At 61.1% G+C, this 137,282-nt stretch overlaps 3 protein-coding genes across 9 annotated transcripts; 2 read left to right on the forward strand and 1 right to left on the reverse strand.

The window, feature by feature from the left end:
- Nucleotides 1–29,366: 29,366 nt before the first annotated feature.
- LOC122199176 (mas-related G-protein coupled receptor member F) lies at nucleotides 29,367–37,294 on the reverse strand. Of its 5 annotated transcripts, none has more exons than XM_042903957.1 (4): nucleotides 37,112–37,294; nucleotides 34,511–34,559; nucleotides 34,284–34,397; nucleotides 29,367–31,213 (listed from the first exon to the last, which is right to left on the reverse strand). In XM_042903957.1, exons 3-4 carry the CDS (start codon nucleotides 34,329–34,331, stop codon nucleotides 30,230–30,232), a joined length of 1,032 nt encoding a protein of 343 aa, XP_042759891.1. In that variant the 5' UTR covers nucleotides 34,332–34,397; nucleotides 34,511–34,559; nucleotides 37,112–37,294; the 3' UTR covers nucleotides 29,367–30,229. The 5 variants fall into 5 exon arrangements, with proteins under 5 accessions (XP_042759891.1, XP_042759892.1, XP_042759893.1 ...); XM_042903958.1 differs by having other exon boundaries at nucleotides 34,511–34,584; XM_042903959.1 differs by having other exon boundaries at nucleotides 34,511–34,587.
- Nucleotides 37,295–58,452: 21,158 nt separating this feature from the next.
- Nucleotides 58,453–85,256, forward strand: TPCN2 (two pore segment channel 2). Of its 3 annotated transcripts, XM_042904903.1 has the most exons (25): nucleotides 58,453–58,618; nucleotides 61,434–61,498; nucleotides 62,205–62,281; nucleotides 62,628–62,805; nucleotides 64,114–64,230; nucleotides 67,772–67,878; nucleotides 68,417–68,489; nucleotides 69,486–69,588; nucleotides 70,533–70,598; nucleotides 71,272–71,336; nucleotides 71,812–71,912; nucleotides 72,508–72,589; nucleotides 72,811–72,897; nucleotides 73,646–73,765; nucleotides 73,905–73,964; nucleotides 75,813–75,941; nucleotides 76,752–76,801; nucleotides 78,117–78,216; nucleotides 80,710–80,781; nucleotides 82,091–82,164; nucleotides 82,738–82,819; nucleotides 82,909–82,991; nucleotides 83,372–83,453; nucleotides 83,754–83,848; nucleotides 84,441–85,256. In XM_042904903.1, exons 1-25 carry the CDS (start codon nucleotides 58,513–58,515, stop codon nucleotides 84,517–84,519), a joined length of 2,253 nt encoding a protein of 750 aa, XP_042760837.1. In that variant the 5' UTR covers nucleotides 58,453–58,512; the 3' UTR covers nucleotides 84,520–85,256. The 3 variants fall into 3 exon arrangements, with proteins under 3 accessions (XP_042760837.1, XP_042760839.1, XP_042760838.1); XM_042904905.1 differs by lacking the exons at nucleotides 76,752–76,801; nucleotides 83,372–83,453; nucleotides 83,754–83,848; nucleotides 84,441–85,256; XM_042904904.1 differs by lacking the exons at nucleotides 82,091–82,164; nucleotides 82,738–82,819; nucleotides 82,909–82,991; ... (1 more) ...; nucleotides 83,754–83,848; nucleotides 84,441–85,256 and adding an exon at nucleotides 81,097–81,230.
- A 50,354-nt stretch (nucleotides 85,257–135,610) lies between these two features.
- Nucleotides 135,611–137,117, forward strand: SMIM38 (small integral membrane protein 38). Its single transcript, XM_042906176.1, has one exon. It carries the CDS (start codon nucleotides 135,709–135,711, stop codon nucleotides 135,862–135,864), a length of 156 nt encoding a protein of 51 aa, XP_042762110.1. The 5' UTR covers nucleotides 135,611–135,708; the 3' UTR covers nucleotides 135,865–137,117.
- Nucleotides 137,118–137,282: the final 165 nt, after the last annotated feature.

The raw sequence follows: 137,282 nt of genomic DNA on the forward strand, positions 1-137,282 counted from the left end.
GCAGGTGGCTCTCTGAGGAAGGCGTGCAGCCGGATGGGGGTTGTCAGGGGCCGTGTGGCCCTCACGGGGTGGGGGGGGGAGCGCCCCGCCATCTGTCCCTCAGGCCGGGAAGCCGCGTGTTGTGTGCTTAGAGGGAATTAGCACCGGGGGGGGGGGGGATAGGTGGTGCATTCAAATAGAAGTCATCAAATGAGGAGGGAAATGATACCGTATCTGGGATTTGCTTTAGAATGTTCCGCAAGAAGATGGGGCGCGCCCGGGTGGCTCAGTCGGTTAAGCGTCCGACTTTGGCTCGGGTCATATCTCACGGCTTGTGGGTTCCAGCCCCGCATCAGGCTCTGTGCTGACGGCTCGGAGCCTGGAGCCTGCTTCAGATTCTGTCTCCCTCTCTCTCTGCCCCTTCTGCAAACTCTTTCTCTCTTTCTCAAAAATAAACACACACACACCAACGAATTGCCATTTTTGCTCTTTGGGCCCCTCCCTCGAGCACAGAGCTCCAGACTGGGGTGCCCAGGGGAGCCAGAACGTGTAAAGGGGGACATTTCCAGCCATCACGTGGCACAGTGGCCGAACCATCATCTTCCTGGGCTGTGACAGTGACAAGCCGTTGGAGGGTCCCCATGCCGGTCCTGGATGCTGGTGGTCATGGGCAAGGATGGGCCCTGTGGAGCCCCGAACGACGCAGGAAGGGGGCAGGCAGTGAACGTGGAACCCTGGGTGGGCACAATGAGGGAGGGTCTCCCGGTGTCCTCGTGAACCACCGTGTCACTTGGCACCAAATGTCACCGCTCCCCGATGGCGAGTGAGAGTGCAGAGCGGTGGGGACCTCGGGGACCACGGGGCCAAGCCACCTGGGTTTACACCCTGGCTCTGCTCCTTAGCTGGTGTCCCCGCAGGAGGTCACAGAACCCCTCCTGCCTCGGTTTCCTCATCTGTAAACACAGGGCAGGAAGGGTTCCTGGTCGGGGGCTGACGGAAGGATTCGGTTTGTTAGCCAAGCCCCGGAGGGACACCAGGTGTTACTGTCGCCGGATCCGTGAGGCAGACAGTTTAAAGGGGGATTAAGAGACATAGAGAACAGAGCGAAAGGCCCCATGGGCAGTGGGAGACAGGACCCCTGGAGCCACAGCCCTGCGTCCCTGGCGGACGTCACACTGTCCTATTGGAGTTCCCTTTGACAAACACAAATTCAAGACATCGTGACGAGTTTCGAGAAGGCAGCTGCAGGGCATGAAACCCCTGCCCCCCACAGGTCCTCTGCGTGCAGGCCCGAGCCACCACACCGGCCGCATGCCCGCGTGGGGCCTGGGGTCCCCTCCCCGCCCCGGAGGCTGCCGTGCCCTCGGGTCCTCAGGGGGATGAGGCAGTCGGGGGTCAGAGGGAGGACTGGGGGAGGCAATCAGGGAAGGAATTTCCTGGGAGGAGGTAGCTGCTGCGGGTGCATTCTGGCCCCTTTGGGGCTAATGGGGGCTGGGGGTGAAGGGCTCCGGGAGAACCGTTGGAAGAATGTGACCCCAGAGGAGGCCTCGGTGTGACTCATGCAGCGGCGACCCACCCGGCAAGGAGGAGGCTGCCCGAGGCTCTGGCGGTGAGCCGAGGGCGAGCTGCTCGTGGCCCGGATGTAGATCTCTGGGGTCTTCCCTCTCTGCTTCCCCTGGGGGCTCCTGGGGCCTCCAGGCGTTCCTTGCTTTGTGGCTTTGTCACTGCAGCCTGGGCCTCTGTGGTCACATGGTCTCTTCCCTCCTCTGGGTCTCTGTCCTGTGTCTCTCTCAGAAAGACACCTGTCCAGGTTGCGGGTCCTCCCCATGATCCTGGCCAGTCTCCTCGTGAGATTCCTGACCGGATTCCAGCAGCAAAGATCCTTTTTCTTTTTTTTTTTTTTTTTTTTTTTTTTAATTTTTTTTTTTTTTCAACGTTTATTTATTTTTGGGACAGAGAGAGACAGAGCATGAACGGGGGAGGGACAGAGAGAGAGGGAGACACAGAATCGGAAACAGGCTCCAGGCTCTGAGCCATCAGCCCAGAGCCTGACGCGGGGCTCGAACTCACGGACCGTGAGATCGTGACCTGGCTGAAGTCGGACGCTTAACCGACTGCGCCACCCAGGCGCCCCCAAAGATCCTTTTTCTAAATAAGGCCTGTTCACAGGAGCTGGGGCGTGGGATGCGGACAGGTCTTTTGGGGGTGCCATCCAGCCCGTGCACCCCTCTGCACCAGTCGTCACCCCGAGGGAATAGGGGGTGCTTTCACCTCTGATCTGCGGACTGTGCTGATTAGCTACTGCTAACGCCAGATCCCGCGGCCCCGGCCGGCAGATTCCCCCGATCCGGGCTGAGCCAGCTGGGGCCCTGGGCTGCCGTCCTCACCCTGAACCTGACACGGCGATGCTCCCGCAGTGAACCACGGAATGCCTTGTGTGGCGGCCGCTGCCCCGTGAGAGCACGGTCAGAGCGGCACAGAGCCTCATACAGGCCGTGGAGGGCGTCCCTCGGATGAACCGGAAGGACACAGATTGTGGGTCACCTGCCCAGAGACCCCCCCTCCTGGCCCTGAGGTTGGCCGTGGGGGAATGTTCTCGGCCCCCCACCCGTGCTGGGCCTGGGAAGCCGGCTCCACACCTCTCCGCTTTCCAACGCAAATAGCCACCTCGGGAAAGCCTGTGGGGTGGAAGGAATCTTAGCTCCTCCGTTGTTTGTGTTCGTGAAGTAGCAGAGTCTAAAAGGAGAACAAACATTGCCTGAAATCGGCTTTTTTTCCCCCCCATTAATCCGTTTTTCCCACCTACTTTCCTTCCATCGAAGCAGATGAAGGAAAAGACCCCCCCCCCCCCCCCGCCTCCATTTTGTCTTTTCTTTGAATAAACAGAAGCTTACTGCGTCTTCGAGATAGAAGCAGACTGAGGAGGGACGGCCGTCCGCTCTCAGCTTGGGCCCCTCCCACGCACGGACAGCTTGGGCCAGCCCGTGCCCAGGCGTGCCACGAGTGGCTGTCCCCGTGGGCGGAAGGGAAGAGGGACGGAAGCAAGGTCAGAGGAGCGGCCAGGGTCACCCAGGGAATGAGCGAGTGGCCGAGGGCAGAGCGGAGGCCGGGCCGGCCGTGGGTTCCTAACCACCGCGCACCCCTGCCTCCCGCTGAGTCCTGCCACCTCCCCCTGCTGCCGCCAGAGTCCCGTCCTCGGACGAGGGTGCCGGCCACCCACGAGCCGCTGTCCGTGCTGCTCCCCTGGCCAGGGGGACCAGCTCGGTCTCCTGATGCTCCCGGAAGTCCCATCGCTGGGACCAGGCTCCCTATCCTCCCAGAAGCGGGAAGAGGGGTGCGAGGTGCACAGTCTGGAGGCCCGGGGAGGTGGGCCTGCCCTGAACTGCAGCCCCTATCAGCTCCTGCCCAGGGGAGGCTGGCTTTGTGGGGGCCTGGAGGACCAGAGTGGGGGTCCCTGTGCCCAGGAAAGTGCAGCACTGAGCCCTCGGGGACGCGGTAGGGCTGCGGCCCGGGGCCTGCGTGTCTGTGTGTGTGTGTGTGTGTGTGTGTGTGTGTGTGTGTGTGTGTGCGCGTTGGCTGACCAAGGCTGTCGGGCTCCGGTCTGTGGGTTTTTCTGGTTCTCTGAAGTTCCTTCACACCAAAGCCTGGAAGCCAGAGCCCTGGGACCCTGTGTCATTCTGCCCCTGGTCTAGCTTTGGCTAAGTGACCCTGGCTCACCCTTCAGGTGGGTCCGAGTCTCACTCCCCTGGTTCTGTCACTTCCCTGTGAGAATCGGGCCAGGTGGTGCCGTGAGAGGCACCTGTCTCGTGCCTTCAAATGGTGGACAGTCCTTGGGGTGGGGGGGGGGGAGGAGGCACAATCATGGCCCCCCAAGATGTCCACGTCTGTTATGGGCTGAATCGTGTCCCCCCCCCCCCCAAAGAAGAAACGCTGGGAGGCCTAACGCCCAGGACCTCCGAATGTGACCTTCTTTGGAAATAGGGTCTTTGCAGATGTGACCAAGTGCAGATGAGGTCATGAGGGTGGGCCCTGATCCACTGTGACCCGTGTCCTTATACCAAGAAGAAATTTGGAGCCACACCCACGCCAGAGGGAGGACGACGTGAACACGGAGGGCTGAAGCGGTGTGCCTACAAGCTGAGAGCACCGAAACGTGCAGGCAGACCCCAGAAGTCAGAGAGACGCTGGACGGGTCCGTTCCTAGCGCTGAGGAGGGCACACGGTCCTGCCGTCACCTTCACCTCAGACTTCTGGCCTCCAGAACCGTGAGACGGTACATTTCAAGCCTTAAAAAAAAATTTTTTTTTAAATGTTTATTTATTTTTGAGACAGAGAGAGACAGGGCGCGAGCAGGGGAGGGGCAGAGAGAGAGGGAGACACAGAATCCCAGGCGGGCTCCAGGCTCCAAGCTGTCCACCCAGAGCCCAATGCGGGGCTCGAACTCACGAACCTTGGGATCATGACCTGGCCCAAGTCAGACGCTTAACCGACTGAGCCCCCCAGGCGCCCCGGCCTGCGGGTTTTAATTGGGGAAGAGATGTGCTTGGTCTAGTTTACACGGGTCCTCCTGAGGCGTCTCTGTGTGTGGGTGGCTGTCCTCACCTTTGTGTCCTCACGGGGTCGCCGGTCTGTGCCTGTCTGTGTCCTTATCTCTTGTCATAAGGACCCCCGCCCTGATCAGGGTGCCGTCTCTTTCAAGGCCCTATCTCAAAACGTGGTCCCTTTCTCAAGTACTGGGGTTAGGGCTCCAACCTGGGCATTGCACCCCATAACAGAGCCTTGGAAAAATGGGTGGGGAAGGTCAGGATTTCAGAGGCTTCTGGGCGTTTCCAGGAAGGCCCCCGCAAGAGCCAAGCCAGCATCCCGGAAGCTGAACCATCTGAAAATAGGAATAATAAAGCCGTGTGGAGAGAGGTCCTTTCTCTTTGGGGTCAGCAATTGAGGGGGGCTGAGAGTCCGGTGGTCTGAGCCCATGGTGGGCGGTGAACCCAGTAGAGGCGGGAGTCCTACCAAGCCTGGGGGAGTCCCTCTGTGAGCTCTTCCTGCTGGAGGAGCTGGGCACTGTCCCAGCTGTAAGAGCCATCTGTCCCCTCAGCTGTGACCTGGGGACGGGACAGGCCAGATGAGCCCTATCGGCGAAACAGAAATCAAGTCCCAAAGGAACTCGCCAACTCATAAATACAGCAGTGACTTTTTTTTTTTTTTTTTTTTTTTTTTTCAACGTTTATTTATTTTTGGGACAGAGAGAGACAGAGCATGAACGGGGGAGGGACAGAGAGAGAGGGAGACACAGAATCGGAAACAGGCTCCAGGCTCTGAGCCATCAGCCCAGAGCCTGACGCGGGGCTCGAACTCACGGACCGCGAGATCGTGACCTGGCTGAAGTCGGACGCTTAACCGACTGCGCCACCCAGGCGCCCCCAGCAGTGACTTTTATAGCAGCTACCCCCCCACAATCCGGAATGCAGGGGGGGGGGTGGCCCCGGGTGACTGCAGGGCTACACCGAATTCCCACCGGCCGTTGTCCTTCTCTGGGCGAACGGCCACCCCCTTCTGCTCGCGCGCGTGAAGGGCGCCGTTGCACTCGCTGGGACATCCTGATTTTTCGGGGGCAGCGCGTCGACCGATGGTCCGGGCAGTTAGTCACATTCTTCGACATCCGACGGGAAGGTTAGCTTCAGCTCAGCCCCACCCCGGAAGAGCGAATGGGGGGCCGAGCCGGATGCAGGTCCGGGGAAGCCAAGAGCTGGGGAGCGGTGGGGCCTCACGGCCTGCGGTGTCCGTGGGAGGGCCGAGAGCTGGCTTTGATTTGCACCCCAGGAGGTGATGGACCGTGTATACTCCACAAGGCAACCCCGCTTTTAAGGGGGTTGGCGCCCCGCCGTATCCCAGGCGTGGCCGGCCTGGTCTGAGTTCTCTCACCAAGACCAGATCTGGGTGTTTGTCAGCGGGGAACCCCGGCCTCGCATCTGGTCCCTCTGAGTGTAACACTCTCCCAGCTGGGATGGTCTGCATATCCCATTCTCTTGGCCGTGTAGTTACTTTGGGAAGAGGGGTATCTCTCCAGTCCAGTAGAACTAGAATCTAATTTATCCAAGAAGGGTCAGTTCCGGGAGTTCTGTGGTGAAAGGTCTCTCCTTCTGGGGTTGCCGGACAAGGCAGAAGGGAGGTCTGAGAAGGGAGACCCATTATGCCAGCAACGAGTGGGCAGGGAGTGAAGTGCCCAGCCGGTGTGTCGAGGTCCCGATGACACCTGGATCCAGCCGTGCCTGAAGCCACGATATGTTCTCAAGTTTTTAGTTATACCGAACCACTACATTGCTTTTCCCTTTTGTCCATTTTGACTTTCAGTTCTGTTCCCGCAGCCTCAGGCGTCTTTACTTAGGCAGTGACTTGAATGACAAGAATAAGAGATAGTCCTAATCAGCCCTGTCTGACTTAAGGAAAAAAGGAGAGAAAACAAACAGAAAGACACTGATTAGAAGCAGGTCAGGGAACCGCCCGAATTATTGGCTCCTGGAGAGCAGGTTGGGAGTGGCCCAGGGGGCCTTCTCTCTGAGGTTAACTGGGCGTCCTGAGGTCCCGTGTCAGTGCCCTGGGGCGGCCACAGCGTAGGACCACAAATCCGGGGCTTTAAATGCCGGGAATTCATTTTCTTGTGGTTCTGGAAGCCAGAAGTCTGAAACCAAGGTGTCAGAAGGGTGGTTCCCTCTGGAGGCCCTGGGCAAGAATCTGCTCGAAGCCTCTGTCCCGGCTGCTGGTGGCTCCCCCAGCCCCCCGCCAGCCGTCCTCAACGTCCTTGGCTGTGGTCGCATCACCCCAGGCTCTGCCTCTCCTTTCTGTGTCTCTGTGACTCTTCACTCGACCTTCTTGTGAGGACGTCAGTCATTGGGTTTAGGGCCCATCCCGATCTGGTGTGACCTCTTCTTACCCCATTTTCAAATGAGATTGCATTTTGAGGTTCTAGGTGAACGTGAATTTTTGGGGGGACACCATTGAACCCAGTGAGGGCCATGTCTACACCCCCTAGTTGTGTGAGGCGAGGAAATGAAGTGTTTGCAGGAAGGGGCCCCTCTGGCTTCCGTGGCTGAAGATGCCACATTATCCTCCCCCCGCCTGCCCACTCATCAGGAGCCACCACTGAGGAAAACCACGAGGAGGTTCCTCAAAACATTAAAACTCCTAGGACTTCCTACGATCCAGCAAGCCCACTTCTGGGAATGTGCCCGAGGGGAATGAGATCAGCATCTCAGATTGGTGCCTGCACCCACGTTCGTGGTCGTGTGATTTGTAGCAGCCGAGACGTGGAAACATCTCAGGTGTCCGTGGGGAGACGAACGGATCTTATTTGATTTTAACTGTTTTGAAGTTTGTGTATCCATTTTGAGAAAGAGAGAGAGAGTGCGAGCTGGGGAGGGACAGGTAGAGAGGCAGAAACAATCCCCAGCAGACTCTGCACTGGCCGTGGGGAGCCCCACGCGGGGCTTGAACCTTGGAACCGTGAGATCATGACCTGAGCTGAAACCAAGAGTCGGAGGCTCAACCGACTGAGCCACCCGGGCGCCTCAACGAATGCGTTTTAAAAATGGGGTGCATGGGGGGTATTGTTCGGCCACGAAAAGAAGGAAATCCTGCCGTTTGCGACGTGTTCGAACCTGGAAGACGTTGTGCGAAGCGAGTCAGGCACAGAAAGCCAAGTGCTGTGTGGCCGCACTTACACGTGGAATCCAGACGCGTTGAACTCCCAGGAGCGGAGACTGGTGGCTCTGGGGGCTGCGGGGTGTTGGTCAAGGGGCCCAGGCGTCCAGCTACAAGACGAGTAAGTCCTGGGGGTGTGATGCCCGTGTGGTGACGGAGTTAACCGTACCGTATCGTGAACTTGAAAGTTGCTAAGAAGGTAGGTCTGAAGTGTTCTTTTCCCTTTGTTTATGGAAGAAGTTTTTTAATGTTTATTTATCTGTGCAAGAGAGACAGAGTGAGAGAGAGACCGAACGTGAGCAGGGGAGGGGCAGAGAGAGAAGGAGACACAGCATCCGAAGCAGGGTGTGGCACGGGCCCATGCGCACGGCCACATCCCACTGGGTCTTGAGGGGCTCTGTGCCCTCCTCGGTTAAGCGCTCCCCCAGACCCATTCCTACGCAGATCAGCCGGAAGTTGACTCATACAGAGTATGGAGTCCCGGCCTGGCTCAGGTCGGGGGCTGGTCCAAGGCGGGGGTGACCACGCCGGGGAGGCGGGAGGATTATGATTTCCTGCAACAGAGGCCTGGGGAGGTTGGAGGCCTCCCCAGACGGGGGAGGAGGGAAGCCTTTCGGCGGGAGAAGCCCGTGGGTGGTTTCACAGAGTTTGGCCTTTCGGGGTCAGCACCTGCCCTTTGGCTGAATAACAGACCCGTGAAGTGTGAATCCGACGGATGTTCTGATTCAGCCAGTTGCCAGGGTGCATCGTGAGTTTTGTTTTTCTGTGGTTCCCCCAAGTCAGTCTCGGCCTCCCGGCTACCAAAAAAAAAAAAAAAAAGATTTCTTTCAGCACTGACCTAGAGGGTCCCTAAATTTCAGTCCGGATCTCACATCAAGAAATCAGAGATTTGAATTGTCCTGAGGTATCCTGTCCTGCCAGAAGCAGCCCCCCTGCCCTGTGGTCCCGGGGCTCCCACCTACTCTCTGGGTGGGGGGTGGGGGGGTCTCTGGCAGTGGCTCTGTGACCACCCCCCTGCTCACCGTCCTGGAGTTGGGGAATTCCTCTGTCCTCCATCCAGGGACAGATTTTGTGGGGACCAAAGCTTATCAACGAGAGGGGGACGCCCCTTCTGAGAAAGAACACAAAATCGTAAATCCAAAGTTAGATCCAACGATGAGTATGTATTTCAAGCGGGAAGAGAAATCGCAGCAAACTGTCGATTTTTAAAGGCGACAAGTACCACAAATAATGCGAAACACAGAAAAACAGATGCACTGTTTTTGCTGCACGCTCTTCGATAGCTTTTTCATATGTCCACCGTTTTGAAAGATTTCCAGAAAGAGAACTGAGAGATAGCTCAGTCTTTTTTTTTTTTTAGCATGGTTGATCAAAAATTGTCTTGTGTTATATTTTTGATTATTTTTTAATGTTTATTTTTGAGAGAGAGAGAGAGAGAGAGAGAGAGGGAGAGAAAGCTTGCCCACATGTGCCCACGAGTAGGGGAGGGGCAGAGAGAGAGGGAGACACAGATTCTGAAACAGGCTCCAGGCTCCGAGCTGTCAGCACAGGGCACGACGCAGGGCTCAAACTCGGGAATTGGGAACGGTGAGATCATGACCTGAGCCGAAGTCGGACGCTTAACCGCCTGAGCCACTCAGGCGACCCCCAAAATTGTCTTGTGTTATTAATAGTTAAGAGATTTTTTGTAGTTTCATAACTCATTCTTGGTAAGGTTCTGCACATTTTTAGGACTGTTAGCAACTCTGGGAAGATCTTCTGTCCTGTTTTTCATGCACGGATAGTAAAGTTTCAGGGCACGTCCAGTTTTCTTGTATGGCGGTTAATCTGAAATGGATGATGCTCGTTGACAGTTTTCTTCTCACTTCCCTTGCTGTAGTGGTGACTTACGCCTTTCAGCTGCCGTCGCTGATGTTAAATCGGCACAAAATGTAAATATTTCCCAGTGTATTAGGAGATTATCATTAACCAGATTATCAGAAATCCAGTAGGCTCTTGATTTCTTCTTTTCCAAAAGGATCTCTCCCTCTTGGTGAATTACTTTGGGTTAAATTCAGTTCTCAGTTGCAAACTAATGGCTGTTGACTTCAATATTTATCTTTACCCCTTCTGTCTCATAGTCCATTAATTTTTATTTAAATTAATTTTTGAAAGAGAGAAAGAGAGAGGGAGAGAATCTCAAGCAGCCTCCACACCCAGCACGGAGACTGTCATTGGGGTCAAGCCCGTGACCAAGAGATCATGACCTGAGCCGAAATCAAGAGTTGGACGTTCGACCAACAGAGCCATCTGGGCGCCCCACGTCGTCCATTAATTTTAATCTGAACTTTCTCTTAATTGTTCACAAATAAACAAGATTAGAGATAACCAAAGAAGGTCCCCTTCTTACCCATTTAAATCAGAAGTTTATAAATTCTCACTCTCTGGGGGGAAATATTCCAAAATATGCCTCCAAATTTGAAAAATCTTTTCTTTTTGTTTGCAATCTGTGCTTTCAGCTCCAAAATGTAGCTTGGAGTCTTGAGAATGTCATTGTACCCACAGCAGAGGACTTGAGTGGCTTTGTGAGGGGAGCCCATCCCCGCCTTGTGCTCAGCTCTTTATTTTATCTTGCTTTTTATTTTTGTAATGTTTATTTTTGAGAGAGAGAGAGAGCACGAGCAGAGGAGACGCAGAGAGAGAGGGAGACACAGAGCCCGACGCGGGGCTCGAACTCACAAGCCGTGAGATCACGACCTGAGCCGAAGTCGGACGCTTGACCGACTGAGCCACCCAGGCGCCCCTGTGCTCAGCTCTTTCAAAGGAAAAGCCCAGTCGGCGTGTGCACTAAAGCATTGCATTTACAAGGTGGACTCGAGAAGAGAGCCCATACCCACTGAGAACTCTGAAGTGCTTGGCAACCGCTCTGATGACATCTGTCCTGCTTTTCTGGTTGTTTGCCGAATTTTCAAAGCCCTGAGAACGGGTTCTTCCCCTTACAATGGTCCGCATCCGATTGGATGAATCCCCCACAGACTGGCTTCTGGCCTTTAGGTTTCTCCTCCACCCCTACCTCCTTCGTGTCCTGGGTGCCACGGGGGCACCGTCATAGCCGCAGACAGCCACCTGAACACGTTGCAGGACCCCCTTCCAGGATGGAGGCTGGAACAGACCCGTGGCTTAAGCTTTACGGGCCTCACGATCTCGGCCGGGCGGGGTGGGGATGGGGTCTCTGTTCTCAGTTCCCCGCGTTTACTAACCGGAGGGTCCGTACGCGTAACGCTCTTTCTGATGGTTCTTGTGTCCGTGGTTGCAGGCAGCAGACCCCCACTGTGGCCAAGTTAAGTAGTAAATAGAAATAGCGGGAAAGATGCGGAAGAGCCTCCGTAATCAACACACAGACTGGAAAACCTGGCATCAGGGCAGAGTAGGCATCAGAACGAGATCTCAGGGCAACGTCAGGTGGCCACCGGTGGGGATGGATGGTTTCCAGATGCTTCTCCTGTCTTGTTTTGCTGCCCAAAATTCAGAGTCCTGGGACAGAGTCGGCCTGGCCCGCTAGGTCCCAGGCCAGCCCCTTACATGTTCTGGGGCCGTGGGGACCAGTAGAAAGACGCAGAGAAACCCAGGGTCTCTGGAGGGGTGGACTTCCTGATGAGCCACATCTGCCCGCAGTGAGGAACAGACAGTCCCCCAACAGCGAGCCGCGGGCTCCTCAGGAAGGGGACCGGAGGCTGCATAGCAACCCCCCGCCTCCGATTCTCCAAAAGGTCCATGCACAAAAATAGTGACGACCCCTGCGTCCTTGCTGTGTGCCAGATAGAGCCGAACCCAACATGATCGCCTCATCGGCCCCTCAGCAAACCCACGAGACGGGCACGTGTATTTTTCCCGCTTCCGAGATGCACGACTAAAGAATTAGACCGCACGGCAGCGTGTGGCGGAGGCGAGGTTCGCCTCCCGTACCCCGGCCCCAACCCTGTGGCCCCAGAGTTCTCGTTCCTGCAGATTTGGTAGTAGTCTCTGTAGAGAAAACAGAGAGATAACTCACCGATCACTTTCATTGAAAAGCACTGACGGCCGGGGCTCTTGAAACACGCACCCGTACGCGTGGACATCTTTATAGTTCACACTCTGGCTCCCAGATCAGGCCTCCAAAGGCAGGACATCGGAGACATTGTGTTTCGCACATTTCCCGTCAAAAGAGAGGGTACGGCGTGTTTTCTGATCACACGTGCTGCGGGATCGGGCAGAGTCCCAACGGGTGAGAACCTATCCAGTTTTCGGCGTCCGATGATTGGAGGCCTTTCCCACAGACGAGCTTCTGGTCCTGCGCGTGCCCAATCTTGTTTCTTCTCCACGAGCCACTACCGCCACGTGGCTGCTGGTGCTCAGCTCGCGATGGCCTAATGACACGCAGGGGCGACCGCGAACCGCTCCCCTGTGCCCCCACGAAGCCCAGGCTGCAGGCTCCACCTCTCCTTAGCCGGACCCCCCAATACCTGTGGCCCCACCGGTGCCGCCTGGCCTGAGGCGGAGAGAGACGGAGGAGAAGTCGGGGTAGAAGGTGACCGCGGCCCCAGGTGATGCACCGTATTGACAGTGGCACCGAAACGTGACCGCGTGAGCGATCTCCAGGGTTCCTCCCCTCCCACGTGCAGCTGCCCCGAGAGGCGAGGTCGTCCTCGTCATCAACCATCTGCTTCTCACCGGCCACTGTCACTGCCGCGGTTGGAGAAGGACCACGGAGCAGTGGGGTTTGTGGTGGAGACGTGCGGGTTGGGCACTGGCTGTGTGACGCTGGACAAAACTTGGCTTCTCTGGGCGCCCCTGCTATAAAGCCCTGGACAGGTGTCGGTTGTTCTTATTAGCCACACGAGCACTTATTGAGTGCAGATGGCATGCAAGGCCAGTCCCGGTACTGGGTGCTCCCTTAGATGGCTGCGGTGACTGAGAAAGGACCGCCGCCCACCCCACAGGCCTCCCTGGGGCACGCAGACCTGGGGGGCTGGCTCGAGGTGGGAAGGCAGGTGACCCAGGAAACCGAGGGCGCTCTGAGCTCACACGCTCCTTCTGGCTCAGGTCAGTGAGTGCCCAGGGGGAGCCGGGGCGGTGGATCCCAGGCCCAGACACATACGCACCTCACTCCCAGGACTCTCCTGCCTCCTGCGACAGGGGGGCACAGACCTGGAGATCTGCTGCCACAGGGCGACGGGCTATAGATTATTCACGCCTTATCTCTTCCTTTCTGAGGACGGGAACTGCGTCCCGGCCGGCTTGCAGCCTGTCTTTCGGGACGAGATGGGGGAACTGTTCCAGAAGGCTCCGCAGGGACCACCTGTCACGTGCCCTTTCCGCCCAGCCTCCCCAGCCACAAGGCTGGACACTGCACGGTAGGAAAAGTAACACAAGTGTCCACTCTTTGTTCTGGAACCAGGAGACGGAGGGAAGAAAAGGGGGGAGGTGACAGAGGAAGCATGCTGACGTGTGTCCCGAATTTTCTCTAGGGCCAAAGCCCAACAAGGGGAGAAGTGTTTCCAACAACGTGGCAGGGACAAACAGACTCTTGCTCTGTTGGCCATGCGGGTCTGTGGGACGAAGCTGCCTCCAGGACACACGTCCCCCTCTCCCCCCTCCCCCCCCCCCCCCCCCCCCCCCCCAGCTCCCAGGGCACAGCCTCACCAAGGCCGACTGTGCATCTCCAGTGACGCCAGGCAGAGGCTCTCCTGGTTCCAGCCAGCTTCCTCCCGGAAGAAAGCAAACAGACCGGCCGTGGTTGCCAGGGACGGTGGTGCAAGGCGACCCAAAGGCAAAGGCCAGGGGTCAAGTGCTGGCCAAGGCCACGTGAAGGATGCGGCAGTCTCATGGCTCACGGCCAGCGGGAGTTTGGTCAGCGATGGACACAGTGGACCGGCTGCAGACGGCGGTCACGGTGGGGGTCGGCAGGACACCTGGTGGAAGGCGGAGCAGGGCCCTCGCCCCTGTGGTCAGCTGGTGCCCCCGGCACATGCCCAAGGCCCAGCGTCCGGCCACAAGGTCACGGGAAGCACATCCTGCCTCCCATACAAAGACGTCATTGTAGGGAGCGGAGGGGGCCGGGACCGCGTGCTTTCGCCTTCAGATGGGTGATGGGTGCCCGCTGCCTGTTTGCAGAGCCTCTGCGGAGACTCGGCCGTCAACAGCCAGGCCTCAAAGCTGACACGTGCCCTCTGACCGGGAGGTTCTCCGCAGACAACGAAATTGAATTCCTTCTCCCCGCCGGGGTCCCGTCGCGAGACCCGGGACAGGCAGTGCTGTGGGGGGGCTTTGGCATGGAGGAGAGGGGCCCCGACGGGGCGAGAGGCGGGCCTTTGGGGACATCGGCGGCAGGCCGGACAGGCACCGGGCAGGGTGGGCACGCACACCCGTAGGGCGCGGCGGCTCTCGGACCCCCACCTCGTTGGTGCCGGTGGACGGCGTCTCCCTCCCCTCCAGCTCGGGCTCCTCCCTCAGCGCCCGGTGGAGCGCGGCCCCCAGGGGCTCCCGCAGGTCCCGGCCGCCCCGGCTGCCCACCGGGAAGTGGAGACCCGGGTTGGCCCTGCTGCTCGCGGCCGAGGACCGGCACGCCGAGTGGGAGAACGGAGTCTTCGTCCTCTGGGGCAGGTCCAGCCAGTTAGAGGAGGAACCAGCGGATGCCCAGGGGCGGGGCGCGGACGAGGAACACCAGGACGGAGGCCAGGGTGACCACGGACAGTCGCGCGGGCCGCCTCCGTCGCGAGCTCCCCCGCGCCCGCACGAAGAGGGTCGCGCTGGACGGGATCGCCGTGGCTCGTGTGAAGGACCCGATGATGAGGACGCGGAAGACGGAGTCCGTCACGAAACACTGCGCTTCCCAGAGGTGCCAGAACTTGCCGCAGAAGAAAGAGGCCAGCGCGTTCATCAGGAGGGACGGCGCCCGGAGCAGGGCTCACGTGACGGCCGGCAGGTGCTGGGGCCGGTGACGCTTGTACCAGATGGGGAAGGGGACAGAGAGGCAGTGCGCTGATGGCCGCCAGCGGGCTCAGGCCCAGGGTGTAGGCCAAGTATTTCATTCTCTGCAGCACCTCGCGGGCCAGCAGGGGGATGTCTAGAGTGGGCATGGAGGCCGTGCAGAGCAGGAGGAGGAGGTCGGCCACGGCCAGGTGGAGGACGTACGTGCAGAAGGGGGTCCTCTGTGCTCGGCAGCCCGGCAGCCAGACCACCGTGCCGTTGCCCGCTATGCCCGCTATGCCGCACGAGCAGGTGCACACGGCCAGGGCACTCAGCACCGCGGGAGCCACGGCCAGCGGGTCCGCCCCGGGGCAGCTTGCGGTGACCTTTGGGATCTGGCTGCCGTTCAGAGTCTGGTTCATCCTGTGGCAGGAAGATGGACCGGCGTGAGGTTCTGTGTCGCTCGGGCCCGGAGGGACTTCTGAATTTCCTGCTTCGGGGCTCTCATGTTTGCAAGAAGCCATGACCAGGAGGCTGGACCCCTTCCCCGCTCCCCTGGCTCCCACCCCGCTGGCTCTGCCACACCCTACCCCCTCCACCGTGGAACACACACCCGAAGTTGTTCAACGTGCACTTTGTCAAGTTAAGAGGCTCTCTTGTATGAGTCTGTTGTTTTTTTTTTTTTAACATTTATTTATTTTTGAGACAGAGACAGAGCATGAACGGGGGAGGGGCAGAGAGAGAGGGAGACACAGAATCGGAAGCAGGCTCCAGGCTCTGAGCCGTCAGCCCAGAGCCCGACGTGGGGCTCGAACTCACGGACCGTGAGATTGTGACCTGAGCTGAAGTCGGATGCTTAACCGACTGAGCCACCCAGGCGCCCCTGTTTTTGTTTTTTTTTTTGAAAAGCTGCATTCATTCATTCATTCATTCATTTTGAGAGAGAGTATGCAGGTGCATGTGAGCGAGAGTGAAGGAGGGCAGAGAGAGGGAGAGAGAGCATCCCATGTAGGTTCCCTGCTCAGCATGGATGGGGCTCGATCCCGTGAACCATGAGATCATGCGTGACCTGAGCCTCGATCGCCCCACTTCTAAGTGTTTTAAACGTACACAGGTGTTGTTGTGATTTAGAATTTATGCAGTTTTTCTTCGCTCAACGGTACGTTTTTAGGATATTTGCAGGTGGCCGTGTGGAAAAGTAGTTTGTTGTTTTATAATGTACATTGGCCCCATCTTGTCCATTTCTTCATTTCCAGTATCATTAAAACGCTGCGTTAAACAGGCTCATGCCTGGCCCCATTGGCCCTGGCTCAGGATTTTTCTGGGGTGTCCTAGGAGTGGGGGTTCTGGGTCACAGGACCTGTGCATGCCTGGCTTCACTAAATATTTCCTGCTTCCCTCCTTGGATGGCTGTTTCAGGTTTTTTTTTTTTTTTTTTTTAATTTTTTTTTTTTCAACGTTTTTTATTTATTTTTTTTTGGGACAGAGAGAGACAGAGCATGAACGGGGGAGGGGCAGAGAGAGAGGGAGACACAGAATTGGAAACAGCCTCCAGGCTCCGAGCCATCAGCCCAGAGCCTGACGCGGGGCTCGAACTCACGGACCGCAAGATCGTGACCTGGCTGAAGTCGGACGCTTAACTGACTGCGCCACCCAGGCGCCCCCAGTTTTATTTCCACTGCGGCACAGGAAGGATTCCATTTCGTCATTCTTTCACCAAGACTCGCTATCACACACTCTCCTCATTAACTGCCAACACGATGGTGGCACGGTAGATTTTGCCAACATTGAAATTTGCACTTCACTGACAACAGTGAACTTGAGTATTGGTTCATTTACCCGCCACCCCGGGGCTCCCCTTCTCGAACTGCCTGTTCACAGTGATTGCCCATTTTTCAGTTGGGTTTCCTCCCCTTTCCTTTCTGTCTTGATTTGCAGCAGTCTGGATCCTTGCTGGTGTTAGACACCGCGGGTGTCATTCTCTGAGAGCTAGCTTCAGTGTGGTAGCTTTATCTGTGGTGACCATGAGTGGCCAGATACGCTCAACTTTGATACAATCAACTCCCATACATTTTCACCCTGAAATGTTGTGGCTTTTGGATCGTTAAGTCATTCCACGTCCCTGGATGAAAAAGATATACTCTTATATTTTCCTCGGTTACTTTTATACTTTTTCCCTTTTAGAGTTTGGTCTTGAATCCAGCTGGAACTATTTTTATGTGGGATAAAGACAGGATACAGCCCGATTTTTCCTCCAAATTATGAGCCAGTTTTCCCAAAACCGTCTCCCAGACAGCCTGTCTTTTCCCTGTTGACTTGTCAAGTTCCCGTTTACACATGGGAGTCTTTTAAAACTCTCCATTCTGGTTTCTCTGTTCCTTTACAGTGTGTGTGTGTGTGTGTGTGTGTGTGTGTGTGTGTGTGTTTAAAAAAAGATATAGTAGCTGACAGCCACTCTGTACTTGTTCTTGGCCGTTTCCATGAAGTTTGATCCTTCAGGGAGGGAGGCCACCGAGTTCCACCTGACTTTTCCCACTTCCCGTGACATTGTCCAGAGAGCACCCCGCCCCCACTGGCAGAAAGCCGGGGTGATCGCAGGGTTCACCTCTTATATTTGTCTTCTCTCAGAGTTCATATGCCCAGGATGCCTCTTGTCCAATATCTGAAAACAGTTGTGCCTTATGTTTTCTCCAGTTTTCTGCTTGTTTAGAGTGGGAAGGCTGGTCCAGTGCCATTACTCCCTTGTGGCTGGAGATAGGAATGCCTCTATTTATATTTTTCTCTTGATTATTGCTGGTGTGGAGGGACACCGTTGCTTTGTGTCGTTTTTGTTAATCAGGCAAACGAGCTGGTTTATTGTACCATGCTATCGGTTTTCTGTTGACTGTTTTGCTTTTCTGTGCAGCTGTCCTCATCTATCTAATTTCTTTTTCGTGTCTTATAGCATCGCCCAGAACATCTAGTTCTCTGCTGAGCAATGGTTGGAATTAGGCACACTCGTCTTCTCCCGAATCTTAAAGTTCCTATATCAGATGTGATGGGTGCTCTGAGCTCGTAGTATTGTCTTTTATCAAGGTGAGAAAGTTCCCTTCCTTGTTGTCTGAGAGTTTTTAATCTTAAATAATGGAATTTATCACAGTTTTTCTTTCTGCATCCACTTAATCGTTTTCTTTTTTTCTTCCTTTTGTCCATGTGGCAAATATATAGTGATACATTCCATGGTGTTTATTCATCCTTATATTTTTAGGATAGACCACTTCTAGTTTGCTCTGGTTCCCCGCTGCCCCCCCATCAGGCGTCCTGATTTTATTTAGAAAATTTTAACCCATGTCCCTAAGTGAAATTGGCATGTAATTTTCCCTTCTGCTACTATCCTTGTCTTTTTATTCCAAAGCTGTAAAATTATAGTGGTTTCATAAAATGACTTGGAGAGATTGCCTTTTTCTCTACCCTCTGGAACAATTTGTATCATGTAAGGATTATCTTTCTTTGAAGATTTGGCAGAAGGTAAAACCATCTGGTCTGGCGATTTTTATGTGAGTGTTAGTGGATACGCAGGGCTTTGTAAAAAGAAAACTGCAACTCCAATTTATTTAATGCTTTAGGTTTATTCAGACTTTCAATCTCCTCTTGAGTTAGAGTAGTATTTTTCTGGAAAACAATTCATGCTTTCTGTTTTCACATTTATTGGCATAATTCTCTCAATACTCCACATGGTTGTCTCTTCTAATTTTTAAAACCTCAATTCTATCTGCCATGTTAAATTTGTGGGCTCACTCCTTTTAAAAAAAAATCCAGGGGTGCCTGGGTGGCTCAGTCGGTTAAGCGTCCGACTTCGGCTCAGGTCACGATCTCACGGTTTGTGGGTTCGAGCCCCACATTGGGCTCTGTGCCGACAGCCTGGAGCCTGCTTCTGATTCTGTGTCTCCCTCTCTCTCTGCCCCTCCCCTGCTCACGCTCTATCTCTCTGTCTCTCAAAAATAAATATTAAAATAAAATAAGATAAAATAAAATAAAATAAAATAAAATAAAAAATCCATTTGCCAGAGGTTTGCTTTTTTTGAGAACTTAAACAAAAATCATCTCTGTTGTTTTTTTGCTTCCAGTTCCTTAACTGGTGTTTTTATTTCTTCTACTGTCTTTGGATTTACTTTGTGATCGTTTTTTTCAGCTTCTTGCATTGGATGCTTAGACAATTTTCAAGCGTTCTTCTGTTTCTAATGAATATTTAGGGTCATCGATGTACTACTGAGTATCTCTTTAGACGTTCCATGAGTTTTGGTAAGCAGTGACGTCATTGTTGTTCTTGCCTAAGTATTTACAAATGGAGAACCACTGAAAATGTTTAAAATGTAAATTTCCATGAATTAGTTAGAAACACATTTCACAACGCTACAAATATTTTGACCTGCTACCAATGAGTTTTGTCATTTTCTCTTTACTTCGCCTTTTTTGAAACTTTGGGAAGTGGGTACCAGTCCAAGATGATCCTGTTATCCTGGTCAAGCGTACCTGTTAGGTTGTGGCCCCCTTCATTTTTAACGCTTAGATTTGCTCCCGCACATTTGGCACTGGCTTCTGTTGGGGGACTCACGGGATCTCTCTGGCCCAGGACCAGGCTTTTGATGGTGCTGCTGGCTTGGAGATGTGGCATCACGCGAGTGTCTGTAAACTCAGTACCTGTGAATGTGGCAGATCTGGGGCTTTAGTTGCCGAGATCGGTGCCCGGCTCTGCTCACACACTTCCCCCCCACCCACCGCGGTCTCCGGCAGGGAGACCCTCCTAGCGGCATTCTGTGCAGAGCCCCCTTCTCTGAGCAGCGGGGACTTCCTGGGCTCTGGCCTCCTAGAGTGGTACCACAACCCACAGTTTCCAACCCCCAGAGGAGCCCTGTCATTGCGGTCGGAACGCCCTCCCTCCGATGCCACATGAGCTTAAATAGTACTTATCAGACGTGGGGCGCCTGGGTGGCTCAGCCGGCTCAGCGTCTGACTCGGTTTCAGCTCAGGTCGTGATCTCATGGTCTGTGAGTTCGAGCCCCGGGTGGGGCTCTGTGCTGCCAGCGCAGAACTTGCTGGGGCTTCTCTCTCCTTCCCTCTCTCTCTGCCCCTCCCCTGCTTGTGCTGTCTCTGCCTCTTTCAAGAAGAAATAAACTTAAAAAAATATTTATCAAACTTACACTGGGTGCCGGATACACACATGGTGCTCCCTACGTATGTATGTAACCCACGCAAATCCATGTGTATGCACACGTGAAATAATACGTAGACGTAGACGCGTGCGGATAGTACAAACGCGCATATACGCACAGCACGTATGCACACACACACACATACAGCAATGACAGCGACAGACAAGGCCTGTCGTCACAGAACTACAGTCCGGGAGAGGAAACACACCACAGACACTGTTACCTCCTCCCTCCTCTGGGCGGGGTGCCTAACAAGGAGGGGACCCGGGGGGGCGGGGCGGGAAGGCACTGAGGCTGGGTGGGGGGGCAGCTGGGAGAGGCCAGGTGGAGGGGTTGCCGTGAAGGACGGTCTGGGGTTCCTTCAGGGGCTGGGACCCTGCTCCGCCGGCCCCTCCGTGGCCAGCAGAACCCTCACACACGCCCCCCTCTGCAGCTGCTACTGATTGGGTGTGGCCCACCACAGGGCTCGGCGAAGGAGAGTCCACACGACCCCACACGAAGTGAGATGTGTTTGGGCCACGCTCCCGGGGAGGGAGGATGCAGGCGTATACCTGCCGAGGGGACAGGGGACAGGGCAGGAGGCACACCCCCGGCCCCCCAGCCCTGTGCCTCCCCCCAGTCCAGGCACCTCTGGGTGTCTGTAGGGACCCCCTGACTGAATTGTGACCCCCTCAAATGATCCGTTGAAGCGCCAAGCCCCACCCAGTGCGACCCCAGGCTGGGCCCCTAAGGGGTGAGTCAGGGTCAATGGCGTCATGAGGCGGGGGCTCCCTCTGATAGGATTAGCGTCCTTTTGAGGACAGACAGGGAGCACGCGCTCTCCTCCCCCGGCCGCCATTCCCTGATGGGCTTGTCCCGGGGTTCAGCTGGGCCGTCCGGGGCCCGTGCGCCCCTCGGGCAGGCCTGCGTCGACTGGAGCCTCTCCACGGGTGACCTCTGCTGACGGTGATGGTTTGCAATCTAGTCTCTGATGCGCTAGCTTCCGTACCCCTGTCCTCTCCCGCCTTTGTCTACACTACGGAAGACTTAGGGAAGCGTGTCATTCCCCGCTAACGTTGCCCATCTCTCTTTGTACTTCACACGCTACGTCACACGCACGAGGTGGTAAAGCAGTCTTATTTTAAAAGATCCCTGGGTGGCTCAGTCGGTTAAGCGGCCGACTTCAGCTCAGGTCACGATCTCGCGGTCCGTGAGTTCGAGCCCCGCGTCGGGCTCTGTGCTGACAGCTCAGAGCCTGGAGCCTGTTTCCGATTCTGTGTCTCCCTCTCTCTGACCCTCCCCCATTCATGCTCTGTCTCTCTCTGTCTCAAAAATAAATAAACGTTAAAAAAAAAAAGATCCCAATGGAAGGGGCGCCCGGGTGGCTCGGTCAGCTGAGCGTCCGACTCTTGATTTCAGCTCGGGTCGTGGTCCTGGAGGCTTGTGGGATCCAGCCCCGCGTCGGGCTGTGCGTCATCGGCACGGAGCCTGCTCGGGCTTCTTTCTCTCTCCCCTTCTCTCGGCCCCTCCCCTGCTCGCTCTCTCAAAATAAACAAAGACACATTAAAAAAAATTTTAAAGCTCCGAATGGTAAAGAAGACATGATTTTGGCACGCCCCCGGGTCACCACTCTGAAGGGTTGTCACCTAGACTTTATTAGCCCGTCCTATTTGGAAGGTGCCGGCTCGGAGGCCCAGAGAAGTCGAGGCACGCCCCGGCATCCAGCTGCACCTGGCAGAGGGGGGACTCTCGCCCGGGGGTGGGGGGAGGGGGCGAGTTGCAAGGTATCGCCTGTCACCGCCACCCAGACAGTAAAAACGTGAGGCTGTCACCTGCTCCTGGCGTGGCGCTCGGCTCTCCGGGAAGGGCGGCCTGCCCCTCCCGGCTCCGGTCCCCGGGGGCATCTCCGCTTGGCCCCGAACCCGCTCAGGGCTGCTCTGAGCTGTCCCTGGGTGCTCCCCACCCCGGCCTCAGAGGAGTCCTCTGCCCCCGAAGCCCCAAGAACCTTCACTCTGCTCCCTCTGAGGTGCTGGAAGGGGAGCTTGAGGTAGAAATGCCAGAAAGGGGGCTCCTGGGTGGCTCGGTCGGTTGAGCGTCCGACTTCGGCTCAGGTCGTGATCTCATAGTTCGTGGGTTCGAGCCCCACGTCGGGCTCTGTGCTGACGGCTCGGAGCCCGGACCCTGCTTCGGGTTCTGCGTCTCCCTCTCTCTCTCTGCCCCTCCCCCACTCATGCTCTGTCTCTGTCTCTCTCTTTCTCTCTCTCAAAAATAAATAAATATTTTTTTTATTTTATTTATTTTTTTTTATTATTTAAAAAAATTTTTTTTCAACGTTTTTTATTTATTTTTGGGACAGAGAGAGACAGAGCATGAACGGGGGAGGGTCAGAGAGAGAGGGACACACAGAATCAGAAACAGGCTCCAGGCTCCGAGCCATCAGCCCAGAGCCTGACGCGGGGCTCGAACTCACAGACCGTGAGATCGTGACCTGGCTGAAGTCGGACGCTTAACCGACTGCGCCACCCAGGCGCCCCAAAAATAAATAAATATTTTTAAAAAATTAAAAAAAAAATGCCAGAAGGTACCTGCCCTACCCACCGGGAGGCTGGGGGCTGATGGCCCGGTCGGGCGTGGCCTCCCCGGCTCCAGGGAAAGGAGAAGGCGGTTGGGGGCCGCAAGGAGCTGTGGGAGGTTCACCCCTCTCCTGTGCCCTCCTGGCAGAACCTCCCTCCCTGTCCCATGTGGGGCAGCCACAGAGACCTCAGAGCATCAGCAGGCCCCGTCGTCTTGGAGTTGATGTTGGTCTGTGCAGGGAAGAGGCCGGGAGAGAGGCCATGATGCCCGCACAGCTGTCGGCACGGGGAGAGACTCTGACGGCGCAAAGGAGGGAGCCCTGGCCCCCGAGTCCAGGACCCGATCTCAAGTCCGGGTTTTGCCACTGACTAGCTGGGGAGCTGTGTGGTGTGGTGACCCCTCCGAGTGTGCAAGTCCTCCCTGGAATTCCTGGAATCCCTTCCAGCTCGTGTCCCCTCCCGGGGGGAATCGGAGGTGGTGCATTGGTGCATCTCGTCGGCCACAGAAGGCAAGAGGGAGGGGATCAATTCGGCCCTGATTGGTGACCTTTTCCCCACACAAAACTGAGTCCCCCGCAGGGCAGGGTGGAGGCTGACCTCGCCCCTGTGTCCCCTGGTGTGCCCTCGGCTTTGCAAAGAAATGTGAGGGGAGAAAGGAAAGGTGGGGAGGTCAGATGCTGGAACGGTCCCCAACCCCCTATGTCACTAACAGGTGACTTAGGACACGGTCCTCTGCTGTGCTCCTCCTGGTCTCCGAGGAAGAGTTGGACCGGCCCAGGCCCTTATTCGGGTCTTGCTGAGCTGGGGCCGTGGTGGACTCTGACCTCCAGGGGGCAAGGCGTAGCCTGAGGTCGGGCCAGGACAGAAACACAGGGCCTCGGACCCAGAGACACATTCAGGCCACCCAAGAAGACACGAGCTCCCGGAAGGCAGAAATCCTCACGTTCGTGACCCTTCTGTGCCCAGAACAGTGCCTGGCAGGTACAGAAATGGCTCACGTTTCTTGATTAATTACGGGTTGATCGACGCGCGTTCCCTGGATCCGGGTGCCCAGACTCTCAGTGATGCGAGCCGGTCACGTGACTCTGCGTTCCTTGGGGATTCTGTCACTTGCAGCCAAGAATCCTAACCGGTGGGGACACTCGTGCCTGGACGAGGCGTGTCACAAGCCCTCTCCTGCGGTGTGGCCAGGCTCTGGGGGTGACGGTGAGGACTGTTCAACCCCGCTGGTCACGTCAGGCCGCGCGCGTCAGGAGGCAGACGGGTTCCGCTTCTCCACCCACAGCGATTGTTTTCGCTGCTCTGCGGTCTCGCGGAGGTCATCCTCTGAGGCCAGGGGGACAGCGGAGTCTTCGACACGGAATGATGGTGCACCCTGCAGTAGGCTTCGGCTTCAAGGACCATGACTCAACAGGGGATCTGGGTTGTTTTTTACAGTTTATTTACTTGTTCTGAGAGAGAGAGAGAGAGCGAGCGAGCACGGGCAGGGAAGGGGCAGGGAGAGAGAGGGAGAGAGAGAATCCCAAGCAGACTCCATGCTGTCAGCACAGAACCCCACGCAGGGCTCGATGCTACAAACCGAGAGATCATGACCTGAGCCGAGATCCAGAATCAGAAGCCTAACCGACCGAGCCACCCAGGCGCCCCACGGGATCTGGTTTTGGTTACTAGCTCAGGGAGCTGACGGAAAGCGGAAGCAAAATAACAGGGAAAGAAAGTTAAAAAGACCAAAAAAAGCCAAAGAGTTTGGAGGGCTGCGTCGTCAGAGATTCCCCCAACTGGGCACCAAATGGCTCACCCTGTAGGGCCAGAGCCAAAGCCTTCAAACATCTACCATCGGGATGTAGGCTCTGGGGGTCTCACCAAGAGGCTCAGCTGGGGAAAGATAGTTTCCAAGCTCACGTGGGTGTTGACAGGATTAAGCTCCTCACTGGCCGTTGGACTGAGGGCTTCTGTTCCTTGCCGGCTGTTGGCCAGAAGCTGCCCTCAGCTCCTTGCCATGGGGAGATCTCTAGTTTGGCAGTTCACAATATGGCCGCTTGCTTCATTAAAGCCAGCGGGGGCGGAGAGAGTCTGGCTGGCAACATGGATGTCACAATCTTTGTTGCTCCATTCTGTTGGTTAGAAGCAAGTTTCCTGGTCCAGTCCACGCTCACAGTACGGGGTTACATGAGGCTGGGAATACCAGGAAGTGGATGATGGGCGCCATCTTGGATTCTGGCTAGCATGCTGGCTGGCTGCCCGATACCCTCACTGCTTCCCGTCCGGTATGGAATACGCTCTGGGCCGATTGTGTGTGGTTGCTGTTCTTTCCTTTCCCAAATGGAATTTTTAAAGGATCACAGTCATTCCGCCGTGACTTGTGCGTCTTGAGGGTGGCGATCATTTGTCATAGGACGTATCTCTGGATCCGGAGGGGAGAGACGCAAACAGCCCGCCGATCCTGGGCTCAGTGCTGGGGAGGCAGTCCCTGGAATTGATTTTGGACTCTTTCTCTTCTGGGAGGAGAGGAGAACGCACAGTATAGCTACAGATTTGGGGTAGGAGCATTTAAAGTCGTCTGTGGGGAGGAAGGGAGTGTGGTGGTGTCCAGGAGGACCACGGCCCGCGCTCGCCACCTTGCCTGTCCGCGTCTCCTGCTGCCGACACACCCAGGTTTCCCCTTGAGCTCACACCTCTTCCCTGCTTTCAGCCTGTGGGGTTTGGGTGAGTTGCCCCCCTCGCCACCCCCAGGCCCCACTCTGGGGGACAGCGTGGGGCTCTGCAGGCCAGTGAGCACAGTCGTTGGGACTCATCTTACGGTTATCAGGAAAGGGGCCGTCTGCGGGGGCTGCTGAATTTGTGGGATGGAAACAGGAGCTGCTGGTTACCGGCCATTTCGTTTATTCGTTGAGAATAAACGCGAAGCGGGAGAGGAGGAGAGGTACCCTTGAGAACATCACTTGAGGCTCCAGATCCAGCTATATCTGGAGCGGAAATCATTTCTGGAGCGTCCCTGGTGGGTGAGTCAGTCGACTTCCTTAAACACACACACACACTTTCCCCACCCCCACCCCAAGCTGGATCACACTTGGCATCTGTTACTTTACTGGTCACCAAGAGGCGTGGCCGGTTAGTGTATACATCTGCCTATGAAGCGGATCTCTGATCTAGAATCTATTTGGCATAAAGCAGAGGCGAGCGGCCGTCTCCGGCTGCGGGCGGGGCCGTCGCGGGGTGGGGCTGGGTGCTCTGGGGCACCGGGAAATTTTCGTGGGGGGCGATGGCAATGTTCTCTTGGGGGAGGATGGAAACATTCCACGTACTGATTTGGTGAGGACGTGGGCCTTCATACCCGTGTCAAAGGTCATCGCGCTCTTTGTTCCATGGGTGTATTTTATCGCGTGGAAATTAGGCCGCAATTCAATCCGTCACAAAGATTTTTGTTTTTCACAAAACCTTCCGGAGTAGGTAAGCCTTCCCTGGAATTGCCAGGAAACTTCGCGCTGGCATCCTGACTCACTGGGGCAGAACTTTCCACGAGTTTTCATTTTGTGAACTGTGCCCTGTTGTTTTCTCTAGGCCCCACTGGCTACCGTCCAGCCCCCGCTGGGCCCAAACATACGGATTCTGCCCGCATTCCGAGTTGCCCCCGTTCGGGAAGATCTGTGCAGTGTGTTTTTGCAGCTTCCCGGCACGTTGAAGGGCTCGTTTCCTCGGGCTGGGCTTCTCCCCTTCTGTGGGACCATAAACGGACCCATCCCTTGGTCCCACCTGCCAGATGAACCCCGTGCCTCCTGGGAAAGACCCGTCGCCTTGGCGGAGGATCCCGAACCGAGATGCGCATGTGCGAAAAGATCTCGCCCTTCAAAATCCTGGCCCAAGATCCCAACCCCAATCATCTCGAAACCACAGCTGGCGGGGGCTCGGGGAGAGCTGGGCGGGTGCCAGGGAGGCATTCCGTTTCTTCTCACTAAGAGGGGAGACGAAGGCAGGAAGAGGCGTCAGCTGTCCGGCCGGGTGTTGTGCCGTCTGTTGGACACGCGTCCCTTTCCCATGTCCCGCTCGCCTCAGCCTCCAGCAGCCTGGGCCTCGGCCCGAGCTGCCCCCCGCCGGCTTTGGTCTCGAGCGATGGGCCGGCCTGGGTTGAACTCGGGCTGTGACGGGCCTGTCCTCTCTATTCCACGCGGCGCCCCTGGACCCCCAACTCGCAGTGCTTTGCTGGCGGGGGCTTACGGGGCCACTGAGCCTTTGGAGGATGACTGTGGCTCCACAGTGGGCGCGAACGGGCTGTCCTTTGGAGCCCTGCTGAGAAGATACACTGGTTTTGCAGGTGGAGCTCTTAGCCCGGGGCCCGCTGCGCCTGCTATGTCGTCCGTAAGAGTCCCCAGTGCGTGGGATAGGCCGTTCCCCTGAATGTCCCTCCTTGGGGGCCACCCTGCCGCCTCCTGTCCACCTTGCCACTGCCCGTGCGTCACCAGGGATTTAGCTCCTGAGGACTGTGCCCGGTACGTGACAAAATCCATGCCCCGCAGCTTATAGGTGGCAGCCCCCTGTCCCTCTGGGGCTTGCTCTTGGCTTTCCAAATTTGGCCCCGTTCATCCTTTGCGTCGTCTAGGAGTGCGCTCGTCGGCTGGCTCCTTTCTGCACTGATCGCCACCGAACGCTCGGCCCGCAGCCCAACCCCGGCCCCTTCACCCGCCCACCCCGCGTAGCCCGCATAGCCCGTGGTGGTAGAAAGTCGGGCTTGGTAGCCGCTGGGGGGCGGGGCAGGGAGACAAGTGTTACTCGTTGCCGGCGAGCTCCTCCCGGGGGACGCTGACACCGCTCGCTGATCGCGGCTGACCAGAGGTTGTCGCGGGAGGATGGCCAGACCCCTTGCTCCAGGCAGTTCCGGGGCGGATTCCCGTGACGCTCTCGGGGCCTCGGCTTCCTGCCTTCACCAGAGACACCCAGGAAGAAGGAGGCTGGGGGTGGGCCCAGCTGAGCTGCCTGGGGAGGGGTAGGTAGTGAAGGTGCATCTGCCCCACCCCGCAGCAGCGAGCTCCCCTCCCGGCCCTTTTAATAGTTAAATACCCCAGGAGGGAGGAGCAAAGCAGCCGTGAGCCTCTCTGCCATTAGCACAGAACGAGGTGGTCCAGGCTGTGGCTAGATGTGCAGGCTGGATAGGATAGGTGGTCCAGGCTGGGGATTGGAGGGGGAGGAGAAGGCGCGCTCCCTGGAAAGACTGTCGATCCACACCCGAGAAGGGGCCAGAGGCTGAGGGAGGCCCGATCCCCCGAGTTCATCCCCAGCCTCCCAGGCCTGGCGCCCACCCAGCTCAGGCGGATGTGCCTCCCCATAGGGGCTCAGCCCTTCCCTGACGCCCAGGCCCTGCAGTGAGTGAGGGCCGCCCGGCCACCTGCCGGCCGGGGCCCGGGTTCTGAGCTGCTGCGGCCGGACCCGGGCAGCGAGGTGGCTCCAAGCTCCTGGGGGTGGGTAGCTCCCGGCAGCGGACTCGGGGCTGGGTGGGGGCTCCTGAGGAACCCCTGGGCCCCCTTCGGGACTGGAGGCATCTCCACCCGCCTGGAGGCCGGCTGCTGGAAGCTTTTCCAGGGAGGGGGTCCTGCTCTCACCCCCCCCCCCCGCCCCGCATGTGTCCTCAGGACCCCACCTGCTTCTGAGTCCCCAGGGGTGTCAGATGGGAGGCCCCCAACTCTGCTCCTCGGGGACTCTTTGGTGACGGGGAGTGTGTGTGTCGAGGGTGTGGGGGGGTTTGGGGGGTGGAGTGGTGGGGGGAGATGGGGGTGGGGGGATGGGCATCGGAGGGTGAGTGGGGGGAGGGTGTGGGGGGATGGGGGTGGGGAGCGGAAGAGGTAGGCATACTGACCCCCACCCCCTGAGGCTCCTCTGCCTCTGGGCACGCGGACACACGGACACACGGACTCAGACACGCAGACAGATGCAGACACGGGTGCGTCTCTCCCTGCAGAGCAGCTGCCTCGATAGGAGGAGCAGCCGGGTCTGTTGGAAAGGGGAGCACGGGAGCAGTGGCCTGGAGAGGCCGGGAGGGATGAGTCCGGCCAGCTGGGGGGCCGGTCACCAAGAAATGCACTTGGGGGTCAGCCCACCCGGGGTGGGGCTCCTGTGGCCCCTGCTCGGGGAGCGAGTCCAGGGTCTGCGGGTGGAACGCTGGCCGCCGGGTGGAACGCTGGCCGCCGGGCGGGCCCGGAGGTACTGCTGCTCCCTTAGCCACCGGCCCCCTCCCAGCCCCTCCCGGCCTGCCCCCTCCCAGCCCCCTCCCGACCGCCGGCGCACGGGCCCTGCTCTCTGCCCTGGGCTCTCCTTGGGCCCATGAAGTGAGCAGAATCCCCCCAGAGCTTCCCCAAAACGGGGCTGGGATCCCAGGCTGGACACCTAGAGCCTAAGACGGGCCTCTTGGGACGCTGGCTGGAGGACGGGGTGGGGGCGGGGGGGGGGGCAGTCAGGGAGCCTCTGGCCTGGCTCTAGTTGAACTCTCCCCTGGGAGGGGCTCCAGCCTATTGCTGGGCAGTAGGGAGGTGCCACCCCCAGCCCCCACCCTGGAGGGTTGGGGACAGGGGGGGCATTCCGGACAGGGATGGAATCAGCAGCCCAACCCGGGGAGCCCCTGTGTGGACACACTGTGGGCCTTACAGGCAGGGACTGCATTAGCCAGCACCGGGCCTGGCAGTGACTAGGGACCATGAGGAGTGTTTCCAAGGGGAGCAGGGGGGCCCAGAACGGGTGAGAAAGGGCACAGGCTTTAGCCAAGAGGACAGTGCGGCTGACCAAAGCCCCTTCTGGCAGAGGGGTGGAAACCCTACCAGGAGATGGAGCACCCTGGAGGTATAGACAGACCAGCCGGGGGAGGGGGCATCCCGGAGGTGTAGACGGACCAGCCAGGGGAGGGGACACAAGAGCTGGGGTACAGAGCAGGTTGGGTGGGGCACCAGGCGGCCATCTGGGCCCATAGGCGCTGAAGGGCGCCCTCACCGCGGAAGAACACAGACGGGACCGAGGGCAGGGAGCCTTGCTCAGTGCACGATATAAAATGTTTATTGATATACATTTATTGGCTTCCATAAAACTTGCAGGGGCTGCACAGGGCCACTGTGCTTGGAGGTGGGCTGGGGTGGCCGGGCCGAGCCAGCGCCTGCTCCCAGGCGGGGGCTGGAGCCCAGAGGCTGCTGGCCCGTCTGCCGAGCCCCGAGGACCAGGCACATGGCAGCCTGCACTCCGGAGGGGGTCCAGGGGCTGGCCGCAAGGAGTCCGAGAAGGGAGCGATCTGCCCACGCTGGCCCGAGCTCTGTCCCGGCAGGCTGCTTGCCATGACCAGAAACCACCCCCCCTCCGCCCCCATTGAAGTCCCCAAAGGATTCCTGGACGGGGGCTGGGGCGTAGTGTGCAGATAGACCGAACTCCAAGGCAGGTTAACCAGAACCTTCTCCCAGGTAGCACCATTGCGCTCAGGTCGGCTCCCCGACATTGCTCGGACTGGATGGAATGGAGAGAACAGGTGCCCTAGCGGGGGCGCAGCTGCTGACCCCGGGCGCGACCGCGCTGGCTGTGTCATTTTCAAGGAGGGCAGATTCAAAGGGGCAGGAGGCGGACGGGCCTGGGTGACCCCCCGCCTCCCCTTGACCAGCCCGGGGTGACTTCCATACAGTAGGCCTCTGGGCGCCGAGGACAATGTCTCGGGGGGGATCTGTCGGGGCCCGTTTGCAGGTGGCTTCTCAGTCTCCCGGTGGCCCCTAGTGCCTCCAGCCCGCGGGGAAGGAGGCGCGAGGGCAGGAAGCGACTTTTCTCCTTGCACTTGGGCCCCGGGGCGGTGGCCGAGCTCCCGTCCTGCGGCAGAAGGTCTCTGGAGGCCGCGGCCCCTGCCTCCCCCCGGGCGCTGGCCTCTCAGGAGGCGTTCCCAGAGGGGCACTGCATCTCCATGGTGACCGTGTTGGGCGTGCCGCCCCCGGCCTCCCCCAGCTCGGCGCCGTCTCGCAGGGCCCGCTGGAAGACCACCCTGAGAGGCTCCCACAGCCGCTGTGACTTGTCCCTCCCGGCCAGGAAGTACACGACCGGCTTGGCACTGCTGTTGATGCAGATGCACAGGTCGGTGACATACTCGGGGAAGGGGGCCGGGATCTGGAAGACCCAAAAGAGGAACCAGTCGACCCCCAGGTAGATGGAGGACACGAGGAACACCGAGACCGTGGCCAGGACGACGTGGCTGAGCTTCGCGGAGCGCTGGCGCCTCCGGGCCCTGCACTCCGCGTGCAGGATGAGCACCAGGCAGGGCAGCACCATGAGCGGGCAGAAGACCAGGAAAAGCAGGATGCCCAGGAAGGCGTCCATGTGCCTGCAGGCCACGCCGGACGCTCGGTGGCCCAGGAACACGCAGAAGTAGTTGTGGACGGTGGTGACCAGGAGCGACAGGGCCCAGAGCAGGGCGCACGCCACGGCCGACAGGCGCTTGGGCCGACGGCGCCAGAACCAGGCGGGGAAGACGACCGACAGGCAGCGCTCCGAGCTGACGGCCGGCAGGAGGCTCACGCCGGCGACAAACATGCAGAGCCCCGCGACCCTGCACACGGCGCGGACGTAGGCGGCAAACGTGCCCAGGAAGCCGCCCGTGTTCAGGACGGAGAGCACGGCCTTGCTGCAGAGGTAGCCGGCGTCAGCGCCGGCCAGGTGCAGGAAGTAGACGGAGAAGGGGCTCCTCTTGATGGAGAAGCCGAAAAGCCACAGGACCAGCCCGTTGCCCACCAGGCCACACAGACACAGGAGCAGGAAGATGTAGTCCATGACGGCCGGCGGTGGCGGCGTGGCGATCTGCTCCATGGTCAGGAAGCCACGGCCGTAGAGCGCCGGGGCCTCGCTCACGCCGGGACACATCTGTGCGGGGGCAGAGGGCAGACGCCTGTGATGCTGGCTGAGCCCCGCGCCCACCCCCGCACCTGCAGCCCGGCGTGCCGGGTCCTGCTTACAGGCTCGCGGAGCGGCTGGCCCTGGAGCAGAGGCCACCCCCGTTCCCGCCTAGTGCCACCACTCTGCGCCGCGGTGTCGCAGAGCCTGCGGCTAGCAGCCTGGAGAGGGCCGACACGGGCGACGTCAGTCCCCCGGAAAGGCACCCGACCGCCCGCCAGTCGGAACAGACTTTGGGCCACGAGTGTCTTCGTCACGAGAGGTGAGGAAAGCCCGGGGGACCTTTCCAGATGGCAGGACGATGAAGCCGCGACCGGAAAGGCCACGCGGCGTCCCGGACCTCGCGGTGGCTCTAAGGGTTGCCGGAGAGGATGTCACGAGGTGCCGGGGGGATGTGCGAATGGACCGCGTCCTGGGATGGCACCAGCCCTGGATTTCCTGAACGGGCAGATGCACTGTGGCTGCGTGTCCTGCAATGTCCTTGTTCTTAAGGGGTACGGGCTGTTTGGGGACCAGGGGGCTCGGTGTCTGCAAACCTGCCTTCCAAGAATTCTGGGAAGGAGCCTATCGTGAGGTGCACAGAGAGAAAGCGCGGGTGGTAAGAGGCTAACGATGAACCGGTGAAGGGCGTATCTGCGTATGAGCGGCTCTCGCCCGTCTCCTGTACGTTTGCCATTTTCCCACCCGAACATGAAAATACTTAAAAAAAAAAAAAAAAATTGGGGGTGCCTGGGTGGCTCAGTCGGTTGAGCGTCCGACTCCTGGTTTCGGCTCAGGTCGTGATCTCACGGGGTTCATGAGATCGAGCCCCGAGTCAGGCTCTGCGCCGGCAGCCGGGAGCCTGCTTGGGGTGCTGTCTCTGCCCCTCCCCTGCTCGCACGAGCGCCCTCCAGAGCTCTCTCTCACTCTCTCTCTCTAAAAAAAATAATAAAGTTAAAAATAAAATAATTGATTTTTAAAAAGTGGACCCTGGCCCTAACTGGAGTAGGACCCTGTCCCGTAATGGGATCGGAGAGGCCTGGGGAATCAGAGGCGGTCCCCTGGGGGGCCAGGGAGACTCTGGGTTTCTGGATCATGACGGGTCTCGGTGCGGGCCAGGGATTCCCTGGGGAGGGGGAGACACTGGAGGCCACAGCTGTTTATGCTCTGGGGAAGCACTTTGATACTTGAACAAGCTGTGGCTGCCTGAGGGCACCCGGCTGGGTTTCTGTCTTGCCTGCTGGGTCTGGGCGAGGTGGGTCCCCTGCGACTGTGGGGGAGGGGCGGCAGATCTGAGCAAGGTGGGCTTTGCTCCAGCTGGTGGGTGCTGGGGGGGGGCGGGTTTTGGGGGGTGGTGGGGGACAGGACCGTGGGCCCAGTGGCCCCATCGCCCTTTCCCCAGAGAAGCCAGAACTCTGGGTTGTAACGTGAACCTCCCTGATCTTTACATGTTTGCATTTAAAAAACATCCTGTGGGCCAAACACAACACATCTACAGGCTGGATGCATTCTCAGGCTGTCATTTTGACCTCTCATTCCAAGTGACGAGGCTGCCCAGAGCGCTGTCACCGCCTTCTCTCAGCCCGGGAAGATATCACTAGCCCTTCCCACAGAGCCTGAACCTGACCCTTGACCCCGGGGTAACGCGGGTATTCCTTGGTTCCCACTGCTCGTGACTCCCTCCCAAAGAAAACAAACAGGTTCTGGAGGCTGGAGCGTTCTGCCACCTTCCAGATGGCCCCCAGCTCTGCCAGAGAGCTGGGGCCTGATCCCCCGTAACAGCCTTTCCGTCCTGGCTCCGGTCAAGGGGAATCTGCAAGCAGGGGCCGGAGGGCGTTGGCCAAACTTGGGGAGACTCTGTGAGGTCAGGGCAAGCTCTTCAAGGGCGTCCTATTCACCACGCATCATCCTCTAGGTACATTTATTGGCTCAGCGTCTCTGTCTGTCTGTCTGTCTGTCAGCCACCAAGCCCCTTGGCTTCCTCTTTGCTCGGCCTCTCCTGTTGCTGGCTTTGACTGCTCCAGGCCATGGAGCAGTGCCACCCACCCCGCCCCCCGCCCCGCCCCGGCTGGGGCACCAGACCCAGAATCCGTAAGACCCGGTGCCCAGACAAGCCCACGCAGAGGGATCACTCAGAGCTTCTCCAGGCTGGAAAAAGTCTGCAATCCCTTCCTCGGAGTCAGAGCGGGAGGGCCGGGTGAGTCACGGGGCACGTAGCTGCCATCTCCAGCCACATCCCGCCTTGTAAAATGCCTGCCTCGGAGCCTGGCCCCCCTCCCGGGGCTCTGGTTTTCTCTGGAGATTTCTGGAGACTTCTCCCCAGCCAGTCCCATCGCTGCGTCCCGTGGCTGCTGCTCCACGGTGGTCACTATGGGAGGAGGCTAAGGGACACGGGCCCCGGGCGGGAGTCCGGCCTCTGCTCAGACCTCGGGGCTCGTCCCAGTCTAGTTACTGGCCCATCGCAAGCCTGGGTCTCCTCGAATGTGGATGAGGTCGTACTAGGTAAACTCGAGGGGGTCCCTCCAACTTGGAGACTGTTTCACCTGGGATTGAGAAGGGAATTCCAGAATTCTCAAGGACCTCAGAGAAGTAGGGGGCTGGGGAGAGAAGAAGGGGTGTTGGCCTGGCGCGTTGTCAGAGTCTCGGCCCTGGCGGGTGCCTGGACCGCCAGACCCTGGCCTCACGGGGTGGCCCGTCAGCGCCACCTTGCAGCCCGCGTCTCAGGGCCTCCTGGCAGGGACCGGCCACGGGAGAAAGCTGACCACCCCGTCTCCACGGGGGAGAGGCGGAACAAGGCCGGTCAAGGTGGTAACGGAGCACAGGGTCTGCACAGGGAGGGATTCGAGGCTTCGGTTCCCCGTGCTTGTCTCACTGATGAGGACACTGGAGACCTGGGGGGCCACACGGTCCACAGGGCCTGCCGCCCACCTGTTCGTCCTTTGACAGAGGATGGGCCCGGGCGGCAGAGTGCAGGGGGAGGGGGTCCTGGGCTCCGTCTGCCTCTCCCACCCCACCTGGCCCGACGGTGCCCGGACCCCCTCTGCTGCCGGCCAGCACTTGCCTTGTTCCTGTCCCCGGGGTGGGCCTCCCAGGAACAGTTTCCCACCATCTCCAGGCCCGGCGAGTCCAGACTCCTCACGGCTCCGCTCACGGCTCGCGGCCCCGCACACCTCCCCTGGCAAAGGAACAAAGGGTCACGTCAGGGCAGCCGTGTCCCCCCCCGCTCCCCCCGCCCAGAAAGCCCCTCCACCTTCCGGATCCCCGTCCCCAGGCCCCAGGGGCTCTCACCTTAGAGGAAAAGGCTGACAAGCCAGCACGTGGCTCCCTCCGGGCAGGGCTGTGTGGGAGGCACAGAGGTCATCCTGCTGAGTATGGGACAGGTCACATCCATATGCACTGTCCCCTCCTGCCTGGGCTCCTCGTCCCCCCCCCCCCCCCCCCCCACGATACTCTAGATACTCACTGCTGCTTGCTGGGGGAGAAGCCCCTCTCCTTCCCCCCTTCTTGCTCGATCTGTGAGATTTCTGGGACCAGAGGGCTTCTGGGGATGTACATTTATACCCGTACACATTCCTGGGCTCCTCCTTTCTGCCGGCCCACGGTGGTGGCACAGGGGTCCCTGGCAGTCAGTGGCAGCCAACCCAATGGCCACCACCCCTTTTGGTCTTCATTCCCCGTTACGGAGCAGGTAGCATTGCTCCCCCACGAGGGGCACTCCAGGGCTCCGGGAGGTGAGGTCCCCTGCCCGGGGTGCATGTGACAACAGCAAGTTCGGGGATTTTGTGCGTGCTTGAGACCAGAGGGGCTGGAGCAGCTGGAGGGAGCCAGCCAGGACGGCTCTGGGGGTGGCGGGGTGGACATCCCCGCCTGGGGGAGGCAGAGCATTGGTCCATCTGCCCCAGGTGCCCCTTCGGACGGTCCCCTGTCCCCCAACCTGAGCTCTGCTCCAGCAGGCAAGCACCCGTCCCTCCCCCCGTGCAGGTGGGGAAACTGAGGCTGAGCCGCAGGCCGCCGACACCCCTCTCCCCATGCGAGGAATGCTGCTGCTCGGCGGCCTCCCCCAGAATTCCTTCCCCGACGCGGCAGGCCTGGGGAAGGCCGGGGCGGGCCGAGCCAGGCGCGCCGGTCGTTGGCTGGGAAGGGGGGCCGTCCGCGCGCTGCCTGCACCCTCTTTAACGCTTGGTCCGCTCGAGCCCCGAGCCCCGGCGCGGGGGGGATGCGCGGAGAACAGGAGAACGGCGCGGGGCATCAGACCCCTGGCCCGCCGGCGGCCCGGCTCCCTTCCCGGCCCCCGCCCCCCACAGCGCCCTTCTGCCCCAGGCCCTTGGGCAGAGTGGCCGTGTGTGTTGTGGGCAAGCGCCTGTGCGCCCGGCAGGTGGGTCTGGGTGTGGCCTGCCGTGACAGTGCCTGCTGGCGCCAGTGCCCCAGGTGGCTGTACGCGGGGTGGGGGCCCTGGTGCTCGACGACAGGTGGGCGAGTCTGCGTGCGTGTGCAGCGTGTGGGTGCAGAGAGCAGGTGCTGCGAAGGGTGGATCTGTAGCCCCCCCCCACCGCCCCCCAGGCGTCATCCGGGCTCCAGCCCCTGCACTGTCCCCACTGCCTCCCCCGGGTCTCTTGCTTACCCACCCGCTGGGGCTTCCCTCTCCTGCCTGCAACCCCAAAGCTACCGGCCCCTCAGACCCTATCCTTCCCGGTCCCCTTCGCCCCCGTCCCCAGCGTTCCCGCTCTGTCGTCCTGGTCGCACGCCATCCTGGGTCTGGGCCCTCGGGGACGTCCTGGCCGCAAACCTTGCCCTCTCACCCCAGCCGAGCGAGGCCCCCGGCACACAGATGCCCCGAAAGGGCAGCCGGCCGGGGCCAGCCCGTGATGCCCAGCTTGGACCCGGCTCGTAGGAAGGGCTCACCTCTGCCGGTTGCTTCCACGTGGGGGCCTCCCTACTGTGTCTCCTCCCGCCTGCCACGGGCAGTCTGGAAAGTTACGGCCCCCCGGGCAGAGATCTGGAAGCCAAGCGGACCCCCCAGATGGACGATGAGAAGACACGTGTGTGTGACACGCGTAAGGCGTGTGCGTGAGCGGCGTGTGCGAGCAGGGGCGGAGGGGTGGGCGCCTCGCGCATTCTTGGGGTGGGGTCTGGACTGTGGCAGAACCAGCTGCTGCTACAGCAAGACGACAAAAGCTGTCGGCTCAGTGCACCCCTGACCCTCCCTTCAAGGCACAAGGCCCACTGGGGCTCCGGCCGCCTGTCTGCCCCCTCTCGGCCCACCCTGCCACGAGCCGGCCCCCAGTTTGTCGGGGACAGGGCGAGGCTGTCCTCCAGTGGGCACGGTCAAGCCCCGCTTCCCTGATTGTCTTCCCAGCCCCTCTCCTCGCCACCCCACTGCTCCCCCGCCCCCCCCAGCTCACAACTGAATCGAAGAGGCTACTCTGGGGACTGGAGAGCCCACAGCACTCCAGGTGCCATCTGTCCGGGAGAAGGTGGGAGGTCGCGGGCCGTGCAGCAAGCCCCTGGGAACAGTGGGAGCCATCTCTCTGCACTTGGGACGCTGCCGGCTGGGTGTTCCCTTCCCGCCCTTCCAGAAAGCGGACTTGGACGGCTGGCGAGGGTGGGGGTAGGGCCAGAGGGGGAGGTCGGGAGTGGAGGACAGCACGGGGGTCAGGCCCTGCCAGGATGCCGGCTCCTGCCGCCGCCGGAGGGGGGACCGTCAGGGCCTCGGGAGTGTGCGGGAGGCGGCTCTGGAGTGTCAGGGTTCCTGCCTGAAGCCACGTGATTTCTGGGGGCTGCCCGCCCTGACGGCGCCCACCTCATTCTCCCTCCCCGCCTGGCCTCCTCCTCCCTGCAGCCCTGGTCTCCAGAACGCCCTGGCTGGGCCCAGGGCCCCCGCAGCCCCACCTGCAGCTGCCCAGGTCCTCGGAGGTCTCTCCTTCCCGGAGCACGACACCGGCCTCTGGCCGCCGACCCGCCGGGGCAGCGGGCCAGCCCAGAGCACCGGCTGGAGCCTCAGAAAACGCGAGCTCAGAGCAGAGGACGGCCCTTGCTTGCCCGCCTGCCGGAGGAGATGGCTTTGGGAGCAGAACCCGCCCCAAACCCAATTCCAGGCCCGGAGGGAGGGGGAAGGGGAGGAGGAGGGGGGAGGAGGGGCCGAGCCCCGGCTGGGATGAAGCTTCGGGAAGGAATGCCCCGCTCGGGAGCCCCCCCCCCCTCCCAGGCCTCGCTGGGCGCTCATCTCCCCGGCCCGGTGACGTCATGTTGGCCCGAGCACTGCTTCGGGAGTCCAGCCGTTCATCTCCCTTGCGCCCTCGCAGCTCCGCTGGGCTGCTCTGGAAAAACAGCACCGGCTGTCCGCTTGCCTGGGATTGGCTCCCACTGGGCATTTCGGGGCGCGCAGGCCCGCCAGGGGCAGGTCCCCACCCGGTGGTTTAAATGCAGTCAGGGCTGGTACGGAGGAGCCGGGAGGTAGCAAAGGTGAGGGCTCCGTGGAGAAGGTGGCGCAGGCACTTTTGAGAGGTAGACTCGGGGGCAAGACGGCAATGCCACCCAGGTGTGGCCCCATCCCCCTTCCCACCTGAGATCTGCCTGGGGCGAGGTGGGGGGTGCCCTGCCGGCTTACGGAACCGGGAATTCCCTTTCTCCAGCCCTAATAGCGATCAGATGGCACAAGGGGAAAATCACAGCGCTCGCCTTGGGGGGGGGGGGGACCCGCGGGAGGATGAGTCAGGCTTCCCCCCTACCCTGCGAGCCTCCTCAGGGTCCTGGGGCAGCGAGCCAAAGCCTGAGGCGGGGGTGGGGGGGGGGGATGATGCAGGGGCCCCAGGGGGGACCGTGAGGACGGGGAGTGGTGAGGAGCGGCTTCCCCGGGGAGGCACCAGGAAAGGCACACACCCCTGCCCTGGGCCAACTTTCTCATGACCTCGGGGAGCCCGAGGGAGTTCCCATCGGTGCTTTCTCTGTGGGAGGAAATGGTGCCCAGATGGGGGGCAGGGTGGGCACCCTGAAGAGGACCCAGAAATAGAGCGCGGCCCTGGCACCTGCCCTGGGGCCGCGGGCCTCCTGACCCTGGATGGAGGGACCCGACGTCCCTGCAAACCCCAGAGCGGAGGGGGGAGCCTCGGACCGTGCCCTGCGTGGCCCAGCGGGTCTTTGGGGGCCTTCGTTTTTAGGGAGGGGGTGAGAAGGAGGGCCTAGCAGGCTAAAGCTCATGGCTACGCCCCAGAGAGAGAGAGAGAGAGAGAGAGAGAGAGAGGGAGAGGCTGGGCAGGGAGCAGGCAGCGGGGGTGACCCTCCCCTCCTCCCCAGGGCAGGCCAGCTGGGGCCCAGCTGGGCTGCTTGTTTACGTGGGGGGGCCAGGGGGAGGTGGGAGGAGGCCGGGGGAGGCTGGATGCAGACAAGTTCCAAGTGTAATTGCATTTGGACACTTAAAAGGAATTGTGCGAAGTGGACAGGAGCTCTAAAGCCTTATTTGGTCTGGAAATTTCTTTCTTTCGAGACGAATGGGAGGGACTCCTAAATGGGAAGGTCGTCCTTCACCTGGGTTTTTTCTGGGCCCCCCAGCCGGTGTGCCCACCTGGAGCAGGCAGTCGGGGCCGTGGGGGGCACGTCTGGGGGCTGGGCTCCCGCGGGGACAGTGGGGGAGCCCCCGCCCCGGGCTGGCGCTCGGCCTCCCGCTGCCTCAGGCTCCGGGTGTGGGCTTGGCGCCATTCATTCATTCATTCACGCCCGGGCTCCCTCCGCAGGGCTCAGGACGGTGCCGAGGTTCCAAGGCCACGGTCGGTCCCTCCCTGCTCTCTCATATCCTGTCCTCGTGCCCTGGGCCGCCACCACCCCGCCATCCTCCCGGTACAGAGGATCTTTATTTGTAATTGTCCCCGGCCACGGGCCAAGGGTGCAGGCCGGGACCCGCCTCCGCTGGGGCTTCCTGGGGGTGGGAGGCAGGTTCTGGCTCCTGACAGGGCCCTTCTGGGGTCCACAATTGCCCTGCTGTTGCCAGATGACGGGCCGGGCGGGGACCAGCCCTCCGGCGGCCCCTCTGAGCCGCACCGCACGGCCCCCAGGGAGTTCCCTGCTCTTGCTGGCATCCACTGAGGGCCCGCTAAGTGCCGGGCGCCGTGCCCCAGGCCGCCGAACAGGACGGTGGAAGTCCAGCGGAGGCGGACCAGAATCAGACGGCCCAGACACGCGTGAAAGCACACCTGAGCAGGAGGCCAGGTGGCTCAGGAGGGCTTCTCTGAGGAGGTGATGGTGGAGCCCGTGGAGAGTTGGGCAGGAGGGACTCGGGGGAGAAGGAGCAGGAAGGCATCCCCAGCAGAGGAAGTGGGCACGAGCAAAGGCCCTGGGGTAGGGAGGCGTGCCGCACAGGTGAATTGGGTGGCCGTGACCCCAGCCGGGCCGCTCTGAGCGGCCCCTCCGGGCCCTCCTTGTGCCGTCCTCACCCTTCTGCTGCCATTTGTGCCATGCGCTCAGGGGACAGGTGCAGGGGTGACCAGGACAACCACAGCTGCACCTTCCTGTGTCCTGTGAGTCGGGTCCGCCATCGGTTCCGTCATTCGATCCTACAGCACCCCCCGTCTCACAGGTCTCATTCAACACGTGTATACTGAGCACCTGCCCTGTGCCAGGCGCTGTTCTAGGCTCTGGGAAGCCACTGATGAATGAAACAGTCGTGAGCCCTGCCTGCAAGGTGCCCAGATTCTGGAAGTGAGGAAACTGAGGCCCAAGGAGTGACTGTGTGTTTCCCTTGGACACCTGCACCCCCCCACCCCAGCCCCCCACCCGCACTGCAGGACTTGAGCTGGGGGCTGGGGCCGCTTCATCTCTGCACCCCCAGCACTGGGCACGGAGGCATTGAGATACGGGCAGAGGTCCAGAGCCCCGGGATCTCGTCCTGGCTTTGCCTCTGATGAACCAGGGGAAACTGAGCCTCGGTTTCCCAAGTTGTACTACAGAGGGATGGCAGGGGCGGGGGGGGGGGGGGCTTGGTGATGCTTCTGCTCTATGCCCCGTGCCCATCTTCCCCTCCAGCTCCGGTAGGCCAGTCTTCCCCCTTGTCAGCAGGGCTCCTGAGATCTGGTTCACACAGCAGACAGCTCACTTCTTTAACGTGTACCGTGGTTTTAGTGTGTGTTCACAGACTTGTGCAGCCGTCACCACCGTCTCAGTAGGGAACGCGTTGTCACCCCAGAAGAAACCCTGTACCCGCGAGCGGTCACTCTGCACCCCCCCGCCCTCCAGCCCCTGGTGACCACGGATCCACCGTCCGTCTCCCTGGATTTACTCGCCTGTCCTGACGCTCGATGGAAATGGAATGACACACGCAGCCGTCTCTCGTGCTTTGTTCCTTCCCGTCGGCGCAAAGTCGTCAGGTTCACCCGTGTCGTGTTACGGCCCAGTACTGCACCCCTTCTTACGGTGAGAGGCTGCTTCCTTCGGGCCCCGTGGTCCGCCCTGTTCTCTTGCCCTTGGCTGAGATCCTCCAGGAGACAAGGCAAACGTGGACGTGGTCTGGGTCTCCCAGGTTAGTGCCTTTGCCCTTTCGGCTCCAGCCCTGCAGGTTACTCAAAGGTCTCTGCGACGCCCGGCTGGCTTTCCTGATGGGCAAGGGTGCGTGCGAACCCCTCCTCCTCCACTCTCCCCTTTCTCCAGCTGGGCTGGACCACCTGTGATGGAAAGTGCATCTTGGGCATGAATGCAGAAGCCGACATTGTCCTCCGTCCTTCATGAGGGAGATTATTCATTTGTTCATTCGTTCACTCGTTCATCCACGTATCCATCCATCCGTCCATCCATCCATCCATCATCCATCCACACGTGACCTGTCTGTCTGTCTATCCATCCATCATCCATCCACGTGTGATCTGTCCGTCTGTCCATCCATGCATCATCCATCCATATACGATCTGTCCGTCCGTCCATCCATCCATCATCCATCCACATGTGGTCTGTCCGTCTGTCCATCCATCATCCATCCATATATGATCTGTCCGTCCATCCATCCATCCATCATCCATCCACATGTGATCTGTCCGTCTGTCCATCCATCCATCATCCATCCACACGTGACCTGTCTGTCTGTCTATCCATCCATCATCCATCCACATGTGATCTGTCCGTCTGTCCATCCATCCATCATCCATCCACATGTGATCTGTCCGTCTGTCCATCCATCATCCATCCACATGTGACCTGTCTGTCTATCCATCCATCATCCATCCACATGTGATCTGTGCATCCATCCATCCATCCATCCATCATCCATCCATATATGATCTGTCTGTCCATCCATCCATCCATCATCCATCCATATATGATCTGTCTGTCCATCCATCCATCCATCATCCATCCACATGTGATCTGTCCATCTGTCCATCCATCATCCATCCATATATGATCTGTCCGTCCATCCATCCATTCATCATCCATCCACACGTGACCTGTCTGTCTGTCTGTCCATCCATCATCCATCCACATGTGATCTGTCCGTCCGTCCATCCATCATTCATCCACATGTGATCTGTCCATCCATCCATCCATCCATCCATCATCCATCCATATACGATCTGTCCGTCCATCCATCCATCATCCATCCACATGTGACCTGTCCGTCTGTCCATCCATCCATCATCCATCCACATGTGATCTGTCCGTCTGTCCATCCATCATCCATCCATATATGATCTGTCCGTCCGTCCATCCATCCATCATCCATCCACACGTGACCTGTCTGTCTGTCTGTCCATCCATCATCCATCCACATGTGATCTGTCCATCTGTCCATCCATCATTCATCCACATGTGATCTGTCCATCCATCCATCCATCCATCCATCATCCATCCATATATGATCTGTCTGTCCTTCCATCCATCCATCATCCATCCACATGTGACCTGTCCGTCTGTCCATCCATCCATCATCCATCCACATGTGATCTGTCCATCTGTCCATCCATCATCCATCCATATATGATCTGTCCGTCCTTCCATCCATCCATCATCCATCCACATGTGACCTGTCCATCCATCCATCCATCCATCCATCCATCCATCCATCATCCATCCACATGTGATCTGTCCATCCATCTGTCCATCCATCCATCCATCCATCATCCATCCATATATGATCTGTCCGTCCTTCCATCCATCCATCATCCATCCACATGTGACCTGTCCATCTGTCTATCCATCATCCATCCATATATGATCTGTCCGTTCGTCCATCCATCCATCATCCATCCACATGTGATCTGTCCATCCATCTGTCCATCCATCCATCCATCCATCCATCATCCATCCATATATGATCTGTCCATCCTTCCATCCATCCATTATCCATCCACATGTGACCTGTCCGTCTGTCTATCCATCATCCATCCATATATGATCTGTCCGTTCGTCCATCCATCCATCATCCGTCCACATGTGACCTGTCCGTCTGTCCATCCATCCGTCCACCATCCATCCGTCCATCACCCACACACCATCTATCCTTTCTTACCTACATTTAACACGTATTTACTGAACACCAGCAATGGTGCTGGGAAAGAGCAGTGGATAAACCAGGACAGGCGGAGCGGAGAGTAGCCGACCAAAGAAACGAGTGAACGCAAAAATTCCCACTGAGATCCATGCAGTGAGGAGGAGGAGCAAGTGTGGTGATCGAGACCGAGGGAGGTGTGACGTAAAGTGAATAACGGCCACCTAAAATGTGGACCTCCTGATACCCAGGGTTGGGAATATGTGGCCTTACAAACCAAAGGAGACTGGGCAGACACGATAAAGCTAAGGATCTTGAGACGGGCGATTATCCTGGATTATCTGGGCGGGCCTGCAAATTATAAGGCCCTTAAAAGACAGAGGCAGAAGGCTCCGAGTGATGTGTGATGAGTGGGGTCGGTGGGGAGAGGCAGTTGATGTGACGACTGATCAAAGAGGTTGGAGGGATATGAAAAGGGACCTTGAGCCAAGGAACTCAAGTGGGTTCTAGAAGTTGAAAAAGACCAGGAAGTGGCGTCTCCCCGAGGTGCTTCAGAAGGGACCAGCCCTGCCTCCCCCTTGGTTTTCGACTTCTGATCTCCGGAGCTACAAGAGAATAAATGTTCGTTGCTTTAAGCCCCTGAATTTGTGGTCCTTTGCTGCTGCAGCATCGGGAAGTAATACAGGTGGCCGGTAGGGCTACCCAGCAAGGCCAGGGGGATAAAATCTCTTTCTGCTTTAGCGAGACCTGCAGCATCCGGGACAAGGGCAGCAGGTGCAAAGGCCCTGAGGTAGTAAGGATTTGGTTCGTTGGAAGAACAGAAAGGGTGACCGGGGGCAGGAGTGGGGAGGTGTGCGTGCTGAGGCTGGGGAGGTGGGTGCAGCCGCCAGCCCCCTGTCAGCCCAGGTGAAGAGCTGCCTCCTCAAGCCAAGGTCAGGATGCCTCCAGGCACAGCATCTGGCCGGCGTCCCATCGTTCCGGTTTGAGACTCTCTGCCCAGTTTCCAACCCCTCACTTCCCTAGTGCCTGGAAATTTCCCAACTGTGTCCACTTCTCTCCCTCCCCAGGGCCATTACCCTGGGGCGGGTTTTTGGCACCTCTGGCCCAGACACCTTGCCAGGGACCCGGCCTCCACTGTGTCCTTCCCTCCGCTTCAAGTGTACTTAACGTGCCGGGGCAGTGCAGGTAGTCGACTCAGGTGATGATCCTAGGAAGCCCTCCAAGGAAGCGGGGAAGTGAGCCAGGGAGGAAAGGCGTTGTGAGAAGATCCCACCTTGTCTGAGGGGACTGGTCTCCAGCTCCCCGTGGCCTCAGCCTCCGTCATTGGGTCATCGTGACCACTGACACCTGCAAACCCGGGCGGGAGCCCTGGGAGGGCGACTGGCACGGGAAGAGACAGGCCGAGACCAGCAGTCTCTAGACCCGGTTTTCCCGGGTCTAGTGCAAAATCGCAGAGCTGCGCTCGGGTCTGAGTGATCTGGTGTCTTCTGTGTGTGGGAGGCCACGGTTCCTTAACTTTCTGGCACAAGTAGCTGTTTTCCAGATAAAACTCAAGATTGTTTTGCTGCTGGTACATCTATCTGTTTGATCTGGAATTTGCCCCGAAGCCTGGTTCTGTCTGCCAGCTGAACAGATCATGCTGGTGTGTGTGTGTGTGTGTGTGTGTGTGTGTGTGTGAAGTCCTTTTTTTTCTTTTCAAGAAGTTTTAAATTCCAGGATCTTAAAAAAATTGTGGGAAAATACACGTAACACCAACTTTCCATTTTAATCGTTTTAAGGGCACGGTTCCGTGGCATTTAAGCGCATTCCCACTGCTGTGGGACCGTCCCCCCCGTCCATCTCCAGAGTTTTTTGTCTTGCAGAACGGAAGCTCTGTCTCCGTGAAACAGTCACCCTCCAGCCCTCCCCCACCCTTCCCTGCTACCACCTTCCCACTTGCCTCGAATTTGGCGACTCTGGCGGACCTCACGGAAGCAGAATCTCACAGCGTCTGTCCTTTCGCGACTGGCTTGTGCCGCTCAGCGTAGCGTCCTTCGGGTCCGTCCAGGTCGTGGCAGGTGTCGGAGGCTGACGACTGCTCCGGGGTTCCGATCGACCCCGTGGTGCGCATCCGGTCGTTCGTGGGTGGACACCTGACTCGCGCGTTTTGGCTGCCGGGAATCACCCTGCTGTGAACACAGCGAGGGCCTCTTTGCCAAAGTCTCTTGGAGACGCTGCTTTCCATTCCCGTGGGGATTTGCCAGACGCGGAATTGCGGGGTCACATGGTGATTCCAGTTTCGAGCGTTCGAGGGCTCACTCCGGTCCTAAAGGCCCCTTAACCCATCTCTGGGTGGTGGTGTTCACTCCTTCTAGCTGAGCCGCGCTCCCTTCTGGATCCTGTAACTGGAATAACCAGACACGGGGCAGCCACTGTTAGCACATTTCTTTTTTTAATTTTTAATGTTTATTTATTTTTGAGAGAGAGAGAGAGAGTGAGTAGGGGAGGGGTAGAGACAGAGGGAGACACAGAATCCGAAGCGGGCTCCAGGCTCCGAGCTGTCGGCACAGAGCCCGACGCGGGGCTCGAACTCACAGACCCTGAGATCATGACCCGAGCCGAAGTCAGATGCTCAACCGACTGAGCCCCCCAGGCGCCCCTAACACATTTTCTATTAGCTGGCGCAGGAGGGGAGAAGGGGAAAGAACCCACCCACACCTACAACAGCCCTTGTTCCTGTGGTTCCAGTGGGGCAGGTGAGGCCTCCTTTCCCTCTGCCCATCCCAGACCGTTCCCTTTGCCCTCTGCGCCCTCGGGGGGCCCGCCTCTTGGGGGTTGCTGGGGTTCCCCACGCATACGTACCGGGACATGGGAGCTCTGAGGGGAGCCTCAGAGGCTCTCTTGGGGTCCAGGCACACACTCCCTACTGCCTGCTAGGGCCCAGGACCAGGCATCCCAGACAGCATCATAACCCTCTTCTTGGTTCAGAGCCCGGACTGCATCCTAGGGTCCTGCAAAGTGTTGTCACCCAGCCATCGAAAGGGCCACCCCTTCACTCAGCAGTACCTAGGATGATGGGAAACGAGGCGGGACTTTTTTTAACGTTTATTTATTTATTTATTTATTTATTTATTTTTTTGAGACAGTGAGAGACAGAGCATGAGCGGGGGAGGGACAGAGAGGGAGAGAGAGGGAGACACAGAATCCGAAGCAGGTCCCAGGCTCCGAGCCGTCAGCAGAGCCCGACGCGGGGCTCGAACCCACGAGCCGCGAGATCGTGACCGGAGCCGAAGTCGGACGCTCAACCGACTGAGGCCCCCCCCCCCCAGGCGCCCCTTCATTTTCAAGGTTCCTGCTTTTGTTTGTAGTACTTCTTGGCTCTCACGTTCCTTTCTGGTTTTGTTCTCATCTCTTAATTTCCTCTCCTGTTTTCATTCTTTTTGCAGCCACCTCTTTCGAAATTGTCCTTTTCTCTGGTCGCTTCACTTCTCTGCTTGTTCTAATTCTGGCTTAGGCTCTTCGGTCGTGATATTTCTTTTTTATTATTTATTTATTTATTTATTTATTATTATTATTTTTTTAAGTTTTTTTTTAACATTTATTTTTGAGACAGAAAGAGACAGAGCATGAACGGGGGAGGGTCAGAGAGAGGGAGACACAGAATCTGAAACAGGCTCCAGGCTCTGAGCTGTCAGCACAGAGCCCGACGCGGGGCTCGAACTCACGAACTGTGAGATCACGACCTGAGCCGAAGTCGGATGCCCAACCGACTGAGCTACCCAGGCGCCCCCGGTCGTGATATTTCTTTTTTTTTTTTTTTTTTTTAAATTTTTTTTTTCAACGTTTTTTATTTTATTTTTGGGACAGAGAGAGACAGAGCATGAACGGGGGAGGGGCAGAGAGAGAGGGAGACACAGAATCGGAAACAGGCTCCAGGCTCCGAGCCATCAGCCCAGAGCCTGACGCGGGGCTCGAACTCACGGACCGCGAGATCGTGACCTGGCTGAAGTCGGACGCTTAACCGACTGCGCCACCCAGGCGCCCCGTTATTTCTAAACATCTCAAAGGGTAGTTATTATTCAGCCCTAAAAAAGAAGGAACTCTGGCCAGTTACAATAATGTGGGTGGATTTGGAGGCCCTCGTGCCAAGTGAAATCCGTCAGAGACGCAAATGCTGTGTGATCTCACCTGCACGCAGAATCTAAAAAAATCCAAATTCGGGGCGCCTGGGGGGGCTCGGTCGGTGGGGCGTCCAGCTTCGGCTCGGGTCACGATCTCACGGTCCGTGGGTTCGAGCCCCGCGTCAGGCTCTGTGCTGACGGCTCGGAGCCTGGAGCCGGCCTCGGAGTCTGTGTCTCCCTCTCTCTGCCCCTCCCCCGTTTGCACTCGGCCTCTGTCTCTCTCAAAAATAAATACATCGTTAAAAAAAATAACAAAATAAAAAAACCCAAACTTGCAGACACAGAACAGATCAGTGGTTGCCAGAGGTGGGGGGAAGGGGACTGGGGGACGTGAGCGAAGGGGGTCAAAAGGGACGGACGTCCAGTTACCGGACGAGCTCTGGGGATGCAAACGTTTTAAAAATGAGTAAAGCGACCGCTCATTTTGAAATGTCACACGTCCTCCGTTTGGAGGGCGTGTCCTCGCGGCTGGTCTTCACGGGCTGGGGAGGGCCGTCGCTGTTCCCCGTCGTCTCTTTCGCGGTGTCTCTGTGTGGGTTTTGACCGTAGTTCTTTTCTGCTGCTTGGGCTTCTCCTGGCGAGGTGAGGTTTTGTGACTACTGGGAAGGAGGCCGGGGGTGCCGCGAACTGTCCCTCTTTCCCGGACCCCTGCCCATCAGAGGCGACCCCCAGCAGGTTCCTCTCGAGGTTTTGCTTTGTCAGCTCAAGACGGCTCGGGCACCGAGACCTTGCCACCACCTGCTTGGGCTGATGGCCTGTGTGTCCCCTTCCAGTTCCCGCTCTCCTGCTCTCCCAGGGGGCCGCCAAGCTTGCCGGCCAGTCCTTGGCTGACTTCCCTTCCCGTCCTCTCCTGCGCTGGCTCGCAGCCCGTGGGCGACTCGCCCCTGCCCCCTGGCACGTGCCGCCTCGTTCCGCCGTGCATTTTGGGTGTTGCTCTCCCGAGGTGCCCTGCCCGTTTTTACAGGGCAATCTGGGGAGATCAAAAAACGGTAGCATCACTGTTCCCTCTCCCCCCACCTGCCTTCAAGCCCCGCTTGCCAAACAGCAGCAGAAACATCTGCTCTGAAAGCCAAAGGGTTGATGACAGCTCGCAGCCAAACACTCTTCAATAGACACAAGCAGCACCAGAGAGCTGAGCACGAAGTGTGTGGGCATCCTGGTCTTTCCAGGCCCCCGGCACCAGACTGCAGAGGCCCTGCGAAGAGAGCCGCTAGCAGACTCACCATGTACTGTGGCTGGGTTGCACACTGCTCAAGGGTGCCTGGCTGACAGGGTGGGTGAGGCTGAGTTTCAGCTCGTGCTGTTTGCTGAGCCCTGGGTTCCGTCCTGGGGCTGCACCCCGACGGCTTCCCTGACTCTGGGGGAGGCTGCGACTTCCCGTCTCTGAGGCCTCTTTCTGCAGTGGGATTCCCTGCGGGAGGGGAGGGCAGCCTGCAAAGTGTAGGCTGGGCCCCAGGTCTCTCCCTGCACCCAAGTGAATGCACGTCCCCCTGGCTCCAAAGTCCCTTCCGGCAGAAATGCGGACTTTCCTCGCTTCTGTCTTCACCGGTGGTGTCTGTAGCCGCCCTGGGGAAGAAGCTTCAGGAATCAGAAGCAGGCAGACCCTCAGCCAGGCCAGAAGCTGGGCATCAAAGGAGCCTAACCAGTTAGGGAGCCGCTGGACCGTCGCGGCTCAGCTCAGGCGGGGAGTTCCTGGCAGAGGGACGCCCCTCCCGGAAGGGTCCCCGCAACCTTCCCAGCCCCGCCCCAGGCACGGACTGCTCAGTTCCCCGGTTGGTGCGGCCCCTTCCAACCTCCAGGCCTGTGCTCACGCGATTGTCTCTACCTGCTGTGCCTTGGAAACCTCCCATGCGTCCTTCAGGCTCCAGCTCAGACGTCACCTCTTCCAGGAAGCCTTCCCGTAAAGCCTTGCTCCTCACCCACACTCAGTTCGTTACTCTTTCCTGAACACGGCCACTGCCCCACTGCTTCCGTTCAGCGTGGGTAGCTTTGGTCAGTCGTTCAACAAACGTTGGCCGAGTACCTACTACGGATTCAGCCTCCGAGGGGAGCCCCCTGGGGGTGAGTGAGACAATGCCGGCTCCTGGCCCCCCAAGAGCACGCAGTCCGGTCGTAAGTGCTCTGTGCCCGTCTGCCCCTTCCCGGGGATGACACCGTGGCGGACCCCGTGCTGACCCCCAGCCCCATGAGGACCCCGCCTGATGCAGGGTGAGTGTCTCCAGTGAGGCACCCACGGTCGGCTCCAAAGGCATCCCTCTCCGAGCGACTGGCCGGTTCCAGCTGCCAGGATGCTGCCGGCTCTCTGCGGGGCTCGCACGGCCCATCAGCTCTCCGAGGGACAGGTGGGGACCCCCCCTCCCCCCACAGAGCAAACCTTGCCCTTGAACCTCCAGGTCCCCTGGCCTGGCTTGGGCTCTTGCAGGTCAAGGCAGGACCAGTCCTCCCAGCCTGGATGATCACCAGTGCCTCCCTGGCCTCCAGTCCTGGTCACCCCCCCCCCCCTTCCAGACTCCAGGCCCTGGGATTCCCGGTCCTGGTCTCTGCCCCGTGGGCCTGGGACGTGCCCAGGAGCCCTGGGCAGCTGGCCTGGCAGCGAGCTCAAAGTCCAGGCCGCATTCTGGATGGTTCTGGGGTCTGCTTCCTGCTCCTTCTCATCCACCACCCCAACCCCAGCCCACCACGCTTCGAGAGCACAAACCCCATCGTGTCTCTCTCCCCCACCCTGACCCTCCAGCAGCCCTGCCCTGGATCCGCACCCTCAGCACGGATGCCGGGCCGCGCGGGGTCTGCTGCTGTCCCCTCGCGTCACCTCGGGCCCTCCCCTCAAGGTCACTGTCCTCAGCCTGCTGTCGCTCCTTCCACACGCCACGCCTCCTCCTGCCCCACTCTGTGACCATCTCGTCCTCATCCTTCAGACCTCAGCTAAAATGTCACCTCCTCCCAGAAGCCCTCCTTGACCATCTCATCTAAAGGTGGCCCCACCACCATGCGTGATGTAATTCGCCTGCCATAAAACCTACCCTTTTGAAAAAAGTTTATTTTATTTTTGAGAGAGAGAGAGAGAGAGAGAGACAGAGACGGGGGGGGGGGAGGGGCAGAGAGAGAATTTCAAGCAGGCTCTGCACTTTCAGCATGGAGCCCAGTGTGGGGCTCGAACCCACGAACTGTGGGACCATGAGCCGAGCCGAAGCCCGACGCTTAACTGAGCCACCCGAGGTGCCTCCCACATTTACCTGTCCAAAGCGCACAGTTCAGCTGTTTTTAGTATATTTGCACGGTCGTGCCGATGCCACAGCTGTCTAATTCCAGAACGTTCTCATCACCCCAAAAGAAACCTCGAGCCCACTGGCGGTCGGTCCCCACCCTGCCTCCTCCAGGCCCAGCTCCTACTACCCTCCCTCTGTCTCTGTGGACTTACCTACTCTGGACGTTTCACACAAGTGAATCTGCCTTCCTCCGCTCGGCAGAATTGTTTTTAAGACTCAGCTCTTTGCCCGGTTTTGTGGCTGAAAAATATGCCTGGACATTTCCCGTTTTGTCTGCCGTTGGTCCCTCCGTGCACGGATGCCACGGATGCTTTTTCATTTCCCCGAGTCCCTTCTCATTTCTGATTTCCTAGACGGTTCGCCGCCTCCGAGAGAGAAGGCCTGGCTGGGCCCTCCTCGCTGCGCCCCGGAGCCCCGCACACGGGGTGCTCAGCGAGCAGGGGTGTGGCGGGACGGTCGCAGCGGCTGCCCCTGGCGTCCGATGGTAGCGTCGCACGCTCACGGATCCCGGCCAGGCTGATAGGACAGGGGACAGGCTAGGACAGCCTCTCAGGCAGGTGGGACTGTGGCCGGGTAGCTGGGGGCACATCGGCTTCCTTGACCATAGAGCGGCTGGTTCTGCGAGGTCCCCGCTGGGACTGAGCCCCGTTGCTGCCGGCCGGTAATGTGCCTTCTGTGGCTTCCTTCCCTTCCCTGGCTTCTCCAGCTTGCCTCCAGCCCTGTGTTGGGGGCTGCACCCCGGGCCCCCAGCCCAGGAAGACGTGCTTGTGCTTGGGTCTGACCCGGCAGGGCCCCAGATTCCGCCCAGCTCGCCAGCCTTCCACGTGGCCCGACTGGGCCCCGACTCTCCCAGACCCTCACTCCAGGCTCGCCACCCTCGGGCCTTCTCCCCAGGGCGGCACCCCAACCCCGCACGCCCCGCCCCCCCTCCCGCCCCCTGTCACCCACAGCCCCTCCCTTGGCTGCCGCCCCGAGCCGCGCCGTCCCCAGCACCACAAATGATGTGGGTCTCCCCAGATCTTTGCGTGGGTCATGTGAGAGCGCTGAGAATAGCAAGGCTGTGGCCTGGGCCGCATTTGGTTGTGCCAGGGGGGTGTCCCCGGGGCCCTGACGAGGGGGCTTGCTCACTAGCGCCCCTGCAGGCGGCCGCAGGCTCAGCAGCCGGGCTCTCCCAGTGTCTGGCCAGGCTTGGCCGGGCCGCTGTGTGACTGCGACAGAGCACGTGACCTCTCTGAGCCTCAGTTTCCCCAGACACAACAGTGGGAAAATTTCTGCTCTGTTCTCAGCAGCGGTTTCGAGACTGAAGAGTGACAAGGGATTTGGGAATTATTCGTTATCTTAAAAGCCCGTGAGCACCTGCCTGTATTATTCCACAGCCCCTGAGGCAGTCCTGGTGTGGTAGGTGGGCAGCAGGTGGATGGACGAATGAATGAAGGAATGAATAAAACCCACAAGTAGGGGCGCCCGGGTGGCTCAGTCGGTTAAGCGTCAGACTTTGGCTCAGGTCATGATCTCGCAGTTTGTGATCTCGCGGTCGGATCCTCTGCCCCTCCCCCGCTCATTCTCTCTCTCTCTCTCTCTCTCTCTCTCTCTCAAAATAAAAATAAATAAATAAATAAATAGCTTATTTATTTTGAGAGAGAGAGAGAGACAGAGAGGGACAATCCCAAGCAGGCTCCACCTGTCAGCGCAGAGCCCGATGCGGGGCTTGAACTCACAAACTGCGAGATCATGACCTGAGCGGAAACTAAGAGTCAGATGCTTAACCGACTGAGCCACCCAGGTGCCCCTAAATAAACTTAAAAAGCCCCATAAAGCCACCTTTAGAAACATCTACGTGGGCACATGCTCCCTGCTCGTGCAGGTAGGGAGGGAGCCCAGCCCCGTGGGGGGGGGGGGGTGGCGAGTGGCCTGAGGTGCCCAGGAAAGAAAGGAATATGACCAAGAAGCATCCAGAGCAGGTGCAGGGTGCCTGACCTGTGACGCCTGTGTCTCCAGGCTGCAAGGACATTGGGCTCCTCTTGTGATCTCCCATATACCCCTGCAGCCTCACCAGGAAGTTTCCATAATTCCCCCTAGAAAACAAATGGGGAAACAGACAGCGAGGTTGTTGGCACTTTGCCCCAAGTAACATATCTCCAGGCATGTGTTTGGGAACCGAGGGGGGCATTTCTCTCTTTTTTTTTCTTTAATGTTTATTTATTTTGAGAGAGAGAGAGAGAGAGAGAGAGCGCACTCACACAAGTAGGGGACAGGCAGAGAGAGAGAGAGAGACAGCATGAGCAGGGAAGGGGCAGAGAGAAAGGGAGAGAGAATCCCAGGCAGGCTCCAAACTGTCCTTTCCGAGCCTGACACGGGGCTCAAACTCACGAACCGTGAGATCATGACCTGAGCCAAGAATCTGATGAGCAACCCCCTGAGCCACCCAGGTGCTCCCAGGGGGCCATTTCTGATTTTCAAACCAAGTTTCAAGCAACCTCCAGGTGGGTGTCCGGGGAGAAAAAGTTCCCTGTCGACGGTGCAAGCCTCCGCCAGTGGCCCCGGTGTGATGTGAAGCGATCCTCAGGCTGAGCCCTGAGCCGGTGTCGGTGTCCCCACCCAGAGGATGCCCTTCTCCACTGCAGGTTCCTGGGGACAGTGGCAACCAACGCAGCTGCGTGGTGGGGGGGGGGGGGGTGTGCAGGGGGAGGCGGCGGAGAGGGCGCTGTCCCCTGTGAGTCTCAGGTTTGCTCTCTTTCCTGGGGTCAGGGCAGGCCCCGGATTTCGTGCCAAGCCTCCCTGTCTCATCTACTCCGCACACTACCGGCTCTGACTTTTTGCCCCAGCGCCTCCTCTGGGCTGGCCTCATCTCGAAATCCAGGCTGGTGCCAGGGCCCCGCCTGGCCCCTCCCTAGGCCTGATGTGCTGTGGCCTTCCCCGCCCAGGGCTGAGTCACTGTTCCCCTTCATCCCGTGCTGGGTGGGTCCTGTGCTCGTGGACTGAGCTGAGGGCCGGTCGGGGCTGTTTTCAGACACGGTGCTTCTAGCCCCCTGGGGCGATGCAACCTTGGGAGGAATGTCACTGAGACCCTCCAGCCTCAGTTTCCTCATCTGCCAACAGGGAAGAGGGACAGCCGTCTTGGCCCACAGGACTGATGGGAGAACAGGCAACTGTGGTGTGGGAGATGACCTGAGGGGCACAGGAATTAACATGAAAACAAAGCCTTGTCCCCTCTTGTGGCTGGCATCCTTCAGAGATGAGCCCCCGCAGCCCCCCACCTGGTGTTCCTGCTTCCCTCCTGTGACCCCCTCCCCTTGAGGGGGAGGGCAGAACCTGGGGACCCTCACCAACAGGACACAGCAGGAGTGAAGGGGCCGGGTTTTAAGGACTGTGGCTGCTACCTTGTCAGTCCTCTCTCTCTGGCTTTTCTCTCTAGACAGCACTGACGACCGTGGAGGCCGTAACATGAACTACTCTAGCAAGAGGCCTGCGTGGCAGGGAACGGAGGCCCTCAGCCCTGCAGCCACCGAGGGAGACTTGAACCTCGAGATGGGTGCGGCCTTGCTGGACCCCTTGATTGCCGCCTTCGAGAGACTCAGAGCCGGGGCGGCCTGTGGCCAAGCTGCTTTCAGATTCCAGCCTAAGAAAAACTGAGAGACAATTGATGTGCTGTTACGTTTTTTTTTTTTTTGTTTGTGTGTTTGTTTATTCATTTTGGAGAGATAGAGAGTGTGAGCCGGGGAGGGGCAGAGAGAGAGGGAGACACAGAACCCAAAGCGGGCTTCAGGCTCCGAGCCGTCAGCACAGGGCCCGACGCTTCCTGGCTCCTCTTTTTTAAATTCGATTTAATTTTAGAGGTGGGGGGGGGTTGAGCCAGGGAGGGGCAGAAGGAGAGAGAGAATCTTAGGCAGCCTCCACACTCAGCTCAGAGGTGACGCGGGGCTTGACCCTGGGATCCTGGGATCGTCACCTGAGCCAAAACCAAGAGTTGGCTGCTCAGCTGACTGAGCCCCAGGCGCCCCGCCCTGGTCCCTCCTGGCACCACAGCCTAACTGTGTGCACTGTGTCCATCAGGGGAGGGACAGCTTTGTGGCCTGTTTACTGCAGCCTGGTGTCCGGTGGGGATGTGGCCACCCCGGTTCTAGGGCAGCGTCTGACTGTGGCACTTACCTCCGTTCTCTGGGCTGAGGAAGGTGGGCAGAAGGGGTTGGGGTAGGAGAGGGGAGGATGGGGTGGAGGGTGTCGGATGATGTCACAGTCACGCGATGGCTCTCCTGCAGAGTTGCCTCCCGGTCCGGGGCACCAGCAAGACCCACGGACCGAGCAGGTAGGAGGACTCGTGACCTCATGCGACTTCAGCTGCAGACAGACCTCGGCCGAGCCCTTCTCACCTCTGGCCTTAGTTTCCTCACCCCCAAATGCAGGGCAGAGGGCCTTGGGGTTTTGTGTGGCCAGAGCCAGCTGTGTTCGTCCCTTCCGGCTGGACCTGGGAAATGCCCTTAGCAAGCCCTCGTCCCCAGTTCTGTCTCCTCCATTGGACCGGAGGGACAAGGAGCCCTGAGGGTGGGCTGGTGGGCGGGGTGGGGCCCCAACACCCAGGCAGTTTCACAGATCACCTCCCCCCTGCCCCGCCCTTGACAGGTGTCACTTAAACGCTCCCAACATCCATATCGGTGTAATTTTCTCCCCACTTTACAGATGGGGAAACAGGGGCTCAGAGAGGAGGGAGACGTGCCCAGGGTCCCCCAGCTGGGTCACCCTGAGAGCAGAAGTCGCGGGGCTGAAATGCACGCGTCCCAAAGTGCCTGTATTTTTTTTCGCTGCTGTGGCCCCAGCCCCTAACTAGCGCCTGGCGATCAGGAGATGCTCGTGAGCACTGGCTGGACTGGGCTGGACTGGGAGGTGGCGCCTGGTCGACCCCATAGGAGGCTACCGGGGCACAGACACGGGCTGTGACTCGCCTGAGGCCGCCTGCTCGGCATCGTTCTGGTTTCACTGCCAGACTAGCACGGCTCCCTCCGCCCTGTGCCCCCCGGCCAGTGTCCCCAGGCGCAGGAGACCCATCCACGGGACCACAAGGCTGGCGTGAGGACCCGGCTACCCAGAGGGCCTACCGGCCACTTCTCTTTCCGTGGGCACCCGAGTGCTTACCGAATATTAGTGACACACTCAGCCCAGATGCTGCCCGTCCGCACCGCAGGGACAGCCTGGCTGTACCAGGGACACTACGGTACCCTGGCACCTGAGAAAGTTTATTCCTGCCTTCCCTTTACCGAGAGCGCTTTCTGCTAGCCGTGCATCCAAGCCAGGCTCCACACCATAGAGTCCGTGTAAACCGTGAACCTATAAACAAGCTGCCCGCTATTTTACCAGCAAACGTGGGTTTACTCGGGAACAGCAGAGAATTGCAACCTGGGAAAGATGAGCCACAGCAAGGCCACAGGCAACTCTGCAGAGAGGCCCCCTCCTTTAGAGAGGACAGAGGGAGTTGGGCGGGACCGCTGTAAAGAGAAAGTTCATTGGAGCACTTACTCCAAGTGCCCGATGTCGTGGCTTCTCATTGGTTGAGCGGGGGCTATCTCTCATTGGCTGGGCTGTCGCTGGGGGCGGAGAAAGTCTTCCTCCCGCCGGGGTAGGTAAGTTCCAGCTGCGACTGGAGCTTACACGCTCTTCCTGTTGGGGTCTATGACGCCGGGAGTGGTAATGCGTGAGCGTCCCCTCCTTCTGTCTTCCTCACTCCATTTCCTTTTATTTTTAAAGATTTTATTTTTAAGTAATCTCTACACTCAGTGTGGGGCTTGAACTCACAACCCCGAGAATAAGAATTGCATACCCCACGGACTGAGCCGGCCAGGGGCCCCTCCCAACTCCATTTTTTTTTAATTTTTAATTTTTTATTATTTATTTATTTTTGAGACAGGAAGAGACAGAGCATGAACAGGGGAGGGTCAGAAAGAGGGAGACACAGAATATGAAGCAGGCTCCAGGCTCTGAGCTGTCAGCACAGAGCCCGACGCGGGGCTAGAACTCACGGACCGCGAGATCATGACCTGAGCCGAAGTCGGCCGCCTAACCGACTGAGCCACCCAGGCGCCCCCCAACTCCATTTTAAATGAGGTTTCCTTTAATTAATTTTCACAAAATGCTTATAGTGCCCTGCATTCCACTTAGGCTCCGTGAGTTTGTACTCAGACCTAAAGGGAATTCCTTAATCGCAATTAAAGACAAATCCTTGGGGGATGGGCCATTTTTACAAAGTTCTGCGTGCATCTATTTTCTTTTTTCAGAATGAAAGTATCTTACTTTTTCCAGGTTTTAAAATGCATGCTTCGGGGCACCTGGGTGGCTCAGTTGGTTACGTGTCCCATGTCTGACTTTGGCTCAGGTCATGATCTCACGGTCTGTGAGTTCGAGCCCTGCGTGGGGCTCTGTGGTGACAGCTCAGAGCCTGGAGCCTGCTTCCGATTCTGTGTCTCCCTCTCTCTCTGACCCTCCCCCATTCGTGCTGTGTCTCTCTCTGTCTCAAAAATAAATAAACATTAAAAAAAATTTAAAATGCATGCTTCTTGTTAAAAAAAAAAAAAAAAAACCAAACATAGTCTATGATTTTTCTGACCTCCTCAGATAACCACACTGTTAACCTCCAGCACTTTTAAAAATGTGCCCACTGATTTGCTCAATGATTTTATTGTTATTTTGATTTGATTTGCATCCCACTGAGGCGAAGTTTGTCTCAAGCATCCTACATCTATAGTTCCTCTGTTGTGAACTTCCTGTTCCAGTCCTTTGCTCCCCTTCCACCTAAGGAGAGTTTAATGCTTTTCTTACTGATTTTTTTTTTAATTAAAATAATTTTTTAAACACTTTTGTTTATTTTTGAGAGACAGAGTGCAAGCAGGGGAGGTGCAGAGAGAGAGGGAGACATAGCGTCTGAAGCTGTCAGCATGGAGCCCGATGTGGGGCTCGAATTTAGAAGTGTGAGATCACGACCTGAGCCGAAGTCGGATGCCTAACCGACTGAGCCACCCAGTCGCCCCTTGTGGACTTTTTAAAAAAAGTTTATTTATTTATTTTGAGAGAATGAACAGGGGAGGGTGGAGAGGGAGAGAATCCCAAGCAGGCTCCGTGCTGTCAGTGCAGAGCCTGACTCGGGGCCGAACCCAGGAACAATGAGATCGTGACCTGAGCCGAAATCAAGAGTCAGACACTCAATTGACTGAGCCACCCAGGCGCCCCCTTTCCTTGCTGGTTTTTAAGAGCTCTGTGGGAGGCAGAATTTTGGCTCCCTTGACCTTCACCTCCTGGCATCACACTAGTGGTTAAGGTAGGATAGCTGGCTAAAGGGATTTGCAGATGTAATCTAAGTTACTAATCGGCTGATCTTAAAATAAGATGATCCTGGGTTATCTGATGCGCCCAACGTAATGACAGGAGTCCTTAAAAGAAAGAGATGGGGTAGAACGAGGAAGTTGGAGAGACTGGAGGCATCGTGCTGCATTTTGAAGCTTGGGAGAGATTCAGTGCACTTTTGCTGGCTTTGATGATGGAAGGGGCCATGCGGGGAGGAACGTGGTAGTCTCTAGAAGCTGAGAATGATCCCCGGTCGACGTCCAGCAAGAAACAGGGACTGCCGTCTAGCCTCCCGGCAATGAATCTGCCAACCGTGTGCATGAGCCTGGCTCAGGCCAGCCAACACCTTGACTTTGGCCTTGTGAGGCCCTGGTGGGAGAACCCGGTCCAGCCGCTGGACTTCTGACCTCCAGGACCGAGAGGTGATAAATGGGAGTGGTTTTAGATAAATTTGCAGAAATGTGTCACCACAGCCATGGGAAACAAGCTTTATGTGTTAACGTTAAAAAGACTTTATATACATGTTGTAAATATTTTTCAAGAGTCTTACTGGTCTTTTCAAAGTTTACCCCTAACTATATTTAATCTTCCTAATTTCATTACCAGAGGGTAAATTCAAGTTCCATTTTGGGGGGGGTATCCTTTGGGGTGATCCCCGCGTGCCCAACACTCAACATGCAAAACACAGAGTCCTGGGCCCTGCTCCGAGTTTCTGATTCGGGGAGTGCCCGAGAGTCGGCCTTTTTCCCAGCGCCCAGGTGCTGCTGAGGAACCCGGCACAGGGACCGCGGTCGCCGGAGGCATTCCGCCCAGCCCTGGGAGGTCCTTAGAGCCCCTCCCTGCCGGGAAGGAAGCTGAGCCCCGCCCCTGACAGGCGGGGCCTAGGAAGGCCCCGCCTCCACACGCGAATCCTCCGTTCTTATTGGCTGGTGGCGAAGGGGCATCCCCTGTGTCACAGCGCGGTCCGCTCCTCCTCCCGACCTCCGGGGGCGGGGACGCCACGCCTGCGCAGTGGAGCTCGCGCGCGGAGTTCTGCGCTCCAGTGAAGGTCCGGCGGCGCGCGGCGACCCCATGGAGGAGCCACGGGAGGAGTCGGAGCCCCTTCTGAGCCGGGCCCGGGGCGGCAGTGGCCGCCCGGCGGGCTCGGCCGGCTCCCGCGGCGTCCGCGTTGGGCCTGGTGAGCGGCGGCGTGGCGAGGGGAGCGGGCCGCGGGGGTGGCGCGTGCGTCCCCCACCCCCGCCCCGGCCCCGCGCCATCCGCTGCCGTCGCGCCCCCCCTCCCCGGGCCGGGGTCCGAGCGGGCGCTGGGCGCCAGGGGAGCCGCTCTGCGGACCCGGGCACTGGCGCGGGTGCGGAGTCGGCCAAGCGCTGCAGGGTCGCGCCCTGCCTCCGACCAGCCGGCCTCGGCCAGCCTGGGGCAGCCAGCGCCGTGCAGCCCCCTCGATGCGTCTCGGGTGGACCCGCGCCTCGCGGATCGCCTTGGTGACTCCTAGGAAGCAGCACTTCCGTTTTCCTCCCGGTTATTGTGGGGGAAACTGAGGCACGGAGAGGGGCGTGCCCATACTCCGGGTCACCCAGCGGGGAGGTGGCTGAGGAGGGATTCGAACCCCGCTGGGAGTAGACTTAGGAGTCCTTTCAGTCTGCCCTCTCATTCCGGGTGCCCGGAGGCTCCCCAGGGGCTGGTCCCCCTTCACCCCGGCCAGGGAGGAAGCTTCACCCCCCCACCCCGGCCAGGGAGGAAGCTTCCTTTGCCCTCTGCAGCTCCCTCCTGTCCTTCCTGTTTACGGCAGAGAAATTGCTGAATCCCGAGGAGGGCGGGAGGGTGGAGTCCAGCGGTCTCTGGCAGACACCCCGGGGGGTTGGGAAGGGCCTCAGCCTCATCTTGCAGGAGAAGAAAACCGAGGCCCGGCCTGGAGAGTATCCCGGACCTGTCCAAGGTCAGCCCTGGGATCTGTTGCGAGTGCCGAGCTGGGTGCTCCTTCCAGGGCCACTTTCCTTTTCCGGACTTAACTTTCTTCCTGGGTCCAGGAGGGGCCTGTGGTGTGCGCCCATCCGTGGACTGGGGGGATGGGTGCCTGACCGCAGACAAGAAAACCGGAGGCCGAGGCGGCCGCCTGCCTGTCCATCTCAGAGGCTGTCCCCCAGGAAAGGTCTCCATCCAGCACGGATCCCTGGACAAGGGACATAGGACGTGGCGGCATTTGGGTGTCGGGGGGGGGGGGGGGTGGTGGTGGTGCAGACTTTGTGTCTGGAGGTCGGAGTGTCTTTCTCGTGCTGCCACTTCTGGCTGTGTGACCTTGGCAGGTTGCCTAACCTCTCTAAGGTTCAGTAAAAGGGAGGGAGTCAGAAGAGCTGACCTGAGGGGCGTTGTGACGATTCGGGGAGATTGCTGGGAACGCCCTCTGCACGGGGCCCGGCCAGGTGGCCGAGATGGGGCAGTCGGTGCTGATGGCCATTCTGGGCCTGATTGTGCAGGTCCTACCTAGTCTTGGCAGAGTGGGCGGCAGGCCGCTGAGACCTGCATTGTAAGCTAGGAGCCGGGGCCAGGCGGCGTGGACCATGAGAGAGGGCTCTTTGTCCCGACGCCATGCCTCGATGAGGCTTCCCGAGAGCGTGAGGGGACGCTCTGTGTTCTGAGTCTCCCCGGCTAGGCTGTTGGCCCCGGGGGCAGGGGGCACCGAGAACGGCTGGTCACCTCCCGGCTCCCTAGCGGGGCTCCTAGGTGGGGTTCGTCCTGCCAACCGGGGTCCGGGGACTGTGCTGCCCCACAGACCCTGCGGTCGGGTCCTTCTGACCCAGCCTCACCTCACGGGCTGCAGGGAGAGGGTGGCTGTTTTCTTGTTCCTGGTCGGGGCGCCCCCCCCCCCCCCCCGGCTATGGAAAAGTCAGAGGCCGAGGGATTGTCGTGATACGGAAGGGGCTTTTCGAATAACACCTAGTAGCTACAGCAGCCCATTGAGTCGGCACAGCCGTCCCGTCGCATCTGACCTGTGAGGGGAAACTGAGGCATAGAGGTGCGGGGGCTTGCCCAGGGTCATCAGGGAGCTGGTCGGGGTCCCAGGCAGGCAGTGCAGGGTGGAGCCTGGAACAGGAGAGGGGGCTTAGACTGGATGTTGGGGATGGTGGGGGGCGGGGGGCTTGGGGCAGAGGCAGAGAGGCTGGTCCAGGGCTGATGTGGGAGCAGCGTTTGAGCCCTTGCTGTCCTCTGCTCTCTGTGGCCTGCTCCGCTTCTGGCTTTGGTACCTCTGCTCTAGAGCTGTGCACATGTCTGTGTGTTCCCTGTACCGGTTAAGGGTAGTTTTCAGAAGCTGCTGGCCCAAAGGGGCCACGTGTGAAAATAGAATCTTCAACAGGAACCGCTGCCGTGTCATTTCCCTGATCCGGGAGCTGCTGGGTCTACGTGCGGGCTCTTCTCCCCGCCCCCGGGGCCCGGGCTGCCTGGGCTGCACCCTCTCTCCTGGGCGCCGGGCCGTGAGGTTCCTCCGTTGCTGCGAACCACGGCTCCTCATGCCTGCCTTCTCCCTTTGTGTCCAGCAACAGCTTCTGCACCAAAGCCACAGAGGTGGCCCTTGCCCCACGATCAGTGGACAGAACCCAAGGCCGCAGGGACTGATCTCGTTTGCAGCTTATGGCTCCTTGGTGGGCAGGGGACAAGGGTGCTGGGATGGCTTCAAGCCGCCTGACTTCAAGGCCCCTTGTAGTCGGGAGCCTTCCTGGGGACAACGGAGGCTCCATCCATCCTCCTGGGCCCTGAGGCCCCAAGTTGCTGGTGGGTGAAGGCGGCAGAAGGGTAGTGACGGCCGCACAGTCCTCCCTGTGCCAGCCCAGGTCTGGGGCTCTCCTGTGTGCAAACTCGCGGCAGGGCGAAAGGCCGGTCATTCCAGAGCCTTAGAAAAGAATGCCTCCAAGTTCTCTCCTTGAGCTCAGTGGCCCTGTAGCAGGTGAGTGCCACGTGATCCCCCACGTCACCTGATGTGTTGTTTCTGCCTGCAGGTGCTGCGTCCAGGCAGGATCTCTGCTTTGACCAGGCTGCCGTCTTCATCGAAGATGCCATCCAGGTGGGTGGCACCCGTTCCCAGTGGCTGGGCCTGGGCCCGTCTCTAGGTTTTGTGGGGACTGGGTAACGGCTGCCCCGATGGGCCCCTCCTCGCCGTCCTGGGGCCAGGGCCTCGGTCGCTGGACCGTGTGGCCACGATTACCGTGATGACGGGCACTTTGGGCACGGCTCGCCTGGAGTCCTCCCTCCAGGTGAGCACTGGGTGCTCTTTTGAACCCTGGAAACACTCGTTTCGTTGAGTTACCACCTACTGAGGGCCTGTCCAGGTCTTGGGAAAGATGCTCCAAGATGGCCAGTCCATCCCCTGCTGGAAAATGCTATTGAGGCTCAATTTGGGAAATAGAATATGGAAGGGAGCAGTGTGCCAGGTGGGGGGCATCCTGGAGAGCGGCACCGTTGTAGGGCCTTGCACAGCAGAGGGGACAGCGTCACAGGCAGGCAGAGGGCACAGCTGTGCACTTAGAAACAGGTATCCACGCGGGGCAGTGGATGCCCAGGGTGTTCTGAGTCTGCCTGCTAACGTGCCCCTGCTGGGCCACGAGAGAGCCCTTTTTCCACGTGTGCGATCGAGGGGACTCCGGTCCACAGCCTGTGTCCCCGCCTAGGGCCTGTCGAGGGGTCAGCGGGGGCCCTGCACGGGGCTGGCCGTGCCGCGTGGCTCCAAAGGGGCCCCCGCTCATGCTCTCCCGTGCGCCTTTCACCTCCAGTACCGCTCCATTAACCACCGCATGGACGCCAGGTCGATGTGGCTTTACCGACTGTATTACTCCAACACCTGCCAGTGGTGAGAAGGGGCACGGCGCGCGGGGTGCCCGCGGCCTGGCTGGGTGGGGGGAGGCCGGCCTCAGGGTCCAGGCGGGCTCCCCCTCCCCTGTCTCCTTGCCACGGGGCCCAGCCCACGGAAAGCGGGGCCCTCCTGGTGATGAGGTCCAGCCACGCCACTGAGTTTTGGCCTGGGCACCGTCAGCTGACCGCTCCAGAGTGGGCACAGACCGCGAGGCGGGGTTTCTGCTTCTGGAAGCCACCGAGGGTGGCCTGCTGTCCTGCCCGGCACTCTGCCGGCCGATGTGCTTTGCGGCCCAGAGCCTCGCTGGCTCGTGCGTTTCAATTAGTTCTGGTTCTTTTCTCAGGATGTTGAGCCTCACCATCTTCTTGATCCTGCTTTTGGCTTTTATCGAGACCCCTTCCTCGCTCACTAGCACCGCGGACGTCCGCTTCCGCTCGGCCCCCTGGGACCCGCCCTGTGGCCTCACCGAGAGTGTCGAGGCGCTCTGCCTGCTGGTCTTTGTGGCCGACGTGTCTGTGAAGGTGAGCCGGGCGCCATCAGGTGCCAGAGCGCGGGGGCCGGTGCCCTCCCACCCTGCGTGCTGCCCTCCGGATTAATCTTTATGCTCCCGGAGCTGGCTGCCTTTTTCCTCTGACTGCACCTTCCCCCTGTGAGCAAAAGGCCTGGGTTGGTTGGAGGACAAGAGACCCTGTCAGCTCTTCTCTCTCTGGACTAAACCGAGTCTGGGTTCGGGCCTGCCGGGTGCACGGCCTCGCGGGGCCTCCGGGAGCGGCCCAGGGTCTGGCAGTGCCTCTGTGAGGAGAGACCCCGACAGAACAAGAGAGGACCGGTGGTCTCGCTCGTGGGCCGCCCTCCCGCCCCCAAGAGGGGAGGAACAAGGGAGGAGGTGGGTGTGGGCTGGAAAAGGACCGGCTGCCGCGCGGCCATGTGTCCGACTCTGACCTGAGCCCTTCGGGAAGCTGGAGGTGGGTCCGGCCTTCCTCATGTGAACTTCTGAGCCACGTCGGGGGTTCAGAGCCGTAGCGGCTTCCCAGCACGACGCGGAGGGGCCCGGAGATCTTCCTGTGGGTCACACGTCCTGTTACTTTGGTCGAACGGTAGTGATCCCAGCGCCACAGGCCCAGCCGAGCATACGCAGCTGGCCACGGAGCCCCGGGTAGTGCGGCAGACTGTCCCCAGAGCCCCGCAGGGCCTTGGTCTGGTGCCTGCCGGGCTGTCCTGCTGTGGGGGTGGCTTCGGGCCCCTGCTGCTGGCGCTGGGGGCCGGGGGGGACCGAGGGCCCGGACCGCTTCACATTGTTTCTTTTTTAGCCCACGATGTGTTTATGGGTTTGAGGGTTTTCAGACTGGAACTGAAACTGGGGAGCGGTTCTCATTAGCGTCTTCCGAACGGTTGGGACAGTTGGGGAGTCTCGAAAGATAGCGAGCGTACGTTTTTGTCTGCGCAGCGTGACCTCTGGATGCCCCTGCTGCCGGTGGGGCTGTTGATACCTGGCCAGCGGGCCCCCGAGGAAGACCTGGTCTAGACGGTTCTGGGTGCGGGCCGGCCCTAACCAGAAGCGGACCACGAGTGCCGTTGCCCCTTTTCCAGAACGGCTCTTTTCCAGAGTGGTTTCTGTGCGCAAGCCAGACTGGCGGCCGGGACGGGCAGGACCGATGAGGCGGCGGGCCAGAGGGGTTAAAGTGCCCGAGGTCACCGGCGGGCTGGGTGGGGATTTCTGCTCCGGGCGCCCCGGCCTCACCCCTGCACGTCCACGGCCTCGGACCGGCCGCAGGGCTGGTGTCTGTGGGGCTGCCTGCTCGCCCGCTCACCCACCGCCTCTCTTGCAGAGCTATCTGGTTGGATGGGCCCAGTTCCGGAAGAACCCCTGGCTGCTGGCCTACCTCGCAGTGCTGGTCGTGTCTTTCGCAGACTGGATCGTGTCGCTGAGTCTGCTTTGCCAGGAGGTAGGTGGTGCGGTGGCTCCGAGGCGGGAGCGGGGAGCTCTGGGTGGCCCGTCCGCTGCCTGTCTCTTCCCACCCTCCTAGCGTTTCGGTCAGCCGCTGGCCTTGTCCCGTCCTGTAGAAGAAGGCCCGTCCTGAGGCCTGGGGAGGGCACAGGGACTGCTAATTCCTGCCTCCCCACTTGTCAGCTGAATTTCTCGCCCGCCTGGGTCCCCCAGGAAAGCACCGTCCAGGGCCTCGCGCCCAGAGCTCTGTGGGGCCTGCGGTAAGAAGGCCCACATCGGCCACCGGTCCCCAAACCTCTCTGGCTGCACCATCCCCCCCCCCCCACCACCACCTGGATGCTCTGCCCCGTGATTGGATAGAGGAGAAGCAGGGAAAGTGGGTGTGGGGACATCCGTGTCCCTCAGGGCCCGTCGGGGACACAAGCCCATCGGGTGCTTTAGCCAAGAGAGTTTACATAGGGGCTTAAACGGGTGTCGAGTAACCGACAAAGCAGAACGGGGCCCCGAGGGACACGGAACTGCAGGAAGCTCAGGGGACAGGCCCCCAGAGCTGGCGCCCCGCCCCTGGCGTCTGGAGGGGTGCAGATCACCAGTGCCCCTGCGGAGACTGCTTCGTTCTGGGAGTGCCGCAGGCAGGGCCGGCTGGCAGCCCCAGGGCGTGGGCACCTGCCCTAGGGACAGCAAGGGGACAGCAGGGAGCCGTCCGTCTGCCCCTCCGGCGTCCCAGCCTCTGTCCACGCCCTCGCTGGCGGAAGTAAGCGGGGATCCGTTGCCGAGAGAGAGAGCTGCAGGGCAGACAAGGGGAGGGCGCCAAGGGGAGGGCGCAGGGCCCGCCTCCCACTTCCTAGCAGGAAAGAGCCTCGTTAGCTTACGAACCCACATCTGCGCAACAGGCCAGGAAGACCGAGCACAGCTCAGACCTCGCTTTGTTATCGGTGGGGCCCTCACTGCTCCTTACAAGTTCCTCTCCCTCTGCGTCCCACGGCCCTTGCCTCGGCCAGCTCCTCAGCAACTCGGGGCGCTTCCCCTCAAATGGGGACCCAGGCCTCCACTCCCGGGCTGTCCTTGGCAGATGGGCACCCATGCTGGCACGGCACCCTGCTTTGCATGAATTCTTACGTGTGTCCCTGGTGGAGCGCCGCCCCCCCCCCCCCCCCCCCCCCGCCCCGCCCTCCCCAGAGCAGCAGGACACTGAGTCGTGGGGTCGGGGGGAGGAGTTGCTGTTTCTGTCACATCCTGGTGCTCAGAGCCTCTGATGCGCCTTCTGGTCCCACAGAGGGCTGTGCCCCACAGCTGGGGTCACTGAGCCTGCCTAGGGCCGTTGGGCCCTCCCGCGGGCCAGGCACTTCAGAGTGAGGGCCATCGTGAGGCCAGTGGGGGCTGTGGGGCTGCCCTGAAGCAGCGTGGGCCCCTGAAGCTCAGAGGGTAGCCCCTGGGTGGCCCCAGGCAGAGCCCCAGCCCGCACGCCTGTCTGTCCAGTGCCTGGGGAAGGGGCACATCGCAGTCACCCACCCCCTGCCAGGGGGCCGCATCGGGCTGGGTGAGCCGAATTGAACCGGGCTCTGCTTCTGGAGGGCAGGGCTTCAGTGGTGCCCTGGGGGGAGAGGCTTGCACATTACAGGACGCGTCCTTCTGTGTCTTGTGGGTGTTCACTCTGCCCATCCACACATGCGCTTCCTGGACCCCATCCCCTGTGGTCTGGCCTGTTCTTTCCGTGCCCTGATCCCAGGAATCGTTACCTTTCCCAGTACAGACGGGGCGGACCCCGCTTGCCGCAAAGCTTTCCCTTCAGTACCGTCTCGGGGGGGGGATTCTCCCAATTGAGGCTGTAATGCCACACGTGGTCCACTGGGTAGAGTCAGCCCATCACCCAGAACCGTCCAGAAACCAGGCCCCAGGTTTCTCCCTGTGGCCAGCTGGCCAGTCATAACTCACACAGGCACCAGGGCGGGGAGGGCGGGAAGGAGAACCAGGGGCATCCCACCCACTCCGGCCTAGTCTCTCACGTCCATTTCTACTTTGTGGCCAGGAGGGTCACAGCCCTCGTGGTCTACCGGTGACCAGATAGGCCATGGTCACAACTCTGCCGTGCCTCTTTCTCACGGGGGACTAGGTATCTGCAGATCAGTGGTGAGCTGTGATTCTGTGTGGGCCTCCCAGGGGCACCCCACCCTGGCCCTAGGCTGGCGTCTAATCAGGGTTGAGTCTTGTGGATGAACCTTCCCATCCTTCATCAAGGCCACATGTCTCCGGGTCCACGACCTGACGTGGCTCCCTGTGTCAGGAGGGCCCTTGGCAGGTCGGGTCACTACACCCGGGGAGAAGCCACACCCTGTCCCGTGTCTGATTATTGGTGAGGGTCCAAGACCCCGGGTGCGGGTGCCAGCAGGACCTTCAGCCCCTGCCTGGCCTAGAGGGATGGCTGGAAGATTCGGGATACGGGCCCTGAGACAAGGTTCCTTCCAGGGGCAGCGAGCGGATCATGGGCGAGCTGGGGACGCTGGTTCCTCAGCCCACGGGGCAGGGCTGGGGGCATGGCCCTGAGTATCCTGAGCGTCCTTTCTCGGTCCTGTGCCGGGAGCTGGGCCCCTTCCGAGGGTGCGAGTAGCCGAGGGAGGTTGAGTCAGGCCTTGGGATCACCTGTGGTGCAGACGATCTGGAGGGTCTGCCCCGTGCTGGAGGGAGCTCATTCGGTCGCGAGAGACACCGGGTGCGCGGCAGGATTCCAGAGCACTTGGGTGTGGTGCAGGAGCAGGTGGCGTTCGCATCGGGACAGGAGGCTCGGGCACCACCCTCCCGCTGAGCAGAGATGGGGCCAAGGCCGCAGCCAGTGGGGCGGCGAGGGGCGGGCCCTGGGCGGGCCAGAGTGGGCCTCCGGGCAGTCCGTAGGGCCTGGGGCTGACCTAGCTGTGCTTCTGAGACGAGAAGCCCAGGGGGCCCAGAGTCTGGAGCTGAGAGCTGGGAGGGGCGGGTGGACGTGGAGGGACAATCATCACCGTGAGCCTGAAAACCAAGAGGCCTGATGAGCTCGCCAGAGTGCGAGGCCTCAGAGGGCAGGAGGGGCCCTGGGCACCAGCACTCGGGTCAGGCCCCGGGAGATGGCCCGAAGCACTGGGCAGACTCAGGCCTGGAGGTCACCGGACAGCAGGACCGGCTGGGTCGGGAGCGGGGACACGCGGGGCGGGTGGAGGGGTGAGTGGGGGGGCAAGGGTTGTGTTGCGAGTGAAGGTGTCGGGACATGTGGTGTCTTGGTAGCAGGTGAGGGAGAAGGGGCGCCTGAGGGAAGCCCTCGAGAAGGCCGGGGGGTCCCGAGGACCGTGGGGGGGTGGGGGGCGGGGAGCGGCCCCTGGGTGCTCTGATCGCAGGGGTGGCCCCTTGGCAGGGGTGTGAGGAGGAGGGTGTGGAGCCCGAGGTGGAAGCCGGGGCGTGCGGGGGCAGGAGGGGCGGGGGCAGGGGCGTGAGCGGGGCCCGGGGCTCTTCGGCCTTCTGCCTCCGGCCTGGGTGGAAACGTCTTTCAGCCCCTTCCTGCCGTCTTTCAGCCCCTGCGGATTCGCAGGCTCTTTCGCCCCTTCTTCTTGATGCAAAACTCCTCCATGATGAAGAAGACGCTCAAGTGTATCAGGTCGTCGCTGCCGGAAATGGCCAGGTGGGCTCGCCGGGCGGGCGGGGTCTCCTGCTCCCTGCTGTGCCGGCACCAAGGGGCGCCGGGACTGCGGCCTGGGGAGGCCGGTGGGCGGGTGTTCGCGGCCTCCTGGCAGCCCCTTGGTGGCCTTGTGCCCCTGCCTGATAGCTGCAGAGCCCTGCGGGTGCTCCCTTCTGCCCCGCTGTGGCCGTGACCCCTCCCCGCCCGCTCTCTTCCCGTGCCTCCCCCAGTTCTGTCTCCGTCCCCTCCCCCAGTGGCTCACATGGGTGACCCCTCACGTTCCAGCCCAGATGGCTGGACGTGGCCTTCCCCTCTGGGAGACGGGAGGTCCTTGGACCCCCAGGAAATGCTTTTGGGGTCACCGATCGTCCCTGCCAGGGAAAGAGGGCTCCCTTAGGGCGGGACCAGTAGCTGAGCGCACGGTGGGCTCTGTCGGGGCAGGGAGCTCCCCGTGCGGTCGGGTCGGCTGTCCCTAGTCCCTTGTCCGCTTGGGCGCGTGGGGTGCGTGTCCCGTGCTGAGCGCCCACCCCTGCCTCCCCAGTGTCGTGCTGCTGCTGGCACTGCACCTGTGCGTCTTCACCATGCTCGGGATGCTTCTCTTCACAGGCGAGAAGGTACGGCGCTCCGCTCTGACCCGGCCCGGGGCCTTGGGGTTTGGGTGGACAGGGTCGGCCCACCCAGGCTCCGGGGTCTCTCCACGTGGCCGGTCTTCCGTGCACCCCTGATGGGGCCCCCGGGTGCCCCCTGCCTCGCGGGTTCAGGGCTGGTCTGCCTGGTGGCCCTCCTTCCGTCTCCCCTCCCTGCCCCGTCACTCACCCGGCTTTCTTTGCACCCTGTTAGACGGAGGCCCCCTCATTCTGGCATTTGGGGCCCTCGGGATGGACTGCACCACCGTCCCTCTCACGGCACCTGCCTGTCCCCACTTCCTCTTCTCCAGCTGTGGGCTTTTGCCCTCCCCTCCCCGCCCCTGTCCCCTTCTTCCAGCTCCTCCCTGCTCCTTGGCCCCCGGTGGCTTGTTGCTGTGTGGAGGTGTCTCCCACCTGTCGCCCCGGTCCCCCCGCCCCGTGCATCTGTGGTCCAGCGTGTCCTTCCTCATGTCCTGGCCGGGGCTGCTGTCCTCAGGCCTGGAGCTGTCCTGCATCTGTCCTGGGAATGTGGCCGATGGTCAGCCAAGGCCGGTTTTCATTGAACTTGTGGCATTTGGGGGTTCAGGCTGTGCTGTCCGTGAGGGGGGACTGAAAACTGTCCTTTCTGACTCCGGGAGAGCTGGAGCTGCCGCGTGTGTGTGTGTGTGTGTGTGTGTGTGTGTGTGTCCGTCCATGTGGTTGTGTGGTCGTGTGTGCTGTGTCTGCGTGTGTCTCGGCCAGGGCGGCTGAGAGCTTTTCGCCGTGGTTCCCAGCAGACCCTCTTTGGTGGCCGGTGTCCCTGTGGGTGCGGGGCCTCCCTGAACACTGGCTCTTGGGCCCAGAGGCCGCGACTGAGGTCCTGTCTGTGAGTGCAGAGCCTGCTGGGAAGTGATGGGGACATGGCGGGTCAGGGGATGCTGGCCTCACAGTGGCTGCTGGGGCAGAGGCCCGACGGCGCCTCAGAGCTGTCACGTTCGCTCTCAGCAGGACGACGGGCAGGACCGGGAGAGGCTGACGTACTTTCGCAACCTGCCGGAGGCCCTGACCTCCCTCCTGGTGCTGTTGACCACCGCCAACAACCCTGACGGTGTGTGAGGAGTGGGGAGAGGCCCCGGGGGCGGGGGGCAGGCAGCTTTGGTTGTTGCTGGGCCGCAGAGCCGGGCTCCGGGCCGCGGGGGTGCCGAAGGCCTTTTTATCGCGCGGGGGAGGATGACACTGGCTTCTCTCCCTCGCTCGCTCCTTGGTTTTCTTTCCCTGTTCGTCTTTTCCCTCCTCCTTCCTGCCTTTTTCCTTTTTCTTCCGTTTTTCCCCGTCTCCTGTGCTCGCTTCCTCCCTTTGCGTCTGTTCCCTTCGCCTTGTCTTTCCCCTGGCTCCTGACTTCACCGGGAAGCTAAGAACGCATGAGTTGGTGTGTCTGGCGGGGCCCCCGGTGGCCTCCTCTCTGAGGCCTGACCACTTTCCCTGTTGCCCCCCGGGCCCGGCCCTGGGTCTCAGGTGGCTGTGGCTGCTCACGTTTGGGGTTGCTGCCGGGGCCTCTCTGTCTGGGCGAGCGGTACGGCCAGGGTGGGGTGCCGTAGGCCTCCAGGGCTTGGCCGTGGCCTGGTCCCCTGGCTGGTGACTTTGGTCTTGGGCGCGGGGGTGATCCCCCCCCCATCACAGAGACCTTCCCGGGAGGGCAGCCCCCGGCTTCCACACCCAGGGAGAGCTGTGCGGCGGGACCCCGAGTGTTGTGCCCACGCGTCCCATGAGTCCTAGCGAGTCACCCGAGGGAGAGCTGACCTTCCGGTCTGCGGGGAGTGGACAGGGGAGCAGATCTCAGCGGAAGGGAGGAGCAGCCTCGAGAAGTAGTGAGCCCTCCGTTCCGAGGGTGTGCCGGCAGAGCCGGGGGTCGGCATTGGACCAGAAGGCCTCCTGGGTCTCCCCGCCGAGCCCTTCTCTCCTCTGGGAGGCAGACGGCGTGGGGCCGTGAGGGGGTCGGACGGGACGCTGAGGTGGGAGCAGGGTTCAGTCCCTCCGCTTTCTTTCTCCCAGTGATGACTCCTGCGTACTCCAAGAACCGGGCCTATGCCTTCTTCTTCATAGTCTTCACCCTGATAGGTAAGTTCCGGTGGGTCTGCAGGGGTCACTGGGGGCAAGATTCTGCCCCCAGTGGCAAGATCGCGAATGCTCAGGTGCGAGTGTGCCCTCCCGACCCCATGGCCTCCCCCCATGCGCCCTCCTGACCCCATGACTTCATCCCAGTGTGCCCTCCTGACCCCATGACCTCCCCCCATGCGCCCTCCTGACCCCATGACTTCACCCCAGTGTGCCCTCCCGACCCCATGACTTCATCCCAGTGTGCCCTCCTGACCCCATGACCTCCCCCCATGTGCCCTCCCGACCCCATGACTTCACCCCAGTGTGCCATCCCAACCCCATGACCTCCCCTCATGTGCCCTCCAACCTCGTGGCTTCTCAGTGTGACCATCTCGTGGTCTTTGGTCTGTGACTACCGATGGCCCCTGTGCCCGTGGCTGGGCAGGCCTGGTGTCTTGCGTGTTCATTGGATGAGGACAAGGCTACGTGTGGGGTGACTGGTGTGCCCCGGGCACCTGACGGGAACCACGAGCACGCCCTGCTCTGTGACCGTCCCTGCCCTTCTTGCCGCCCCCCCCCCGGGGGGTTGCTGTGCCCATGTCCCCTCTGTGCCCCTGGATGCCGGCCTGGCCCTGGGCCCCCGGGGTGCTCCCTCCAGACTCTGCCCGATGACTGTGGCTTTTCCCACTCGAAGGAAGCTTGTTTCTGATGAACCTGCTGACGGCCATCATCTACAACCAGTTCCGGGGCTACCTGATGGTGAGCCGGGCCGCTGTCCCTGTTCCCGCCTGAGCAGCTGCCCCTGGAGGCCAAGCGGGGCGCGACCGAGCTGACCGGCCAGGCAGTCCCCGCAGTGAGGGTGGCCGGCCGGGGGTGGGGTGGCGGCCCCCGCTGGTCTCCGCGCCGCCTCCCGTGGGGAAGCGGGAGCCGTGGCACATCCTTGCTGCCCAGGCCGCTTCTAGAGGGAGGCCTCGAGGTCGCTCCTCCCAGGGCAGGCGGCCCGAGCCCACCGTGTGTGTGAGAGCTGGGGGCCCCAGGCGCGCAGAGCGGAAAAGCACGTCTGCGTGAATTCCGCAGGCCGGGAGGGGTCTGGCCATGCCCCTGGGGCCCGAGGGGGCGAGGGCCGCTCCCAGCCGCGGGCGGGTGGGTGCCCCCAGAGGCCGCTGCACAGGAGGGGGTGTACGGCCGGGAGAGGCCCGGCCCCGCCACTCAGAGCCATCGTCCTGGCTTGCAGAAGTCCTTCCAGACCTCGCTGTTCCGGAGGCGGCTGGGGGCCCGGGCCGCCTACGAGGTCCTCTCCTCCATGAGCAGACGGGGAGAAGCCCACCCTCGAGGGTGAGTGCCGGGGCTCCCGGGAGCCCCTTCTCCCCGAGGAAGTGGGGGCGCCTGCTGCCGGGAGGGAACGCCTCAGGGGTGGCGTGCTCCGTGGGGCCTTTCCCGGGCACCGCTCTGCCCAGCTCCCTGCGGGCTGGGGCCCGGGCATCCTGAGGACTCTGCCTCTCTGGTGCCGCGGGGTCGTCCTCGTGAGCCCCGGAGACCCTGGGCCGGCGGGGGCCGAGGCGCTTTGGCCCTCTCCCCCGACTGCGCCCTTCCCGCGCCCCTGTGCTCGGGCGCCCGAACCAGCGGGACCTGGTCTGGAGGTGGTGTCGGTGTGGAAGGCTCCGGCTCAGACGGCTCGTTAGCCGTGGTGCTGCTGTCGTACCGCCTGCCGCTTCCGAGGGCCAGCGCGCTCCTCTCGGGGGCGCGACAGTAGTGTCTGTGGGGATTTTAGACGACAGGACGTCGGAGGGCCTGTGGTCGGCTCTTTCACGGAGGCCCGTGTCATCGCCCAGGGCGGCTCGGTCGCACGCGCACAGCCCAGGCCAGAGGGGCGGGCGCCGGGTGCGCTGCGCTGGCCGGGCTCACTGGGGCGCGGTGTCTTTCTTCCCAGGGTCGGGGTGGACCCCCAGGACTTCCTGCAGGTGCTTCAGAGAGTCCAGCTGGACAGCCACCAGAAACCGGTCATCATGGAGGTATCGGAGTCCCCTCTTCCCCTTGCCCTCCTCGGTCTGTGATCTGGGGTCCCCCTGGAGGTCACGTCGGCCAGCAACCCCGCTTCCGCACAGGGCGTCATTTCAGATCGGCCGGGGCCCGGGGGCCGGTGGGGGCTGGGCCCGGCGCACCCTCCTGTCCTGGGCCCTTCCTCCCCTGGGCCCAGCTGACCCCTGCTGACCTGTGTTTCTGTCCTTTGTAGAAGGTGCGTTCCTACGGTGGCGACCTTCTGTCGGCCGAGGAGTTTCAGAAGCTCTTCAACGAGTTTGACAAAAGGGTGATTAAAGAGGTAACTGAGCCACCTGCTTGGGGCCAGGCCACCCGGGGTGAACGGGGAAGTTTACGGTGCGTGTTGGCATTGATCACCCGGGTGACCCTTGGCGTCAGTGCCAGGGATTCTGGCCCCGAGGATGGGGAACGGGAACAGAGATTGCTGGGCTCTTGGAAACCGAGGAGGTTTTGTTAACCTGATGCAATTCGCAGACCACAGGGACTGGCCTGGGCCAAGCCTGACTCAGGGGAACCTTCTGGATGGGTTCCCCTGTCTCCATGACAGACTCTTACCTACTTCCTGTGTGTCCTTCTCTGGAGCTTCCTGAGTTTGTCCAAAGCATTTGTCCTTTGTCCTTGACCCTGATTTGTCAAGTCCCCAGACGGGCCTTGGCATCCAGCTCAGCACTGTGTCCAGAAGACTGTCCCGTGTCAGTTATTGGCGTGTAATTTACGTACATTTATTCACAGAACACTTTGTCTGGTAAACACCTGGCGTGTGTTCAGGGTCCCCCCCGGATAGTCCCTCGTGGTTTACTTAAGCCGCTTAGTGACCGTTTAGGCTCTCTCTGCCTCTCTTTTGGTGTTCAAAGACTGCTCGGATGAACGTCTTTGTGCACCTGTTTTCGTGTTTGAGATTATTTTCTCAGGCTGGATAGACTGGGACGAGAGAGAAGGTAGGAAAAGTCGAATCCCAGAATAAGGGGGTGCAGGCACGTGCCCCCCGTAGGCACGTGTGTTTGAGCACACGCGTGTTCCCTCCCCAGCGCCCGCCGCGGCCCGAGTACCGGTCTCCCTTCCTGCGGAGCGCTCAGTTCCTCTTCAGCCACCGCTATTTTGACTACCTGGGGAACCTCATCGCCCTTGGGAACCTCGTGTCCATTTCTGTGAGTGTGCCCTTGCCCTCGTGTGGACGTGGGAGGCACCTCGTGCCCGCCACCCCTGCCCCTGCCCCTCCTCCCGGCCCCCTGCCCGAGGTCTCTGCCGGGCCCAGCCGGCGAGCCGCCTCCCGCTCTGGCTCCGCAGGTGTTCTTGGTGTTCGATGCCGACGTGCTGCCCGGGGACCGTGATGACTTCGTCCTCGGGGTGAGCTCTGGGGCCGTGCGGCCGGGGTGACAGCGGCCAGAGGGAGTGAGTGTGCACGGCCTCCCTGCCCCGGGGCCCTCCTGCTGCAGAGCGGCTCCGCCCGTCGCGGGGCGCCCCCAGAGGAGGGGTGCTGGCCCGGGCGAGGCCGGGGGGCGGGGGTGGGGGGCAAGGCAGCGGGTGGGGCCGCCCCCGTCTTGCCGCCTTGTCTGGCCCTGGGATTTGAGCTTCTCCGTGGCTGGTTCTCAGCCCTTTTTGGAACCGTGAGCTCCTTTCTGAATGTTATGTGCTCTCATCAAACTCTCTAGGAATTTAAAAACAATTTTCCCACGTTGGATGTTAGGCAAAGTAGCAGCCACGCCCCCACGGTACCTAACGCCAGAACTCTTAACAAAGCGGGTGTTTTCACGGCGTCGTGAAAGATGTTAAAATGGACGCAAACGACTACATCTTCTCTAATTACGTAGGAAGCTGTTTGACTTATCTGGTTTAATGTGCCAGGACAGATTGTGTCCTGTGTGTTAGATGTGGAGCAAAACGTATCCTAGTTTCAAAATCGAAACAACGGCTTTTCTGACCTGACGCTTGAAATTCCTGCATTTTGCACTTCAGGAAGATCAGATTTTCTTCTTTCTTCTTTCTGTTGTATTTTTTTCCTGGATGACCCCAGAAAGGTTCAGTCTCCTCCTCGTGAATGACACATTCCAGAGGTGGCTGGTTTCATTCCTGACAAAAGTCAAATTGGATACACTTGATCTATGTTTTCTCCCTTTTTTCTTTTTTTAAAAGAGAGAGCACACTGGCTCGAGAAGGAGAGTGGGGTGGAGGGGGAGGGAGAGAGAGAGAGGGAGAGAGGGGATCCTGACGCAGGATTCGATCCCACGACCTGAGCCCTGGGATCATGATCTGAGCTGAAATCAAGAGTCAGACGCTTAACCGACTGAGCCACCCAGGTGCCCCGTATTTTCTCTCTTGTAACGGTAATTGTTCAGCACTAGAGTCAGCCTGGTTAGCTTTATGAGAGATTTCTGGTCAGATGGGGTCTGACAGCATCTCTTCACGGGTGAGCGAGGCAGCACTAGGAATATGGAATTTTTTTTTTTTTTAATTTTAACGTTTATTTATTGAGAGACACAGAGCATGAGCAGGGGAGGGGCAGAGAGAGGGGAGACACAGAATCCGAAGCAGGCTCCAGGCTCTGAGCCGTCAGCACAGAGCCCAGTGTGGGGCTCGAACTCACAAACTGTGAGATCATGACCTGAGCCGAAGTCAGTCACCCAACCGACTGAGCCACCCAGGTGCCCTAGGAATGTGGCATTTAGACTGGACACCTAGGTGGGGTGACCGCGGCGCTCACCACGCCTCCCCACCCTCGGGACTCCCGTGTCTTACTTCCTGGCTTCAAACATGGACCGGACCGGGACCCAGTAGCCTGAGGCCACGTTCAATGCGAAGAGCGTCTCAGACACACCCGCGGAGGCCGGGAGGGCGCTGCCCACGGGAGTTGTTAGAGGTCCCCTGGAGGTTGGACCGGAGGCGCCAGGGCAGAGACAGCCGGGGGCGCAGGCTCGGGGGGTGGTGGGGGGGGGGGGGAGTGTGACCCCGGCCTTGTGGGCACAGAGAGGATGTGGGGTCGGGAGACGTAGGGCCGCAGACGTGCGAGTTCTGGAAGCCGGCGTGGGGTTCCAGGCCACCTGAGGGGAGGGTGTGGGGCAGGAAGTTGGGGTGCTGGAGATGCCCCGGGTGTGAGCGGCGGGCGCGTGGCAAGGGCGGCCCCGAGAGGCCAGAGGGGAGGCGAGCGGAGGGCGGGTGGCGCGGGCCGGGCGCGAGGCAGCTGTGTCCCTTTTGCAGATTCTCAACTGCGTCTTCATCCTGTACTACGTGCTAGAGCTGCTGCTCAAGGCGTTCGCTCTGGGCCTGCGGGGGTACCTGTCCTACTCCAGCAACGTATTTGACGGGCTCCTCACCGTCGTCCTGCTGGTAAAGTCTGAGACGCGCCGGGCCGCTGGCCTCTCCGGGCGGGCGGTGTGCTCTCTGCGTCTGGCTCTGTGCCGTGTCCCGTCCCGGGCCGTCCCTCGGGCGCTGAGGGCCACAGGGAGCCGCGCTCCGGCCTGCAGGGGCAAAGGGCCGGCTTTCGCCCCCGTGCGCTGCTTGGGGGGGGGGGGGGGGGGGGGGGGTGCGGCCAGCGGGGGCCTGCGGGAGGCGGGGTTTCCGCTGCACTTGAGTGTCACCGGGCAGGCTGCCCGACCCCTGCCGGGGGTGGGGGGGGGGGCCAGAGGAACTCACGGTCCCCGCCCTCTGAGCCGGCCCCGGCCACTGACACTAAGGACAGTGGGGCCTTGATGTGGGTGGCAGGAGGGGCCGCGGGGGTCAGGCACCCTTTCCCTAGAGCCTGTGGGAGTGGAGGGTCACGCGTGATGTGTGCGTCGTGGCAGCCATATTGGTCCGACATCTGTTCGTCTTTGATCGGAGGTGCGGGCTCCTTGGGACAGGAACAAGGACGGTCTGAGAGCCGGGCCTCCGGTCTGTCCTTGACCCGGGCTCCTCCAGCCTTTCCGGTGTCCCGCCCTCCCTGTGGATAGGCCACCGCCTCCTGAGACTAGAGTGTGTTTCTCGGCCGCAGGAAGTCCCATGTTTGGAACCAACCCATGGGGACAAGGACGGAGCTCTGACTTCCCCCCCAAAGCCCCGTTTGAGGGGGAGCATGTCAGACACGAGCTTTAGAACTCGTTTGAAAGCCCCCTAGGTTAGGTTGCTGTAGCGATGCCTTCTCTTCTTTTGTGATTAAAGGTTTTGGAGATCTCAACCTTGGCTGTGTACCGATTCCCACACCCAGGCTGGTATGTGACTGGAGAGAACCGAGGGAGGCTACAGCAACCAGCACCCTGTAGGCCCCAGGGGTGGGTGGCCCGTGCCCAGGCGCCCTGGCCTGTCTGCTCGGGCTGCTCCAGGGCCCATGGCCCGAGTGTTAGGGAAGCAGGTGGCTCGGAACTTGGCCCGTAGGACTGTGGGAGCAGGTCTCTCTTTGCTCTTGGGGATCCTGTGACATGGGCTAACTCGCCGTCAGATGGATAGGGTTCCCAGAGCTGTGACAAGCCGCTAGCGGGCAGTGGGCTCAGCCCCGGCACCAGGGCGGGGCGTGCGGCTGGGAGCCGTGTGACCTTGGCTTGTCACCTCCTGCTCTGAGCGCCACCCTGTTGGATGGCGGAGGCGGGGGCTGCTGAATCCCCAGGGCTGTTGGAGCCCCACCCACCCTGGTTCTGGCCGCATAGCAGTGTGGCTGTCTGGCCAGGGGGCCCCAGAGCGCCTCGAAGTGTGGCTTGCGGTGGCCGTTGGGTTGCGTTGCCCAGAACACAGCTGCCCCAGCCGGGGCCTGTGCCGGCCCCGCCCTCTCAGTGTCTCGGGGGCTGCTTGTCTGCCAGTGGAGTGGCCCGGAAGTGCCGGCGACTCGGCTTAGCTGCCCCAGGGCCAGCTAGGAAGGGCTTTCGTGGGGGACATGGGTGGGGCTGGGGCTGGTGCTGTCCGTGGTGGTGAGCCGAGGCCTGGCAGGAGCTCAGGCCGCCTGGTTTCTCAAGCGCAGTGAAAACCTGCTTTTGTCTGAGAATCGCAGGGGAACATTTTGCGTGAGCATGAGTTTCGAGTTGACAAGAGCACAGTAAGCTCCGAGGGACACCTAGGGGGTCAGGCCGCAGGATGGCATCACAGGAGAGGGCAGAGTCAGGACGGGGATGGTGTCAGGAGACAGGGTCGGTGATAGGGACAGGGGACGAGGTCAGAGGGAGGGGTTGCAATAGGAGGGTGGTTAGGGGTCAGCGGAGAGGGACGGGACCGGCTCAGGGACCACGTCTCTTCCACTCGGGCTGGGACCAGAGTTGGAGTGTTCCGGCCTCTGGAACCTGAGTGTCTGTCGTGTGAGACCGGGGTGCGATGGCTGGGCACCAGCGTGAGGGGCTGTGCCTTGACCCGTGCTGTCCTGGGCCGGCAGGTGTGGGCAGTCCGGGCTCAGCGTGTGCCAAGACGGGGCCCCCCTCCCCCGCGCCCCCCGCCCCGTTGCTCTCTGCGTCTCTGTTTCTCTGTGTCTGAACACACGCCTCCCGGTCTTCCTGTCGCCGACGTCTCGGGGCCCTCCCGACCGTCTCCTGTGTGTCTCTCCAGGAAGCCAGAGATGCTGGGCCTGCTGTCGCTGTGGGACATGGCCCGGCTGGTGAACATGTTCATCGTGTTCCGCTTCCTGCGCATCATCCCCAGCATGAAGGTACGTGCGTGCCTGACGCCCTCACCTCGCCACCCTGCCTTACTGCCCCCGCTGTGGCCTTGCTCTGGGGAGTGGGTGAGCCTGGGCAGGGAGGGACCGAGAGCAGGACCGTCGTCCCCTTGGTCTCCCTGGGGCGTGTCCCCAGCCCTGCACTGCAGCCGGGTGATGCCGGGGGCAGTTCCAGCCCTGCTTTTATGCATGAGGAGAGGGAGGCCAGCGCAGGTGGACCCGTGTGGGGCACCGCGGCGTCTGCGGCGGTAGCTTTGGGCTCTTTGGGGCCCCTGGCGCTGGTGAGGGGCAGAGTCTGGAGCTCTTGGAACCCGCGTGTTCCCAGGCGTCCTGAGGTTTCTAGAAGGCCGTGGGTGTGGGCTCTCAGTGGCTTCCAGTAATGAGGGGTGAAGGCGGGACGGGCCAGGGTACTCCCCTCCAGGACCCCCAGTGCAGGCGTGGGGTTGGCTGGGGTGCTAGTCTCTGGGACCCCGATGCGGGAACCCGGTGGCTCGTGACATCTACGAGCCTCGTTTTCTCTTAACGTGCCCACAGGGAGGGACACCAGCCTTGAGGGGAGGGGAGCCGGGCGAGCAGGGGATCTAGGCCCAGCGCCCACCCGGCACAGAGGTAGACTTTGCTCCTCCTGCTTTTCTAAGAACTTTTCGGGAGAGAAGAATCCAAGGACGTCACCCCCTTTCCACGTGTCCGAGTCCCTCCCCCTGAGCTCGTCTCTTCCTTCTGCCTCGCCGTGCACCTGTCCCTTCTGGGGCTGCCTGTTTCCAAGCAGAGTTTCCCATCCGAAGGGGGCCTGGGGCCCTGGGTGCAGCTGGGGGCCGCCGCCCACGTGCGTGTGGGGACGCGTGTGCACACGCGGTCCCCTGCGTGCGCGTGATCACACACGTGCTCGTAACTACACCGCGCATCTCATTACGTATTCCCGTGCTGACACGCCCGTGCAAGCACACGGTGACCACACGCTGTATCACACCCGTACGTGTAACCGCACGTGTCGTGCACGTGTAGCACGGTAGCCACGCTTAATCGCTTGTACACACACACACACACACACACACACACACGGTGGTTTCTGTCGTGTAGCATCCAGCGTTAGGACCTAACGCATCACGTGGGGAAAATGAACTATTTGGAGAGCTCTTCCCTGGGGCTCAGGCTTGCATGTGAGGGGAGCAGCCCTCTGTGGGTGGGGAGCCTGGTGCGTCTCCGGAGGTCCCTTTGTCAGCCCTGGTCCCAGGGGCCGACCTTTGTCAGACCTGGTCCCTGGGGCCGACCTTTCTCAGCCCTGGACCCTGGGGCCGACCTTTCTCAGTCCTGGTCCCAGGGGCCGACCTTTCTCAGACCTGGACCCTGGGGCCGACCTTTCTCAGCCCTGGTCCCAGGGGCCGACCTTTCTCAGCCCTGGTCCCTGGGGCCGACCTTTCTCAGCCCTGGTCCCAGGGGCCGACCTTTCTCAGCCCTGGTCCCAGGGGCCGACCTATCTCAGACCTGGACCCTGGGGCCGACCTTTCTCAGCCCTGGTCCCAGGGGCCGACCTTTCTCAGCCCTGGTCCCTGGGGCCGACCTTTGTCAGACCTGGTCCCTGGGGCCGACCTTTCTCAGCCCTGGTCCCAGGGGCCGACCTTTCTCAGCCCTGGTCCCTGGGGCTGACCCTTCTCAGACCTGGACCCTGGGGCCGACGTTTCTCAGACCTGGTCCCTGGGGCTGACGTTTCTCAGACCTGGTCCCTGGGGCCGACCTTTGTCAGCCCTGGACCCTGGGGCCGACCTTTCTCAGACCTCGACCCTGGGGCCGACCTTTCTCAGACCTGGTCCCAGGGGCCGACCTTTCTCAGCCCTGGTCCCTGGGGCCGACCTTTCTCAGCCCTGGTCCCAGGGGCCGACCTTTCTCAGACCTGGACCCTGGGGCCGACCTTTGTCAGACCTGGTCCCTGGGGCCGACCTTTCTCAGACCTGGACCCTGGGGCCGACCTTTGTCAGACCTGGTCCCTGGGGCTGACGTTTCTCAGACCTGGTCCCTGGGGCTGACCTGGCCACCGTGGGCCTGTGCTTGTGTGGAGCCTCCAGACCAGAGAGGAGCGGCCAACCCAGCCTCAGTGGGTCGCTGGGCAGTGTGATCTGAGCCCCCGTGTGCCGTGGCTTCGCCAGAGGACTCGGGATCGAGACACAGCTGCGTCTGGGGGGCTGGCGGCGTCGGTGGGGGGCACGTGGGCGTATCTGGGCGGGTGTCTCTGAGTATGAGTGTGTGTGGCGGGCGTGGATGTATCCGCGTGTGTGCGTGTTTATGGGCGGCTGTGGGACGTCTGTCCAGCTGTGCGTGTAGGGGTGTGCGTGTGCATGCAGTTTGTGTGCGTGTGCGCAGGTGGGTAGGTTGGTCGTCCACTGGTCGCGTCCCGCCTCTCCGGGCCAGGGTCTGGGTGGCGGGCAGGGTCGGCCTCACCTCAGTGGGGCCAGAGAGAGCAGGGCCGTGCCTTCTTCTCGTCCTCAGCTGATGGCCTTGGTGGCCAGTACAATCCTGGACCTGATCAAAAACATGCGGGCCTTCGGCGGGATCCTGGTGGTGAGTGTGGCTGTGGGCGTGGGGGTGGGGGTGAGCCTGAGCTTGGCCGGAGGCCTGGGTGAGCGCGGGGCCGGCCGGCCCCTCCGGAGGAAGGGGGGCCCTGGGTGAGGTGGCCGTGTGTCCGGGCCGGGAAGCCGCGTCGCCTCCTGCCAGTGCAGAGGGCGGACCTCAGGGCTGGTCTGCGGGGAGGGCTGCCCGACCGCGCTCCCTCTCTGTGCCAGAGATCCCGTCGGCCGCTTGGAATCCCTCACGTTTCTCGGATCGCGGGCCGTATTGAGACACTGGTGTCCTTTTCTTTTTTTCTTTTTTTAAAAGTTTGCTTATTTTGAGAGAGAGAGAAGGCGGTCGGGGAGACCGAACATCCCAAGCAGCCGTTGGTGCTGTGAGCGCAGAGCCCCACGTGGGGCTTTGGTCTCATGAACCGTGAGATCGTGACCTTGGCCCAAATCGAGAGTCAGGTGCTTAACCGACTGAGCCATGCAGGTGCCCCCCCGAGACACTGATTTTAAAAGTATGAGAGGCACTAGGGGTCCCTGCAGCCCCAGAGACCCCAGATGGGGTTTAGTCCTCCCTCCTTGCTGAGGGGGATCTCGGGAGCCCCCAGCCATGTCGGCCGTGGTGCTGCTGGCTCTGCCTTGTGGTCCCGCCCCGGTGGGCAGGGGGGACACCTAAGGCTGCTCTCGGCACGAAGCCCAGCAGTGGGGACGGAGGCCCAGAAGGGACTGGGTTAGGCTGGGCTGTGTGCCCCTTCCTTCTCCTGCTGGGCTCGTTGGGGACAGGTGGGGATGGGTCGGGCCGCTGGTGGCCTCGTCCCTCTGTGGCACGAGCCTGCTGGGTGGTGCTCCTTAGACCTCATCACCTCCTGGAGAAGCCTGGCCGGTTCCTACCTGCCCCTCCCTTGGGGACCTCTCCCCTGGGGCCCCCTTCCCTTAGGACTGGCGTCTGCCTCCAGTGGAGCCCAGAGTAGGGGTCCTTCTTACCTCTTTCCTGCCACACCTGTCCCAGAGAAGAGGCGGACAGCCTTGCTTCGACTCGGCTGCCTCAGTCTTTCCCCTGGGCCCCCAGTTCATCTTTGTGCCTCCCCTGGTGGTGGTGGCTCCTTGCTCCTTCACTGGGGGGCAGGTTGGTGGCCAGGAGAGGGTGCCCGGGAGGAGAAGTCCTGGTGCTCCTGGGGGAGGCCGGCCGTACCCATGGCTGGGGGCTGGGGGCAGGGCTGGGAGTCTGCTGGCAGGTGGCCTTCACACGCTCAGCCCGGCCCTGTGGGTCCGTGTGCCGGTGGCATTGACCGGGCCCGGCCCCGCCTCCCCAGGTCGTGTACTACGTCTTTGCCATCCTGGGCATCAGCCTGTTCCGAGGTGTCGTCGTGGCGCCTGGAAACGGCAGGTGAGTGGGGCCTGAAGGTGCCAAAGGGAGTGCGTCTCGGGGTGCGGAGTCTGGGGGTGTGGAGGAGCGTGAGCCTGGATGGCGGTGCGGGGGCGGGCCTCCTGGTCCTCGTTCCTTTGCCTCCCCACCTCCTCTCCTCCCACACCCCTCCCCCTCCCTTCCCCTCTCCCCCTTCCTTCCCCTCTCCCCCTTCCTTCCCCTCTCCCCCTCCCCTCCCCTCTCCCCCTCCCCTCCCTCACCCAGACTCCGCACTGAGAGCGTGTCTGAAGCCTGCTCAGCGCAGCGGCCCCACCCCTGTGCCCCACTTGGGAGCTTCAGGCCAGGCCATGCCCTGGTGGAGCGGAGCGCGGGGCCAGACCTAGAGCCGGCCGTCTGGGAGGCTCTGTTTGCCCTGTGTGTCTGCGGCTCTCAGCCCCTGGCCGTCCTCGCGGCACCTCCGGAGATGGGGGCATTTCTGTCTCTACCTTCTCGGGCCCAGACCGGTTCCAGGCGTGCAGGGGCTGAGGCAGTGCCGGGGCCCCCGCGTCCGTGTCCCCGTCCCCACCCCTGACCCAGCTTGCCGTGTCCCTGCAGCCTGGCCCCCGACAACAGCTCGGCGCCCTGCGGAAGCTTCGAGCAGCTGGAGTACTGGGCCAACAACTTTGATGACTTCGCGGTGAGCCCCGCACGCCCTGCTCCGCGGGACCCCTGCCCTCCCGACCCCCTTCTTCTGCCCTCCTGGAGCCCGTGTGTGCGTCCCCGCAGGCCGCCCTGATCACTCTGTGGAATGTGATGGTGGTGAACAACTGGCAGGTGTTTCTGGACGCCTATCGGCGCTTCTCGGGCCCGTGAGTGACCCCGCCCCCGCCGCGTAACTGTGCCGTGCGACCCTGGGCTCGCCAATCCTGGGGACCGCCGAGGGGTGAGGCTCCTCAGGCTGCTGGGAGGCCTGGGGGCAGGCTGAGGGGAGGAGAGCCTGGAGCCTGGGGGGCTCAGACGGCCCCAGCGGAGGGTCCCGGGTTCGAATCCCAACCGAATCGCTTGCCGGCCGTACTGCCCGGGCGATTCGTTGACCGCTTCCGCGAAAACAGGACTGGTGGCGCCACAGAGTTAGCGGCAGGACTCGCGGAGAGCCGCTGCTTACGCGCCGTCAGGTGCGCGGTGCCCCCCGCGTGCGCGTGTGGCCTGGGTGGCTCACGGTGGCCCCCACGGCCTTCCTCCTCCACAGGTGGTCGAAGATGTACTTCGTGTTGTGGTGGCTGGTGTCATCTGTCATCTGGGTCAACCTGTTTCTGGCTCTGATTCTGGAGGTATCAGCCGAGGCTCCGTCCTGCCCTTGGGGCCTGGCGCTGCTCGCCCTGGCTGCCGGGAGCCCCTTGGAATGCCCTCGACCCCTGATGTGTGGGGGTTCTCGGCCGCCGGGTGGGCTGGGGGCGGCCATCGGGCGTCTGGCTCCTGCAGGAGCCGGTGGCCTCGCTGGGCCCTGGATCCCAGCGTCGGGGCGAGCTCCGCTCCCTGCCGTGGACGCCTGGCCGACGCTGGAGGGGAAAAGGCCGGTTCGTGTGGGACGCACACCCACTGGGCCCCCTCTCCCCCCGCCTGCTCCCCAGAATTTCCTCCACAAGTGGGACCGCCGCGCTCACCTGCAGTCCCTTGCTGGGGACCCAGATACGTGCTGTCAGGTGACTGTGGATCTCCTGTTCAGGTGTGTGGATGAGGAAGGGGGCGTCTGCTTGGCTTGTGGGCGGGGAGGGGGAGAGGCCGGGAGGTGGCCGGCAGGCGGGCGTCCTCTGTGACGGTCTCCCCACGAGCCCCCGGTCCCTTGCCTCCCTCCCACCGACTTCCGAGCCGGGACCAGGGCGTGGGCTTCCTCTGCTCCTGCTGCCGGGGCCGTGGGCTCTGTACTGTTGTCTGGTGGGCGTGTAAGGCGACAGGCTCAGCTTCCCTTAGTCTCCCAGCGATTCTCCTGGCGGGTGGAGGCAGGTGGCCCTAGGAGTCCTTGCCCGCCCTTCCCCACGGTGGAAGCCATCCTCTGCCGGCACAGGAAGGCGGGGGCGACCCCTCCCCCCGCCCCCGTGAGCGTGTGCGGGGCGTCCTCCCGGGGCTTTCAGCCCCGTGCTCACATCCACACGTGGAAGCCCGTCCTCGTGTCCCCGGTCCTCCCCAAGCTGTGCACGGGTCTGAGGATTCCTGAGCGGGGAGCAGGGCCTCTCCGAGTCGTGCTCACGCTCTTCTGGAGGCACCCGGCTCACTCTCCGGAGCTCCCCACACGTCTTTCCCTCCCCCCGACTCCACAGGGACATCCTGGAGGAGCCCACGGAGGAGGAGCTGCTGGAGAGGCTGAGCTGTCACCCGCACTTGCGGCTGTGCAGGTGACCCCCAGGCGCGCCGTCCTGGCACGGGCGGCAGGTGGCCGTGTGGCCTCGAGACGGACGCCCGTCGAGGCAGCAGCCCGGGAGGAGAGCCTTTGCGTGGCCGGAATTCTCCACCCACGCGAGGCGGGAGCGGAGAGCAGGGCCCCGTTCGCTGCCCGGCGGAACCACCACCTACCAGCGGCTTTTCCTCGCGGCGCCTTGGGCTCCGCGCCCGGCCGCTTTCTGTGGTCGGCTGCTGCAGTGAGACTTTGACTTTTCTACACCCGGGTGGAGGGTGACTCCCCAGGACCTCTGAGACCGTCGGGAAAGCGGGAGGCAGTGGCCTTCCTCGTGGGCCCTGCGATTTCCGTGGTGCCTTGGCTGCCGGTGGCCTTCAGGGACCACGGGCCCGCCTGGGGCCTGCACGGGCCAACCGGCAGCTCTCCAGGGCATTCAGTTTGGGTGGTTTTAGGGGAAGAGAATCTTAAGGGTTTTATTGTTTTATGGCTCCCATGAGTATTGATTGGACAGATTTCTTTACGGGTCAGAATGCCCGTAGTTTTTATCCTGGCGAAGAGTGAGGTCGTCATTCTTAGGTGGACACAACTCCAATCCTGCCTCTCTGGAGCAGGGTGGCCAGGTAAGGTTGTTTAGGTTGTGCACTGTAAACCTGGCTGCGAGGGTGTGTCCAGGCACTGGAATGTCTCCCCAGGGTGACGGGTACCTCTTTCTAACTTGCATAAAGGCATGTGTAAGCCAGTGGCTCTGCATTTTTTCCTCTGAGTTTATCTTGAGAGCAAGAGAGAAAGCATGTACGAGTGAGTGGGGGAGAGGCAGAGGGAGAGAAGAGAGAATCCCAGGCAGGCTCCACGCCGTCAGCACGGAGCACAACGCAGGGCTCGATCCCACGAACCGTGAGGTCATGACCTGGGCCGAAACCAAGAGCTGACGCTCACCTGACTGGGCCCCCAGGTGCCCCAATGGTAGCCGTACTTTGTGTGTCTGCAGGACGTGTGGCACAGGGGGGAGAAGTGAGTAATGTGTGACGGGCCATATTGCCTCTTGAGCCACCGTACGTCCAGGAAAACCGTCAAGGGTTTTCTCATTTCAAGGGCCAACTCGAGTGCTTGCCGGGAGCCCCTGCAGGTCTGTGTCAACCAGGATTGGAATCCTGGAAAATAATGCCGGGACCGATCAGTGCCGTCTGCTGTGGGCCCCGAAGGGGGAAGCGAGGGCACAGGTGCTGACTGCACTGCAGGAAGTGATGTCCTCCTTCCCCGGTTGTCTGAGAAGTGGGGTGAAGGGAAAGTAACTTAAAAAAAAAGAAACTTGTGAAATGTCAGGAGACCCCGGTGCCTAGGGTTGCGTAGGGCTGGCCACGGTTTCACGGACCTGTACACTGCAATTTCTGCTCCTGGAGTCGACCTGGCATCCTGGGCACCAGCGGGCCACACCCCTCAGGTTTGGGGGCTCTTCAGATGCTCTCAGACTGCTCTTCTCTGCGGGCTGCCTCCTGGGCAGGCTGGTTTTGGGCGGGGAGCCCCTCACGGAGCGGTGGGGTGAGAAGCCTGCACCCAGCTTGCCTTGGCGGAGCCCCGCTCTCTCTGGGGACAAGGTTGCGGCCCACCCGGTCAGCCGCCGTCTGCACCTGCTGTTTCGCCACCCCGTCACCCCCTCCGTCTGAGGTCTGAGCGCCATCTGGCGGCAGGATTGGATTCCCCTTCATGCGCGCTGGAACCCATGACCCCCAGGGGACAGCTCATTGCTTTTCCCAGGCTGGCCAGAGGCCTGCTTCCTCCTGGGATCCAAGGCCTGGGCTGCAGGCTCGTCCGCCCAGAGTGAGCCTCGGAGTGGACACTCGCCAGGTAGGATGTCCTTCCTTCCGCCCCGCCTGTGTGCAGGTTCCAGCTCCCACTCGGAAGGTCCCCTGCCTTGTGTTTCACGGCCCGTGTGCAGAGAAGCCCTGTCTGCTCGTTACTGTCATGTGGCACGGAATCCGGGCGACCCACGTCAGAGTCTGGGACGCGGTGCTGCTCGGAGAGGCTGGCCCCGCCTTCAGGATGGGCCAGCCGAAGGTGGTGCCCCCAAGCTGGTGACTTCTGTCCACAAGCTAGTGTCTCTTGGGTGCTCTGGGGGCACTGACTGTTCCTCAGTTTCAAATGGTATCGGCCTCCCAACATTTGTCCCCGCGAGAACGAGGGCTGCGTTCACGGCGGAGCTGGGGCTCCGCTTTCGGTTAAGGGGAGCTGGTGGGGGTTGCCCGGTGCCGTCCGGGGGCCGCACTGGGGAGGACCCATTTGAGGAGGACACGTGCTCACATCTCTCAGCCCCTTGCGGCTCTGGCGGGCACCGCTGTTCTTGTCTGTGGCTACCGTGGTCCTGGTCACCCCTCTGCACTCTGGATGGGCGCGAGGTACAGGGGGCTCAGCCCTGCTGGACCCCGGAGTCCCCCAGTCGCATGCGGGAGTCTGGGACACCTGGAGTGGTGTCGCTGCCCCGGTGGAGGTGGGTGGAGGCGGGGGCAGGACGTCACTGCGCCCCGGGGAGCCCCGTGGCACGGGTCAGGCTCCGAGGAGGGGCCCGTGTGTCCGCGGCCTGGGGAGCCCTGGCCTGGGTGTCAGCAGGAAGCTGAATGGAGGCGGCTGGCCCAGTGGAGGGGTCTCCCGGGGGGGGAGGGGAAGGGGGTGGGGCAGAGTGGTGGGTTTGCAGCCACACGCACCAAGTAGTTGGGCCTTCCGTCCCAGATGCCGATGGGCCTGGAGTTGCGTGCGGGCAAGGCAGGGACCCGGGTGGGCACCAAAGCCCCCACCTGCCTGGGACGCCTGAGTCCTTCACGCTGCGGGGGACTTGCTTCGTACCTGCCCAGATCGGGGCCACCAGCTAGCCCGGGCCTCTGAAGGTGACTTCCTCCAGGACCTGGGGTCGCCTGCCTGCCTTCACTGGGACCAGGAAGGGCTGTGAGTGGGCGGGGACTGTCTCCTCTCCCATGGGGGTTCCCCACGGGGGCCCCAGGCCCCTGTCCCCGCTGGGGGGCACCAGGAAGGACACAGCTGCTGTTTCTCAGGCCGGAGGAGGGCAGGGAGGGGCAGGAGCAAGGTGAGGCCGTGAGTTTGCTCGTGTTTAGTAATAACGAACTATAGAAATGATCCCCGAAAGTATCGTCTTGCTCATGTTTGATAATAACGTAGAAGTGAACGCAGACTTAGAGAAACGTCACAAGTACAGCTTTCCCGGGATCACTGGGGAGTTCAGTTGTAGTTCCGATCCCTTCGCCTTCCGCGCTTGAGGGAGGGTCTCCAACACACGGGGACACTGGGATGGGGTCTCCACGGCTTCCTGCTGGCTGGTGCTCACCCCACGCGTGGCCATTCGGAGCCTCCAGCCCGGACCCTCGGGCTCCGTGGTCATCTGTGATCTCCCCGGACAGGTGACCTCAGCGCTTTGGAAGGTCAGCCGGTGATGGTGATGGGAGGTTCCCAGGCTGGGTTTATGCAGGGTTTCCTCATCAGCGTGTTTCTGCCGTGTCTGTAGGAAGACCAGAGCTGCGTGCCCTGGCAGCTGGTGGGCAGTTTCCGTTTGCCCCGCGGCCGCTGCCCACCCCATCATCTGCCGTTGGTGGTGCCGGGTCACCCGGCGTAAGGTGGCTCTTTTTCCCTTTGTAACTCAGGGGTGGGAGGTGCTTTGAAGCTGGGCTTCAGTTCTCCAGGCTTCAGTCACTTCTTCCCTGCCTTCCTCTGCGCGCATTATCATTTCCTCCGTTCTGTGTGTTCTGTATAGTCCGTTCCGTTTCGTGCTCAGGTTCTCATTTGGCCGGTGGGAGCCGCTTCATCTCGATTTTGTGTCCATTTGCTAGGCACCTGCCGTCCTCTGAGTGCTTCTTTGCTTTCTGGTGTGAAGAGACGTTCAAGGCCTCATGTCACGCCTCCTGTGCCCCAGCCCTGGAAACAGCCGTCTCTCCAAGGACTCGTGCTCCTTTAAGCAAGAACAGCATCTAGGAACCAAGATGTGGGCGTGAGGTGCGTTTCCTGCTGCTGGGGTGCTGCTTACCCAGGTTCTCTCTGTAGACAGAGCTGGGGAGTACATGCATGCATCTGTCTGTCCGTCCGTCCGTCCGTCCATCCATCCATCCATCCACCCAGTGGACAACTGTGAGATCACCCTGATACCAACACCACAGGGCACAGCTGGTTTTCTCTCTCCGTGGCTCTCAGCCCTTTGCGTTCTCCGTAGCCTGGGCACTGACTCGATCCGTTCTCTTGTAAATAACTTGCCTCATCCTCCCCACAGAGATGCCCTCTTCACCCCACAGGGGCGCCCCTGCGGATGCCCTCCAGCCAGAGACCTCCGGGAAAGAGCTTTCCAGATGGAGAGATAGTACCGCCCAGCCCTTTACCGTTAGGAATAGCGGAAGTAGAATCTGACCAGCTTATTAAAACCAAATAAGTAAAACAAACAAACAAAAAAAACATTAGAAAAAACGTATCTTTTTATTCACAAATAACATGGTGGTCCCTACCGAAGGGCTGAGAGCATTAATAATTCAGCAACATGGCTTGCTATCAGATTAATACCCTGAAATCAATTGCTTTTCTAAACACTAGCGACAAGCTGCCCCAAGTTTATTTTAAAGGATATCGGAAGAAATAACTATTCACATGAGAGTAAAATCCTCAAGGTCCTTAAAAATACATTGAACGAGGCCCATATCCAGGAAACCATAAAATCGCACTAAACCCCATGAATGGACTTGAGCGAGAATGCAGTCACGTTCTCTTGCTGGGCACCTGTTCCCACACAGCGGCCTCCGACGCTCCACACTTGACCCGCTCGCAGCTCGGCAGGCCAGACGGGCAGGTGCTGCTTCGCGGGGCCTTCTGCACGGCGGGGCTCAGCCCGTGCCCCACCTCGTTCTCCGGGAAGAGCCTGACAGCTCTGCAGTCGTTCGGGTTGTCGGCTGAGTTCTGTTCCGAGGCCATAGGTGATGGTCCTTCCCGTTCCCCGGTTTCCTTATTGGCGTCAGCAGAGGGCTGCTCTTAGGCTGCCTTCACTCTCTGCTCCACAACCCCCGGTCCTCAGAGTCGGCAACGGAGAATCTGCTGTGAATCGAATCCCCTTACCCTTTGTGCCCGGCCCTCGCTACGTACAGGCTCGCCTGATTAGGTCAGGCCCACCAGGATACTCCCCCTTTCTTGAAGTCCACAAGGGTGTCCGAGGGTGAGGCTCACTGGGGGGTCTTAGAATTCCGCCTACCACAGTCTTCCTGTTCGTAGCCAGAAAGAGTTGATATCGTAAACATCTCTGCCTTCCCCAATTAATCCATAGATTTGTCAAGATTCTAAACAGAATGCTCATTTCTTCCACAAAATGTGATGAGCTGAAAAATTTACCTGAAACTTACGTGCAAAAAATAGCTAGGTCAGTTCTGTAGAAAAATATGGTTGGAGACCTTGCTCGCCAGTGTCCCTGACTTACCGTGGGGATACGGAAACTAAGACCAACCAGCATGATCCCAGTGCAGGGGCAGATGGAGGAATGACGTAGAAGGGAGAGCCCAGGACGGCAGCGGTGAGGGGCTGGGGCCGCTGGGAGGCTCTGTGCACCCCCAGGGGCCAGAACGGCCTCAGCATCTGTGGGTTTTTGTCCGGCTGGCAGGTGCGGAGCCGGCGGCTGGATGGGGTCCAGGACCTGGGAGCAGTCTGTCGCTGGGACCTGGGAGTGGGGGTTCGAGTGGTTCGGGGCCTTTCATGTGGTTACGTCCTCAGCACAGCAGGGAGGAATCTTGTCTTTCACCCGAACAGCCAGGATTTGGTTTTCTGCCTCAGAGATAATTGGCGGTGCTTGTGAAAAGGTTCGAACGATTCGTTGTTTTAAAAAAAGCGAAAGGCAGGTACACCTCGCGGCTCTTAACGTGTAAGAGGGGGCCGAGGGGCTCCACAATGCTCCTCACGTCAAAGTGGCCAGCAGGCGCTGTGGACAGTGAGCGGGCGGCCCACCCCGGCCCACCGATCGCGCCCGGGGCCCCCGCCGTTCTGGTGGCGGCAGGCCCACACCTGCAGGGACCCCGGCGGCCCGGCTGCGGCCCTGGGTTTGATACAGCAGTTGGCTAATCCGCGTGGGGGGCCTCGGCAACACCTGTCGCCGGGTGAGCCGGACCCGCCTTACCCGCCTCCCTGGCTTTCGCTTTCTCCTCTCAGCTAACGGGCAGGTGGATGGGGGCCCGCTGGACACCAGACTCGGGCGGAGGAGGCCATCCTTGGCCGTAGGCGCTGGGCCGGCAGCTCCCGGAATCCCCTGCGGAGGCTCGCTCAGACAGAGCTCTGGGTTCCACCCTGGCCGGTCTGCTTTACGCTGGCTGGGGCGGGGCCCGGGAACCTGCATTTCGACTTCGTTCCCAGGGGGTGCTGCTGCGCGTCCAGAGACCAGAGCCGGAGAACAGCGGGCTCGGGAAAGAGTTAGCTTCTCTCCCTCCCTTTCCCGGCGGCTTTCTTTCCGGAAGTACTTCCTGAGCACCCGTTGTTGTCGTCGGGGGGCTGTAAATAATACTTTGGTGGGGGGCTGTTACGGAGAGGACCTCTTTCTGACTGGTCCCCTCCGGAAAAGGCGCTGGCTTCTCGCGCCGCAGCCGCCGCCCTGGTCTCTCCGGGCTGGCGGAGTCCAGGCAGGACGTGGTCCTCCCGGCCGCCACGACCCCTTTCCTGTCGCCTGGGCCCCACGTCTGTGCGCAGACTGCCTAACTGCACATAGGGAATCTGGCTGTGCCCCGATGGGCGCGCTGGGCAAGGACAGCTACCGGGGCCCCTGGACACAAAGGGGGCAGAGATGGGGTGCTGCCCCCACGGGGGTCCGGCCACCCTCCCCCAGCAACGTGATCCTACTCTCCCCTCGCTGTTCCCTGGCCCTGTGGGGCACTGGGTATTCCCATTCCTTCCCCCGTCCCCAGGCCCTGGTGGTGCTTGTATGTGGCTAGTGCTCCATACCTAGTCCTGCCATTGAATGCCGAAGAGCAGGTGGCTCACGTCAGATGCTAACATCCACTCTGTCGATGGGCTCTGCAGGCTGCCAGGCACCGATGTAAAGTGGGGTAAAAACAGAAACGGCTGGGGCCGGGAGCAGGAGGAAGAGGTGGCCCATACACCCGGGGACCCACTATGGTTGCAGGCCAGCTGGGAGTTCCCTGGCAGCCCTAGGGAAAAAGGGACCGGGTTTCCGCCAGGGGAGGCATCGGGCTGCTTGTTGGTGGGAGATCTGGTGGGGGTGGAGGTGTGCTGGGCGGGGCCGGGACACGCCCCCTGGCTGTGAGCTGACAGCCCTGGCTTTGTCATCTCGTTCCCGGGTCTCGTGAGGGCCCACGAGGTGAAGGACGCGAATCCTGTTGAATCCTGTGGAGTCACAGGCTGGGGCGCTGCTGACAGATGGGGAAACTGAGGTGCAGAGGGGCCAGGAAGCCTGTTCAAGGCCACCTGACTGCTAACGGTGCAGCCTCTTCCCTGCGTCCCCCCGCAGCACATAGCACGAGGACGTGAGTGCCGCGGGCCTGGGGTAGCTGTGACATCACGTGTGACCCTCACACAGGAGGGTCCCGACAGCCCCCAAGGGAAGTGGGAGGTGACGGCTTGAAGAGGCATGCTTCGGGGGTGGGGGGGCAGGCTGGGCTCCTTGCGACTTTCTCCCCTCTTCGCCACTATCCAAAGAGGCTCGGGGGCACACGGAGTCCACAGCCTGCGTCTGGGCCCCACCCGCCGCACGCCGTGACCTTGACGTGCAGTTATACCTCCTGAGCCCCGTCTCCCTCGGTTGGGAAGGGAGGTGGGTGGGTGGGTGAAGTAATGACACCCGAGGGAGCTGATGTGCTGACCCCCGGCCCTTTGTCGAACTGCAGACCTGTGGTTCAATCTCGGAGCTCCTTGTAGGTGGGGAAACTGAGGCACAAGAAGATTCTTGTTTTTCTTTTTCTCTTTTAGGAGCCCGTGCTGACAGGTGGCATGGCGGAGGGTGAGCCCAGCTCTGTCACGAAGGCCGGTGCCCTCGGCCTGCCCTGTGGGTCTTAGCGCCAGGCCTGGAGGCTCCCTTGGTTTCTATATGACAAGCATTCACATGCAGCTTGCTCAGCGCACAGGCGCGTGGGCTCTGGGCCCCCCGACTCTCCCGGGTGCCCCGTTTCAAACCATGAAGGTAAGATCTGCTCCGTCAGCCTGGAAGTCCTCGCCAGCCACGTGCAGGGAAGGACGGAGGGTATGCGAGGGGCAACCCCGGGGGCCTTCTGGGGGAGGTGGCGGATGGCCCAGGGCTCACTTGTGCGCAGAGCGGAGTGGGGTGCCGGGGGGGGGGGGCGGTCACCGCAAAGGAGCCGCGGCTGGGGCTGTCCGTACGATGCCCTGTGGGGCCCTGGCCACAACTCGGGGTTGAATCTTGGCCCCCGTCTTAGCCCCTGAGGCCGGCCCCACAGCAGGGCCCCGGGGAGAGGAGGTTCGGGGCCCAGGCACGGTTTCCCCGGAGGATGAAGGTACGTGTGGTTGGAGCCGACGCTGGGGTTCTCGGCCTTTCCTCCGCTGGCTCCCTCCCTCCCCCGGGCCCGGCACCTCCACTGACCGGGGAGGCTGGGGTTGCTGCCCGGCCGTCCTGGCACCCTCGGGCCGCCGTCGTCAGTCGTGGGGGCACACCCGTCAGCCCCCCCAGGTGACCCTGAGCCCCGCACGGCGCGTAGTGTTGGCAGCTGGGGGAGCACAGCAGAGCGGTGAGTGTCCCGCCTCCTCCCCCTCTCGGTGCTTCTTTCCGCTGTGAGCGAGGGGGCTCCAGGGCGGGGGGGCTGGCTTTCACCCATTTCCTTCGTCACTTCCGTTCGTGTCGAAAGGGTTCCCCCTTGGGTTGTCACACCCCTTGTGTTCGGGCGGAAGCTCATTTACAGCTTCCCGCCGCGGACCGTTTGCGCCGAAACAAACCCGGAAACCTCGAACCTGTGGGTCCTTCCGCTCGATGGCGTGGACGTGGGTGGCTCGTCCCTCTGATGGTGTTGGATGTTTCAGACTATCCTGCCCGGAGCTTTTACGCTGAGAAAGAGGAGAGGGTTCGGGGAAGGACGGGACCCCCTGGTGGAAGGTGGATCGTGGAAAAAGTAGGCGTGACCAGCTTTCAAATAAACTGGAAGGTTCTTGATTGGGCAGAGGGTTGGCGACTGTGGCCCTTGTCAGGTGCCAGTGGCCCTTGGCTGTCTGCTGAATCCATGGACCCTTCTTAGAAGAATGTCTTTAAGGGGCGCCCGGGTGGCTCAGTCGGTTGAGCGTCCGACTTCAGCTCAGGTCACGATCTCGCGGTCCGTGAGTTCGAGCCCCGCGTCAGGCTCTGGGCTGATGGCTCGGAGCCTGGAGCCTGTTTCCGATTCTGTGTCTCCCTCTCTCTCTGCCCCTCCCCCATTCATGCTCTGTCTCTCACTGTCTCAAAGATAAATATGAACATAAAGTATTTTAAAAGAAAACTGTCCTTAAGCCATAACCTGAAATGGAGAATAATTATATTGAAAAACTGCCAACAAAATACTAACAAATAAATGCGGGACAGGAGATTCACCACCTGCCCCACGTTCAAAGCACCATTGGAGATGAAGCATCCTGACAGGAAGTTACGTGCCCGGGAAGGGCCAGAGGCCTCACCGATGCCCTGGTCTGTGGTCTGGCTCGTGCCGTGCTTTGGTTTTCTCACCCGAGTCCCCAGCACCCCAGCACCCCCCGCCCCCCACGCGTGGAGGTCCCCTGCCGATTTCCTGGCGGGCTCTCCCCTCCCTTCACCGAGTTAGGGTAAAGTGGCTCACTTCTGGTTTCTGCCAAGGCTGGGGGCGCCGGCTCACCCCCAGGAGGCTTCCCTGGTGCCCCTGCTGGCCCCCATCCCCCCCTTCTCTATTTGCTTTAGCGCTGAGTCACAGGCGGGTGGGCCTATGAGCGCCCAACATCCCGGAGGGTCTCAGGCCTCCTCAACCCCAATAAATGAAATCAATCCCCACGGATGTGATGCCCCATCCAGTGCAAACTGAGCCCATAGTGCATATGGATGTGGGAGTCAAGAAGGGACATTTTCTGGTATCGTTTCGGTGGCTCTCAGACGTGAGCCTGCATCAGAGCCCCTGGAGGGCTTGGGGAACCCAGGTGGCTGGGCCCCACTAGAGGTTCAGAAACAGCAGGCCTGGGGGGCCAGCCTGGGAATGTGCATTTGTAGCCCGTCCGCAGGTGAGGCTCACACGGCTGGCTAGGTGACCGTCACCGAGGGTGCCCCTCCCCTCGTGCCGCTGTGGGGGATCGATGGGAGCCCCCAAAGTCCAGGTCCTGACCCCCGTACCTTGAACGTGAGCGTACGTGGAAATAGGTTCGGCAGGTGCAGTTACGTCAAGGATCTTGAGACGAGATCGTTCTGTCCTTAGAGTGGGCTCTAAATAGAATGACAGGTGTCCCTGTAAGAAGAGGAGAGGACACAGATGCGGGAGGGGCCACGTGACCACGGAGGCAGCGGTTGGAGGGGAGTGGCCACGAGTCCAGGGACCCTGGAGGCTCCAGATGCTGGGGCAGGAAGGGCCCTGCCCAGAGCCTGCAGGGAGCACCCCGCCCACACCTTGACTTCGGCCGGAAGTGGGAGGGAATCCATTTGCTGTTTAGAGCTGCCTGTTCGTGGTCATTGGTCACAGCGGCCCCAGGACACTCACACAGCCCCTGACAAGTGGTGATTAGTGGTGGTTCTTGATTTTGCTGAGCCCAACTGGGCCTCAGATGCCAAGCTCCAGACCCGTCCAGTGGGACCAGTGCTCCAGGGAGAAAGTGTGGACGGGGCCGTGCTCCTGTTTCCTGCTCTTCTCCATGAGGTGACCCCGAGCAGCTTCGGGAACACACCCAGGCACCTGCTGCCTGGGTCCGGGGCTGCCGGAGAGGGCATCCGTCTTGGGCTTCTTGCTGGGGATGCCAACCGGGAGGAGGGTGGTTTGTGCTGGGGATGCCATCCGGGTGGGGGGTTGTGCTGCGGTGACTGTCCTTGGGGCCGTGGCACGATCCTAACAGCCTGCTCTGGGCCCAGAGGGCGGGGGTCCATGGGGAGGCAGGTGGCTGCAAGGTGGGGAGTGATCTAGCCCCCTTGGGGCCACCGGCCATCCTGGTGTGACCCCAGGAGCCGAGGTGGCCTGGCAGGCTCCCGGGAGGCCACTGACTGACTGACTAACAGGTTTGCTAATTGATCGGGGCGATGGCAAGTGGGCTTGGAGGTCACATGGGCTTGGCCCCAGCTCTCCAGAACCCCGCTCGGGGGGCGGCCCCCTCTCTCCTCTGGCCTCAGTGTCCCGGTGTGTGACACAGGACGGAAGCAGCCTCGAGGGGTTGCAGGACTTAGAGGGGGTGGGGACAAGTGGAGGTGGCCCGTGCCGTGCCTGGCATTTCCCCACGACGTGCTGGTGCAGAGGGAGTAGCCGGCCTTACCGACAGGCTCCTGGGTGCCGCCGTGGCCCCTGAGCGGCTCCCTGCACTTCCCAACGGGCTGGTCTCCCTCCCCACTGGGTGCCCGGCCCTGGCGCTCTCCTTGTTTCCAGGCTGAGGTGGCGCCTTCTGAGGACGCCCCAAGCTGGCTCCGAGCAGCATCCACTCACACGCCCCTAGGGGAGGGGTGCACGGGGGCGGGGGGCGGCACCTGACCGTGGGCTTCCTGGGGTCCCGGAGGGGCCACCTTGTCGGTCCATCGGACACCTGCCGGCCCGCCTCGGGGACAGGGGATGGGGGTTCTTCACGCTGCCCCTGCTGGCAGTGGGCTGGGGGCCCCAGAGCTGATTTGCATACAGGTGCGGACCCAAGACGGAAGGCCTGGGTGCCGGGAGGCAGGGCCGGGTGGGACGCACACACCTGGAGGGAGGCTGCCCGGCACATGCAGTACCGGGGATAGCCAGCGGGAGGCAGCAGAGCTCCAGCAGCAGGTGTCCCCTTAGGCCCAGCCTGGAACTACCCTCCCTCCCAGCTCCTACACCAGGCCAGGCGGAGGGCGGGGGGGGGGGGGGCAGTCACCCCCGTGGAACTTCCGTCCCTCCCTTCTCTGCAAAGGTGTCTCCTCCTCCCACAGACTTCTTTGACCCCAAGGCCTGTGCAGGGAACTTCCTCGGGTGCCTCGGTCAGGCCTCCGTCATCGCCGTGGTAACCGGCCGAAAGGGTACGTGAGACCTGTGTGCCTGCGGTGCCCTGGGGCTGCTGAGTTCGCACGGGCTTTTGCTGACCTGTAGGTTCTGGGACGGAGGACAGCCTGGCCTGGTGGGCAGGCGGTGTGGCAGCGCTAACGCGGGGGGCCAAGTCCCCACGGAGCCAGCCAGCAGAGCGCCTCGGGGCAGAGCCGTGGCTTGGCCCCCTCTGGCTGAGGGGACCCTTCCGGGTGGGTCTGGAGTGGTCTCCGTCCCGGCCCCGCCTGCTGGCCGCCACGAAGGCAGCTGGGGGTCCCTTCTTCCCAGGACGGGGCGACATTTCCGTCTCCTTGGGCACAAGATGTGTCCACATCTGACGCCTACAGCGAGGACCTGGGTGCTGGGGTGGGTGGCGTGGCCCTATTTCCCCGGAAATCTGCCTCTTAGGGGGCTACCCCCGCCAGCCCACATCTCCTCAGCGTGACCCCTCCCCACAACTCCTCGAACGTGTGCCCCGGGGCCTTTACACGTGCCGTGCCCCCCACGCTAGGTAGGTCAGACCCCGCCCCGCCCTCACCCACCGCCTTGACTTTCTCCTTGTCCGTTCCCTGTCTGATCGTCTGGTGTAACATGCGCTCTGTTTCCCTCACTGGAATATAAACTTCGGGAGGGCAAGGACTTTATTGGATTCACTGCTGAGTTCCAGGGGTTCAGAATACTGCCTGGCACATAGTAGGTGCTCCATAAATCCCTGTGGGTTAAGTAAACAGGCGAATGAGTGGATGCCCGACCCTGTGCCCAGCCCCCGAGGCCTCGTTCTACCTCTGGGCAGCCAGTGGGTGGGGGTGAGAGGGCAGAGTCCCCCCACCCCCGTACCTCCCTTTCCCGGGTCCCCTACTGTGGCGTGTGTGGCCACCTGACCCAGGGAGGGCCGCTAGTCATCCGCCAGGGCTGCGCGTCCTGCACTCAGATGTGGGGTCCGCGAAGTCTCTTGCCGAAGGGGCTTGTTGTCAGGGGACCTGGGTCTCAAACGCCATCACGCCTGGTTAGCAGAGGGATGGGGCCTGAGATGTGAGTCCGGCTGCTCTGGTCCCGAGGTGTCGGACCACAGGTGGTCCAGGAGACCCTGGGCGGGGGGGGTCTGACCGTAGTCTGGCTGGCTCGGCTGCTGTCCCTGTCCTCTGCAGGCCATCCAGATCCCACCTTTTCTCTCTCTGAGGCCAGGTGCTGCAGGGGCACCCACGAGGAGGGGGGTAGAAGGGCCTAAAACCATGTCCTTGGAAACAATGACCAAATAAACCTCTGGGCGCGGGGCCACCATCAGAGCAGAACTTGAGGGACCCCTGCTCCTGTCCTCTCTGTGTGGCAGTGAGCCATGCACATTCATCATTCTCTTTTCTGTCTCACGGGGGGCCACTGAGGTTCAGAACATTCTGGAATACACCCCCGCCCCCCAGCATTCACCCCTGCCCCACCCTCTAGGCCTCGTGCACGTCTGCGCTCGCTGCTTCCGGAAACCAAAGCGCTGGCCCCTCCGATGGACAAAAGGGGTTGTATTTCTTTCAGGGACAGTCCGGGGTTAAGAGTCACCTCATGGAGGACGGGGAGGCTGCTTTTAGCTGAGAGCTGGGGCATCTGATCACCATCGCAGGTGTCTGAAGGTGGCACGTGGGGACGGTCCCCACGCGGGCTGGCCACAGGCAGGAGACAGGCCCGACACAGGGAAGAATCATCCGCTCTCGGGCTTGAGGAAGGCCTCGCACGCCCCGGCCAACGGCCTGGCAAACAGTCTCATTCTGATCTGATGCCGTTGGCATTTTTTAAGAGATGCAAAGAATGTGTTTGGGGGCACTCGGGACCCAAAGGTCTTGCTTTCCACCGGCCACATAGTTTGGCTACATTTCTGAAGGGCAGTGACTCTGACCACGCGGCGGTGAAGGTACAGGGGACAGGATCTCTGCTCCGGCCCCGCGGTGGTGGACAGCGGCCAGGGGACGGGGACTCCAGCCGGACACTGGCAGGGAAACGGGGCTGGGGGGTGGGGAGGAGAGAGGGGCCCCTCCTGGCGGGAACGGCACGCTCGGCCGGCTGCGAGCAGGGAGCCTGCCCCAGAGCGGCTGTTCTCCAAGGCTCTGGGGTCTGTGCCCTTGCTGGAGAGTTCTGGCACCCGTTCTCTTTTTGCTCCCAGAACAAAATTCAACCCCATCCCCGGGGGGGCTGAAACAATTTCCTGGGGGGGCTGAAACAAGGGGCCGCAAGCGAGGTGAGTTTAAACGGCAGAAATTGGTTCTCTCCCAGTTTGAGGGACGGAGGGAAGTCCAACCAAGATCAAGGGGTCAGCAGGGCCTCCGGAGGCTCCAGAGGAGGGTCCTTCCTGCTTTTCTGGCTTTCGGGGCCGCCCCCCAGTCGTCCCTGGTCTTGGGGCCCCATGGGCCCCATCTCCGTGGTCACGTGGGCTCCTCCCCAGTAATTCGATTTAGGGCCCACCCTACTCCAGTGCAAAGACCCTGTTTCCACACGAGCTCACACCCTGAGGTTCCAGGGGGACATGAATTTTGGGGGACACAATCCAGCCCAGCAGAGGGGTTTTCTCTCCTACAAGCACTGGCCAACGGCAGCTCTTCTCTCGGCTTCTCCGGTGGGCGCCTGAACACAGCCGTGTCTCCGGGGGCCCCGTCGCTAGACATTAGGGGGACGTGACCGTGGCAGGGGTGGACTCAGGTGTCCCATTCGGGTTCCAATCCTGGTCTTGCCGGTTGGTGGTTGTCTGGCCTCAGGCGACTTAGCGAAGCCACGTGGGCCTTGGCGTCTGCGTCTGTAAAATGGGTCTGTTGTTCTCTGCCACCCCACCGGTGTCAGTTGCCGATTCTCTGACGCAGATGGAGGGGCCAGCAAGAGACCATCCTAGGGAGACCCGGAGCTGGGGAACGGCCGAGGGTCCCCGTGCTGCCCGCCGGCCGCCGGCCGCACAAACGCTTTCCACCTCGGCTGCCTGATCCGCAGAACAGGGTGGTCCCCACCCGGCCGGCTTGCAGTGAGGGTGGGTGGGAGGCCGGCCGGAAGGCGAGTGCGGGGCCGGCCGTCAGCACAGCTCAGCCCCGCGGGGCGTGTGGCTCTGGTGGTCAAGGGAAGTCTTGTGGATTTTGTACGCGCCCCATCCCCCACCCCCGGCTCGGTCCCAACTCACATCTTCTTGGCTTTGATAACAGGAGTTGCCATCGAGGGCAACCGTAACGGGTATGGTCATCAGCCACATCTGGAGATGTCCTGCCACGGCTGTCGCGGTCGGCGGTGGGTGAGTCAGGACCGGGACACGCAGGGCTTCACGGCAAAAGCAACGTCCCGCGTCTTCGTCTCAGATGCCGGGGCTGCGGGGCGTCCACGTCCACGCCCGCGGAGCCTCCACCAGCTTCTCCCGCCGTAAGCGGACAGACGGTCTGCCTCCACTGCCCAGCGAGAAGCGTGCGTTTGTTTAGAAGGCGCTCCTTTTCCAGAAAGCGGGTTCCGTGGAGGGGCGCTGACTTCTCGGCTGTGGACCCGCGTGGACCCTGTTTCCTTCCAGGTGCCGACATCGTGTCAGCTGGCAGGGCCTGTCCTCCCTCTGGCGTCTCGTATCCCTGCTCTGGGCCTGTCTGTCAAACAGCTAATGATCCCTGAACAAACATGGGTGTCCGGGGGGAGCTCCCCGCCGTGGACCTTTTGCGATGTGGGGATCAGCAGGGCACGCCTGCGGTCAGCCCCCCGCGGCCACGCCGTCGTCTGGGAGAGGCGGCCCCGGCCTCGCCCAGCCGTCGGTGACCCCGCAGCGAGCTCGCCTGCCGCCCAGAGCCAAGCATAACCAGGAGAGGGACTTTTGATCTCGGGACGGCTGGCACTTTGGCCAAGAGCCCCCAGACGTCTCCGCCTGGCTGAAGCCCAAGCCAGCTTCGTGAAGGGCAGCGCCTTCCAGAGAGGCTTCTGGGAAACACCTTTGACAAATGGCTTCATGCAGCGGCCAGGAGGGCCGTGGACCCAGCCACAGGGCTCCTCCTTGGCTCCCAGCCTGGGTCCCAGGACGCAGGGCCATATGGCAGGTTCAGAAAGCGAGCCAGGCCCCGACATTCCTGCAGGGCGGCCCCGAGGCCCCCCACCGCCCCAGCCCACTCCCCAGCTCTGCCAGCCCCGAGTCCTCATGAGTTTCCAGTGCACTGGAGGCGGGAGGGGCCCGGGTTCCCTCCCCCCTCCCCTCCCCCACCCCACAGCCAATTTGGAAGCGTGTGCCAGCCACAAAGCCGCTCAGAGTGCCGCAGGGCCCTCCCCGGCCACTCGCATGGCCCTTGGAGTCTGGACGTGGCCGGGGCTTGACGTTACTCTCGCCCCGCTCAGCCAGGCTGATGGTCTCTACTAAGGCCGTCGCGAACATTTCCTCGTAAGCTCGTTTTAAGGAAATGTTTGCGCACAGAGCACGTTCCCACAGCTGTGGGACAATGTGCCGTCCCTTGCCAAGGACCGCTTCTGCCAGCCTCGTCTTTCCTGTAGCTGGAGGTGGGCCTGGAGGCCCGCCAGGCCCACGCTGCCAAGCCGCCTCCGTTGATCATTGTCAGGATGCGTTTGATTAATATCTGACGTAGAAGGAGGCCGTGGTGCTGGCGGTCAGATGCCTCGCTCTGCGTGCGGGGTCTGGGGAGCTGCGGCTGGCGGCGGGGCGGGCGGCCGGGCCCGGGGGTGAGCGGCATGGGCGACCGAGCTGGGCTTGGCCGCGGCCGTGTGAACTGGCCGTGCCCGGCTCTTTGAAGCACTTCCAGTCTGCCCGGCTAGGGACGCCCGGCGCGGGCCTTTGCATTTCCAGTTTATCCAGATCCGCGGAGCAAAACCAACTGTCCATCTCCCCTGAGGCCTGCTGGCCCTGCCTCCCGGGCCCGTCCGCCTAGGGAGGCGTTTGTGGGAAGGCGCCTCTGGGTGATTCTCTGAGCCTGCGGTGGGGACCGGCCTCCTCCTCTCTGTCTTCCCGCTGGGGGCCACTTGGAGGCCGCCTCTCTTGGGCCAGCCCTCTGCTGAGCTGGCAGGGTGCGGGCAGGAGCAGTGTCTGGTGACACAGGGACCTGGCCGTAGACAGGCGGGGACAGCAAATGGCAGCTCTGGGGGTTTCAGGGATCACAGCCTCTGGGCGGAAGAAAGGGTTCCGGAGCGTGGATGTTGCAAAGGGTGTGTCCAGGCGGAGAGGAAGAAGGGGGCCCTGGTGTGTGTGTGTGTGTGTGTGGCTGGGGTGGTGACGTGCAGAGGCAGTAATGGGCTGAGGCACCTGCTGCCCAGTGAGCGGATGACCAGACGGGTAGGCCCTTCGGTGTGTTTGGAGAGCTTTTCCCAGGAAGGACCCGTGGAGACCTTCACGCTGGACCCTCTTGTCTTGGGGAAGCCATCGAGGCAAGGAGCACCCTGGGCTCGTTTGGGGGGGCACCTCGGGTCCCTCACAGAGCGTACCTCGGGGCCCGGGGGATTCACGCTGACGTGTTTGCTGAGCACCGGGGGTCTGCCGAGCGCTCCACTGGCCCGGGGACGTAGGCCACTCAGCCTCCTCCGGGTCAGCCCACGGCTGTGAGGGCACCTGTGGCCCCCACTTCTCAGTGCGGTGGGGCGGTCACACCCGGTCACGCCCAGCTTCCCCATCTGGTCGCACCCAGACAGCCAGCACCCCATCAGGATGTTTGTCGTGGCTCCGGAAAGATCTGTCCGAGTCCCAACCCCCAGCATCTGTGAGTGTGACCTTATTTAGGAAAGAGGGTCTTTGCAGGTGTAATCGAGTTAAGAGATCACGAGATGTGACCATCTTTGGTTACCCTAAATCCAAGGGCAAGTGTCCTTAGGAGAAGAGAGAACATACAGAGAGGCCACGTGACCATGGAGGCAGAGGCTGGAGGGACATAGCCAGAAGCCCAGGGACACTGGAGCCCCAGGAGCTGGGAGAGCAGGAGGGAGCCTCCCCCAGCGCCTGCAGAGGGAGCAGACGCCTGCCGGCACCTTGACTTCTGGCTTCGGGCCCCCAGACGGGGAGAGGACGCGTTTCTGTGTGCTCATCTGTTACCGCTGCCCCAGGACCCTTGCACACATTCTTTCTGCCTGATGTGCTCCCTACCCTCACACATCTTTCAGGCGGCAACTTCTTTTTGCTTCCTGAGAGAGGAGGTCCCTGACGCCCATCGGAGCGCCTGCTCCTGCCCCTGTAGGAACCCCGCTACAACGCACGACCTTGCATTCACTGATCCCGTACTGATTCGTGCACAGTCACTTATCGATGATGATGATTTCCGTTGATTATTATTATTGATAGGTGAATGAATGCCTCCCCATCCCTCCATCCACTCAACTACCACTAATTGAGCGCCCACTGGGGACCAAGAACAAGAGAACAGAGCTTGAGCGGGAGAAGCGTCACTGCTGTGCCGAATGGCGGTGGTGCTGGCAGTGGGGGTTCAGGTTGGGGCAGGGAAGCTGCCGTCTGTAGTGGGTCAGGGAAAGCCTCTTGGATGAAGGGCCATTTCTGCAGAGACCTGTAGGAAGGAAGGGATGGGGAAGCCATGTGGGGATCGGGGGGAAAAGCCTTGCGGGCAGAGTGAGCGGCATGTGCAAAGGTCCTGAGGGGAGCCCGCCCTGGGTGCTCAGGCTTGCTCGGGAGGCCGCATCAGGGAGCAGGGCGCTCAGGGGAGCGGGGCGTGTGGCCAGGCGCTGGGGGCCTTGTAGACCGGCGTAAGGACTTTGCTCGTGTGTGAGGGAGTTGGGCCCCTGCAGGCTCGAGCAGAGGAGGGATGGGAGGAGATGCCCGTGGTTAAGCCTTGCCCCGATGGCTGTGGCACCCGTCGCCTTTGAGCCGGACGGTCTGGAAACGAGCATTCACGGGAACCACTCCTGGCCTTGGGCTCCAGAATGTTTCAGAGTTTGCAGGGATTTCGGGGAGACACCAGAGCAATCCCCCCTTTGATGAGGCAGCATAAGATACTGAAAACAAAGCCTGGAGGGGTGGTCCTTCTCATCCACTCAGAGGCGGGATAAGGCTGAGCCACCAGCCAAGAGCGGAGATGTGGTCATGCGGACGGAGGGGGCTCCGTTCACAGGGCTCTGCCGTTGGACAGGAATCTGGCTTGGTTTCCCCCGAGAACGGCCGCTCCTTTAGAGGCGCCAAGTAATCGGTCAGTTAACGTGCCTGTCGCGTGCTTGTTGAGTGCGCACCGGGTACCGCACGCTTTATCAGACTCAATCCTTACCGTTTGGGAGGAAGGTTCTGACTCTGGGAAGCGGCCGAGCCTGGCGCTGGGCCTGCCTGTGTTCGAGGGCACAGCTACCGTGTGTCTCTGTGCCCAGCTCCGCCCCACTCAGTGCACCTGTCCTGGCAGGAAAGGAAGATAGGCTGGGGCGCCCCAGCCTCCGGGTGTTGGGGGAGATGAGGGTCCCCGGACAGGAGGCCTTGAGCTGGAGGTGGGGTTTGATGTGGGGGTACAGACATTCTAAGGGGGGAGCTACGGGAACAGTGCCCAGCAACGGAAAAACGAGGCCAAGAGGGCGGCCTGCTCGGAACCTCTGCCTCCAGGGCCGGGAGAGGGAGACGTGGCCTCCTGGGGTCTGCTTGGCTCCAGAAAACGCAAATTACCCCACCACGACAATTGTCTTTTTGGAGGGTAACTTGTGTTATTCATCCATTCGTCTATCCAACAACCTTCCACCCATCCATCCATCCATCCATCCATCCATCGTCCATCCATCCATCCATCCATCCATCCATCGTCCGTCCATCCATCCATCCATCCATCGTCCGTCCATCCATCCATCCATCCATCCATCGTCCATCCATCCATCCATCCATCGTCCATCCATCCATCCATCCATCCATCCATCGTCCATCCATCCATCCATCCATCCATCGTCCGTCCATCCATCCATCCATCCATCGTCTGTCCATCCATCCATCCATCGTCCATCCATCCATCCATCCATCCATCGTCCATCCATCCATCCATCCATCCATCGTCCGTCCATCCATCCATCCATCCATCGTCCATCCATCCATCCATCCATCCATCGTCCATCCATCCATCCATCCATCGTCCATCCATCCATCCATCCATCCATCGTCCGTCCATCCATCCATCCATCCATCGTCCGTCCATCCATCCATCCATCCATCCATCCATCGTCCATCCATCCATCCATCCATCCATCGTCCATCCATCCATCCATCCATCCATCCATCCATCGTCCGTCCATCCATCCATCCATCCATCGTCCGTCCATCCATCCATCCATCCATCGTCCGTCCATCCATCCATCCATCGTCCATCGTCCATCCATCCATCCATCCATCCATCGTCCATCGTCCATCCATCCATCCATCCATCGTCCATCCATCCATCCATCCATCGTCCATCCATCCATCCATCCATCCATCCATCGTCCATCCATCCATCCATCCATCCATCGTCCATCCATCCATCCATCCATCCATCGTCCATCCATCCATCCATCCATCGTCCGTCCATCCATCCATCCATCCATCGTCCGTCCATCCATCCATCCATCGTCCATCCATCCATCCATCCATCCATCGTCCATCCATCCATCCATCCATCCATCGTCCATCCATCCATCCATCCATCCATCGTCCATCCATCCATCCATCCATCCATCGTCCATCCATCCATCCATCCATCCATCGTCCATCCATCCATCCATCCATCCATCGTCCATCCATCCATCCATCCATCGTCCATCCATCCATCCATCCATCCATCGTCCGTCCATCCATCCATCCATCCATCGTCCGTCCATCCATCCATCCATCCATCCATCGTCCATCCATCCATCCATCCATCCATCGTCCATCCATCCATCCATCCATCCATCGTCCATCCATCCATCCATCCATCGTCCATCCATCCATCCATCCATCCTCTATCATCCATTCTCCCAATCATCATCCATCCATTCACCCTTCCTTCCATCTAGCCAACATCCATCTACCCATCCTTCCTTCTGTCCATCCATCCAAACGTCTGTCTCCTTCACTCCCTCCATCTCTCCCCCCCATCCCTGTATTCTATGGCAAGCATTCTTCTAGGATAGACCTGAGTGATGGCCACCATTGAATGATGGCCACAGACCCTGAACAAAGTGTCATACAGCTAATCCCACTAGGATTGTCAGGAGCACCAGGAACGGAAATGTAGTGCCCGCTGTGTGTATAGCTGGGGCCTCGCTTCATCTGATCAGGGTGGGCTGCTCCAAGCTGAGATGAGTCGAGGTAACCTGCTCGAGGGAGTGGGGAAGAGCCACCCTGGCAGGGGGAACAGAATGTGCAAAAGCCTCTGAAGCAAGAAGGTCTTGCTGAGGCGGGAGGAGCGTCTAGAGAACCAGTGTGTTTGCGGGGCGGTGGGACGCCGCGAGGAGGCTGTCCAGGAGGCGGGGGGCCTCGGTCCTGGATCAGCGGTAGGGGGGGCCTAGGTCCTGGACGGCGCTGACGCGATCCAAGGCAGACGATCACTCTGGGGGGTGCGGGCTCAATGTGGGACCTCCGCCTGCTTCTGGACTCTCTCTGCTTTCTCAAAAGGTTGCTCGGAAAGGGGACGTCAAGGTCAAGATGGGCACCTGGAGGCTTTGGATGCCGAAGCAGTTTTACTTTGCCCGAGTCAGCTGAAGGACCACGTGGGCCTAAAATTAGGCAAGTGTGTGTGTGCTGAGAGCGAGTTCACACGCTCACAACTCCTGTGGGCAGGCTTTGCGTTGCTTTCCTCTGTCTGTTAATGGTACAATCTGTTCAGACCTTTGGAACATTCCTCAGCTTTTATTTAATGTAGGAAGAATCATTTCGGGAATTAGCATATAAATTGGCAAAAGTCAGCAGCTCTGGAGAAGGTGCTTTCCCTGGGTGTCAGGGCCCGATGGCGGGGGTGGGGGTGGGGGACCCCACGAGGACAAACCCGCCGTCCCACCCCCGTTCTCCCTCAAGGGGGCACAGACACGCTCTGTTGAGAAAAGCTCCAGGCTTTCTCCCAAACTATGCAACTCGGGAAGGAACATGTGTCCCCTCAGCGAAGGCCATAAGGGGAGAGGGGTCTCGGCCGAGAGGCGGGGAGGTGGGACCGAGCGTGTGGGAGTCGTTTCCAGATAGATGGCTTGCCGAGGGCAACTTTCCCCACAGGCCGGCCTCGCAGAGCAAGGTTATGGAGAGGGGAAACCCAGAAGTGCTCCCTCCCTAGCTGTCATGTCTGGTCTGGTCAGGGGCAGATATTTGACGCATTTTATAACACTATTCTAGGCCTTTTGGATAGTTGATCATTAACTGTTTGCTACGTGTGGCATTCCAAATTCTGGCCCAAGATAGCTCAGTCCAGCGTGCTGATCCCGCCTACCCATTGGGCCATGGCTGGAGGCGGGTGGGGCGCATTCCCCGAAGCCAGGGCTCGGGCCCCGGCACCAATGCTCGCCTGCCCTCTTGGGGTCCTGCCGCCCCTCGAGCCCCCCCGCCCCGCCGTCTTCCTAAGGCGATGGCCATGCTCGCTCCGGGAGCTGGGCGCCCTCCCCTCCACGGCTTGGCCGCCAGGCCTGGCCGGGGATGCAGCCGGCGTGTGGACGTTCTCTCCTACAGAAGGTTCCTGACACGGTGCAGCCGTTGGTGGGGTTGAAAGTCTCCCTGACGGCTTCTTGAATACCAGAGTGGGGGCCATTGGTCCAGGTGGGAGTTGGGGGGGGCCCACTTGTAATTAGATGCTCATTTTTTGCATTCACCGAATTCTCTGCCAAGCTTCCAGAAACGTCCTTTTCTTGCAGAAGCCAAAGGCAATTGCCAGGCATTAAAAAAATGTGCCCCCGAGACCACTCCCGGCTCGTTCCACCAACTCTCTGTCCTCAAGACAAGCACCCGTGGCTCAGCTCCCTGCCGGGCCTCCCCGCCCCCCACCTCTTCTCCTTCTGGGGCACCTTGGTCTCCAGGGGACACTTCGGATGGCACATCTGTCACTCACCAGGGGCTTGAAACTTCCTATGGCTCCTCAAGGTGAAGAGTCTCAACCTCCAGCCTCTGGTTCGATCCTAAAAGGTCCTCCACAGCCTGTTCCTTCTCTCCCCGCCCCTGTCACGAGGTGGCTCCAAGGACATCCCTGGGCATGGGGTCGCCATCCTGCTCCGCGCCTGCTCCCACCTGGCCGGGACACCCCCTCTTCGGGAAAGCGGGCTCTGGCGATGCGTCTTCCCTGGGACCCGTCGTCCCCGCCGTCTGCACGCCCCCGGGCGTCCCTCCTCTTCTGTGTGTTTGGGGGCCAGAGTCGGCTCTGAGCACCTTTGCTGAGGACGGACGGGTGGTCGCGGGCATGGCGGCGTGTGGACGCTCCTCGGGCTTACGGTGCCGGGAACACACGTGCCACTTCCCGGGGGAGATGGACCCAGAGGCGGCCGGCGCCGGGGGCCAAGCGTGCACAGGCAGAGGCGGGCAGGGGAGCAGCCAGGCCTGGGCTGTGTGACCTCGGGCAAGTCACCTAACCTCTCTGAACCCGGCTTTTTAGTCGTGGAAACAGCACGTCCAGAGGGACTGACAAGTCGCTGGCCTGTGCCCAGCTGGTGAGCGCTCAGGGAATGTGGTGGCCGGGGGTCCTGGTGGAGGATGGGGCCCAGGCTGGGAGTAAAGACAGACCCAGTCCCGGGGGGGCGCTGTTGTGGGAAGATGCTGTCTTGTTTCCCCTGAGCCCTCACGCAGGATGGGGGGGACCTGTGTCAGGCACTGGGTTCCTGTTCGCCGCCCCCCTCTTGCTGGGTGACTAGGGGCCGGAGCCTGGCCCCTCGGGCCTCTGTCTTCACTTTTCCAGGAGGGAGCCGCGTCCGTGCTCTTGGGGCTCCCTGGGAGCTGCCGTCGGGGACACGGTGGGGCCTTCCAGGGTCTCGGGTCAGGCGGTCCCTCGGCCACTGTGTGACCGCAGCAAAACCTCCAGGTCCCCCGGGACGATGGCCCGATCACAGACACCCCCCCCCCACCTGGGAACGTGGCCCCAACAGGAGTCGATGACACCTAACTTTGGGTCGGAGGGAAAGTGCCAGAAACAAAAAGGCTGTGTCACGGGGGCCCGAAAGCGGGATTGCTCCACGCCGAATTAAGGAAGCTGTCCTTCCTTCGTGGGACCCCGGCTCTGGGCAGGGCGCACCTCCACGCCATGCTAGGGGAGGCTGTGACCCGCTCCCTTCTGACGGGGCTGTGGGGCGGCCGGGCGCACAGCCGAGCTTTGGAGAAAACGGGAGCGCCCGGTGCCAGTTTATCAAGGGTTTGTCCCAGGCGACCCGAGCCGAGAGCCTTCTTATCTAAGTGGAGGCTGCCACTCCCCCCGGGCCTGCCCGAAAGCCGCGGTGACACCCGCCATCTGGTGTCACCGTCAGCTGTCCCCCTGGAGAGTGAAAGAGAAGGAGGTGGTTTCCCCGTGTGCAGCCCCTGGCAGAGCCCTGGGGAACGTTCCCATTCCATGGATGAGCAGTCTGAGGCTCGGGGGGGGAGGACTTGCCCAAGGTCAACGGCTGGCTCCTAGGATTTCAAATCCCACGGGTGGGGCCTGAAGCCGGGGGGGGCCGACTCTCCAGCCTGCCCGTGACCCGACCTGCACGCCTTCCCGAGCGAGGGGATGCCTCCGAGGGCGCCTGTGGTTTCAGGGAGCGCTGGCGGGAGCGCTGAGGGGCCGCGGTCCCTGCCTCGGCCCCAGCCCCCCAGGATCCCTCGCCAGCGGCCAGCGGCCGGGGTCCCAGGAGGAATTCTGCCGAGAGCGAGCTTTTTCCCCTTGAAGGAATCAGAAGCCCACACACACACATTCCTTCGAATCAGAGGTGTGCCGAGGGGGAGAGGGAGGGCAGGGCCCCTTGACCGGCCTGCCGCCAGCGGCCTGGGCACGTGACCCCGAAAGCTGCTCGGCACCCACTCGGGCCGGGCGTTTGCGGAGGGCGGCGGTGCCGGGGCGGGAGGCGGCCTTTCACCAGCTTGGCACCTTGGCCGTGTGACAGCTGCTGTGCTCCGGGCAGGCTGGTGCAGCTGGCGGGGTGCCCGCGTCTGCTGACCCTTCTGGGCTTGGCCTCTGTGCCCACACCTGCCGTTTCTGGTCGAGGGAGCGGGGCGGGCGGTGGGGGTGGGGGAGGCGGCGGGAGGGGCGGGCACAGGGGCTTCGCCGCACTCAAGGCGCAGGAACCCGGATGCGTTTTTGTAACTCCCGCCGTTTACCGGGAGATGCGCTTCACCGTTTCCGCGGCCGGGTCCCCTCCAGTGGCCCTGTGGCTGCCCCACGGAGGAGCCGTGGCCACGGTCTAGCTCCACGTTAGGGAAAGGGCGGCGTGAGGCTCTGGGGGCTGAGTTACCCCCAAGGTCACACGGTTCACTGGGCACCGTGGTCTGGAGTCCCGGCCCCGCCGACAGGGCCCCCAGGGCGAGGGGGCCGCCGATGTGGGCACGTTGGTTCCTGTAGTAATAATGAAAGAAATGAGCCAGGGCACGTGTGTGTCCGGGAGATGTATCAGTGTCCTGGGGCCGCCGTAACAAAGGACCGCGAATGGGGTGGCTCAGGACAGCAGAAATCAGAGTTTCCCAGTCCTGGAGACCAGAAGTCAGTCAGGGAGCACGTTCCGAGGTCAGTCGGGGCCACGCTGTCACCGCAGCCTCCGTGGGTAGGATCCCTGCTCCCCGTCCCCAAGGCGAGCTGCTGTTGGGCTGGTAAGGCGGCAGGGTGATCGAGCGTGGGCCCGTGTCTTTGGGGTCCCGCAGCCGCTCCTTCCCCAGCGGTGTTGATCTGAGGCTGAGTGAGAGAATGTGCACACGTTTTGGAAACCGGAGAAAGAAACGTCCGCGATGCTGCGTCTCCCTCCTCAGCTGCGTCCCACGCGTCCTTCGAAGCCCCCAGAGCTCATTTGCTAGTTTCCTCTGTTTGCGCGCCCCTATCGTGTGCTTGACCCTGAGACGCAAGGTGGGAAGCGTTTCCGCGGCCGGCCCTGAGCGGTGGGCGTCGGGCAGCCCCGGGAGCTGCTTGCCGCGTGCTGCCCGGGAGGTCGGGGCTCTAGGTGCTTGCTGGGCGTGCGGGGCCGGCCGGGCAGTGGCCGGGGCCGTCGGGGACAGCTGTGGGCAGGACCTGGGCGGGCGCTGAGCCCCGAATGGACGGTGCCTTGTGGACAGACAGGGTACCCGTGGGCGAGCGGCCGCCCCACCGAACACTCAGAGGGAGGCGGGTGGCGGGGCCACGGCCCGGCCAGCTCAGAGCCTCCTTCCTAACCGTGGCCTCACGTCCTGGTGGCACAGGGACCGAATCCGTCAGCAAGGCGGTGGACGTGGGCGGGTGGGGCCGTGCCTGTCTTCCGGGCCCTGGGGAGCAGGCCACTCTGCCAGCCGCAGGGGCTGCTACCCGGCCCGTCCTGATGTTCACTCTGTCCTTCCTGTTAGACACGGAAACCCTATGTGGGACCCTGTGGCCCAGTTAACAGCCTCCCGCAGTTGGAGAAGTGTATCGGCTAGTGTTCGCTGTGTAACAAAGCACCCCGGACTGTGTAGACTGTGTGGCTTAACCCAACAAGGATTTATTACTTCCCGTGGCTCCGTGAGCTGGCTGGGGGACTTTTCTGATGTGAGCTCGCCTGGCTGGGGCTGGGTGGTCCAGGATGGCCTATTTTAGGGGCATCGGCTAGGATGGCAGGAACGCTGGAGATGGCTGATGCCCCCTCCCACCCCCCCCGGCTCTCACCTTCCAGAAGACAAGCCTGGGCTTGTTCACGTGCTACCAGAGGGGTCCCAGCACCCGGAGCAAGCCTGAACGCATAAGAATGTCTCAAGCCTCTGCTTGTATCCCTCTTCCTGTCTTGGGGTAGGTAGGACGAGGCAGGTCACAGGGCCAAGCCCAGATTCAGGGCTGGAGAGATAGACTTCACCCCTTCCCGGGACGGGTGACAAGGTCAAGTCGCTATGCATACAGCCGCATTCTACCGCTGAACGTGCGCCTCAGTTCCGGTCAAGCAGGTCTAAGCAGAGCGGGACTTCCGGGAAGTGTCCTTAAAGGGCTCCCCCTTTCCTCCCTTCCTCCATCCTGCTGCTTGGAATGTGGATGCGAGGGCTGGAGCTCCTGCAGCCATCGTAGGCTGAGGACGAGAGCCACACCCTCGGGGTGACGAATCGGCGAGTTGAAAGGAGGCTGGCATCTGGCCGACTCCTCGGAGCCTTGGACTGCCTGTCCGTGGGCTTGTCTCACAGGATAGGAGAGTTACGTGTGGTCCCGTTTCATCGTAACTGATGCATTTGGCGGAGGCTCCCGTCTCCCAGAGCGTGAGGGTTTGGGCTGACTCCCAGTGCTGCCTGGGTGTCCCGGGGACGAGCTCGAAGCCAGGGAAGAGGGCGGCTCGAAGGGGGCCGGGCTCCTTGGGGCTGAGGGGGTGAGACGGTGTGAGCAGAGCAGACTTTCCGCACTTCGCACGGGCTCGGACACGGGCTGGCCCTCACGAGCACCCTCGGCCCCTTGGGGATGTGGCTCCGGCCCCGAGGCAGGACTGGGCGAGGGCAGCCTTGCTGGGAAGGCCCGGGGGTCTCCCCGGGGGCAGCGTGCACGTGACTGGCTGCCACCTGTTTGCTGGGTAACGGACGTGGAGCAAATGTGCGGTGCTCTCGGGGCCTGGGTCTCACCTGTGGATTGGGGACACGGGTGCCCCACCGTGCTGGGGCCGCTCCCCCGCGGTGACCCGCTCCTCGGCCGTGACTTGCGGGCCCTGCACGGGGCTGCGGCCAGGATTCCTCGTGTGGCTACATTAGCAGCTCCGAGGGGCGCTGGCCTCATGTGCCCTGTGGCAGTTCGGCCAGTGTAACGAGCTCCCAAAGCCCCGGGGCTCACACAACGGGACGGGCTGTCCCCTCGTCCTGGAGGCCGGAGCCCGAGGTCCAGGCGTGGGCAGGGCCGGGGTCTCCCGAGGCCTCTCTCCCTGTGTGTGGACGGCCGTCCTCCCCCTGTGTCCTCACGGGGTCGTCCCTCCGTGCGTGTCTGTGTCCTGATCTCTTGTCATAAGAACCTGAGTCACGTGGGATCAGGCCCCCCCCTGCCCCCTCTGTGACCTCACTTTACCTGAATTTCCTTTTTAAAGACTAAGGCACTAAGGGGTTAGGACTTCATTCAACACAGGAATTTTTGGGGAGACACAATTCAGCCGGTGACATGCCCCCGGGAGGGCCGATGTCAGGCTGCGGAAAGGGACATGTTTGCTATCAAAACACGGTCCGGAAGGTCCCTACCTGCTTGTGCGGGGACCGTAGGCACTGGGCCGCGACCTCGAGCCGTCTCTGGGGACGTGGGACGTGCTCGGGGAAGCAGAGGGACTCCGCCACCTGCTTGTCCCCCCTCGCCCGCTGCCCCACCAGATAGTCTCCGAGTCCCTGCCTGCGCCGGACGAGCCCCGAGACCCCAGAAGTCAGAGCGCTGCATGGAGTGGGACCTGCCTGGTGGTGCAGGTGGGGTCACAGGAGCCAAGACTCCGGGCTCCGGTCCTGGCCGGCTGCTCGCGGGCTCCGTGCGAATGACAGGTGCTTCCCTCCCTTTGCCTCAGTTTCTTTGTCAAGTGAGTCACAGTGGGGCCTCCTGGGGTTGGGGGGGGGGATGAGGTGACCTACACGGGCGGAGAACGTGGCCCGTCCTCAGGTGGCTGACAGTGAGTGGACCCTAGCCGGAGCCGTGGGGGTCGGCCCCTCTCAGAGTTAGGTTACGTTTATTATCTTGACCCCCGAAAGGACACTCTGGGGGCGCCTGGGTGGGTGGCCCAGCTGGTTGAGCATCCAACCCCTGTTTTCGACTCAGGTCACGATCCCGGGGTGGTGGGTTCGAGCCCCGCATTGGGACCTGTGCTGCTTGGGGTTCTCTCTCTCCCTCTCTCTCTCTCTCTCTCTCTCTCTCTCTCTCAAAAATAAATACGTAAACATTAAAAAAAGGACACTCTGGGGCGTCTGGGTGGCTCGGTCGGTGAAGCGTCCGACTTGGGCTCAGGTCACGATCTCACGGTCCGTGGGTTCGAGCCCCGCGTCAGGCTCTGCGCTGACGGCTCGGAGCCTGGAGCCTGCTTCCGATTCCGTGTCTCCCCCTCTCTCTGCCCCTCCCCTGCTTGCGCTCTGTCTCTCAAAAATAAATAGATTTGAAACAAATTTTAAATAATATGAAAAGGACACTCTAGCTGGCAGGAGGGCCGCGTCATTCCCGCAGCTTAGCTGGAGGGGAGACCAAGGTCTGAACAGGTGGAGTGGGCCGGTCCGAGGCTGTGGGGACCTTCCCCTCTGCCCTGCCCTTCGCGGTTGTGCCCCGTGGGTCTGCCGAGGAACCGTCACCCCTGGGGCTTCTCCCCAGGGGCGTGGTGGCCTTCCTCCCTGACAGCGGCCTCTTCTTCCTTGAAGGGAACAAGCAGAAAGGGTCCTCGGGCGAGTCGTGTGGCCCTGGCCTGTCTCCCCACGCGGCACTGGGCCGTGACCTCGGTCCCCGGAGCCCTCCCTGCCCTAGACACCTGTTGTCCCCTCCTCCTCCATCAGCAAGCTCTCCCTGGTCCTCTTGCCCTCGCCGCTCTACGAACCTGCGCTTGGTCCCCACTGTCTCCATTGGCCTGGACCTCGCGGTTGCCTCTCCGTCCTTGTGGGGACGTTTAGGGACACTCTTGTCTCTGGCCCCCACGCCCTGGTCTTGCCAAGCCCTCTGTTCCCACAGCTTCTCTCTGTGTCCTTAGCTCCTCGTGTCTGCCCTCTGCCCTCTGCTGTTCGTGACTTTTGTCCAGCAGGGGGCAAGGTCAGCTGAGAGAGGCATGGCCATGGCAGGAGCCAAGAAACAGCTGGTGGGAAGTGAGCCCCCGCCCGTCCACCTCGACCGCGTCCCCGCTCACACGGCAGCCGGACCAGCCCCTGGGCCGTCAAGGAAAAGAATGATTCCTCGTGGTGGGAGAATTTGGAGTCAAGTGATTCTGTCTGGGCTCTGGTGCTGGGAGATCAGGGAAGGCTCCCGGGAGGAGGTGGCTTTGAGGCTTTGGGAAGTAAGTAGGAGTAGAGCCGGGTTTAGGGGACGGGCGGAAAGGTGATCCCGGGGCCCTCGGCGAGCCCCGCAGCGGGGAACGCGTCTCCAACGTGGCGGGCATCTGCCCCAGGTCACGCAGCCGGCGCGAGGCCGAGCAGGTCCTGGAACAGGTTTATCTGACCCCACGTTCCGTGGCATGACACTCCCTCCGAGCAGCCGGCCCGGCCCCCCCCCTCCACCCAGGCGGCTAAAATGCTGTTTAACGTACAAAGTTCAGTTTACATACAAAGATGGCCATGCCCGGGCACGGAGGGAGAGCACTGTGCGAGGAGTGCCTTCCCCTCCTGGCGTGCGCTTCCTCCTCTGGGCACCGCTCAGACCGTGCCTGGCCGGGCCGTGGGCGACGATGCCAGAGGACCGGCTCCAGGCTGCTGTTTACCCCGGCTCTGCATGGAGGGTTTGACCTCACGTCCGCCCCCCACCCTCCAGCCCGGCTGAGTCTGCCTTCTCTCTGCTTCAGCTGACTCACGGCTCTGCTATGCGTCCTGTAAACACTCCGAACCCTCACCCCGCAGCAGGGCTCTCTGCGCTGGCGGATGACAGGGCGGGGCCCTGTGCCCCGAGGAGGACGCGTTTGGGGCCCCCAGGAAACACCCATCGTCGTCCACATGCCCCTCCGTGGTGACGGCGTGCGCCCGTTTCTGGGCCCTCAGAAATGCTGATGGCTGTGCCTCTGGGCCTCCCCTGGAAGTTCTCCTCCATTCTCATCCAGACCCACGGTGGGGTGGGGCGCAGGGGGCCGGAGCCCCTGGATCCCGCCCCCCACCTGCTCCTGCTGGCCACCGACCGGGGCGAATCAAGCCGCTTCCCTGGTGGCCAGAGCCCCGCTGCTGCTGGCCTCTTCTGTGCGGTCCCAGTCCAGACGGCTGAGCTGGATGCTCTGGTTGAATTGGGGGGGCGGGGGGCTGGCGGAGAGCAGAGTCGGCTCTTGAGGTCCCGTGCTGCCGGGGCCCCTGAACCACCTCCAGCGGGCAGTCGTCGAGGTCGCTCCCCATGCTGACCCGCTGCACCCTGCTGCCGCGCAAGGTCAAGGTTGGGCCTCCGCGGGGATTTGAACCCTGGCCGTCAGGACCTCGGATTCTGCAACCCTGCCACCGAAGCACGAGGTTGTTGGCACCCGTGCCCCCTGCCGGAAGCCGGCTCCGTGGCGTCAAGGACGCGGGTGTTCGTGCGAGTTCAGAGCCTGGCGCGTGGAAGGTGCCGGAGAAGCCTTTTGCCGAATGCGGGTGGGTGTTGTGGGGTCCGTGTTGCCCCTCGTCTAGCTCCTCCTTTCCTGTGCAAGAGCCGAGCTCCCGGATCCCTCGGAGCCGACGGCCCTCCCTTCCGCTTCCTGGCCCCTCCCCTCACTCCCCTGACCGGCTCACCTGTCACCCACTCTTGCCTTTGCCTTCTCCCCATCCCAAAGGACTCCAGGGGCCCCTTTCTTCCGCCATCGTGCTCCCGTGCTCCATGGAGAGTGGTCCGCGGAGACTGTCCTGGGTTTGGGGGAACCGAGGGGCGCAGATGGTGGCCTGAAAATCCTGGACGGAGGGTGGCTGCGTGGCCAGGGCCACGCAGGGAGAGGCCAGGACCACCAGCTTCCCTGCCTTCCGACGCAAAGGCTGTTGGGTTGGAGGTCCTGAAGGCTTGCTGTGTGGCCCAGGGCAAGTAACTTAAACTCTCTGGGCTCTGAGAGGGGGTCAGTGGGACCTATCTTGTCAGGGTGCTGGGGGCAGGCAGGAGAGTCAGCTAGCTCTTTGCACGGAGCCCGGTGCTGGGTGAGGTTCCCCTATTACTCGATGTCATTACTTCACAGGCGTCCCCAAGGGGAACAGACTAGCGAGTGTTATAAGAAGACTCCAGAGGTCCAGCTGTGGGCCCCTTGCGGCTGCCTGCACCCTGTGGACCTGGGGGGAGGCCCTTGTTAATAGGATTTGTGGGTGAAATACATAATTTCGGTAGCCACGTTAAGAAAGTAAAAAGAAACAGGTAAAATGGATTTGAATCACATTTTATTTAACTCGATCTATCCAAAATATCATTTCAGCATACAATCGAATCAAAATTATTTTCCTAAATTTTATTTGGGGGGAGGAGAGAGAGAGAGAGAGAGAGGGAGAGGGAGAGAGAGAGAGAGGGAGAGAGAGGGAGAGAGGGAGAGGATCTTAAGCAGGCTCTAAGCTCAGCCCAGAGCCCGACGTGGGTCTCAATCCCATGACCCTGGGATCAGGACCTGAGTCGATATCAAGAGTTGGACACTCGGGGCGCCTGGGTGGCTCAGTCGGTTGGGCGTCCGACTCCGGCTCAGGTCATGATGTCACGGTCCGTGAGTTTGAGCCCCGCGTCAGGTTCTGTGCCGACAGCTCGGAGCCTGGAGCCTGTTTCGGATTCTGTGTCTCCCTCTCTCTCTGCCCCTCCCCCGTTCATGCTCTGTCTCTCTCTGTCTCAAAAATAAACGTTAAAAAAAAAAAATAAAAAAAAAATGTCAATATTTAGGGACGCCTGGGTGGCTTAGTCATTTAAGCGTCTGACTTCGGCTCAGGTCATGATCTCGCGGTCCGTGAGTTCAAGCCCCGCATCAGGCTCTGGGCTGATGGCTTGGAGCCTGCTTCCGATTCTGTGTCTCCCTCTCTCTGCCCCTCCCCCACTCATGCTGTGTCTCTCTCTGTCTCAGAAATAAATAAACGTTAAAAAAAACCAAAAGAGTTGGACACTCAACCGACTGAGCCACGCAGGCGCCCCCATATCAAAATTATTAACAAGATATTTTCCATTCTTCTGCACGGACTTAGTTCTCCAAAGTCCGAGGTGTTATTTTTATACCGACGGCCCATCTCCATTCAGATGCGAAATCGATAAACGTCCTGCCAAAGCCATAAAGTTACGGTCAACAGAAAACCATTTTACACGGCTTCGGTTTTTAAATTTACACCGATCAACGTGAAATCCATTAAAAGCCCCCACACCTTGGGGGTCTCACGTGCCAGTGTTGAACGGCCGCGTGCGCCAGGGGACGTGCCAGGTCTAGAAGCATCTGGCCCTCCTCCTTTTGCCCGTCCAGGCCCCTCCTGTCTGGCCTGGGTGGCCCCACCTGTTGCAGGATGGAGGTTTGGAGGCATCTGAGGGGTGGTCTCCAGGCTTCGTGGGAAGCGGGCAGGGGGGAGGATATGTCGCCCTGTGGAGCCCCGTCGCCCTGCTGGAGTGTGACGAGACGGGCACGGGCCCGAGTGGGGTCTGTGTTCCCAAGCTGGCTGCGTCCCCCCTGGGGTCTCTCCAGGAAGTCGAAGTCTTCGATTCAGCCAGGGACCGCCTCTGGGAGGCTGGTGGCACCAAGTCGGGGGCTTACATACAGACGGCACTTAATAGAAGCTTGGTGCGTGGACAGGGCAAGGTGATGATCTCACCAGATGGGCTTGCCTGGCATCGCCTTTTCTTTCTCCTGCCACAGGGGTCTGACTGACCTTCCTCTGGGACCTCCCCCGTCCCGGGCTTGCGCGTCCCCCCTGTGGGCGACGCCAGCCAGTCCCCGGGGCTTGCCTCTGTCTGGGCTCGCGTTGAACACTATGATCCTGATGGTGCCCCTGGGAAGCTGGTGCTGCACCGCCCCCATTTCGCGGGTGGGAAGACCGAGGCCCAGAATCGCCCAGAGTTGCAGAGGTGGACTCTGACCCCAGCCAGGCTGGCTCCCACCCTCCTGGGGACGGCTGAGTACTCGTCTCCACTGACGGCCAGAACCCCGGGTCCCGTCCCGGCCCTGGCCTCGGTGTCCCTCCCCCCCCTCCGTACTTTGAGAGGATCGGACCCTCTAACGGTGACATTCCCTCCACTTCTGGGTCTCTGAATCCCTTCTTGTTTTCTGGTTTCGAAGTGATTTTACTTTGGTGACGGGGGCTGAGGGAGCGTGAGACGCGGGGGGCGGGGAGAGGCCCTCCCTGCACACGGCTCCCGGAGGCCAGGCCAGGCAGCCTGCCCAGCCGGATCCCGACGCCGGGAGAAGCCGTTCTGCCTCTTGGCACTCAGGCCTCGCAGCTGCCGGGGGCTGGCCGCGCGCGGTCCCCGGGCTGGCGCGGGTGGCCGGGCGGGTGGGTGACGGGGCCCCCCGGCATCCATCACTGCCAGCAGCTCCCGCGGGCCCTGCCAAGTCGTGGGGGAACTGGGCCCAGGTGCCAATGTGCTTGGTAACCGGATTGCTATTTGAAAAATTAAAGCCGTGTCAGGAAACTCTAACCTCCGCGTTCACATCGGGATCCTGGAGCCGGGCCGGTGGCTGCCCGAGCGAAGCCGTTCGGGCAGGGCGGCCAGTGGAAGGCGCCCGGGGACGGAACCGACCACAGCAAAGACTGCTGATCCACCCAGCACCCGGGAGGAGGCAGAAGGGACTAACCGAGAGCGGAGAACACTGGCCGGGCCTGACCCCTCACCAGCGGCCGAGCCCACGCGGCCCGGGGCCCGGGGCCAGTGCCCGTCCCACCGCACGCCCACCGGGACCGTGCCAGCTGCTGGGGGTGGCCAGGTACCCAGGTGGCGTCTCCAGAGGGCCGGTGAAAACTTCCTCATTTCTTTTAAAGTCAGAATTTTGAAAGCTAACTTTTGGGTCACAGAAAACGTTTTAATGGATGTACTGGGTTGAACAGTGTCCCCCTAAAACTCACGTCCACTGGGGCCCCCAGGCTGTGCTGTTACTCGGAAACAGGGCCTTTTGCAGAAGTAATTCGCTAAGATGAGGTCATGGGGTCGAGGGTTGGGCCCTGCTCCAATGACTGGTGTCCTTCTAAGAAGGCCCAGCAGAGACTCGGGGGCAGAGACCGAGGGGCATGGCCACCTCCCAGGAGCGCCTGGAGCCCCAGAAGCTCGAAGGGCGCGGCCCTGCCCACGTCTTGATTTCCGACTTCTGGCCTCCAGAGCCGGGAGGGAATGAATTTCTGGTCTCTGTGTCGTGTTATGGCAGCCCCTGGGAATGGAATGCAAAGTAGATTAATTTGTCTTCATTGCAATGCACTTGTAAATATAAATTATTAGCAGCGTTAGCATTTGATGGGAGAAGGAACCCTTGAGAGCAAAGGCCCCAAAGGCCCACGAGTCTTAATTCAAGGCGACCGGCCCCGTCCTTCTTCTAGGAACTCAGCTCCCGGCCTGGGGGCCGTGGGGGGGCCCACGCCGGGGGCTTCCTGAGCGAATGGACCCCGATATCCGGGCGGGGTTGAGGCTGGGGGGAGTCGGAGGCCGGAACGGGAGGCCCGGTGGCGTTTTCCATCCCCGTTGGGAGAGAGCCGCCCTCCTTCCACCTGTGCGGGTCTGAACGGATGTCCTCCCGCCTCCTGACCGGCTTGGGGTCCCCATCCCTGTAGGTCCTCCTCGCGGTCAGCTCAGCGCTGCGCTGGCCCTGCGTGGAGACCCAGGAGGCCGTCCCCTGCGTCTGCCACCGAGATGGCCTTGTGTGCGGCCTGGAACGTGCCAGCCGGGGGGCAGAGTGCCATCCGGCCGCCCGCGGCCGCTCGGAGCGGTTCCGGCCTGGGCCGCCTCGGCCTCCTGGCACCGCTGTTCGGCCTTCACGGGGTGGAGCTGGGGCTACAGGTGAGCCCGGCCTCCGTCACCGTGCCGTGCACATTCGGTCGCCCTGACGCCGCTCGGAGACACGGGGGTGCAGACGGGATTTCAGTTCTCACCTTGCAGGGGAGGGACCCGAGGCGCAGAGCGGCTGCTGGCTGGCCCGTGGGGGGCGCAGCGGGGGCGCGAGTCCCGAGGAGGCCGTTCTGAGGCAACTGGGGAGGAGAGGGTCTTGTCCCCCAGGGACGCCCCCCCCTCCCAAAGCCACGGGGACGCGGCGCATTCCTGCCTCTAGATGGGGCGTTCTGCACGTGCAGCTTTGAACCCCGAGCCGGGCATTCACCGAGCGGCCGGGCTTCCAGAACTGCTGGGGGCTGTTAGCCTGTTCCTGCAGACCCCTCGGCCACGCTGCGGGGTGCAGGGTGGAGGCGACACCCCTGTCCTCTTCCAGCCTCCCGCCCCCTCCCCCACAGGCCTGAGCTGTGGCCACGAACCCCCCTCTCTCCCCGCCGGCCTCCGTTCCACTGGGCCCCCGTGGAAGTGGTCTGGGCAGCCACATGCCTGGTCTAGGATGTGACCTTGGGCCAGAGGGAGCCGTGAGCTTCCTGAGGGCAGAGCCTGGCTCTCCCCAGGCCTCACTCCTGCCAAGTGTCGGGTCTTTTCCATCCTCAAGGTTGTTGTGGGGGGCTCCCTCTCTCCCTGTGAGTCTGGGCAGCCAGTTCCCCTGAGGCCTCCTCCCTGTGTCTGGAAAGTGGGCGAAGGTGACAGGCAGCTTGGCGATGGAGGGGAGGAGTCCCCCGGGACGGCCTCAGCGGTTTGGGGTGTGGATACTGGAGTCAGGCCGGCATAGAAAGCCTGACTCCGTCACATCCTTGCTGGTAATGCCCGCCGGCTGCACTTCCCCAGGCCTCCATTTGCTCTTCCGTAAAATGGGGAGAACACAGGCCCCGTGGGATAGGTGACCGCTGGGGACACAGAACATCCGTCGTTCAGCACTGCATGTGCCACACGGGACGTGGTCGTCTTCTTACCACGACTTTATGACTTCCAGTGAAGAGGGCGATGAATTTTGGGGGGGTTAGTTCTCAAGCTGTACTTTGCCTAGGGGAAAAGTCACCCTTTTGATGGCTTAATGTCTTTTTAAAAGTTTATTGAAATGTTTATTTAAATTTTTTTTTTAACATTTATTTATTTTTGAGACAGAGAGAGACAGAGCGTGAACGGGGGGAGGGGCAGAAAGAGGGAGGCACAGAATCCGAAGCAGGCTCCAGGCTCTGAGCTGCCAGCACAGGGCCTGACACGGGGCTCGAACTCACGGACCGCGAGATCGTGACCTGGGTTGAAGTCGGACGTTTAACGGACTGAACCACCCAAGCGCCCCTGAAATGTTTATTTTTGAGAGAGAGAAAGATAGACCAAGAGCAGGGGAGGAGCGGAGAGAGAGGGAGACACAGAATCCAAAGCAGGCTCCAGGCTCCGAGCTGTCAGCACAGAGCCCAACGTGGGGCTCGAACCCACGAACTGCGAGATCATGACCTGAGCCCAAGTCGGACGCTCAACCAACCGAGCCCCCCAGGCGCCCCTGATGACTTTCGATAAAGGTATACACCACTACAATCAGGGATCGGACTGGACCCTTGCCCCCAAAGGTGCAGGTGAGGCCTCTCCCCACCCAGCCCCTGAAGAGCACAGGGCTGTTTTCTGTGTCTGTGTTTTTGCCTTTTCCAGAATTTCATGCAGGTGTAAGTTCACAGCCTTTGCTGTCTGGCTCCCGTCACTTAGCATGATGCATCTGAGTCCTCGTGTCTGTGCTTAGTTCTTCTTACTGCTGAACGTTCCTGAACATTCCTGAACGTTCCTGAACATTCCTGAACATTCCTGAACATTCCTGAATGTTGCCTGGATGCTGAGTCGTATGAACACACGGTAATTTGCTTTTGGACACTTGAGTCGTTTCCAGTTGTGGCTAATACGAATAAGGCAGCTACGAACATTGGGATCCAGATCTTAGCGGACGTGTGCTCCTTTCTCCCGGGTACGTGCTAGAAGGCGGGATTGCTGGGTTCACACCGAGTGAATGTTCAACTTGGTAAGGCACTGCCAAACTCTGCCGACGCGGCCACTGCGTTTCATTCCCGCCAGCAACGTCTGAGAGCCCCACTCCCCCCACATCTTGTCAGCACTTGATGTCGTCCACTTCAAACTTTAGCCACCTTCCTAAGTATCTCCTGCGATCGAACGATGCTTCCCGCATCGCTCACTTGCGTATGTGACGCCCAGTTTCCTTCTTCGGCGACACTCCCTTAGAAAACTGGGTTGTTTTGTCTTATTGAGTCGTGAAAACTCTTTGTATATGTTGGACCTAAGATATTGATCAGATGTGTATTTTTTCAAATATTTCTCCCAGCCGCTGGCTTGTCTTCTCATTTTGTTAATGGTGTTGTTTGGGGAGCGGAAGTCTTTCATTTTGATGAGGTCGCATGTGCGATGTGTTCTTTTAGGTCCGTGTCTCAGGACCCTTTTAGGAGCTTAGCCCCCTCTGGGAGCTCTTTGTCCCATTCAAAGTCACAGAGAGTTTCTCCTCATGGTTATTTCAGAGTGAGGGGGCTGCCACCCTCTGGCGTGTAAGCTCCTCCTGGTCAAGGATTTCTTTCGTTTTGTGTTTTCTCCCCACGAAGCGTGGTCGTGCACGCCCACAGACTTTCGCGGTGTCAGCTGCTCGTGAAAACGAGCCTGTACGCGAGTCTTTTAAACGCGGCCTCGACTCCCCACGATGCTCCTTAAGGTGATGGGTAGACTCCCCAGGCCCCTGATGGATTTGGGAGTCATAGCGACCCCGTGTGTGGTCTTTGGCACACAGTAGGCACTCAATAAATGTTTGCAGTGTGAGTGAATGACCTCGGAGGCATCCACCTAGTGGGTGTCACCAATTATAACAAAACCCGATACGGGTGCCCGGGGGGCTCAGTCGGTTGAGCGTCCGACTTCGGCTCAGGTCACCATCTCACGGTTCGTGGGTTCGAGCCCCGCGTCGGGCTCTTTGCTGAACATCTCAGAGCCTGGAGCCTGCTTCGGATGCTGCGTCTCCCTCTCTCTCTGCCCCTCCCCTGCTCATGCTCATGCTCATGCTCTGTCTCTCTCTCAAAAATAAAAATAAACTTTAAAAAAAATAACAAAACCCAGGGGACCATGAAAATCAGGGTTGAGGCTGAGTGTCTGGGGCCCTTTGAGAGTTGAATGACGTGATTTTTTGGGTCCCCCAGGATCTTGGGTCGGGATCTCGAGGGAGATGAAGAGAGGCCGTTGGGGCTGCTCACAAAATGCCCGGTCAGGCGACCAAGCTTGTGCTGCAGGGAAAATCACCCAGGGGTCATTTGGGGTCCAGGACGAGCGGGGGCTGGCTGTCCCAGGGCCCTTGCCGATGCTGCCCGTAACTGAGAGGGTTTCGTTGTGTATGAAGATAGGACGGCCCTAGTACAGGGCTTGGTGTGGCCCGATACTGTCTGTTGCCGGCTCTCGGGGGCGACAAGGAGACGCCAGGCAGCCCGTGTGCAGACTCTTCCGTCTGGGGGACAGGGGCGGGCGGGGCAGGAGCACAGGGGAGGCTCTTGGCGTCCCTCAGCGGCAGGCGGTCCTGCTGAGACCTTGGGTCTGGAGCTCCCTGCGGGCTCTTCGCAGAAAAAGCCAGTTTATCGGCCTGTTTTGTTTTCCAGGGTCAGGATCCCGTGAAGCACCAGCGTCGGGGCTTCTGGATTTGGGCTGGGACATACCTCGTGCACGTTCTTGACCCTTCCCTCTCCGACCCGAGTGCTTTCCGTGACCAGCAGGTGCTAAAGCCAGAAGTGTTCCGGTGGGGAAGTGCGGCCACCCAGCTCCCGAGGGGGGAGAGACCATGCTCCTTAGCTGGGAGGCCAGGAAGGCTCGGGGGGCCGTGGTGGGGGAGGGCGCCCCGATCTGGTGGAAGAGAGGCCGGGGTCCTGTTGGTTTCCCCGTGAACTTCGGGCCAGCAGATAGGTAAGAGAGGCTCAGGCTGCTTTATTCCTGCTCTGGGATCTTGCTTTGGGTTCAGCGGCCATGTGTCCCTTCCCTGGCACCTGGGGGACAGGCAGGAGGCTGTGCCATTGGCCGGGCCAACCGCTGGGGGCCTGGAGGGCTTGGGGGACCCCTGGTGGCACAGGAGCCCCGCAAAGGAGAAGAGAAGGGGACCCACCCTTGTCACGGGCTGTCCGCGCGTCGGGCTCTCCGTCGTGGGCGTCTCGCCAAATCCTCGAGATCAAGGTTCCTGGGCTGTGGCACCGCCGATGGTTTGGGTGGATGAGGTCCCGTGTCTGCGAGGGTGTGAGCAGCACCCGACGCCTCTACCCGCTGGAAGCCAGTTACCAACCCCCGACGCAACGTGACAGCCAAGAACGTGTGCAGACGTCACCGGGTGCCCCTCGATGGGCGAGATCACCCCCACTGTAGAGAGGAGGGAACGGAGGCCCAAGAGAGACCGGTGAGCCCCTCAGGGTTTCCCGAGCGGGCCCCGGGGAGCGTGAGATCCACGCCCAGAGTGCGAGGGCAGGCCCCTCGGGAAGGGGCAGGAGGGTGAGCTTGACCCTGGCCTGCAGGGAAGGGAAGGGCCCAGAAGAACAGGGGGAGTGCTCAGGTGTCTCTCGTTGCACCACAAGTTTCCAGAAGAATCGAGGGCTTACAGCAGCAGCCAACACTGGCAGTGTCTGTGGACCAGGAATCGGGAGCGGCTTAGCTGGTGGCCAGGGGTCTCTCCGGAGGCGGCAGCTGGGGGCCGGCCGGAGGCTGTGCTCCCAAGCAGCTCCCCGCGTTTGGAGGGCTGGCGGTGGGAGGAACTCAGTTCCCCACCGCACCGACCCCTCCCCGGCGCCGTGGGTGGCCGGCCTCCCCTCGGTGAGCCACCCCAGCTCGGAAATCCCACGCCAGCGTTTCCACAGTCCCCTGGGAGTTCCCAGGGCGGTCCTGTTTAGAGTGGGAGGGGGCCGCACAGGGCGCCCGCGAGCACAGGAGCCGAGGGCTGTCGGGGGGCCGTCCGGGGAACTGGCTGCACCAAGCAGGGGGAGGCACCCAGGTGGGGGGGCGGCTGAGTGAGGGGGGTGCCTGGGAGGGGGGAGAACAGCCCGGTTCGTGCGGGTGACATTGCCTAGGAGGGGTGAGGCACAGAACGGCCAGACGGCGGGGGGACCTGGACGGCTGCACAGAGGTTTGTGCTCTGTCCCGTGGGACAGAGTGGCCCGCAGACCTCGACCCCCTCCGGCCTCACCAACTGTGGACGCGGCACCACTGGCAGCTAGCTGTGGGGTCTCGGGGGGGGGGTGGCTTCGTGTCTCTGACCCTCAGTTTTCTCTCCCGCAGAACGTCGGGGTTGCAAGGGTTGTGTGAAGGAAGAAGGACGGGATGTACTTGGTGGTTGTTCCAAATGCGGAGGCAGTACGGGCTGGTCTGGGCCGGGTGTGGCGCCTCTGGACCGGCCCATCGAGGGCCTGGGGGCCGGGGCCCAGCCCAGCCAGCGGTCTCGCTGTGGTCTGGCAGGTGCCGAGTGGATGGGGAAGTGCTCCTTCCGGCCCCGCGGCCTCCTCTGCTGGCCCCTGTCCAGTATGTCCTCCCAGTAGGTGGCTGGGCCTCCCCACTGCCCGCCTGCAGCTGATGCCCCCGTCTTCCCGCTGCCTTTGGGGGTGCAGCGGTGCCCAGACGCCCGCAGCCCCCGTGGCCTTCCGATGCCTTCCCTGGTCCCAGTGCCCCGACGGACTGGGGACTTCGGGGGCTCTGGGGCCGACCCGCGTTCGGGGAGAGCGGCCCAGGGCCGTGTGGGACCCCAGATGTTTGCTCAACAGGAAGTGTCACGGGGGAGACGGCTCCCCTTGCCAGGGTTATCTTAATCCCCGCTTTCCTTTGCTTCTCTTCCTAGGGCCCCTTCTGCTCCTGAAACAAAGCTCAGAATAAATACTAAAAAACAGAAGACAAAGGGGTTTTAGGAGCAGGAAGCATCGCCGGCCTCGTAACCTCTCCCATGTGACCGAAGGGGTTCCTTTCCTGATGGAGGGGAAGCCGTCCTTTGGGCCTTAGGTAACGAGGCTTAGGCGGGGCGCCCCCATCGTCCCCCACCCGCGGCCACGGAGAAGCACCGATTCACTTGAAACGTTAGACCCGTCACCCGGGCTTAGCCTAACCCCTGTGTAATTTCGAGGATCTGGGTGAGGAATGTCAGAAATGAGGTGGGGGCTCGGTCGGGGCCGGGGGAGAGCGAAAGTCCTCTCGGCAGGTGTCCTCCCCAGCGATGGCCGGATTTCCCATCCACTGTGGCGACTTTCGTCTCACGAAGGGTTTTGTGCGCACCCGCACTTGAGCGGGCCTTCTTGAGCGCGGCCTTCCCGCGGCATCACCACGCTCCCACGTGCATTCTGGGAAAGGGGCCGGCCCTCGAGGTCTGCGATGTCTCCCCCGCACCCAGGACCGTGACTGGCTGGTGTCCAAGCCCACGGGCTGGGGGACGCGGAGAGGGGTTTGCTCCCAGGGCGGTGACTCCGCTCAGTTGGCATAGATGCTCTCGGGTCAGTGGTGCTGAAGGAGCTGGGAAGCTGGGTCAGGCTCCGTCAAGGTCACGTAGGGGCAGAAGGGGCATTTGTGGGGACGGATTTGGGAGGAAACTTGAGGCAACGTGCACGTCATCTTCAGACAAGCTCGCGGAGCAGGGACCAGTGGCAGACCTTGGAGACCCCGCTCGAGGGTTCAGATTCACTTCTCTGTGCTCTCGTATGTTACAGAGACCTCCCTGCCCCCCGGGGGTAAGTGCAAGGCCATCTGCTGAGCCTCGAGCTTTGTCTGCCCTGGGCTGGGAAAGCGCGTGTCAGAAGCCTTGGTGCTGTGTGTTTGCAAGAGATCACTAAGGTGCGACAGGGACCGATTTTGGAGGAGGACAGTTCAGGGAGTAGCTGACTTTGCAAACGAGGGGTCCACGAATAACGAGCGTGGACTGTGCCTCAGCCTTGAAGACGGAGCCCTGGATGGGGAGGTCCTCGGGGGGCCTCTCGCAGAAGGCGGAATTAAAGCCGAAACCTGAAAGTCAAGGAGGAGGCAGCCCCGGAACGCTGTATAAAGGTCAGCACGGCGTCTTCTACCGTGTTTATTTTTTCTCATTTGAATCTCTCCTCTACCGCATTGCAGCTCAGATGTTCAGTCTCTGTTCTTCTAGTGGGGACCCCAGAGGCCGTGACCGGGCGTCGTAAATTTTTACACGCCTAAGTCAAGCGGTATTTTACGTTCCTTCCAAGGATACGAGGCCCTAGGATGTGTTCCTTCTTCTGCGACTGATAAGCAGTCTGTCATACGTTTGGCTTCTCATTGTAACCTCCCCAAGTTGGGCCTGATTTTTCTTGTTTTATACAGTGTTCTTGTTTACACTTCCTCCAGTTTCCCCCACGTGTTTTGCCTGTAGCTTAAAAAAAAAATTTTTTTTAATGTTTATTTATTTTTGAAGGAGAGACAGAGTGTGAGTGGGGGGGAGGGGCAGAGAGAGAGGGAGACACAGAATCGGAAGCAGGTTCCAGGCTCCCAGCTGTCAGCACAGAGCCCGATGCGGGGCTCGAACTCACGGACCGCGAGATCATGACCTGAGCCGAAGTTGGACGCTCAACCGACTGAGCCATGCCGGCACCCCGTAGCTTTCTTTTTTTTTTTTTTCTTGCACTTGGCATTTTCCTTCTGCGATTATTTCTCCTTGGCCTGTAATGTTTTGGGTTTTTTTTTTTCAGATTATCTGTTAGTGGCAAAGAGCTTCATTTTTACTGACAATAAAATGATCAAACCTTTCTCTTATGGTTTGTACTTTTGCGTGTGGTTAACACAGCCCTGTGCCGAGGCAATGACAAGGTCACTCTGTATTGCCCTCTGGAAGTCTCACGGTTTTGCTGTTCGCATTGAACTGTTCAGCCACCCGGAGCCGGTTTCTGTGTGGGGCGTGTGGGTGGGGGTCTGCGGGGGTCGTCAGTGTTCTCCACCCAATATTTCGGGGGCCGAATGCTTCCGGCATGCGGTCGGTTGGCAGCTCTCCACCGAGGTCTGGATCCGTTGTCTATGCCGCGTATCAAACCACCGCAAACACGGTGGCTTAAAGCAACACCCACTGATGAGCCCACAGCTCTTTAGGACCGAAGTCGAGGTGGGCTGGACACTTCTCTGCTCAGGGCGTCACAAGAGACCAGGCTTAGGGCGTCGCCGGGAGGCTCTGGGAAGGAGTCTACTTCCAAGCTCATGGCTGTTGACGGGAGTCACTTCTTCGCGGTTGTAGGACTCAGTCTTCCCCGCCTTCTCGCTGGCTGTCAGCAGGGGGCCAGCCACTCTTGGCTCCTGGAGGCCACACTCGGGTCACAGCCACGCGGCCCCTCCTCTGACAGCATGGCGGCTTGCTTCTTCCAAGGTGGCGGGAGAACCTCACTGCTGTCCGCTGGGACAGATCTTATAGGCACCCCCCACCTGTGGGAGCCACTAACGTGTGACCCGCTTTGGCCAACGATGCGTGAGCAGCCGTGGGCGTGTCCCCTCCTGAGAGGAACTCGAAAAGCTGTCTGCGACTTGTCCTGTGATCCCCCCTCCGCCTCTGGAAGGCGGGAGCGATGACAGCATTGTGTCTTCTTCCTTGATCTTTGTGGTTCATTTCTCTTGCATTACTGTCCTTGGTTGGGTCTTTGGTATAACGGACACATTCGACTGCATGACGTTTAGAGCTAATGTTTATGAAAACTCCATAGAGGGGCGCCTGGGGGCTCATTCGGTTAAGTGTCTGACTCTTGGTTTTGGCTCCTGTCATGATCTCACGATTCGTGGGATCGAGCCCCGCGTCGGGCTCTGCGCTGACGGTGGGGAGACTGCTCGGGCTTCTCCCTCCCCTCTCTCCGCCCCTCGTGTGCTTGCTCTCTCTCTCTCCAAATAAAAAATGCATACATGGGTGAGCACTTAAAAAAAAACCGCATTGTAGAAAGCATGAGAAGACAAACTGCAGATCGAAGACATGTAATGGGTAGAACCCACAAAGGATGAATATAAAGAGGGTGGATGGTTTTAAAAATTTGTTTAATGTTTATTTTTGAGAGAGAGAGAGAGAGAGAGAGCATGAGCAGGGGACGGGCAGAGAGAGAGAGGGAGACCCAGAGTCCGAAGCAGGCTCCAGGCTCCGAGCCGTCAGCACAGAGCCCGACGCGGGGCTCGAACTCACGAACCGCAAGATCGTGACCCGAGCCGAAGTCGGACGCTCAACCGACGGGAGCCCCCCAGGCGCCCCTCGATGTCTACTTTTAGGTGGCTGTTGTACTCCAACACCCAGAACGTGCGAACGTGTGCTTTCTGCTTCCCCGTTGCTGTTGAGAGGCCAGTGGAGGGTCCCCCTGTGCCCCGGACCTCAGCTCCGCCTTGCCTCTCCGGCTGCTTGTAAGACCCTCTCTTCTGCGACAGTCCTTCTTGACGTTCCGTAATTGCAGATCTGGATCCTGGCGAGCACGAGCCACACTAACGGCCGAAGCCGCTCCCCGTCGCCCTGGGCTTGGGGCGTCGCCCGACAAACCTCCGCAAACCCCAGCGCCTGTCTTGCCTTTCGGGGCGTAGGGGACACCCCACTAGGTGACCTCTGGTCACGGCGGTGATGGCCACTCCCGCCCTCGCTCCTGCTGCGCTGCCCAGCCCCGGGGGCCTCTCCGTGTGGCCCTGCGAGGCAACTAGCTAATAGGTTCTTCTTTCAAGGCGGGACGTACCTGATTAAAGCAAAATCCAGGTACATTTTAGGCCACTTGTGTGACCTTGGACTCCAGGATGTCTGGGTCTGTGCACCGATGTGTTTCATAAGTTGTCAAGACCGCTGGGCCCCTCTCCCCTCACACACTGGCCTTTGCCCTATTCTGTCCCCGCAACTGGACCGCTGTGGCCGTGAGTCACGCGTCACGGGGCCGACCCGGCGCAGCAGAGGAAGCCAGGGGGCAGGGGGAAGCGGGGGGGCGGTTAGAAGAACTCGAACCGCGTTTGCCGACGGGCGCCAGCACAAGTCTTCGGAGCGGGCTGGGGTCCGGGGGCCGGCCCGGGCTAGCCTGAGCCATCCTGCCCCTGGGATCCGATCACTGGCACCCGCTGGTGAGCACGGAGACTCCAGGAAGCATGAGGACACGAGCCCGTGGGGTGGCTGTGGGCGGTTCTCCCGTGACCCTCGTTTGGTGGCAACGGGCACCTTCCCGTGGCTCAGTCCAAGTCTGGGAGCCCACGGTGTCCTCTCGCCTGTGGCTCTCTGGCCCGTGCCGAGGGCCTCACGAGCGTCTCCCTGTCCCCGGTCCCCATCCTCTGCTTTCCTTTTAAATTTACAAATAGGTAAGAGCAAGAGAACCGAGGCCCAGGGGCGCTTGGGAAACGGCTGCCTCCTTTCTCCCCACCCTACTCACTATACTTCCTTTATGTTTAAAAAAACAATAATAATACTTGGGTCATCGCTCTTTTTTTTTTCTTTTTTCATTTCTGGGAAAATCTTTATTTTGTGTATTTCTCAAGCATCTTGATATTCCCTGCCTCAGACCCACGGAGGCTCCCTTCCTTCCAGTTTCCCCTCCAAATTCCTGCCGGTTTTCTTTTGCAAAGGCCTCAGGGCGGCCAAGCACCCCCCACCCCCCTCCCCGGCCTCTCCCCCTGCCTCCCTGTGAAGAAGAAAGGGCTGACGGAGGTCTTTAGGCAAAGCAGATACATCCCCACAGAGCCTTCAAAGGTGCCTCCCCAAAGCTGCCAAACGGTTAACTCTTTCCGAGAGCGTTGGCCGGCCTGTGAAAGATGTCTGGGTTCGTTGATAAAAAAAAAAGGTATTGTTTTTAGCGCTGTCGTCGGTATTAATGAATGCCATCAAATGAAGTATTTGCAAGGGGCTCTGGGTCCCTGCGACCTACTCGAGGCTGTGAAAAATGGAGTGACTGGGGGGGCACCAGAGGCCCCCTGCCAGAATGGGCCTTGCCGAAGAGGCGGGCGGGATGCCTCTCCCTCCCACACCCCAAAGAGTTAAGCAGAAATGGTTAATATTCCTCCCTTGGGCCCCCACGTCCCGTATTCTAATGTATGAACTCGCATTCAGACGTGAGCCAGCCGCATATGCTTCCCGGCCGGCCTCGGCGACATCTCGCCCCCTCGCACGGCACGCGGGGTCTCCGCCGAGCCCTTCGTAAAAGCACAATTTTGTGAGCACGTAACCCTCACCTGGGCGGCACGCACGCCCAGACGCGTGGCCCCCCGCGTTCCGAGCGGGGTCCGCTTTGCCCCTTCCCGTCCGAGGGCTCGGCCCGAGGTGAGAAAGAGGGGGCAGGGTTATTAAGGATTCTGACAAGGTAGGCTGAATAAATTGTGTTTCCTTTGTGAGCCTTAATCCGGTGCTGTATTGGCTTCTCGGACATGGCTAATTTATTTGGAATTTCATTCTGTTCCTGACAGCGTCCTTGACTAGCTGTTTGATCACCTCGAGCAAAGTTACACGCCAGCTTTCAGATGTTGGAAGGGCGGTGGGGTATAACTCGGCTCAAGTGCGTTCTCCCCGGGCCCGGCTTCCTGCCTGCAGCCGGGACGTTTCAAACGGCTGGGGCCATCCCTGGTTCGGGAGACAAGGCGGCCGGCGCGGGGTCCCCCCCCCCCCCCCCGCCCCTCCAGGGAGGAGGAGGCTTTGGCCACTTGCCCCCTCCCCCCACTCGTCCCTCTGTTTGGGATTTGAATCTGCTTTTGTGGTGCAGGAAGAAAGAAAATTAATTTCCGCCCGTCCATGAGTTCGGAACGGTGCGTTTCAGGGGAAACCCGGTTTCGAAATGCGTGTTCTGTTGGCTTGAGGGATTTGAGACGCAGTCTTCCGGGGGCGGGGCGGGGCGGGGTGGGGAGGTAAACCGGCCTCAAACCGTCCCAGGGTGCTCGCCCCCGCTGTGCACCGGTCCTCGCGTCTCCCCCGCCTCGTGTCTGTCGTGGCAGAAGTGGTTGACGCTCATTCTCTCCTAACTCACGTATTTCCGTGGGGTTCGCACGTTTCCTTTTGGTGAGCGCAAGCGTGTCTTGCTTGGATACAAAGGAAAAATGATGATCTTGGTCGGTAAGCCGCCAACACCTCCGAGGGCCTCGCTCTCGGCACAGTTGTGGCTGCTGGTTTTATACTTTGGGCGGAAGCCGGTCTCATGGACACAGGGGCCTCCTTCCCTTTGGGCTCTTGGCCCCGGTACATGGGACACCTTCCTTCTGAGCGCCTTCTAGGTGCCAGGACGGGGGGGATCTGGTGGGAGCTCGCGGGCTAGACGCACGTCAGAGATTTCAGAGGACGTCAGCGCCGTGGTCAAAGTGGAAAACAGAATCAACCGACCGACCGAAACCAGGGTGATATGCCGGATGGACCCCGGGGGGGAGAGGGGCCAGCGTCGCTGACCAGCTCCTCCCCTGGAGTCCCTGAAGTCTGCCGGCCGCCTGCCGCCTTTGAGCAGTGATGTACTTCCCCTGCAAAGCAGGCTTACCCCCGGCCTTACCCGCAGACACGGGGAAGGGGCTATTGCCCCCTTTTACGGAGGAGGCAGCCGAGGCCCGGGGCATCACAGGACGCCCCGATGAGAGCCGCCAACTGAAATGGGGCCCCCGGAGCTGGTTCCGGTGCTGTCACCCGCAGTGCAAGCTGGTCTGGGTGGGGGGGGGGACGGGGGGCGGACTGGGCCACGCCTCCATCCCAGACCCCCCCGGGCTGGGGTCGCCCCTGCTCAGCTCTGTGCGTCGTGGGAAACTCTGACTCCCTTTAAGGGGGACACTGGTCATCTTTGTCACTGGTTGTGTTCAGGGGGAGGGCAGGAGGGAAGGGGGAAGCCGGGAAGATGTCCCAAGTTCACGGTGATCTGGAGTGGAATTCTGGGGCCTGTTTTGACCTTTGGGTTTGTCCTGATCTGCAGGGGAGCTGGGCGTTCGTTCCCCCCTGCCCCCAGTCGGTCCTGGGTCGCGGTGCTGGGCGGCCCCCACAGCATGTTCCCTGGAGGAGTAAAGAGCTACTGAAGCTAGGGGTCGGGGGGACAGAGGTGGGTGAAAGGTCCCAGAGACCAGGGTGCAGCCCCGACCGTGCCCCAAGCCCATCATCTCTGCTAGTTGTAAGATGAGTAGAGTGGGGAGCACGCAGTGCCCACCCTACGGGACACGGTGGGAACTGCGTGACATCAGAGCTGGCCTGTCTGATGCACTTTCTCATCGCCGAAATATTTTCTCCTTCTGGGCGACGGCCACCGTATCCATCTAGGGTCTGCTGCACCTGCTGTGTGTCACATACACCCTTCTTGGGAGAAGTCAGCGGGGGGCACAGCCGTGACACTGTCCTGGGGCCGGGGACATTCACTTCCTCTCCCGAAGGGCGTGCTGACCTTGGCCTCGCTGACTCTGGGGCCCGGGGGCATCTGAGCAGGATCTGGGAGGCCTCCGTGATCCCAGAGCTTCTGGGTGCGTGGATGCCACGTGACCGGGACGCTGTTGACTCTGCGGGTCCCATGGTGTGCTTGGCAAACAGAGGGATTTACCCAAGGCCACCCTGTCCCCACCTGCCAGGTCGGGAGCTGGCGTGCGCTCGGTGCCTTGGGTTCGCCCAGAACACCCACCTGGAGACGCTGACCGCTCAGGTGAGCAAAATGCCTGCTCAGGAACCGGTCCCTTCTCCCTCCCCGAGTTCATGGCTGCTTCCCCCTGGGACCTCGCTCCAGATGCAGACGGGTGTGTCCAGGCAGGTGGCTCCTGAACACCCCTGAGGACTTTCTGCAACATTCTGGAAGCCCTTGCCAAGTGGCCACGTCTTCCAGAATGCCCTGTGTGCTTCCTGCCTCCATGCTGGGCTCCTGCTAAGTTCTCACATAGGTTTGAAGCCACGTCCGTACCTCTGCGACAGTCGGGGTCAGCAGATGTGCTGGGTCACCTGGCCAGGTCCGCTGGTGGCCGCTCGCTCTGTGGACAGAGGCAGAGAAAGTCATTTGCCACCCAGAGAGCAAAGTAGGGCACGGTGCCCTTTCACTGGGGCTGATACCTGAGCCAGTGGGGGGTGAGCGCTGAGCGAGGGTGCCGGTGGGGCTCATCCTGGGACTGGCCCGTGGTGAGCATGGGACACACGTTCGCTTGGCTTCTCATTGAGGAAAACCACAGGTGAGGGCTGCCTCCCTACCCCACTGCCCATCTTAGGCTGCACTCCTTGTCAGCGCCTTTGCATTTATTCCTCAGAACCTTCTGGGAGGGCTGGAAGGAGCACATTCTTATTTTGTAGATAAAGAAGAAATTCAGGAAGGGGCGTCAGGTGGCCGGCAGTCCCGGAGGCCCCCGAGCCTTCTCCCTGACCAGGAACCTGCGGGGGGACTGCACGCTTTCCGGGGTGAGTACGTGCTGGGCCCCCAGGACGTGCTCTCAGAGACCTCGGCTCCTGCCGCCGGGCCCTCTGAGCTCCAGGTGGGGCCCCGTCGCCTTATGAGACCACAGGGTCTGAGGAGGTGCCCACACTGTCTCTTCCCCCAGGCAGAGCTTGGCTGGGGAAGATCCGAGGTGGGGGGTGGGCAGGGTGTGCAGAGGTGCAGGGGCTGTGGGTGCGTGGGTGTGTGCACATCTGTGCTTGTGTGTGTGTGGCAGGCAGATAATGGCAGGTGGAGGCTGTCCCTTCGGTGATGGTGTGGGGACATTTCTCGGGGCATCCCCTCTGGCGGCGGGAGGGCCGTCGGGGATCAGCAGCGTGCTGGTCCCCTGACCCGCATTCACCGCGCCCTTCGGGTCAGGCCCCAGCCACCTGCCTCACTTTCCCTCCAGGGGTCGGTGCCCAGACAGGCTGAGGCTCCAGGTCAGCCACGAGCCCGCGGTGGGACCCGCTCGATCAAGGCCGAGGGTCGAGGGTCACGGTGAGGGTGAGAAGGGACCGGCGGGGTGGAGGTGGGAGGGGGAGGGGCAGCTCGGCCAGGGCCTCCGCAGGGGGAGCGGGGAGCGAGCAGGTCTGTCCCGCCGCACGCAGGTGGCAGCGCGCGGGTGCGCGGACCCCAGGACCCCCTCGCGGGTGGAGGGGTGGGGGGGAGTCTTCTCGCGTCCCCTCCCCTTCCTCGCGTCCCCTTCCCCGCGCCACGCCCCCCCTGCCGCAGAGCGATAGCTAATTGGGCAGAGAAAGGGCCCGATTGTCTGCGCGCCGGAAGCGCGGGCGTGGGCGGCTGGAAGCGCCGAGAAGGTGGCCGGCCTCGCCCGGCAGCTGCCGCCGGAGCCGCCCGGGGGTGACGTCAGCGCTGGCGAGCGGGGAGCCCGGCGGAGAGGGGGGCGCTCGCGGCCTCGCCACAATGCGACCATTGTGGGCCCGTGAATGCGGCCGGGCCTCTTGACCGGGGAGGCCGCGAGCCTCGCGCTCTGGCCTGTCACTCGCCGCCGGGGAGGCCCGGGCTCCGATCGGGGTGGGGAGCAGGGGAGCAGGCCCCTCCCCCCCAGCACAGCCCGCACCCCAGTGGGGACCCCCACCCTCGGCATGGCCTCCTGGTGGGAGGGAAGCACGGGCCCTGACCCGCTCCTGGTCCTGCTGGTCATTGTCCTGTTAGCCCGCTTCATTCTCTGGTCCTGCCTCGGGACCTACATAGACTATAAGTTGGCCCGGCGGCACCCCCAGAAGCCCAAGGAGGACTAGGGCCTCTGCCGGCCGGGGACTCTGAGCGTCACCCTCCCCCTGCCAGCCCCTCCAGGAGGGCGCTGCCCCAGAGGTGTCCTCTCCCGAGCAGAGGGCGTGCCGGGAGGGCCAGGCCACCGACCCCCGGCTCCTACCCGCAGGGCAGAGATGGACCGTGGCGCCCCACCACCGGCCCTGAGCTGTCCTGGTCACCAGCCCGTCCCGTGTCGGGACAGAGGGGCCACCACGGCCTGTCTGTCTGTCCGTCAGGGTCTGGGGTCCGCAGCTGGAGGGAGCGCTCGTGGGGGGCGCGGTCTGCTCTGCCTCCACGTCTTTGTAAGTATGTTTGCGGGAGGAGGTGGGGATGAGCCACAGGGGCTGGGGTGGGCGCCGAGGGGACAGACGTGGCCACGTCACGAGCCAGCCCTGCCACCCAAAGCTGCCTTGCCCCTCGGCTTCCTCCTGCCCCCCGGAGGGATAATCCTAAGTTCAGACGGCTGCCTTGGTTTCCCCAGAGCAGACCCCCAGAGGGTCTCAGGACAGGCTCGACGCCTGAGTTCGAGTCCAGCTCTGGTTGGCCGCGGGGAAGGAAATCTCTGTCTCTAAAACGGGCACAATAATCCCTCCCTCCTCAGAAGGGTGCGAGGAGGGTTGGACGAGGGGCGGGGCGGCAGCCCCCCCAGCCTGCACCCTGCTGGACTCGTGCAGGACGGTGCAGGAGAGAAACCAGGGACCCGGTGAGTGCCTCTCTTCCTCGGTGCTTGGAAGCGTGTGGCTGAGACGCGCCTCAGAAGGCGGGCAGGCGGGAGGGTTGACTCGGGCCCCAGGAGCCGGCGCCTGCCCGTCGCACCCCGCCTCGGAGAGGCACCCGGTGGCTCTGAGGTTCTCGACCTGGTGGCTCCTTCTAATCACCCTGCGGATTTTAGCAAACACGATGGCCGGGCTCCCCAGACGGAGAAGCAGGGGCAGGGACAAGATGTCCTTGGGAGGCTGGCGCCTGGTTGCACAGGACCGGGGACACCTGTCAGAGCAGAGTCTTAGGGAACTGGTGTTGCTGACCTGGGCGAGCAGACTCGGGAAGGCCCGGCCCGGCGCCACCCGTCTTGCCTTGTGGCGTCCTGGCAGAGGGACCGCAGGCCTGAGCCGGGGGAGCGGTGGGACCTGATGAACTCACCGGCACCGAGGAGATCCTGTTTTGCTCCCGAAGGACCTGCCGTGCTCCAGGCAACCTCAGGGCCCGGGGAGCCGGTTGGCGGAAGCGGGGACCTTCTGGGGGCGGGGCTGACCCACACGAGAGATTTTGATGGGGGGGTGTCTGGGGGCGGATGGCCGATGAGGCTCTTTTCTTCCGGATGACGGTCCAGAGAGTCTGCGCGGTCGTGGTGGTGGTGGTGGGAGGGGGCTTGGTGTGCGTTGATTCATCAGGGGCTGGAGGGCGG

This window comes from Panthera leo, chromosome D1 (assembly GCF_018350215.1).
Source record: "Panthera leo isolate Ple1 chromosome D1, P.leo_Ple1_pat1.1, whole genome shotgun sequence".
Taxonomy (NCBI): domain Eukaryota; kingdom Metazoa; phylum Chordata; class Mammalia; order Carnivora; family Felidae; genus Panthera; species Panthera leo.

Coding starts and splice junctions, on each gene's coding strand:
- LOC122199176 (XM_042903957.1), bottom strand. CDS start 34,331: ATGGTGGGAAACTGTTCCTGGGAGGCCCACCCCGGGGACAGGAACAAG. Junction 31,214..34,283: donor ACCCCGGGGACAGGAACAAG/GCAAGTGCTGGC, acceptor GCCCCCGCACAG/ATGTGTCCCGGCGTGAGCGA.
- TPCN2 (XM_042904903.1), top strand. CDS start 58,513: ATGGAGGAGCCACGGGAGGAGTCGGAGCCCCTTCTGAGCCGGGCCCGG. Junction 64,231..67,771: donor TGAGTCTGCTTTGCCAGGAG/GTAGGTGGTGCG, acceptor GCCGTCTTTCAG/CCCCTGCGGATTCGCAGGCT. Junction 68,490..69,485: donor TTCTCTTCACAGGCGAGAAG/GTACGGCGCTCC, acceptor GTTCGCTCTCAG/CAGGACGACGGGCAGGACCG.
- SMIM38 (XM_042906176.1), top strand. CDS start 135,709: ATGGCCTCCTGGTGGGAGGGAAGCACGGGCCCTGACCCGCTCCTGGTC.